Source organism: Coenobita brevimanus, chromosome 51 (assembly GCF_032717465.1).
Source record: "Coenobita brevimanus isolate Jiangsu-jjx chromosome 51, ASM3271746v2, whole genome shotgun sequence".
NCBI classification, from domain to species: Eukaryota; Metazoa; Arthropoda; class Malacostraca; order Decapoda; family Coenobitidae; genus Coenobita; species Coenobita brevimanus.
Genome location: NC_137004.1, coordinates 36,185,939 through 36,330,117, shown reverse-complemented (window position 1 = coordinate 36,330,117; position 144,179 = coordinate 36,185,939). Strand labels below are relative to the sequence as shown.

The window sequence follows — 144,179 nt, the reverse complement described above, 5'->3', positions numbered from 1 at the left end:
GTGCCAACTTGGGTCAAAACTCAAGCGCCAACGTAGGTCCCAGCTCAAGTGCCAACCCATGTCTCAACTCAAGCGTCAACCTTAGTCCCAACTCAAGCACCAGCTTAATCACAACTCACGGGTCAGCATAGGTCCCAACTCAAGTGCCAACGTTAACTCCAACTCAAGTGCCAACGTAAGTGTCAACGAAAGCTCCAACTAGTGCCAACGTAAATGCCAACTCATGAGCTAACTTAAGTGCCAACTAAAGCGCCAACTTATGTTGCAACTCAAGCGCAAACATATCTCCCAACTCAAGTGACAACATAAGTGCCAACTCAAGTGACAACACAAGTGCCAACTCAAGTGACAACATAAGTGCCAACTCAAGTGACAAAATAAGTGCCAGCTCAAACGTCAACTCAGGTCCAAACTCATGTGCCAGCTTGGGTCTTAGCTTAAGTTACAACTCAAGTCCCAACTCAAGCTCCATCATGTTTCATCTCAAGCGGAAACTCAAGTCCCAATTCAAGCACCATCTTTAGTCCCAACGAAAGGGCGAGCTTACGTCCCAACTCAAGCATCAACTGAAGTTCCAATTCAAGCACCAGCTTAAGTCCCAACTCAAGCGCCACTTTAAGTCCAAACTTAACTGCCAACTTAAGTGCCAAATAAAGTGCTATCGTAAATGATAAGTGCAAATGTGAGTGCTAGTTCAAGTGCCAACTTAAGTGCCAACTCAAATGCAAACTTAAGAGAAAACTCAAATGCCAACTTAAGTGCAAACTCACGTGGTGACGTAAGTGCCAATTCAAATGTGAAGCTCCGACCAAAGTGCCAAATTAAGTCCCAAAATAAGTACCAACTTCAATCCTAAGACAAGTGCCAACTTAAGTCCTAAAACAAGTGCCAACTTAAATCCAACACAAGCGCCAATTTAAATCCCAACTCAAGTACCAACTATAGCTCAAACTCAAGTGTCAACTCAAGTCCCAACACAGGTACTACTTGGGCCCAAACACAAGTACCAACTGAAGTCCTAACACAAGTACGAGCTAAAGTCCTAACTCAAGCGCTAACTTAAGTCCCAACTCAAGTGCCAACTAAGATCCCAACTCATGCGTCAACTTGTCCCAATCCAAGCACCAACTTAAGTTCCAACCCAGGCACCAACTGAAGTCCCAACTCAAGCACCAACTGAAGTCCCAACTCAAGTGCCAACGTAAGTCACAACTCAAGTGCCAACGTAAGTTACAACTCAAGCACCAACTTAAGTCCCAGTTCACAAGTCAACTCAAGTCCCAACTAAAGCGCCAACTTACGCTGCATCTCAAGCACCAACATTAATCCCAACTCAATTGAAGCCTTAAGTGCCAACTTAGGTCAAAACTCAAGCGCCAATGTAGATCCCAGCTCAAGCGCGTACTTAAGTTCCAACTCAAGCGCCAACTTATGTCCAACTCAGGCGCCAACCTAAGTCCCAACTCAAGCTCTAAAATACGTCTCAACTCAAGCGCCAACCTAAGTCCCAACTCAAGCTCTAAAATACGTCTCAACTCAAGCGCCAACTTAAGTCCCAACTCAAGCGCCAACTTAAGTCCCAACTCAAGCGCCAACTTAAGTCCCTACTTAAGCGCCAACTTAAGTCCCTACTCAAACGCCAACTTAAGTCCCAACTCAAGCGCCAACCTAAGTCCCAACTCAAGCGCCAACTTAAGTCCCAATTCAAGCATCAGCTTAAGTCCCAACTCAAGCGCCAACTTAAGTCCCAACTCAAGCACCAACTTAAATCCCAACTCAAGCGCCAACTTAAGTCCCAACTCAAGCGCCAACTTAAGTCCCAACCCAAGCGCTAACTAAAGTCCCAAGTCAAGTGCGAACTAGTTCAAACTTGTCCCAATTTAAGTGCCAACTTCAAGTGCCTCAAGTGGCACTCAGATTGCACCTATGTGGAAGTTTTCTACTTAGTGCCACTTAAGTTCAAGTTCCACTTAAGTTCCACTGAAGTTCCACTCAAGTTCTACTCAAGTTCCTCTTAAGTGGTTCTTAAGTGGAACTTAAGTGGCACTTAAGTGGAACTTGAACTTAGTGGAACTTAAGTAGAACTCTTCCGGATAGGTCCCATCTGAGTGCCACTTTAGGCACTTAAGTTGGCACTTAAATTGGGACAAGTTGGAACTAAGTTGGCACTTGAGTTGGGACTTTAGTTGGCGCTTGAGTTGGGACTTAAGTTGGCGCTTGAGTTGGAATTTCAGTTGGCGCTTGAGTTGGAATTTCAGTTGGCGCTTCAGTTGGGACTTAAATTGGCGCTTGAGTTGGGACTTATGTTGGCGCTTGAGTTGGGACTTAAGTTGGTGCTTGAGTTGGGAGCTACTTTGGCACTTGAGTTTGGACTTAGGTTGGCGCTTGAGTTGGGACGTAGGTTGGAGCTTGAGTTGGGACTTAAGTTGGCGCTTGAGTTGGGACTTAGGTTGGTGCTTGTGTTGGGACTTAAGTTGGTGCTTGAGTTGGGACTTAAGTTGGCGCTTGAGTTGGGACTTAAGTTGGCACTTGAATTGGGGCTTGAGTTGGGATCTACTTTGGTGCTTGAGTTGGGACTTAGGTTGTCGCTTGAGTTGGGACTTAAGTTGGTGCTTGAGTTGGGAATTAGTTTGGCGCTTGAGTTAGGACTTAAGTTGGCTCTTGAGTTGGGACTTAAGTTTTCGCTTGAGTTGGGACTTAGGTTGGCCTTGAGTCGTGACTTAAGTTGGCGCTTGATTTGGGACTTAAGTTGGCGCTTGAGTTATGACTCAAAGTTCGCGCTTGAGTTAGGACTTAGGTTGGCGCTTGAGTTTTTACTTAAGTTGGCGCTTGAGTTGGGGCTTAAGTTCGCGCTTGAGTTAGGATTTAAGTTGGTGCTTGAGTTGGGACTTAAGTTGGTGCTTGAGTTGGGACTTAAGTTGGTGCTTCAGTTGGGACTTAAGTTGGTGCTTGAGTTCGGAGCTACTTTGGCACTTGAGTTGAGACTTAGGTTGGCGCTTGAGTTGGGACTTAGGTTGACGCTTGAGTTGGGACCTAAGTTGGCACTTGAGTTGGGACTTAGGTTGGTGCTTGTGTTGGGACTTAAGTTGGCGTTTGAGTTGGGGCTTAAGTTGGTGCTTGAGTTGGGACCTACTTTGGCGCTTGAGTTGGGACTTAGGTTGGCGCTTGAATTGGGACTTAGGTTGGCGCTTGAATTGGGACTTAGGTTGTCGCTTGAGTTGGGACTTAAGTTGGTGCTTGAGTTGGGACTTAAGTTGGCTCTTAAGTTAGGACTTAAGTTGGCGCTTGAATTGGGAATTAAGTTTTCGCTTGAGTTGGGACTTAGGTTAGCGCTCGAGTTCGGACTTAAGTTGGCGCTTAATTTGGGACTTTAGTTGGCGCTTGAGTTAGGCCTCAAAGTTCGCGCTTGAGTTGGGACTTACGTTGGCGCTTGAGTTGGGACTTAAGTTGGCGCTTGAGATGTTTTCTCCAGGTAGTAACCGTAACCCCTTCACTACGAATCATCTTTTTAATCTTATACGTTCTGACTTCTGGTGATTTTATTTTTTAGGTTAGGAGAGACTCTTCGAACTGGATTTATAGACTTCAATAACCCTTCAAGTACGACGTTGCCTTATGAATCTTTTTTTTTTTTTTTTTTACAAGACGGTTTTATTCAGTTAAGGTGAAGCTTTTCGAACTGGAGGGGTTAGGCATAGCTTTCATTAATCCACTGACTATAAGGGATCTCCCCTAAGCTGAGTAAAATCCTTTGGTAGTATCATGAAAAAAAAAAAAAAGTGATCAGGTTCACGGGGTTTATAGTATTATTGACTTATTTTTCACTTCGCTGCATTTTTTTTTTGGGGTGGGGTGGGGGGGGCGAAAAGGAGCTTAGCAAACCCAACAAGCAGATGATGAACTTTGAAACGTTTGACCCCATATTCAAGTAATTTAAAGTAAAACATGTTCTCCATTATGCTTTTAAATTAACTCTCAGGCTTCTGTGGTTCTCGCTTAACTGAACAGCTTCATCTGGCGTTAGCTGGATTAGAAGACTTGAGTTTTCTGGACAACTAGAGGATTATTGGTGCTGGGATTAAGTTAGGCTTCCACGAACCACTCACCTAAATAAAATCTCCTGACTTTAGCCAAAAGAGAATATTAGAGGCCTTTAAAATCCGATAGGTAATACAGTAGTTATAGATTATATGCAGTTTATACATTTTATGGCTTCCGTGAGAAAATCAGTTGTCTTTTGTGAATGATCTGTCAGTTAAATGAGTTGGTTAATGTTGCTTCACTTGACGCCTTCCGTATTCCAAAATTCATTAATCCAGTGGAAAGTAGTTTTTTCTTTTTTTCTAAACTGGAGCCGAGGAAGTGAGGCAGCCAAACGTGTGTGACTGCGCGGGAGTGAAGCAATGGCCGCGAAAGACTTCATTGTTTGCGGGGCACACAATGGCGTCACTTTGTCTTAAAATATTGGTCAGTGCCAGGCCGTTTCTCCCCGTGTGCGTCTGTGATTGTGTGTGTGTGTGTGTGCGTGTCTGTGATTGTGTGTGTGTGCGTGTCTGTGATTGTGTGTGTGTGTGTGTGTGTGTGTGTGTGTGTGTGTGTGTGTGTGTGTGTGTGCGTATCACTAAAACGATGATTCTGTGGCATTTTGGTGTGTGTTGACAGATGGATCAATAATACTAAGTCCATTACACAAGACGTTTTGTAGAAAGTGGAGCAAGATGACAGACACTTCCATAATACTTAAAAATAACAATTGTACTGAGAGGTTATCAAGGTTTGCCCGACGTTGCTGGAGGTTTTGCTTTGGACTAATGGGAAAACTTATTGTAGTTTTGGAAAGTAACAATTATTAATGCAATTTGATTATGGCTCTGAATTTGCGTACTAATGGAGCTTTGTGTGTGTGTGTGTGTGTGTGTGTGTGTGTGTGTGTGTGTGTGTGTGTGTGTTTTAATCTATTATTGAATGCAGTTAGGTGCAACTGTCAACTGCTCACTAGCTGTGACTGTGTGTGGGTTTTTAGCACTGTTCATCCTCCTCCTCCCCCTCATCATCATCATCATCATCAGGTTTGGAGTAGGAGGGGTAGACTGAAAATGGAGTGGATTATTAAGTTGGAAATGTATTGTCTATGGTAGACGCTATGTCTGTGTTGAGAGAGAGAGAGAGAGAGAGAGAGAGAGAGAGAGAGAGAGAGAGAGAGAGAGAGAGAGAGAGAGTGGATTATTAAGTTGGAAATGTATTGTCTATGGTAGACGCTATGTCTGTGTTGAGAGAGAGAGAGAGAGAGAGAGAGAGAGAGAGAGAGAGAGAGAGAGAGAGTTTGGTTTGCCATGAGGCATAACAGAAGAACAATGGAACATGTTATTGAAGCCTTCTTTGCGGTGTAATGCGTTATTGTTCACTGCCTGTTGCAATGCTTATCTCCACAGGCAAAAATCTCGAAGACAAATACTCACACGCACACTCGAATGCAAATACAATCCACACACAGAGGAAGGTATACACACACGTACAATTGCGGACAACATTTCACAATTATGAAACTCTTACGCAATATTTTGAAAGTTTGCTGGGCTCAAAAAATCGTATTGCTGGGTTTCGAAGGTCTTCGTTCAATCTCATTACTGAAATTTGTGTCCTCTGATGTACGTAGTCATCACCATTGTTTTTTTTTTTTTTTTTTTTGACAATACGATCTCATCACATTTCTCTTAATTCCTGGCCATTCTTCTTTCGAGGGTTAGATGAAACTTTTACTGTGGTACGAGATATGCTGAAAACTTTTAATAATAATTTCCAGCTTCCCTTCTTACTGTTTCTATCCCTCTGTCTGTCTTCAGTTCCGATCTGCCTAGTCATTGCAAGGAGGATGGCAGAATGCAGGAGGTCAACTTAGCCTGCAGTCCACCGGGTTCATGTCCAGCTAACCCCAAATTCACAACAGTAACAACGAAGGTGCTGTGACAGACCGTCATACTGTTCTTCAAAAGCCTTCAGCACTGGTGTTTCTCAAGGTTTTCCTTTCACTAACTTACCTGCTGAATTGTAATTACTGAATTATTTGAACACAGTCAGCTTCTCACAACATATCACAATAGTCACTACATCAGTTGTGGGATGAGACAAAGGCACAACTAACTTTTGGTCTGCCTGTTTAACTATTATTTTCTCTTTGACAAGAAACATTGCTTTTCACTACTCAAACTCACAGTTCCTACAAATTCCAATTCGCCCCTATCTTCCAAATGACCATCCTCGCACCCACAAAGGCAAACAGTTCATTCCTGCATCGTCGCTAAATATCCCTGATATCTTCCTCCTTGTTTTCTCTCTTGGATAGATCTCGTTACTTCAGAAATCAGCTTAGAAGCTGGGTGTGATTAACAACTGCCAACTCTATATATGCAACGACGTTGCCCCTGTATGAGGGGCTCTCGTGTGTGTGTGTGTGTGTGTGTGTGTGTGAAGGAAGGGAAGTTAATTACATATAATGTTCTTAACAGTATGAAGTAAATCACTTATCGTCCCATCAACTCCTCTACTCTCACTAGTTCTCGTAATCTCTCTGCTCGCTCGAGTGTTGCATCACTTTCTCTTTGCTATCGATATTACACTGGTCATGTTCTTCCGTAATTTTTTGCCTTCAGGTCCACCCCATTACAGCAGACAAATAACACTCATCAAGCCAAGACAACCCTATATCAGATTTCCTACTTCTTTCTAATATAATATGCATCAGGTAGCCTCAACCCTTCATGTGCAGTGGCAAGCAGAAATATCGATCTATTATTATCTTGCAATTAGGTGGACCGTAACGAAGTGGACAGATATTTATGTATGTAACTGTACTTATTTCAGTCCATCTTTCCTCTTTCATACGACTTTAAGTTATTCAGACGCAGTGTGTCCAGGCATCTCAAAATAATGGTTTGATTTGTTTTTTTACTTGTCCTTCTAACTCTCTCTCTCTCTCTCTCTCTCTCTCTCTCTCTCTCTCTCTCGTCACGTTCAGTATTACGTGTGAGGTTTTGTCACCTTAAAAAAAAAAAATGATTTCGTCACCTGCTAATTAAGACCGCTTTGTGGTCCTGGTTAAGGGAGGAGAGAGAGAGAGAGAGAGAGAGAAATTGTGTATGATGTGTGTGTGTGTGTGTCTGTGTGTGTGTGTGTGTGTGTGTGTGTGTGTGTGTAAGGGTGTGGCTGTGTGTATGTGCGTTACGGAGCAGAACATGAGTGTGGTCAGAGCAACTCTAGAAAGTGGTGTATGTGAACTGAGGTGGTATACACGCACACATACACACTGAAAGGGCTCCACACACACACACCTCTCTCTCTCTCTCTCTGTCTCTCTCTCTCTCTCTCTCTCTCTCTCTCTCAATCACCCTTCTGTCCACCTGAGAAAGCAAGGAAAAATCTAAGAGTGCTGGCAGTATCTAGTCACGCTGAGAGGGCAGTCCAAAGCCTCTGTTCTAGTGTAGGGTGAAAGTGTGGAGAGTAAGCACGCGAGAATGCCATGCTACTCACACTTTTATTACACACACACACACACACACACACACACACAGACACATACGGCTCCGGATCGTGAGTGGACCAAAAATGTAAAATATTCTCTCTCTCTCTCTCTCTCTCTCTCTCTCTCTCTCTCTCTCTCTCTCCTTCTACTTTGAATCCTTTCAGTACGAGGAGTTTTTCCTAAGTTGAATAAAATTAATTGAAGGAAGGAAGAAGAAAATTTAAACCTCGTCAGTTCTCAGAGGAAGTTTTCAGCCTTTTATCTTTTTTCTTTTTACTTCAATTTTTTTCTTTTTTTTGGTCGACTAAAGGAAACCTCATGTAGTATCGTGGTAAATGAAGGCTTTCTTTAACACCTCCAGTTGAAAGTGTCTATACAAGGCTTAAAAAAAAAAAAAAAGAAAAAAAGAAAAGAGGGTGCTAGGGCAAACCATAGCATATAATTATTTGAACAGATCGAAGCTTAGTGTTGCATCAGTCGTAGGCTAGTGTTGGAGAGAGAGAGAGAGAGAGAGAGAGAGAGAGAGAGAGAGAGAGAGAGAGAGAGAGAGAGAGCGGCCCATCCAGTTTTTCCAGAGATGCCAGTGGGTGGAAAGTCTTAGGCGGAACAACATCAGGGGGAATTTATGCTCTCTGACCTCTTTGGGGCCATGAATCGGAGGAGAAAGGCTGCCTCGGGTACTGTCAAGAGCTAACGTTCGCCAAAAATACCGTTGCTGCATTGTGTTCTACTTTCCATATTTATCTTTACACACAGAATTTCAGAGGATGGCCTTTTTTTTCATACTCTCCTGTTATGTGCACTGTATTGCAGTCTGTCTATATTCATCATCCAATCCTCTATTGCTCCTGTCATATTAAAATATTTCATATACCGGTAACTACTCTCACGAAGTAAAGTTTACCGTTTACTTCCCGCCAGCACTGTTCTTTGCCTTCTATATCTGAATGTCAGAGATTGTCCTTCCTACTCATAATTTTGTCGTGCCCGTTATAGGCTAAACTATCACATACATATAATTATACACTATCACGAGGAAAAACTTGCCTACATTATCCTACCAGCATTTTTTTTTTCCCTCCATACCTTTCGTTCCTTCCTCCTCATGGACTTTTGTTGTGGGCTTTATAATACTATCATACCAATATATTTGATGTACTGTCACGCGTATAAGATCGCCGACTATCACCTGAGAGCACTGTGTTTAGTTTTTCATATCTCCCTTAGTGTCGGAGAGTAGGGTATTCCTCCTTTTTATGTTCTTTCTCTTCTTTTTTTTTTTTTTTGTGTGTGTGTGTATCTTTTATATTACTACCACAATTAAGCAGTCCATGTACAATCTTTAGCAAAATTTCGCCGTCAGTCGCCTGCTGGTACTGAATTCTGCCTTCCATATCTCAAATTCCTCCTCTAATGTCAGAGAGCATTCACGTAACACCCTCCAATACCACAGCTGGTCTGGAAGTATGCGGTGAACATTCGGTCGTGCTTGTACATTTGCAGTTGGTAGTTTCTTCATGGTCTCGAAACCGTGTGAAAACATACTAAATCAGGTGAAAAAAAAAAAAAAAAGACATGAAAATAAAGCCTGTCAAGTTCGAGAGGGCCATTAAGGCAGACAATCGATTTTTACGGCCCCTGTCTTCCCCTACGGCACGAAACTCTGACTATACATCCAGGTTCTAGTTTATATTGGTGAGTGAACAGGGCCAAGAGGGAGACAAATTGCACAGTTTGCCTGGCCCTAGAACAAAGTCTGGGTACTTTCACTTGCCAGTTGGATGTGTCACCCAGTGAATATTTACCCATTGATTTAGAAAATTTCGTAACGCATATAGTCATAAACTGTTTATTTGACAGTGAGTCTTACTATCCACTGTAGTGCATTTTTTTCTAACCTAACGAAAATCTGTCACCCCTTGCAGTTCAGATGATGGCCAGATATATTCAGATTGGAGGGTTGATTAAACTAATAACCAAGGAGGCTGATTCCTACCTCAGATGGGCTGCATGTTTAAATCTATCGCAGAGTAGAATGCAAGTCCCTAATTTTTGACGGTCATTTATGGAACGCCTATGGTTATTAAATATGGTTAGGCTGCATCTCACATTACCAAGAGAAGTCAGCAACAACACAGGATGGCCAAACTTGTTCTATCTTTGTCACGTGCTTAAGAAATTATCAATAATTTGGAGGTTTCATTCTGCTTTGCGATGTAAGGCGTAAGTATATTATCCGGAGGCTCATAGTGTTTCATGTAACCACGTCAGATCACTCGTATTGTGAGATGGGCCCAGTTCCTTCAGACGAAAACAAACTGACTATACTGTGTAACGTTAATGATGCACTCTGTATCGATATTAACCCTTTCGGCATTATAATTTATTTTGATTTTTTCCGGGCTACCACCAGACAGTCTGATTCAACACGTCAAAATGAACAGGGTTACTGAAGGCTATATCTAACCCTTCCATTTCAAAGAGCCTCCCATAAGTTGAATAATATCGTCTGAAGGTGATACGATTGAAATATGAGAGACATCCATGTACTGAAGGAAATAATGAAATATAAATATGGTACAAGAGAATACCATGGCTTAACAGGTAAAATAAGTCGCTAAGTAAGAGATGCTGTGAAATCTCCTCTGCCAACGAATAGGGAACGCACTGTGAAAGCTTGGAAACTAAACTTTGGTGAATATACAGCGGTTGTGCTAATACTTAAAAATGATAAGGGAGTGTGAGAAATGTTGTGGGTAATGTGCTGTTGATCTGTGAATTATAGAAATATTTTTATTACCTTGAGTAACATCTTAGAAGACATTGTTTCGGAATGAGTTTTGTATTGTGTTGCAAAAATATCATTAGCGTGAAAGTGGCTAATCGTTTCGTGTATCATCGTTCAGTTTTTCTGTTCTTTAACTGTGTCAGCTGTAATTGAACAGAACCAAAATCAACATCCAATATGTCATAATGCCTGTGGCTGTAATGTCGTCGGCATAGGAGTCTCTCTCTCTCTCTCTCTCTCTCTCTCTCTCTCTCTCTCTCTCTCTCTCTCTCTCAATTTTATCATCAAAATATGAGCTTTCCTTGTAGACGAAATGCAGTCGTCGTCATCAGCATAACAATATTCATCGTAACTTCCCGGAATAATATAACAAGCGTGGGTAGATATAAAGACCCAGAAACAGGACTAGAAAAACACACATGAAAGCACTATATAGTCTGTACCAAACACATGGAATTTATGTTAACTGGGCATACATAACAGTTTAGACCTGACCTGGCCCCTCTCTGGGTATAACTAAAGAGCATCTAAGTTTGGGCAGAATATCTTCACAATTAGGAGCAACAGTGTGGGTATATTTCCTCCATGTGGACACGCCATGGCGCTCTGATATCATGACACGCTGGGAAAGACAATAACTGGAAGAAGTATCAACACAATGGCCTGTCAAATGGACCAGGTACCCATTCAGTCATCATCCATTTACCATTCATTCTCTCAGCATCCATAAATTCACTATTCAAATCCCAGCAATATGATGACGTCTTTTTATTTTTCCTCTCTACAGACAATTTTATTTCAGTGTAAGACAGAATTTTTAGCTGGAAGAGATAAATGCAACTATCACTAATCTCTTACAAAATGGTCCTTCTAAGGTTAAATCCTGTATATCGTCTGGTAAAAGCAAATATGGACCATGAACAGACATCATCGTTGTGAAGGAGTCAACTTTCATCTCTCTCATCTCGACTTCATTTCGGTCCAAGAGGAAAAGGCCAGGAGAAAGTGATGTGTGTGTGTGTGTGTGTGTGTGTGTGTGTGTGTGTGTGTGTGTGTGTGTGTGTGTGTGTGTGTGTCCAGCAGGAAACTTAAGTAGCTAATGGAATTCAGGTCAGTCCATCTGCCGCCTTTACCCAGCCCAGCCACCAGATGTCTCCCCCGCCGCCCTCTAAATGCCGGTTGGTTTATGAATATTGCTCCTTGTAAGCCTATCAGGCTCCTTTGACTCATTCTTAGCTGAATGATATCGTCTGGCGTTAGCTAAAATACAATGTTGGAGTTGGCCCGTCATCAGATGGTTAACACCGATGGCACTAACTCTTTGGCTCCTGTGATTCACTTTCAGCAGAATATCATCTGGCGTAAGCTGAAAAAAAAAAAAAAATACTAGAGTGGTCCGAATCATGAGAGGGTTAATTTTAACAGCATTAACTCTCTGGCTAATATGATTAGCTTTCGGTTGAAAAAAATCGTCTGGTGCCAGTTGGAATAAAATACTAGAATTGTTCCGATCATGAAAGTGCTATCTTCCTGGGAGTGTTCTCCGATACATAAAGCAGTCAGCAGTTAAACAGAATAAATATCAAAGTTTTTGCCAACATAGAGTTGTAGAGATTGCTTTCTTAACTTTGGATGTTCAATATTTTGCCTAACCTGATTAAATATTTACCTAGATTGTACTGTTGCCAAAAAAAAAGGTGTTGGAAGATATTAAAATTTACGGGCTCCAGTTCTGAATTCAGCTGAATAAAATCACCAGACTTGCGGTATGTAGAATACAGTGACAGGATTAAACAGTTACTGGTACAAAAAGAAGACATGCAGCAATGGTTCAAAAATTTTCAGCCTGTGTTCGAGAATGTAAACCATAACAAGGGTAACGAGTTTCCCTCCCCCCCCCCCTTTTTTTTTTTCTTCATCGAATCTACCTGTCAACAGGTTTACCAGAGAAATTTACCTCTAATGATTTCCTTTCCTGGAGTGGCCAGTTGCGTGTTTGCCGGCAATATTCTGTGGGAGATGGTGGTCGGGTGGTTAGAGTCGTCTGTTCGATAGGACCCGAGTTTGATCAAAGGTTTGGCTCAAGTGATGGACTAAAGAGAAAATCGCCGTGCTTAAATATGGTTTGTTTTTGTGGGAAAGACAGAAAGACGGAGGGAGGGATGCAGAAACTTCCCATGGGCCCTGTTCTTTGTGCAAAAACAAATCTTAACGACGAGAAGTACGTAATAATAGCTACGTTTTCTCTCTGCAGGAAGAACAACGAGAAGAGAGAGTAGAAACTTTCCACGCAGCGTCGCTTGTTTTTCTTGCAAATTAAAATGAGAGTTAAGAGAGAGAGGAGTCATCTTAAGTTTATTGGTGCATGCGAATCAGTGTTGGTAAATATTCCACTCTAATGATGTATTTTATGTTTTGTTCTAGTTAACACGAAATTATGTCATTCAGCTTAAGAAGTCTATACAATTTAATTTATGGCAAATTTCTTTCATAATCTTGGTCAAAGTTTGGTGTTCCACTTAGCAGTACAACTGGGGATATGGATGTGAAGTCGGCTGTTGCGTGCCGATTTCAAGAGGAAAACTTAACCTTATGCAAAAACTGATTGTTTGAATAACCCCGCGCGCAGTCGATAGGCATTAATTCAAACCCCCCTTCCCCCCGCTTATTTTTTTGCCATCTACAGTTCGAAGTCCCCCCTAAACTTCATTAAAACGTCTGGTTGTAGTAAGAATAAAACCGGAAATACGTTATTTTAGCCAAGGTTGGTAAAACAGAAACTCCGTCAGTATTCAGCCATCATGATTTGCTATCCCCAGGCACTTCTATACGAGACCTTTTTTTTTTTTTTTTATACCCTGGCTACCTCCAGATACATATATTTTTTTTGGGTTTTTCACTAGGATGACGTGCTTCATATTTTATTCGTCCTTATACCAGAGTTCTATTCAGCTTAGTTTTTTTTTTTTTTTTTTTCGAATTTGAGGTGTCAGATGCAGCCTTCATTAACCCTTTCATTACAATATTTCCTGTGACTTTATCCCGTCAGTCCTATGACGTGTATTCATTCAATTTTTACTGCACAGAAATTATTTTGTTAAAGTCTGAAAAACAATCTGCAGTGACAGGATTTGGCACAGTAGCAGTCAGCCCATTCGAAAAGTGATTTTTCTCCCTCGGCTGAATAAAATCGTCTGAAGATGGCAAGAATGAAATGTAAAATACGTCAGCTAAAAGAAAAGGTTATATAATGGGTTCTGAGAGTGGCAAAAACAATTATAAACATACGAGAGATGCGGGACCATGAGGGCTGTAAACTGGTGGGGTTACTATGGTCTATGCCAGTGAAGCACCTTGACCCGTATTCTTGTCGCGCAAGGAAGTTCCTCAACATCTTTTCCTCGTTGAATTATTTCGCTTATTACACCTTACTGTCTTCTGTGCTACATAAATCCTTCTTATAAGGCCATACTCTTTATGAATTTCGTACAGAAGGATATCAAGCTGGCATATCAAAAATAAATCATTAAGGAGGAGATGCTAGAGAGTTTCCTTAACCGAGAATCCGGGTCCCCGCGTCCTTAAAAAAAAAAAAAAAAAAAAAAGTAGGGTGTGCCTGACTGAATGGGCCGCTACAAAAGGTGCTTCCATAACTAATACAAGAATTTACCGAACTGAAGGGGTTATCTAAAAAAAAAAAAAGGGGGGGGGGAGACCACGCTGAAGGGGTAACTGAAGGATATCTGACCATCCCAGTTCGAAAAGTTTATCCTAAGCTTCAATAAATCGTTTGGTGATAGCAGTTATACAGAAGATGAAATGACGTCCTTGAATGAAGAGGTTAACGACTCTCTCCCTCTCTCTTGCACTGCGGCATGGTGGAGGTGGTTGTCGAGTGGTAGAAAAGTGAGCTGTTGATTGTAGTCTAATATCGTGTGATCGTTCCCGGCTGGAAGGAAGTATTTATAGAATTTGAGTTTCGCTAAAACAGACGTCAGTGCTCTTCCACAATACCCACAGGCACTTAATATCTATCTATCTAGCCTATTAATCTATCCATCAATGTAGCTATCTGTTTGTCTGTCCATATCAACGCCAGTCTTCAAAGATACAGGGCAGTAATTGAACTGGCATTGGACTTTTCGAAACATTTCTTCCATACCACTTTATTATTTTATTCCAGCTAACGACAGACGATTTTATTCAGCTACTCCTCTGAACTGTCTGCTTGCATCCCTCCACCTCTACGACGGGCGCGTTGCACCCGTCTATAAACTCTCATCCCTTTTCTGTCCAACTCTCTAATGCAAGAGTTAACCGTTACTCCCAGTCTTTCATTTATGCAACAGGTCAGCTCTGGAACTGACTGTCTCTGTTTGTATTTCCTACTTCCTATGATCTCCAGTCTTTCAAACGCAGTGTGTCCAGGCATCTCGAATTGAATGGATCTTGAATTTGGCTCTTTGTTTTTTCTTGGAAGGAGCGTTCATGCGGGCCCAGCCTTTGGTTCCTTCTTCCTTGTATTAAAAAAAAAAAACCTAAGGCTGGGTCACAGGAAGCTGGAAGTGTTAAGAACCATTGATGCACGGACGAAAAAAGTGAAATTCCGTCGTCATGTACAGTATGTAATGACTGATTTTAAAAATTTCATCTTAAGCAAAGTCAAAAAAAGAAAAAAGATCCTAAATAGAATAAAGAACAGCACTAAGGATGTGTAAGACCCATTGATTAATAAAGATTAGCAAACAGGCTTCTCCATATAATTTTTCTCTCCACAATGTTGGCGCCACTTACTTCTACCATTACCAGCCGGATTTTATTTAGGTTACGGGGGCCCTCGTAGGGAAAGGGTTAATGGTGATTGTGTTTAGCCTCATTCACAATCCCCTAATCTCTCCTAGGCAGAACAGTATCATATGACGGTAGTATGATGGAAAAGATTTTTGCTGAAAGGGTTAACGATCGGGGGGAAAAATGAATATAATTTTTAACAAAATTAAGAATATAACCTGAAATGCTAACAATACACTCTCAAGGCTTTTTGCCAGCAGCGGCAAATCACATTCAGTTTTCACCATGACAATCTGAATTCCCAAACCCGCGTAAAAAAAAAAAAAGAAAGAAAAAAAAAATGGACACGCCAACAATGCATAATACCAGTGCAAGGAAGACACTCATTCTAAGGCTTGTGTAGCGTAAAGTAAATCGGTCTTTGTTTCATTCCAAAGCCCAGCCAAGTTTCTGTTGAACTTTTTAATTGAAGCTGCTACCTTTTCTTCAGTACCACCAATTTTTAAGAATATTTTAATCATTCACCTGCCAAGCTACGAATATTCTCATCTGCGCAAGGTGTATGAGAGCACTGCCTGCTTGCTTGTTTGCTTTCTTTCTCCTCCAAGAAAACTTTCGTTTAAGTAATCATCATGCACATACCGAACATCCTTCTCCTCCTCCTCCTCCAAGAAAACATTAATTTAAGGCATCATCATGCACATACCGACCATTCTCCTCCTCCTCCTCCTCCTCCTCCTCCTCCAGGAATATTATCAATTAAAGCACCATCGTGCACATACGGGCCAGTTAGCAATTTTTCTTCACAGGGTGCATTACGGTATTACCCAGGTTCACACCTAAACCAACCAAGCTAGTCCTGCACACTCATTTTCAATCACCTTACCCTTTTACTACGCTCGCCCTCCCCACACACACAATGGTCTTTTAAACGAAATCAATGACACATTCTTAATACGAGAGATATACCTTTAAAAAAACGCAAATCACCCACTCTTCAGAGCCCATCCTGGCCATTTCTTTCTCATTCAGTTTTGACTTACACCTTATCAGCCTGCCATTCTCTCATGCAAAAAGGAAGAGCCAAGGACACTGAAAGCCTACAGAGAGAGAGAGAGAGAGAGAGAGAGAGAGCACAATGGTGTTATCTACTGATAGGAATAAAGATATTGGTGCCATAGGGTCACATATAACAGACTTAAGGATTAAGAACACCACCCACATTTCTACACCTCTCCAGCAGATATAAAGCTGAAATAGAAAGACTATGCTTAAGGAAAATGGACAAAACTTTCTCTGAACAATTGAAATAATACCCCTTTAAGACAAGTTGTGACAGTAATAACACTTAGTAAATCTGCTAATTCTCTACCGGTGGCAGTTCATTCTGAGTTAATTTTCTGTGTATATTCTGCCTTAATCACCGAGTTCGTCAAGAGCGCTTCTGCAAAAACTCCATCAACGCATGTTAATATTAGCCTACTCATTTCTGCATCTGTCATGCCACTTCGTCACTCTCATTTACATATATCACCACTTCACCTCTCCACCTCATTCTTCCTCTTCCTCTTATTTTCCGCCCTCATTTTCACTTGTATATATTTTTTTACCTTTCACAATGTACATTCCCTGTGTCCAAACGTCAAAGTTACTTTCTTTTTTCCTGTGTATGAAGCTTATTTGCTGATGGCCGGAATGTTGTGGTTTGATAATGAGAGGAAGTAAATGTGTGGACTGTCTGTTGTATTACTGTATATTGATTGCTTCATTTCCCTGCCTATTTTACTTAGCTTGTACAGAATGATGTTGATGATCGATGTACAGTATTTCTTGTTCTGTTGACCAAGAAAATCATAGCAGCTGTGATTTGCAGTGATGGCGGTGGCAGTGGCGGTGGTGGTGGCTGTGTTGGTGGCAGCGGTGGGACAAGGGGTGGCAGCAGTAGGATCTGGGTCATGCCTCAGTGTGAGTGAAGAGCTGAACCTGCCCTGTGTCTGCACCACCGTCGAGGCCAACATCTCCATCAACTGCGACAATGTTGCCTTCCCAGGGGAATTTCCACTTCTGCCCTTCAAGTAAGAGCCTTTCCATATTACATTTACTTTTTGTTTTTCCGAAGTTGACTATGATTATTCTGAGTTATTTGTCCTTAGTAATTTACTGGTTTTTACAGTATTATATTCTTATAATAACATTTTTTATCATTTGGGCATTGTTTATTTGATGGATTTTTTTCTATCTATCTATCTATCTATTGCCAGACGCCTCAATCCCGTTTGGGGTGGCCACAAACAAATCGCCTCCAAGTCGCCCTGTCCCCCGCCATTTCACTGCCCTGTTCCCAACTCACACCCCCCTCTATCATATACCTCTCCACCCCATCCCTCCATCTCATCCTCGGCCTCCCCCTCCCTCTTCCCCACTCCAACTCACTCACATACACTCTCTTCGTCAGTCTTTCACCCTCCATCCTCTCCACATGGCCAAACCACCTCAGTGTGTTCCTCATAACGCTTCCTATCACATCCACATCCACACCACAATGCTCCTTTATATCCTCATTCGTCAGCCTGTCTCTCCACGTGACTCCACAGGCTCCTCTTGAATAACTCATTTCCACTGCTCTCACTCTTGACTTGTGTCCTTCCAACAATGTCCAAGCTTCACTTCCGTACGTTAGAGTTGGTATCACAATACTGTCATGTAGTAACTTTTTCACTTCCATGCTCACTTCCCTGTTTCTTATCACTGCTTTCAAAGAACCAGCAACCTTTCTTCCCTGCTGTACCCTTTCAAGCACTTCACCCTCCAAATCTCCATCCTTACTCATCACACTACCCAAGTACTTAAACGTACTCACATTTTCCAATTCCTCACCATCCAACCTCGCTGTACATTCACTAACTTCACCTCTCTCAAAGACCATCAGTTTACTCTTCCCTACATTCACCTTTAGGTTCCGTTTCTTACACACTCTCTCAAACTCATCCACCAAGCCTTGCAGCTCCCTTTCGTCTTCACTCAACAATACAGTATCATCTGCAAACAACAGTACAGGGAGTTTCCAAACACTATCCTCTCTCACCAGGGCCACTCCAATATCCACTACCCTACCTTGTACCTCTTTTATTACCCCATCCATGTACAGATTGAACAACCATGGAGACATGACACATCCCTGTTTCAAACCAACTTTCAAAGAGAAAAATTCACTTAGTTCACCATCCACACGCACTGCAGCCTTCGCACCATCGTACATACTCTTCACAGCATTCAACAACTTCCCATCTACTCCATATATTCTTAACACTTTCCACAATCCTTGTCTATCCACCCTGTCATATGCTTTCTCCAAATCCATGAAAGCCGCATACAACTTCTTTCCCTTCTCTAGAAACTTTTCCACTAAAGATCTAAGAATGAATATCTGATCTACACATCCTCTTCCCTTCCTAAAGCCTCCCTGTTCTTCTCCAACTAATTTCTCTGTTCTTTCTCTAACTCTGTCTATAAGTATCCTACCATACACTTTTCCTATTATACTAAGAAGACAAATGCCCCTATGATTACCACACACTTCTTTTTCCTCTTTTCCTTTGTACAAGGGAATAATTATACCTGACTTCCAATTCTCCGGGACTCTACCTTCCTCCCAGGCCAATCTGCACATCTTCCACATCCATTCTACTACTATCTCTCCCCCATGCTTCATCATTTCACCACAAACTCCATCAATTCCTGGGGCTTTCCACGATTAAGAGTAAAGTGATGGTCTTTGAGAGAGGTGAAGTCAGTGAATGTACAGTGAGGTTGGATGGTGAGGAGTTGGAAAATGTGAGTACGTTTAAGTACTTGGGTAGTGTGATGAGTAAGGATGGAGGTTTGGAGGGTGAAGTGCTTGAAAGGGTACAGCAGGGAAGAAAGGTTGCTGGTTCTTTGAAAGCAGTGATAAGAAACAGGGAAGTGAGCATGGAAGTGAAAAAGTTACTACATGACAGTATTGTGATACCAACTCGAACTTACGGAAGTGAAGCTTGGACGTTGTTGGAAGGACACAAGTCAAGAGTGAGAGCCGTGGAAATGAGTTATTTAAGAGGAGCCTGTGGAGTCACATGGAGAGACAGGCTGACGAATGAGGATATAAAGGAGCGTTGTGGTGTTGATGTGGATGTGATAGGAAGCGTTATGAGGAACACACTGAGGTGGTTTGGCCATGTGGAGAGGATGGAGGGTGAAAGACTGACGAAGAGAGTGTATGTGAGTGAGGTGGAGGGGGAGAGAGGGAGGGGGAGGCTGAGGATGAGATGGAGAGATGGGGTGGAGAGGTATATGAGAGAGGGGGGTGTGAGTTGGGAGCAGGGGAGTGAAATGGCGGGGGACAGGGCGACTTGGAGGCGATTTGTTTGTGGCCACCCCAAATGGGATTGAGGCGTCTGGCAATAGATAGATAGATAGATAGAACTTTCTTCATTGCTTCCACAACTTCTATCCTACTGATTTCTTCCTGTCTTCTCACCTCCCTTCTTCTCCCAGCCATTCCCCAGCCACTTATACTCGCATTACTTCCATCCTCTACATTCAACAATTCCTTAAAGTGTTCTCTCCATCTGCTCACTTTTTCTCCCTTCTCCACTAGTAATCTACCATTTTTATCTTTCACTCCCCTGCTAACTTCACTTCCACCCTGTCTTACTCTTTTCACTTCTCTCCAGAACATTTTCTTACAGTCCCTCCACTTTACACTCAAATTCCTTCCAAATTCCTCATCCACTCATCCTTATCAGTTAATTTTCATAAAATATACTCGCACAGACTAGCTTTCTTGATGCATTGCACTTATTCATTAGCTATGCTCTTTGATATTTGTGGTTACTGTTTCTTTTGCTTTCTTAATACCTTATATGGTACATATTGTACAACACTGTCTACAATTTTTATGTAATCTAGGAACTTTGTTTGGTTTTCTATAATTATGGTTATTATTGATTGTGATTTTTGCAAACTTACACACTTATTAGCTGACTGTACCTTTTTCTGTTTTTATAGTTAATTTATTTTGTATAGTTTATTATTTTTGCTCATAATTCATTGCTTTGTGACAGGATGAACATTGTGGAGTTCAGTCAAAGAAATGCCGGGATACAAGCACTTCACGGCCAGCTCTTCACTGCGTCAGATCTACCACTTACCAAGGTCCAGAGAGCTATGTATTGATTTAATGAAGGATTTTATTCAATGCCATAAATGCACTCAACACATATTACATCGAGAACAGTTTTGGGTTGACCCGCACTCTCAAAACCATTGTATCATCATAGATAACATAAGTAAATGTTTAGTGTGGGTGTAATCCTTTATACTCGTTCTTATACCTGTGATCCAGCACCTCAAATTATGATCACATTCTCTCTTTGTCATTTATTATATATGTTTTTTAATTTCTTTTTTTCTTAGAGAAATATCAGTAATGACCTAAGAGCACACACACACACACACACACACACACACACACACACACACACACACACACACACACACACCTCTTGTCTCAATCTATATCACATTTTCAGGTGGACTTCTCCCGTAATAACATCCGACGGCTGAACAAGGATGTGCTGGAAGGCCTGGAGTCTCGTCTGTTGGAATTAAGGCTGGAACACAACTTACTGGGAAACAATTATAACCCAGTCTTTGCATCCAGTGAGATTGCTAAGCTGACAGCCCTCCAGGTGAGAGAGAGAGAGAGAGAGAGAGAGAGAGATGGAAGAAAGGGTGACATGAAGAGGTAATGGAAAATGTCAAAAGAGAGTGAGGAGAAGGAAGAAAGGACAAGAACGGTAAAAGTATGTTAGGAAAAAAGGAAAAATATTATATATTACAGGAAAGATGAGAAGCACCAAAGAGAGAAAATAAAGATGAAGGGATGGGAAGGAATGAAAGCAAGCAAGCAGAGGAAAAGAAAGAGGAGAACAGAGCAGATTTATGGATGCAAGGAAACAGTAATTTAAAAAAGGTAGTAGATGGGAAACTACCACTGCCCTGGAAAGTACTACCATGGTAGTGATGGACTAAAGCCTGATAGCTGACCTTGCAAAACACTCCCAGATGGGGAACTCAACCACATTTACCAAGTACTGTAGTCAAAGTCTGGGCTGAGACTGTAGTTCATTCTTTATCTCCCATACATAGCTCATCATCTTTGGGGCTGTGCCTCTGCCACATTACCTGCACCTTGCCTTGCGGAGAGACTCTGTTTCCAACCCTGACGAGGCATTGCCTGCCACAGGAATGTGGCTGCTTGCTTGTGGTTAGTGAATCTGCTTGGCTAGACAGACTGGGGTAGAGCAACAGCAACATCAACATCAACATGAACAACAACAGTAACAAAAATGACATGAGTTTTCAAGAAATTTGTGCCAGATGAAGTTGGCTCCTTGCTCATGGTCGATAGGTCTGCTCAGATAGGCAGACTAGGGTAGAACAGTAACAACAACAACAACAGCAACAGTAATTACAATAAGTTATTGAGAAGTCTTTTCTGGTTTCTTTTTTCCTTTTCCTGGATCATACCCACACCATGTATAGAGTAAGGATGCCTGATATAATCACAGTAGTTATGCCATAGACAGACAAAGATGGTTTTGTACAGAATAGCTGATAAGATAGACAGAAACAGAATAGTATCATCATCATCATTATCATCATCATCATCATTCAGCTTCTAACATTCACATGGATTGGTGAGATTTATAGCACAGTGCTCTGATCTCACTGTAGTTATGAACGAGATGTTGAATATAGCTCTTTGTTCCTGGTGGGGTTATGAATAAAAAAGAACTAGAGCATAGTGCTTGGATCGTATCATTGGCTGGAGTTACCAAATCTTACGCCAATACAAGCAGGATTCAGACACTCTTCTTTTACCCATTAATCACCTTTTATGACATGCAGCTAATGGAATACATAGGTAATATCAGCCATATGGATGGAAGTAAGATTTTTGGTATGAAACTCAGATCTCTAATGATACAAGGTGAAGTTTATCTCCAAAATTACAAGTAGTTATCATAAGCTGACTTTTTTTTTTTTTTTTTTTTAATTAGATGCTTCATACAGAAATTACTGTAGTCATCAGTGACAAGCAAGAAACTCGGCCACAAGGACACAACATTCAGGCTGAGATTTTCACACTGCTCGAGGTCTTACTACACATCTGAAATGTACTTTCTCAACAGTTTCCAGCAGCTACTGAAAAGTGTTTGGCTGGTTTAGGTAATTGGTTAAATTTACTTTGAGGAACATTAATAATACCTTGGCCAGTCCAATTGTGACAGCTCCAGAGCAGTTACTTCCAACCTTCTCCTATAATTTATATTGCCTCATTTTCCACATATACCCTGACCTGTAACCGCACATGGCCAGTATTCCATAACTGCTGGTCAAGATGCTGAAAGTTGGTGTAACTGGTGCTTGGCTCCAGTATTCCAAAACAGGAATGGCATTGTTGGATTACATACTAGTAAGGAATATATGGTTTGATAGTGTTGTGATTGTAGTTATGATAATATCCCTGGGGCATGGAAGAGGAAATTTGACCATATTGTTTCTGAATATTAAAAAAAAGAAAAAAAAATTAATAAATGAAGTAGTATTCCCACCGTTGTATTGATGGCAGGATGTTATAGCCCCACTACCCAGCACTTGCATTACAAGCAAAGCTATCCCATGCATTCCCTAAATTAGGAAGGGAGCGATGATACATGGAGCTTCCTTAATTTTGAAGTTCAAGTCTCAAGAGGAATGATGGGCTTTTGCTCCAGATTTCCATATCATATTGTGAATATGCAGAAGTAGTGTATGTTACAGCGATGAAGATGATGACAGTTTTCCTCCCCTCAATAACCAATTATCCCAGGTCGCAAACACTACTTTAGAGAAATTATGGTATGATTCATTATTTGAAGCAGAAAGGAGTTAAGATATGTGAGTAGTTTAATGTGCCAACAGACGCTGAACCTTGCATACAACCACATACGGGAGCTGGACACAGGCCTGCTGACCAACCTGAAGGAACTACAGGTGCTTCATTTGGAAGGAAACAGCTTCCCAAGGGTGCCCTCTGCTCCCCTGAAGGGTCTCACTGCTCTCAAAGTCCTCACACTGCAGGAGAATGATATTGGTGTGTATATGAAGAGATAAATAAGTATGATGCATGGTGTTTAACAATTACAATGCACTAGTTAGAGTGATGTCTTTACTTTGCATGCATTGGTTCTAATCTCCTAGGGGTGACTGGGTGTTTTCAGTCACGTATTGCCCTAAAGGGAGTAGGATGGTCATCTGTCTGAAAATGGAGTGGACAGCTGCTAGAATTATGAATTAATGGAAGGATGACCCATTTAACTTTGTACTTTGTTGATAGTTCTTCTAATTAATGCTTTCCTAATCCTGCTTTTGGATGTTAACTATTCCATATGTGAATAAAATGCAAAATTGGAATGATGATGGTATATGAGAGAAGGCAGAGTGTACTGACGGGATGTTTTGATACAGTAGTAAATAGAGATTGGAAGCTTCCATCATTGTAGTGTTACTGTCATCTGCTGAAGTATTATAATGGTTGTTATGGTAACTCTTATAATTTGTGCTGGATTGCTGACTGATCCCACTATTACTGTACCAGATAGCTATGTTCTTTTAATCATCTTAAATGTATATATTAGTTATAAAGATATCCATGTGCTTTAAACCAGCCTCATAGATCACATCCGTTGCTAGGAGATCCAAGGTGCTGGAGATGGATGCCTTTATGTGGTGGCAACAGTATGTATACCAGGGCAGTGGAGCTTCTCTGCAGTTACATAAATGCACCTTAACTTCCTCTCTATCCCCCAAAACAAGGATGATGGACTGCACAAACTTCAGTCTGCAGTCAGCTGGGTTTATGTTCAGCAGCACCTGGGGCCACAGCCGCTAGGACACCCATATGCTTTAAAGTACAAATCATTAATAATAGAGTAATAGGGCATCTGTGTGCTTGAAATCTGCCAGAAAATTTTGTGGATTTACTAGGACATCCCCCACTGGGGAGAGAGGGAAAAGATACTTCCCTAGTATCCCTGCCTGTTATTAGAGGCGACTAAAAGGGGCCTTTTTGTCTCCTATCTTTCTTTCATACTGTCCTCTTCGTCCCTTCTGTCATACCTCTCATCTTGATATTTCCATGTTTCTTTCAGCCTTTGTTTTCCCTCTACTCTGTCAGGTGAGATAATTGGTTTCCTGACATGAATGATTTAAGGACTTCCCATTGACATGACCTTTTCTCCCTTACACCGTTTTCATGCCAAGATCACTTCAGCACCAGCCTTAATGCCATATAGCCATTTTATGGCTTGGTGCTAGTTCTTTATTATTTGTTTGCTAGGACATCCTTATACTTTAAACCGCTCATACAATTCAAAAGAGATGCATGCTTACACTGGTTCAGCATATGACACTTGCTGAAGTTGCCCCATCTCTAAGTACTGCTTGTATCCCTAAGAGGTATGCAGTGTGGTGTTTTGGAGTGAATAAAGAAAAATGCATTGAAGCAGAATGGACAGTGGACAGAATGTGGGAAGACAATATAACAAGAAGGAGCAATTGATATGAATGATGATAAGCTAAGCCTCCACCCTTCTGCAGATGTGCTGAAGACAAGTGCATTCGCTGAGGTTCCAGATCTGGTATTCCTCAACGTCTCACATAACCGGATTATCAACATTGAGGCTTCTGCATTGGTAGAACTCACCAGCCTCATCACCCTTGATCTTTCTTACAACAGGTATAGTATATTGACTTAGCCTCATTATTATGATGGTGCTCTTTATAGGGAGCCAGAACATAATTCTAGCCATAGTAGAGATGTTACCAAGTTCTGTTTTGTCAGTGCCCACTGTCTCATCAGTCTCAAGAATTCTTGGCAGTTGGTTCATGTGTATAGACAAACATCAAGGTGTCAGATATCCACAAAGACACATAAGCACTCTTTTAAACTGTAAATTACTGAAGTCTTAGTGAATGAACATTAAATGGTAACAGGACTGTTCAAAGGTTATTTCCTCAAAATTACACTGCACATTTTGCAAAATTTAGTCAGCACATATGTATTTTAGAATTTTTCAATCATTCTTCTGTACATATGAGTACTGTACATTGTCCGGTGCAGTGGCACAGTGCTGAATCAACAACTGAATTATTTCTTATTTTCTTAGATTACTTTTGACTGTTTTTTGTCTAGATCTCAGATAATCCTCCTGGCTAGCTTACCTGCTGTTTAAATACCCGAACAGCTTTGAGAAAACAATTCTTTGTGGTTCAAGACATTTCTCCACCATGATGTATACAGTAGAATATTGCAATGTTGTCTAAAGTAATCTTGAAACTTCTTGTAAAGGCACATGATTACCAAACAATGTAGTTCATTTCCAGTACATTTCACTACAATAAATCCATTCTAAATCATACAATTTCTAACATAAAAAGCTTTTCATATAAATATATAGTATAATGTACTGTATATAACTCACAAATTTGCCAAAGGAATAAATTATTGCACACAACATAAAAACAATATAATGTCAGTTAACTAAACAGTGCCTAAAACAGTAAAACATCACTGTTTTGGTCCTTGCTTTTATCAGACACCTTAAACTTGCTGAGTTTTCTTTTCATGTAACAGCTGCAGTCCATCATAACTGAAAGAAATTCAAAATACCCTATGCATAATCATATTGCTTTATGTTACTGTATTGCTTTGATATTGGTCAGATTGTCCATAGTAAAGTTATACAGTATTACAAGCCACTGAAGATCATGTGACCATGTTGGTATTGGTCAGGCTGAAGAGTGTGCGAGGTGAAGCATTCACTGGGCTGGAGAACCTTGAGGAACTGGACCTTTCATCCAACTTCCTGACAGAAGTCCCAGCTGATGCCCTGAAGGCCCTGTCCAAGCTGAGTACTCTGGTGCTCCATGATAATCTTATTCAGGTAAGAGTTTCTGCCCTTTTGCAATCATCATCATTAACATAAACCTAACACTGAAGAAATCTTGCCCCAGTATGAGTAGAAAACAGCAGAGGAGAGAAAATAAAGCATCTCTTGCTTCTGGAACGTTGGAAAGCTGTAATTAATTTCGCTAATACTGTACTCGTACTGATCTGTCATGAATGTATAAATCAGTATTTCTTATGTTATCTTGTCTGAGAAGTTAAAAGAAGGGTGGCTTTGATTGCTATAGTAATATTTAAAAAAGAAAAATAGTCCTGAAAGGTATGATAAGGGAAAGAGTGATTACTGATGAGATTCAGTTTGGGTTTATGGCAGGCAAGAGTGCCATTGATGAAATACTGATTGTCCAGCAGCTTAAGGAGAAATGAATTCTATGAGAAGGAAGTGAAAGTAGTAATTTCTTTCTCCTATTTGGAGAAGGCTTTTGACAGACTGCCCAGAGAAGTGGTGAGGTGTGCAGTGAGAAAGCTTGTGATTAGGGAGTGGTTGGTTAGAGTGGTTTTTGTAATGTATGGTTGACACACACCCAGGTGAGAGTGAGTGGAGATGTGAGTAATGAGTATGCTATGAACACTAGTGTGCATCAGGGGTCAGTTTTAAGCTTGAAGGTCTGTTATGATGTGTCTTAAGTGCTGGACTCCCATGGGAGATGTTGCATGCTAATGATTTGGCACTGACTGCTGAAAATGAGAGGGTAGTAAGAGAAAACTTTAGGAAGTTGAGAGATGGAATAGGGTACAAGGATTTAAGAGTTAATATAAATAAAACAAATGTGGTACTGTCAAAGCAGAGGAGGTGTGGCAATTCAGTTTGCCACAAGGGTGAGGGAAATAACTCAATCTTGTGAAGTGTTTGAGATAAGTGACTGCAGAAGAGATGTAGTGGTATTAGATGTAGACTGCAAAATAATGCTGATTATGTATGTATGGTGTGTTGGGGAATGCATGCAAAGGCAGAGAGGTGAGAAATGATTTACCCTGCTAGAGAGTCTCCTTAGTGTGTGGAGGAGTTTTGTTATACAGGGGACATGATATGTGTTGGAGGTAGGGCTTGAGCTATCTTTGTGGCATGCATAGGGAGTGGTAGGAAGAAGTTCAGGGAGCTATTGTCCCTCCTGATATTGAGAATTAAGGCTCTCCCTCTATGGTAAAGGGTCCTTGTATGCACCATGTGTTAGGAGTATAATGCTGTATGGTAATGAGACTTGTACAGTAAAGGAGGAAGATATTTGTAGGCTCAAACATTCAAAGATGATAATGATTAGATGAATTTGTAGCGTGTCTATCAGTGATAGGCCTGGGGGGTTAGGATTGCAACTGAAGAGCTGAGAGGAAGAATGGTACAGTACTTGAGTATTTAGTGTGATGAAAAGGGATAGATTTAGGTGGTTTTGGCATGTGGAGAGGATAGATGATAGCAACTTGGTAAGGATGGTAAGAGATGTGAATGTTGAGGGTAGGATTGCAAGAGGCAGACTGAGAAAGACCTGGGATAAGGCCATACAGTGTGACCTCATGGATAAAGGAGTGAAATTAGAGGCTGCTAGAGACCAAGCAGTATGGAGAGCCACCATTAGGTGACCAGGACCAATGTGTGCAAGCATATTGGAGCCTTTATAATTGAACAAATGAATGAATGAACAAAGACAGATAATTCAGCCACAAGTACACAGAGTCCAAGCTGAGATGCACTCTAATATGAATCTTATTACACATATGAGATTTTACAACATTTGTTGGAAAATGGAGGCTGTTCTCATTGTAAGTTTAGTATGTTCTAAAGTATCATACCTTGTTACATATACTGTGATTGGTACTGTAAACTGGGAGACCTATCAGCTTTATAGGTAAAAGCTGAACCTTACTGTATCGGTCAAATTTTTGTAATTAATTGTGGCCTTATTAAAAAAGAAAATCACATTAAGGACTTACTGTAGCTGGTTTTAACCTTGGTGATACTTCCAGCCCATTGATAATCTCAACTGTATCTTGGCTAACCTTAATATGAGGGTCCTTTAAGTTGAGGCACAGGGATGGCTGCAGAAGCAGGTCCGGGAAATCCATATCCCCCTTTCTCTCTTTTTTTTTGGGGGGTGGGGGGGAAGGGGGCAACTTTTTCCTATAATATGTATGCAGAAATATGGAATGAAAACAGCTGTACATGTTGGAAAATTCCTTTTCATGTGAATTTAACCTGAACATTAGGCATTTGCATAGGCTTATATGATTTTCTTAATACAGTACCACAGTATACATTTTAAAAAGCATTAGGTCATTACAGTGGTGGGATTAAAAAGGAAAAAGTTTTTGACACCCTTTTCGACAAGTGCTGGATTTTCCCTGAATGCACAGCATCATTTTGAGTGATAGATTGACTGAATAATAAATAATACTAATTATGATGATGACTGACAGACACTGGGTGGTGTTGTGGCACTGGGCCCTCTAGTGAGCTTGCAACAGCTGGACCTGACCCGCAACAACATTGGAGAGCTTCCCACTGGCACCTTCAGACAGCTGTCAGGCCTCAGGAGTCTTAAACTGTCTGTCAACTCTATGAGACAGGTAAGTGATCTATCTGTCTATCTCTGAATACACATTAAGTCTTTCAATTAATTCTCTCATTCATCTTTGACCCACTCAGCCAAATAAATCTTTCAGAGTTAGCTGCTTTAGAATACCAGTACTAGTTTTGTCATAACCTTGAAGAGATTAATGGTACTAGTATTAACACTCTCAGGCTTCTGTATTCATGAGCATAGTAAGACCATTTGGCATTAGCTAGAATGTACCATAATGCTAAGAAGATGCAACCATGAGAGGGTCAAGCACTTTTTCCCTTTCATGTCTCTCTGCCTTGAAAATATTATGTTAACAGTCATTTTGAGACACATAAGTATTCTGTTTATCTAGGTATCCGTCTCTTTATTTGTGTCAGTTTTGTTAACCTTTCTTTCTCCATTTCCCTGCTTTTCAACAACATTCAGGCCTTAGAAGACTTAAACTGGGTATCAACTCTTTGAGACTGGTAGCTAAAGAATCTGCCTGTCTAGCTCTCTGTTCATGTGTCTCCTTCCTTTTCTCCTTCAAGAATTCCTCTCTCCTTATTAGTGCTTACATCTTTCAACTATTCACATCTTCTTGTACCAGTAGATCTGTATGTTCATTTTTCTGACTGTCTTTCTGCCTACCTATCTGTCTGTCAGTCATCACTTGCAACTCTTAAGCCTCAGATATTCAAATGGTCATCAACTCTTTACGACAGGTAAGCGATCTGTACATCACGTGCTCTATTTGTCTTTCTATCTGTACATCCATCTTTCTGTTTATCATTCTTTTACCCTGGGCAAGTCTCATCTGTATACTACTTGACTCATCTGTATGCAACAGTATTTGACTGTTTGACTGCTTGATATGTAAGTAATCTGTCCAGTTGTTTATCTATCTTTCTATCTCTTTATCTCTATTATCTATCAGTGCATCTATCTGTCTATCTGTTAGTGTCCTTCTCTCTCCCTTTCTCTCTCTGTTCAACACTCTTCACTTACTGATAGGTAATGGAGATTGTTTCTAATCCTCCTATTGTGGGCAGTTTCCCTTAAATTAAGTACAGTTGTAAGAATACAGATCATGCAAAAGTAGTAATTGTACACTTGGAATTAATGCTTAGGTTCCTAAACTTTCTCTCAGTCAAATAAAAGTAATCTAGCATCAGTTAGGATAAAGTACTAGTGTTGTTCTAACCATTAAGGAGTTAATAGTGACAGTGATAATTTTCTCAGGCTCGTGTGACTCACTCTCAGCTGAATAAAATAATCTGGCATTAGATGCAATGAAATAATAGCAGTGTCCTGCCATGGGGGTATTATTGGGGAAAGTAGTAACACACTCAGGACTCTTGTTACTCTCAGCTGAAGTACAGTACTGGAATTGTCCCATTCATGAGACAGTTAGCAATTGATCTTTACAGGTTGATGAGGACTCCCTGGATGGACTTTCATCACTGGAATCACTGCACTTGGATGATGATAACATTCTGTCCATCCCTTGGACTGCTTTGGCTAAGGTATTGTAGTCCTTATCTGTTACTATCAATTCATTTTAGTTCATTTCAGTGATCTACAGACTTTTTCCTTCAGTGACATCATCATCATCATCATCATCATCATCATCACCCAACCCCTTTTTCCAGCCTAAAGGTGGGGTAAGCTAGTTCTCAGAGAACAAGAAAAAGGCAAAACATGATAGAGGAAGAACCCAGTGAAATGAGCCACACACTCTTTCACTCCTCATTCAAGCCACATGAACCTTGACTCCACCTCACAAACATAACCATCCATTCACATGTGCTTCATATTACCTATCATATAGAGTCAGTTTAATGGTTACCAAGTTAAGAAAAAGGGTTGCCAAACCCCTGCCATGCACTTCTTCTTGCAAAATTCATTCAGTCAGTTTTATTCTTTGTCAGTTCATTCACTTCCTTAACTTCCATACCTTGCTTTCTCACATACTCATTTACCATTTCTGCCCACCTTCCTGTGGCCCCACTGTTTCCTCAATCCATACTTATTTACATGTGTCTTTCTCACCACGCTGTGTGTACCAGTCCCTCCTTGTGATACCATCCAAACACTCTCTCTTTAATGATGTCGTCTACAGATTCTCTCATTTTTCTAATTTTTCAAGAATCACATTTTTTCTTATAATCTAATCTGCACTCCACATTTTAACCCTATCTCCTTACTCTTACTAGTGATTTTTCACTGCAAGGCCAAACCAAAACCTCACAGCTGTATATTAATGCAATGGGGTAATACTCCTTGATGTAGTCCTCTTACAACCATCACCCTCAGGCATCTGTTTCATATTAGTGACTTCATAGCATTGTATGCTTCCACTCTACTTCCAAGGTTCTTTGCAAATTTACATCACTTCCTTACCATTTCACTCAGTTATTTAAACTCCATCACCAGCACTAATCTCTTTCCATTCACCAGCACATTACATTGAGAATCACCCTCCCTCCAAGCATCCATCACTTTATCTTTCTCCAGTTATCTTCAAAGCACTGTTCTCACATTCGTCAATCAAACTCGGTACTAGTCTGCATAACCCTTGTTCACAACAGTATTAGCAAGCTACCCGGTACATTGTATTACATGTATACAACAGGTATAACATACTTTATTTTCACACATGCAGTATTTTAGAAGGTACTTTCATGTCTCATGATATCATCATCATCATCATCATCACCATCATTGTCATCATCATTACCATCATCATCTTCATTGTTTTAAATCATTACATTTATGTTGTGCATTTGTCATCTTTATCATCTGTCATCACAGTTTTCATTAATGTGCTTGTTACCATCATTTGTCAAATGTTGTTTCTATTCTCATCACTTTTGCACTTGTTTTTTTATCATCATCGTCATCATCATCATCATGTTTCACCAACATATTGTATCATCATCATCATCATGTTTCACCAACATACTGTATCATCATCACCATGTTTCACCAACATACTGTATCATCATCCTCATCATGTTTCACCAACATACTTTATCATCAAATCATCATCATCATCATCATCATGTTTAACCACCATACTGTATCATCATCTGGGGTTATGGCTGTCACTACCATCATCTTCATTATCATCTTCTTCAACCTCATCTATACTATTACACTTCATTTAATTGTAAACAACTGATAACTCACCATAAATATTTGGATTGAATAGTCCAGCCCAGTGCATCTGTACTTCTAATGAGTTGATAAAGAAATGGATGGTTGATTGATAGATTATATTATTGCTATACAGTACCTTATGATTATTACATTATTATTATTATTCCTTCATTCTTTCCCCTTCCATCTGCTCTGCATGACTTTACAGTGACTGAATAGTCAAATGGTTTCCTGTAGACCAAGAACCCATTTACAGTGTACTACACAGGGTGGTAACCATGTAACCAAATATGGCACCTGATGATTTAGTGATTAATTAAAGTGCTCCAGTCTGATTGAGCCTGTGCGGGTTTATATCCAAGGGATGGTTGGGGTTTATTGCTCACGTAATGCTGCTCAGGGATGAATGAGGCTGGTCACTCTCATTTTTAATGTCAGGACCAACTTGCCTAGCCCTGGGTTTCTATGTTTCTCATGGGGCAATATAGAATTGGATGGTGGATGGATTATTATTATTATTATTATTATTATTATTATTATTACTATTCCATCCATCCATCCATCACCTAATCCTGTTTTGCTCCATGAGGAACATTAGAGCCCGGGGCTAAGCAAGTTGGTCCTGACATTTAATATGAGAGTGACCAGCCTCACTCATCCATGAGTGGCATTATGTGAACAATAACCCCAACCATCCCTTGGATATAAACCTGCATCGGTTTAATCCAATTGGAGCACTTTAATTACACCCTAAACCACCAGGCACCATAATTTGGTTATATGGTTACCACTCAGCATAGTAAATAGTTTCCTGGTATACAGGAAACCATTTAGTTTGTAGAGTCACCCATGGGCAAAGGAAGAGGAAAGAATGAAGAACAAAAAATACGGAAGAGGAAGGAAGGAAGTAAGGAAAGGGCAGACACCCAAAGCAGCAGTACTACATCGAGTGAGTGGATGGTAAAATTATTATTATTATTATCAGGTGCCAACACTGACCTCATTGAGCCTGGACTACAATCGTGTGGGTGTAATTTCATCTACCAGCCTGCAGACGGTGACAGGACTGCAACACCTCTCCATTGCTCATAACATTATCAGGGAGCTGCCAGCTGGGACGTTCTCTAATTTCACAGTCTTAGAAAGCCTTAATTTGTATGGAAACCAACTTCAGAATCTTATTCCAGAAAGTTTAAATGGTTTGCGTGAAAGTCTGAAGGAGCTGAACCTAGGCCTCAATCGACTGAGTGAACTACCACAGTTTGACTTCCCCAATCTCAACTCATTGGTCCTCTCAAAGAACAATATAACTAGCTTACCCTCGGATGCCTTCGTGCTATTGCCAGAACTGACTATACTGGACTTGAGTGAGAACCATCTCTCACTGCTGCCAGTGACCCTTCTCCACCCTATCAGTAAGCTCTCCACCCTTGACCTCAGCAGGAATCAGATTGCAGAGATCCGACCTGGCCAGTTTAATCAGTCCTTCATTAATGTCATAAATCTGCAGAACAATGAGATAAAGGAGGTTCCCAGTGAGGCTTTCACAGATTTGCTTTTCCTGCATACACTGGATTTGAGTCACAATGCCATCAGAAGTATCAGTGATGCAGCATTCCTCAATATTCCCCTTATTCACTTTTTAAGACTGGATCACAACATGCTGCCATCATTCAAAAAGGAATACTTTAAGATGACTATTCCTGCCCCATCTACAGAGTTGAGGATTTTGGATTTGAGTTACAATGACATTACCTTCCTACAGCCCCTGGCCTTCCAGTTGCATATTAGACTCAACTGGCTAAGTCTAGCACACAACCGACTCTCTTTCTTCCCAGCAGAAATTGTAAGAGACTTGACAGAATTAGAGCACCTTGATGTGCAGAGCAACCAGATCAAAGCTTTAGAGAATAATGATTTTGCCAATGCTCCGCACCTTCGAGAATTGATTTTGAAAAACAACTTAATTGAGTCTGTGGCAGAATCAGCCTTCCAAAACTCAACACAGCTTCAAGATCTTGACTTAAGCAACAACAGAATATCTGATCTTCCTGAAAATGTTTTTCTGGGCATTGCTCGACTTCATTTGGACCTGAGCCACAACAAACTATCATCTCTACCAGAGCAGATATTCCAACGAATCAAAATACAAAAACTTCACTCTGTAAACCTGGCTCACAACATGTTTGACCATTTTCCAGTCAAAACTCTACGGCAGCAATACTTCTTCCTAAGCAGTATCAACATGGCACATAATATGATCACTTCAGTTCCCAGTAATGCAGATATTTTGGTGAACATCAAAACACTGGACTTGTCATATAACCCCCTCACCCCAGAGGCAGTTTATGTACTTCTGAATGAGCCAAAGACATTGCGACACTTGAATCTTGCTGGTACTAATGTTACAGAAGTGCCAGTCATTGAAGCTCGTTTCCTACTCTCTTTGAATTTATCTGACAACAGTATTGTTGAAGTAAAAGAATCTTCATTTGACCTTACTCAGAACTTGCAAAGTCTTGATATATCTCATAATAAAATACCGAATCTCAGTTATGGCCTAGCCATGGCTTGGCCCAAGATTCCTGACCTACGACTGCTGGACATCTCACACAACCCACTTGCATACATTGTGCGTGGAGACTTCAACTATCTGAGTAATCTTGAAGTCCTGCGTGCATCTAACCTTCCACGAGTCAACCGTATTGAACGCTTGGCCCTCAGTCCACTCAGATCCCTTCAACAGCTTCACTTGCATACATTGCCACGAATTGCAGTGCTAGATGTGCGTGGTATACTGGAGGGTCACCCTGGCCTGGAAGTTGTTGACATTGAACTGACAGACAGAGAAGTTCATGACCAACTTCATCCAGCCTTTTACCCTCGTCTTCGTAGCCTGACAGTTCGTGGTCGCTCAGTAGAAGCTCTTTCTGGGGGTGCTTTTGCTGGCATTAACAGTCCTCAACTAACAATTGGTCTTGTTAACACCAATATCAGCAACCTTCTTTCCAACTTCTTCTTTCCAGTACCAATGTCCTCAAAGATTCTCCTTGATATTTCTGATTCCAACATTGCCTCTCTCAGCCCTCAATTTCTGAGCACGTTAGATTCTCGACAGCGCCACCTCTCATTGACAGGGCTGGGCTCCAACCCATTGTTTTGTGACTGTAACATTCGGACTTTGCGACGGTGGTTGGTTGCTCGTGGCTCTAAAGATAGCCTATATAATGTGACCTGCAGTGCCCCGGCCAGTCTCAAAGGCACCATCTTAACATCTTTGAGTGAGACAGAACTAACGTGTGAGGGTCGACCAACCACTACTACCACTGACCCTCCTCTCTTCACCACAACAAAACGGCGTCCCACCACCACTGACAACATTATAACTTATGATGACATGACAAGACAGCCTAGTGATGAGGAGAATGAAATTGATGGATCAAGTTCTCCATCTCGGAGTGCTGGCCTCACCAACATGGATACTGTCATAATTGGGATTGTTGGAGGTGTGGTGGCATTTGTGGCTCTGCTGATCATCATCATCTGTCTCATTCGACTGCGCTCAGACTCTCAATACCGTGGAGGTCCTCTAGCTGGAAACCTGGCCCTGAGGAATCATGGAAACTGTACCTGCTTGAAGCCTCCTCCCCCTCCAGGAAGCTGGGGAGGTTACGCTGGTCCCTACCCTCCTCCACCATCATCGCGAGCTGGGACATTGAAGATGATGCCTCCGCCAGCCACTCCCATTCCTCCAGCCTATGGCACTGTTGGAGCTAATAGTGGCAGGAATTTCTACCCCAATCCTCAGTATTACATGGGATATCCCTCAGAAAGTGAACATGAGTTGCGGTAGAGTCAAGATGATGAATTACTGCCATATATGCTTAAATATTGTGTAAAAATAAGTACAGTATATGTTTTTGATGGGAAATAGTGCAAAGGCAGGTAAGATTGCCACTGGACATTTTAAATTAAGTACCAGAATACAAGAGGTGATACTTTGGTTGGATTTTGAAACGAGACGCCCTTAGAGTGATAAATACCCTTATAAAAAAATTATGAGAGACATTTTTCTAATTACCTGATCTGTCGAGTGATGATTGTTGGAGACTTATTGTTATATAAAAGAGTTTGTGAGCAAGTTTACTAGGTGCTTGGAAGAAGCAATGCAGTATGATATATGTACTGTATCATGTCTTAATTGTAAGTGAGATGTGAAATTTAAAGCCTCTGTATTAATATTAGCTTTGATTAGACACATACAGATACTCCTCATTCAACATTGTTTAGAATCAGAGGCTTTCTTTCATGTCCTTAAAGACATAAAAGAGTTTTGCTTTAAGTCTTTATGTCCCATATGAATGTAGAAACATTAACATTTTTTTTATTGATTATTTTTTGAAGAACAACATGATTTGATACAAGTTTCCTCATTAACTTTCTAAAGGATGAACAGCTATTTTATCTTAAGATTTGATACAAAGTTATATCGTTACACATATTTATTTGTTAATGAATTAATTCAGATTTCCCAGGCTTTACTCTACCTTAAAATATGATGAAGTAATTTAATTATTATTATTTATTTTTTTTAACCCATGACCCATCATCTTATCTATCACTCAAAATTGTTGCTGTCAAGACTAATAATTTGTCTGTGCACACAGCTTCAGTTTAGATGAGGAGTACTTGTATATGTCAAGAATCTTATAATGCTCATATATATATATTAATAGAATTAAGCTCCTCTCTGTGATGTCATTTTATAAACTCTGCTTACTTCCAGATGATTGTATTAAGATCAGGAAGGACTGCCATTAATCGTTTTAGTGTGATAGGCCTTTCTTCTTAAATAAAAACTTTTGGAGTCAGCAAGAATGAACTGAAAAAAAAATGTCATCATATTGAAAGGGTAGGAAAATAATCTGCTTTAGTGTCTTGAGGTTTAGTGATATAAACCTCTAAGACACCAGTTGAGGGGAAGTGTGTGTACCTTGTATGCATCATTGCAAACCCCTAAGAGTCAAGTGAATTTTTTTTTTTTTTCTTTCTTTCTTTAAAGCTATGCAATGCTGCCTGGGATGCAGACAGGTCACCTGTCCTTAAATATTCTGAACTACAGTAGCCAAGCCTATGAACCCTTCATCTCATAGGGAAATTATGGGACAGGATTTTTTTTTTTTTTTTTTTTTTTTTTTTTTTTTTGTCTACTGATCTGGAGATAGTTTTCAAGTGAGCAGCCTATACTTTGTAGAATCCATTGTTAATTGGTTGTACAGAGAGATACAGCAAATAAGTACAACTTTTTCTCCTTTGACACAGTGAATGTTCATGAATTTATTCTCAACTGTCACCACATAAATAATGTTTGAGAGTTTTTTTCTCAGTGTCAGAACTCAGTGTTTGTATGTTAATTCTCAAAGTTTTTATAAAAATAATGTGCAGTACAGTAGTACTCTTAGTGTTCTGACACTGCAAAAGTTTAAGGTTCTTGAGTGCTGTGAAGAATTTTATATTTTATTCTTACTATATCTATATGTTTTACAGCTCAGGAGACTCTTCATACTGTAGTACCAGTACCATAATTAATGGAAACTATTTCAAACTTCTTTACTGCAAAAAGTCCCCTACGAGCTTAATAGAAGTGTCTGTTGACAGGCAGAAATAATATATTTTAGAAAGTTTTTATTGTGGTGATAGGATCAGGACTATTATTTCTCTACATGTCTAGGCTACTGTTTTCTTCAAGTTTCATCTGTCTTCATCTGCAGCCAGATGCCTAATCCCAGAGCTCAACCATGGTGGCCATAGTGCATTAAATTCTTTTTTTACCATTCTTTTTCTTGCATCCCTCCTATCAGCCCAAGCTACTCATTAGCTTTTGTAAAGAAGTATCCTGTGTGTTGAGAGTAAACTACTTTATTTTTTTATGTTAGCCTTGACAAATCCTGTTTCTGAGGTCCACATTCAAGACTGTTGAGATAGTTTTAGTAGGAATGACTTTACAATGCATTGGTTGAACAGCAAGAATGGAATTCACAACCAAGCAATCCCTAACCACTTCTTCTTCCACTTCACCAGGACCTACCCTTCATGGTATGTCAGCATTAGGCTCTTGTTTTATGTATTATACTATGCTTTTTTTAAATGATCATCTTTGCAATGTTGTCAGTCTGCCTGTACTTCAAAGATTTCCTTAACGTCACTTCTTTAGTAAGATGTATATGTATAAACCATGTAAATATTTACAGCTATATATATATATATATATGTATGTACTGTATTAGGAGTTTCTTACATACTGATATTTATATATCAATCTATTACCAGATGCCTTATCCCAGAGTTCATCAAGGAGGCCATGACAAAAATACCTCTAAGGTCCTCTGTCACCATTCATCTCCACTCTTTCCCACCAATGCAAGCCATACACCTCTCATTTTCACATACACTTGAGCAGAGTTCAGTGTCATAACTTGTTAGAATCACAAAATATGAGACAGATGCTGGTAGCAGTCAAAATAGTAGTCAAATTTTTGCCTGTCTGGTTACTGTGTGTGAGAGAGGTGGGGTACTAGAAGGAAAGTTTGAGGAGCTGATGGCTCCTCCTCCTCCTCATCTCGGTCCCACTCCTCTCACGCATATATAGCCAATTGGTGAGTGCTTGATTATTGCGTTGCTTCTACCTGTCTTACATCTAATGGTTCAAGCTGATAGGCAAGCGCACAACCTGGCCCTTTCCTCGAGTGTACTATACCTCTTCCATTTTCCATTTCATTCTTTGTCTTAGCCTCATTCTCTTGGTTCTTATCTGGCAATCACTTAGCAACTGCAGCATCAGAATGTTCTATTATAGAGGTTCCATAATCTATCTATCTATTTATTGCCAGACACCTCAATCCCAGAAGGGGTGGCCACAAACAAATCGCCTCCATGTCGTCCTGTCCCCTGTTGTTCCACTACCCTCCCCCCGGCTCACACCCCCCTCTCTCATAAGCCATACCATATCCTTTGTCCTGTCTTTGATTGTCACCTGTTGGTCAGTCCTAATCAAAGGCTTCTTATTTGTATTTTTATTTAACTGTTTTTGAGGGAGGGACATTAACCCTCCGCCAACCCATTTGTTGACACGTAGGGAACACGTGTTGGTTGGTTATAAGGTTACCACTCAGTGTATTAAATGAATTCATGGTTTACAGGAAATTATTTGGCATGTCACACAATGTAGAATTACACGAAATACAAGCACCACTATACTGAGTGAGTGGATGATGAGCGCCCCGACTGGCCAAAAGTTTCCATAATGCACTTAATAGTGTGCATAGTGTGCATAAGTAGTAGGTCATGTCCAGAAAGTTTGCATGACATAAACAGGTACAATCCAGGCCCTCAAATGACCAAATATGGCATTTTTTGACACTGCATACACCCCTTCTTTCTATAATGTCCATCATGTAACTGTGCAGAGACTTACCGGTATTGTGCACCACCTGCCATCTCCTCCCTTATTCTTTCCTCCTTCATTACACCAAGCCCATTCACCATCACAGTTCTTTTTAAGTTGTTTATAAAGATGTGTATCTTTGTGATATTAGGCTTCATTATGAGTGTTTTGTATGCCTCAGGCCAGTTGGAGGAAGGTTAGGCAGGCATGAGGGAAAACTAGGGGCAACACTGGGGGTGCTGATGGTTGTGACAAATTTCTTCTTTGATATATCTTAGTATTAGCCAAAATGATGTACTGTATTATAGAATGACATTTTGAATCATCATCATTGTCATCATCATCTTCATTATTACCCATTCCTACCAATCAGTAAAGTAGGTAGGATCAATATAAAGGAATTATTAATATAAAAATAAGAAAAATATTAACACAGTACCCAGCAAAAAGAGCTCTGCATCATTCACTCTCTCTGCCTATCAGTCTTTCTATCTATCCATATACAGTACTGCATATACCTTTTTATGTATCTATATGTGTATCTGTCTGTCTGGTCTTGAAAATGAGGATCTCCAGGTGCTTTTGTCCTTACTCAGTACCCCATCTTGCCATGACACACCACCTCCCTATACACAGTAACCTATTTTATTTTTCCATCTTGTAATAGGCCTGCTTCTTTATCTGAGTATCCTTAATAAGTAACAGCTGTGACATGCACACCCTACTGCATCATAGTCTTTCAAATATCTTGTTCTAGGTCTGCATCTCCTTGGAACCAGATTGCTCCCATACAGTCCTTTGGTCTGTCTGCCAATCAGTTTTCATTTAGTACAAGAAAAAAAAAATATCAAAAGATTTTAAATGAAAAAGTTCTAGAATCAGTGTTCAAGGAAAAATGATGAGAGGAAAGCTGGTAATGAGATGTGAAAAGTTAGGAGTGATGTACAATTGGATGCACTACATTATCTCTCTACCCCACCTGTCTACATCCTTGTGTCACATAATCAGTGAACAGCAACTTTACTTTGAGGCAAAATACTGCAATACCAAAAAGTTTCACCTGAGAATGCAATGAGTGAGGAGACAGTGGAGCAAACATAACAGGCATGTGACGTCAATTACTGGAGGAGGAGGGGAGGAGGAAATTATAATTGTTTTTCAGTGTACCTACACTGTCTTAAGTAGATGTATTTCCACATGAGGGAAGGTAGATTGATGAGATGAGATAAAGAGAGTGGTGATGGAGGGACTTGGAGGAATTTCTGGGTTTACTCTAGGATTAGATATTCCATCTTTCAGTTGACAGAGAGATGGTAAAAAGAAAGGAAGAGAGGGAGAGAAGGTGGCAATGCTTAATTATCCTAAAGTAGAAGAGGGTGCTGAAAATGAGAACAAGCAACAAAGTCTTGTACTCCCCAGAGCTGAAGTACCACAAGTGGTTTTGTACGGATAAATGCAGTTGTTGAACAGATTGAACTACATCACCTTCACTAACCCCTTCAGTGTGCTGATGCATTTTTCACTTCATTCTTGATACCAACAAATGGTTTTATTCAATTTAAGAAGGATCTCTCATTGTGAATGGGTTAACCAAGGATATGTTCTACCACTTCATTTTGAAAAGACTTCCAAAACTGCATAAAATAATCTGGGTGTAGCAAGAATAAATCAGTAAAATACATTACCAGATTGAAGGACTTCATACTTTATGAAGTCAGAACTAGTGTCACAGTATCATTGAAGGTGTTTTTATGACATACTGGTGAGTTGTGTGAATGATTAGAGATGAAATTTTAGCAATGTTCAAATTTCAAACTGTTCCCTTCTGTAGGCTGGGAAAGATCTCAAGATTCTATTGTCTGCAGTTTACTATTCTGGTAGATCATGGTCTCCCCACGCAGCAAAAACTCTTTTTCTGAAATGTGGTCCCTTCTGCTCATGCAATACATTAGTTGAAATATCATGAGTGTGAAGAAATTACCCAGTTGTAAGCCTAGGAGGTTGTTGCTGGGTAGATACAAATATGGCTGGAGGTCTTTTAGCAAGACCACCATTCACAATATGTGATGTCAGACAATAGATTGATTGATAAACAATAAATGATTTATGACTTACCAGTTATATATGAGGGCCGAGCTACAGATGTATAGAAGTTCTTTGTGAAGCGTATACAGTCTATAAATAATATGTAAGTGTGTACTGTAGTGTATTTATATCTAAATGTATAAAGCTGTTTTGACTCATAAGCTTCATCCCATGTAAGAATAACTTCCCATTTGTTACTTTTTATAAATAAAATTGTATAGTTATTTTCAGTATATATTTTTTTACACAAAGTGAGCAACCCTTTTTCCATCTTTAATTATTAATCATATGTACAATGAAACACTAATTGCTGATCATTGAAGATACAGTAGCCTATGTATGCCTGAGTGGTTGTATTACACAAATTGTTATTTTCAAATTTGATTTACACACACACTAACACTGAAAGTATCACTAAAATATAATGTCTGGCTATTAGTCAAGGAAGGGTAGGCTTACAAGTGCACTCTGTTTCCTTAATGGTCTCAGAATTCTGTAGATCTATTTTTGCTCTATAAATCATGAGGCACGTGTTTTCAGCTATATTTCCCTCACAGGAAACAAAATAGTTGTTTAAAAGTAAGCTTTTCATAAGGCTTTTGTCATTCTATACCCCCTACCATCAAAACACTGTGAACAGCATCAATGATGCATGAGTAAATATTCCCCTGGACCTCTAGTTGCTTTTCTTCAGTAGTTAACAGCATTAACATTGTAACCTGATTTTGTCAAATATCCTGTCACTTAAATGAATTATAGATTACAAAAAGTACAACCAGGTGTTAGAGGCACTGTCAGTGATGTATAGTCATAAAGCAGATATTCATACGCTGTAACAGATACTGTGGTCAACAAGTTCCTCAGTAGTGTTATATGAGTGAACAATAAGGTGAGAGGAGGCACTGGAAGTGTGTGCAGAAAGTTGTTGCTGTGGTAGATGGTTTTCTATTATGTGTGTGTTGATTGCTCTGCACCATCTACACCAGCACACATCACTAAGCCTTTACACTGCAGTCATGAGCATGCCTGTGTAAACGGATGCAAGCATGCATGTGCACGCACGCACACACGCATGCACGCACACACGCATGCACGCACACACGCATGCATGCACACACACACACACACACACACACACACACACACACACACACACACACACACACACACACACACATTCTTGTGGACTCCACTCACAGAATAAAAGACACAAGGGCAGCATTTAATGTGTGTCACATTTTAAATGCTTTTGGAGATTTCTTAGGAGGAACACACTGAGGTGGTTTGGCCATGTGGAGAGGATGGAGGGTGAGAGACTGATGAGGAGAGTGTATGTGAGTGAGGTGGAGGGGGGGAGAGGGAGGGGGGGAGAGGGAGGGGGAGGCCAAGGATGAGATGGAGGCATGGAGTGGAGAGTTATATGAGAGAGGGGGGTGTGAGTTGGGAGCAGGGCAGTGTAATGGCGGGGGACAGGGCGACGTGGAGGCGACTTGTTTGTGGCCACCCCGTACGGGAGTGAGGCGTCTGGCAATAGATAGTTAGATGGATAGAGATTTCTTAACACTTTTTCTATAGCAGCTTATTCTGCACATTATACCCTAATATCATCTTGTATATTAACAATGCATACCATGTTAGAGTTAAATTGATTTAAATAATATGCAACTGAATGATAAGGTGAAAATTTGCAAAAAAAAATAATTAAATAAGGAAAGGTACAGTACCATAATAAGATGCTCTTAAGCTATTTGAAAATACAGTTCAAAGATTGATGTCATTTCTTGCACCCTTAATACATATCTGTCTATCTACAGCCAGATTCCTTAATGCCATAAGGGGTGGCCACAAACAAATCACCTCCATGTCCCTCTGTCCCCTGTCATTTCACTGCCCTCCTCCAAATTTACACTCACCTCTCTCATATACTGTACCTCTCTACTCCATCCCTCCATCTCATCTTCCATGCATATGTACAGGATTAAAAAAAAAAAAACAATTATTTACCAGTGAATGCTGATTGTGAAATGCTATACTTGGTAGTTGTATGAGTGAAGGCAAACAATACAAGCAGTTTTATACAACATGAGTTAGGTTGGACAGCTGACAAATACAACTTCGGGAGATTTTCTTGCACCTTTTCTTTAGCCTATTGCAGCCAAGGGCAAAAAATAAAAAGACTATTAAAATTCTGATTGTGAATTGGAAGATATTCTCCAAATTTTGATGATAATTAGTAAAACACATGATAAGACACATCTGACCTTTCTGTATCATTGCTGACAATAGTCTACAGTGTGAGACCAGCCTGATCACATCTAAAATAACTGGCGTTCAATTACAGTTAGATATTGAGGGCTTCTTGACCTCCTTGCTTACTCTGTTTTGTTAATACAGTTGACAGATTACTAAAGATGAAAAAATGCATTATTACAAACTGACGTTCTCTATAATTGATCCACTTTAATTATGGTATGGGTACTAAAATTTCTTTCTTGCTGTCACACACTTGGTGGATGGTGGATATATACACTGCAATGGTAATGGTACAGTGTGATGATGCAACAGTGTGATTGTGGCAGTTGTGTTGTGGTACAGTGTGGAAGGGACAATGTGGTAATGGTGGTAATGTTAGTATAGTGTGTTGGCACTGTGTTGTTCTACAATTTGGCAGTGGTGATGGTGATACAGCATGGTACTGATAGAGTGTAGTGGTGGCACAGTGTAATGGGCAGACTGTGTGATGGTAATGACCGAAATGTGTGATGGTAATGACCGAAATGTAATAGTGCTACAATGTGGTAGTACTGTACAGTGTTGTGGTACACTGTGGTGGTGGTACACTACAATGGCAATGTGATGGGGCAATGTTATGCTGGTACAGTGTGATGATACAGTGTAGTGGCAGTGTACTGTCTGATGATAGTGTTATGGTGGTACAGTGTGGTGGTGGAAAAGCATGGTGATACAGTAATGGTGCAATGTGATGGTTGTTCATTGTGGTGGTGTTGGTATAGTCTGGTGGTGATACAGTGTAGTGGTGGTACACTACGGTAGAAGTACAGTGTGGTGATACAGGATGGCAGTGGTATGGTACAGTGTGATGGTTGTACATTATGATGATGGTAGTGTGGCTGTGGAAAGTGTGGATACAGTGTGGTAATACAGTGTAATGGTGGTAAAGTGTGGTGGTGGTGGTAGTGTGGTGGTGGTGGTAGTGTGATGGTACAATGTTGTAGTGACAGTGTGGTGGTGGTAAAATGTGATGGTGATACATGATACTGTGTGATGGTGATATTGTGTGATGGTGGTACAGTCTGGTGGTACAGTGGGGTGGTACAGTGAGGTGGTGATATGGTGTGGTGGTGATATGGTGTGGTGGTGACAATACAGAGGCGGTAAAGTGAGACGGTGCAGTGTGGTGGTGCTAGCCCCCAGTTAGGTAATGGTACAGTATGATTGTACAGTGTTATGATACATTGTAGCTGTGGTCTAGTGTAGTAAATTCAGTGTGATGATACAGTGTAGTGGTGGTCTCGTGTAATATTTCAGTGTGATAGTATAGTGGTACTGTGTGATGGCAGTACTGTGTGGGTGTGACGCAGCGTGGTGGTGGTGGTAATGCATGGTGATGGTACAGTGTGATGGCAGTACAGCTCTCTGTTGGGCATAGTGTGATACTGATACAGTGCGGTGCTGGTACAGTGTGTTTGGTGGTGCAATGCTGGGGGGTTTGACCCCCTCAGATACAATGAAGGCACATGGAACCAAACTATGTATGCAGAACCCACCGTGGTTCATTATAAAAAAATCAAATAAGATGTGTTCTTTATCATTAAATGTTATTCATATATGATAATTCTGAAAGTAAATAAATGAGTAATCTGTATTTTTTTTTTATTCCGGAGGTTAGAAGACAGCAGTTCATTTCCAGCCTTTTAATGATATTCATCAATTTGTGGAGAAAACTCGAGTTGCTCGTAGTATTATACCAAAACCTTTCACATGGTGATTTTTAGCCAATGTAGTTTCACTCTGTGGTGTGTGTTAATGTCATGGAGACACCTGAAATGCCGACTTTACGAATGTTATTTCTTTCTTTCCCAGATGCATGAAAATTCAGAAGTATACTTTCTTAGAGCCTGCAGTTCAGGGGGGACTCTGAAGATGACACATATCACAGATATTTAAGTTTAAAAAAAATGTCTATGATGCTGGGAATAATGCATCCTGAACCTGTGAATATTGATCTTGTATCCATTACCAACTGCATATGGCCCTATCTTGGCCTGATCTCAAGAACATTTACCGAAGGGGAACTGCAGCACCTAGCTGTGTAAGACTAAAACTCCATTCGCCTCCCCCTTCCCTACCCTTCTGCTTGAAAGGGCGCCAATATCGAAGGTCTCTCGCCCCTCAAATACACTGACCTATTTCGAACGCTGGTAGTACTACAGTGTGAAGGTAGAGGGCGAGGCCACTACAGTGTAGTGTTACAGAGAGATTACAGTACATTAAAGGCAGGCAGAAAAACAGAATGAGAGCAGGAGGGGAGGGAACATCATAGATCGAGGTCAGCCCAGAAGGGAGGTGGTCAGTCGAGGGCAGACGGGTAGGGATGCTATCAAGATGGAGATCTATTGGTTTTCCCTAAGGTGACCAAGTAAGTGACATTACTAATTTTGGTGATGTTATAAAATGAAAAATATGTCACCGGACTGAAGATTTTAACTGCATACTTCCTTGCCCTGTACATGCCCAATTATACAAACGTCTCTCAGTTCCCTCTTTATCCCAAAAAGGAGGATGGTGGGCTGCAGAAGGGGAACTTCAGTCTGCAGTTCACTGGGTTTACACGTCAAATGAACCTGGAACTACAACTACAACAACAATAACAACAACAACTACTTCTACTACTAATACTAAAACCACCTCTGCATGTGGTGTCGATCGTGATGGTTCGACTGTTACTGTAACCAGATAACCCTCTCCCTGCTTTTGGTGCACTTTGGTATCAACATTTAGGCTAGCATCAGACGTTTAACATTTCCGTTGTTAAGGATTATTTTCGATATAATATTTATTCTAACACCGGCCTGATTGTTCATATGAGAATTCCAAACTGTAAAAAAAAGAAAAAAAAAGAAAAAAACTATTTTATCCCACTTCTGATGGAGGGGCCTGAGGATGAGCTACTCTAGTGCAGTACGTTCAAGGGTAGACGACCAGCTAACCTCCCTTAAGGCATTACATAATGGAAGAACCTCTAGCCACGTTTTGTGGACTCAATCTGTGTAAAAACCTCAGTCCGTCTGGGCGTTCTAACATCTAGACCATCCACAGGAAAAAAAAGTTATATACAATTCTCAGCATCTGTAATCATCAGAGTTTCAGTACAACTGCATCCATCCTGATCAGTCTGCGGTTTTTGGTAATTCTTAGTAACTCGCTCCAATATGTGAACCTACGATTACCAGCATCATCACATAGTCCAGATATTAAAGCCGTGACCAGCCGTTCTTCCCTGAGTGCTGTTATGCGAACAATAAATCCAAGTCGTCCCTCACATACAAACTCTTTAAGCAGCATCCGATCGGAGCGCCATAACACACAGGACCAGTGGCTCTCAAACCATGGGTTGCGACCAAAATGTTGGTCGCGAGAAGACTCTGGAAGGGTCATGGTATTTTGTTTACTTCGCTGAAGCTATAGTTATCATTATTACGGTTACCATTTTCATATTACGATAGGTTGGATACTGGTTACACGCGCGCGCGCGTGTGCTTGTGTGTTTGTGTGTGTGTGTGTGTGTGTGTGTAATAAACCGGATCGGTCAGGATCACTTGATGGTCGTGATCGTCAGCTTTCACCCTCCCGGAAGGGAGTGAGAGCTCATTTAGTCCGATCTAAGGGCAAGGCTGTGACCTTCACACATGCACACACCCGTGCCCTTGCTCAAGGGGGACAGTAACCACCCACTTCATCAGTGAAACTTTTCGCGACCTGAGGGAGGCGCGAACTCCCGTCTACCAGATGGCAAGCTAGAACTCTACCACTAAGCCAGCGAGCGGTGTGTGTGTGTGTGTATGTGTGTGTGTGTGTGTGTGTGTGTGTGTGTGAATACGATTCAGGGAAGGTAGTGGTCGAGAGCCTTTACCAACACTATTTCGTGGGTCGTGGGCCAGAAAGTCTGAGAACCACTTATCTATACCAGCAGGCGTCAAGTCTGAGCAGTCAGCTAAAAAAGAAAACAAAAAAGTATTTCCCAAAGGGACTTTTATTAATCTCTGACCAATTTGTTTACCGTTTCATTCTCCTGATTCTGGGCCATATTCTAAGTGGCACGTGACCTTCGTAGCACCAATTATTTAGCGATTTAGATTGCATATTACACCAAAACATCTTCTTGTATAATTTGTGTATTGTTTTAATACTACTTTGCATTAGTAACGTTCAAGACAATTACTGAGATGTAATGTGAAGAATCAATCGCTGAGGAAGAGGCATTGTGTAATCCCCAGTTACATAATTATACGATGCCATACTTTTTTCTTGATCTTTTGGCCGTAACTTTCCATAACTAGTGATGCAGAGGGGCGCCTTCACGTGGTGGCACCGATATAACTGGACGGTGACACTGGTATAACTGGTTGTACAAACGTTCATCATCTCTTCCTATCCCTTGAAAGAAGGGTGGACTGCAGGAGGATGACGACTTTAGACTGCAGTTCACTGGGTTCACGTTCGGATGACCCTGGTGTAACAAGTACTACGGTACTATACTAGGCTACTAACTATAATACTTCATGTATTACCTCCCGTCACCATAAGCCATATATACTCCAGTTACATCATTCATATTTTCTTTTTGCTACCAGACTATTAATTTAACACAGCTATAGTGGAACGCTCAAGATAGTGAAGGGTAAAAAAAAAAAATGGCCATTCCACTTAGAAAAATCTCTCCTGAGCTGAGCCGGATCGTATGGCTATAGCAATAAATATATATATATATATATATATATATATACATTATCGGAGTGAACTGATAACTTGCTTTTATCAAGTCTCAATCTTTTGGTAACAGGCACTCAGCGTATCAACATAAAACGATTATTTTATGTTGGTCTCTTGATGTTGGTTATCTTATAATAAACCACCCAGAAACTTAGGTTATGAAGACGTTAGCAGGCACTGATATGAAAGAGGGGCGTATGCCTCCCATTTGTGACTGATGAACCTATAATAAATGAACAATCCTAAATACCAAAATATATTCAATAGATATTTCACTGCACTTGCATTGGTCTATATCATTGTACTCCTGTGATTAAAACATGTAAAACAGAAGTGCACTTTATATGCTTATTTAAATGCAGGAATAACGTCCCCCCCATTTTTTTTTTTTCCACAGTTTTAGATAAGCAGTTATCTAAGATGTGCATATTAGCTGAACAATGAACAAAATGCAGTATCAAGACTCATGGATAATGCACATACAAAAGACTGTTACGGTATTAATTTATTTACTTACCAAATATTCAATGTGCAAAAAGGGTAAGGTAATGAAGTTACAAAAAATTACAGTAAATCAAAGTGTTGGACAGTTTCGCAAAACAGTCAACTCTCAAACTTCCGACACTGAAATTATAATCCATGAGAACTGCATAACCAAGTGGGAAGTGATGAGTTTGATGCAAGACGATGACTTCCCTCACCACCGTCAGACACTTCATCACAACCACAAACTAAACACATAATCACAGCCAAGAGTCATTAAAGTTACGTGAAGGATGTGTCAAGTGACTTCCTGCGGGGTCTTCAGCTGCGGTTCTGGCGTCCACGGGAGTGTGTGTGTGTGTGTGACTGTGGTGTAGAGGCTTGGTGGTGCATGCTGGCGTAGGTACGGCAGGGGTAGCCAACACACACGGTGGAAGGCCGCCTCTCGCAATGACATCTCCCCACATACAACGTCCAACGCCTCTTCCCACCTCACTGTGTTCACTCGTGTAAAATGCCTTAGGAACTGGTTGACCGTGGCTTGGTCTCTGCCTCTCAGTAGCGGCCTCACGCCCACCAGGAACTCCCTGGCTTCCCTCTCCTCCCGTGCCACTTCCAGCACCGGCAGGGCCAGGCTGCAGCGCCCGGCGGCCCTGTGCTTGCGGGTCTCAACGTCAAAGCCTGCCAGCAGGCACCACCCGCTGTCGGGGTCACTGTGGGCCAGGTAGTAGTGGACGTGGGACTCGACGATGCGCCAGGCCTCCTCGCTATCCACCATCATCATGTACGCCACCTGCTGCGCCTGCTTCACCCGGTACATGTACCACCGGAAGCTGAAGGGGCGCGTCACACCAGGGTGATTTCTCTGCGATGCTCTCGCTCGCGGCACCAGCTGGTCCTGCCGCTCAGCACATGTCTCGTCACACGCGTCCTGCCCAGTCAAGTGTTCAGCGCTCATGTGATGGTTCCTGAGTACGTGCACCAGTGTGTGGTAGTCTGCTGTCAGCACACACCAACCTTCACGACCCACGTTTAGTATGGCGTACACGTGCAGCGGCCTCCCACTCCCGCCCGCCGCCCGCTGCACCGCCACCACCGCCCACACTTTCTCCTCACTCAGAAACACTCGCCCCACCGGGGGCTCCGCCGCTTTGTGGACCGCCACCCCACCGTCCTTGAGGGTGAGCTGGCCGCTGGTGAGCAGTGTGACACTCATGTGAGTCTCTAGTGCCGCACCGTTCCATGACGTAAGCCGACTCACCAGCTCCTCCACCTCTGGCTCCCCCACTTCGCACGCCACCACCGCCAGTACCACGTTATTAGTCACCTGGCTGAAGAATTGGTGGTCGAACAGACGACTCAGTCGACACCGCCCCTCCATAGTGACGGTGCGCTACTGCCGCCCATGGGCCCCCTCCCTCACCCCACCCCGTCACCCCTCTCTCATCCCTTCCCCTCTCTTCCCCGCCCGCCCCACACCTGCGCGCGCACCACTCCCTCTCTTCCTCCTTAGCCACACACACACACACACACACACACAGATTAGTTCTGCCCACATAACACACAGAACAAAGTACAGCAGCATATACTTTCATGCACATGAAAAGTGACTGTGTGTACGGTACCTAATCCTGTTACCACTCATCTGATCTCACTGACCTTATATACAGCATCACCAGCCTGAATCCAGAGAAACTCTTGAATATTCCGGTGAGAGATCTCCCCTTAGCTAATCTTTATAGGCTGTACTCATGTGGTTATAATGGGAACTCTGTATTGCCTAAGAAGACGTCATGGTGCTAAAGGCGTTATGAAGCTTGTTTCTAACCCTTTCACTACGAAAGGTGTTCCCAAAGGTGAACAAAGTGGGTTGGTATTAGAAGAAATTCATTCATCATTCATTCATCATCCAATCCTACATTGCCCCTTGAGGAGCATAGGAGCCCGGGGCTAGGCAGGTTGGTCCTGACATTTAAGATGAGAGTGACCAGCCTCACTTATCCCTGAGTGGCATTAAGTGAGCAATAAACCCCATCCACCCCTTGGATATAAACCTTCACCGGCTCAATCCGACTGGAGCGCCGTAATTACTCACTAAAGCACCAGGCGCCAAAATCTGGTTATATGGTTACCATCCAGCGTAGTAAATGGTTTTCTGGTGTACAGAAAACCATTTGGCTTGTCACTCAGTGTTGGGTCACCCACAGACAGAAGGAAGAGGAAAGAATGAAGGAAAGACAGTAGAGGGAGTGTTAAGTCACTCGTAGGCAGAAGGACGAGAAAGAATGAAGGAAAGAAAGATAGAAGAGGATGGAAGGAAAGAAGGATAGAGGAGAGGAAAAAGCAGACACACGAGAGCAGCGCTACATCGAGTGAGTGGATCGTGAGCGCCCCCACCTATTAGAAGAAATGAAATATATAATTAATGGCGTCATCGCACTGAAGACGTTAAGTGTGAATACTGTTCCTATGGTATTGCATGTGACGAAAAGTATGGACTATATGGACCATAGGAGGTGATACCAGTTAGAGCTAAGGGGAGTAATGCTGACACAATTCCCCCACTCATCTCCCTTTAATGACCCTTTCAGAAAAAGGCCACCACCACCCTCACCATCACCGTTATCCTACTGTAAGTATCATTACCAGCACCATCATCATATCATTATCACTGTAATATAATCATCATCATTTGATGCCCAATACTGCAGATGTGGTGGGCAAGATCCATGAACAGGAAATGACCACAAAAACAGAAGAAACTATGATCACAATGACTATTAAAAAAAAAAAAAAACTAACATTACAGTACTAAGTGAAACGTGGGAGAAATTATCATCAGGTCAAACGAAATATATCAACTAGGACTGAGAAAGAGAAAAATAGAGGAAAATACTTGTTCACCCCCGCCTCCCCCCCCCCCTCTCTCTCTCTCTCTCTCTCTCTCTCCACACCGTCTGACCCGTTCCGTGTTTTAGGTGGTGTCGCTTTAATACACCTCAAGCCTCTGTTCTCTCTCTCTCTCTCTCTCTCTCTCTCTCTCTCTCTCTCTCTCACACACACACACACACACACACATCCGCATGTTTTACTCTACATAAACAGTAATATATAAATACATGGGTATTTTAATGTGTTTCTTCTGGTATCTAGGCACTGATTAATTGCGTGTCAGGGACAAGTCAATATTATCATTAGAAAAAAAATCTACAGATATTAAGAGAAAAAGCATTGTTGTCATCTTAACCACTTCCGATATCGTGCGTCTGCCAGCGTCCACTCAATCCAACTTATCGTACCGCAATACTCCGGCCTTTTGTAAAGTTAAAGTATATAGCACCCCGTATACATTTTAGGTTCAACCCTTCCTTGAAAAATAGCAAAAATATGCACAATTAAAAGTAGCGTGGGTGTGTCATGGTTAATCCTGAAATGATAAAACAATAAATAACGGCGTTAGCGTGGTTGTGTAGTTAGCAACAACTATCACAGGCATTGATTAGTTCACCGTATCACCCCTCCTCCTCCTCCTCCTCCTCACACACACACACACACACACACACATGCCAAGATCGGGTAGCCTACCATTATTACCAACAACAGCTACAACCACCAACATCTACTACCACTTACCAAGCTTACTTACAACTATCTACATCTAATTATATCACTGTTGCCAACATCCACCACAATTACCATCATCAAATACCACTATTACTAACAACCACTACTACAAACGTCGCATATCTCCGTTATCACCAACAACGAACATCGGGTACTACTGTTGACACTATCACAATTATCGCCAAAATTCAGATACCAAGTACAGTAGGCTACCATTATTATTATTATTATTATTATTATTATTATTATTAAAACCAATCACAACCACAGCTACCAGCATCACGTACCAACATTAACTACAACAATCACAACTACCAACGCCGACTACCTCTACCACCAACAACCACAACTACCAACATCGGCCATTGCTATTTACATCTACCGCATCTACCTCAATATTCGTACCTATCAGGGACAACATCCTGCTATCTGTAGATATAATTTGTGGAGCAGCGATTCACCTACATTAAGATAAACTGATAGGAGAGATATGGGATACCATTTAGATTAGACAAGGAAATGTATTTAGATTAGATATCGAGCACAAATTTATAAATAAAATTAAGATCAATACCTCGTACAAATTAATAATTATTACCTCTGCCAGCGAAGTTGTTCACACGATATCTAAAAGGGTTTTAAATGAATTTCAATGAAATTTTGTGGAAGGGTGAGCCGTGGGCTAAGAAAGAATTGGTTAAATTTTGGGGCTGATCCAGATCTGGATCCTATTTAAAGTATCTGCAAAAGTTCTCAATGAATTTCAATAAAATTTTTTGGAGAAGTGTGCCATGGGTCAAGGAACAATTGATTTAATTTGGGGGCGGATCCGGATCCTATGTACCCCACACAATATCTCAACGGATCCGGATCGGGAACCTTTTTAATGACAATGGCATTGGCGGAGGTAAGCGCTCTCTTGAGTGCTTTCTAGTTACAGGAGTGTATTCAAGGTGTCATAGGAGGCTTCTTAGCACTATAATTCTTTCATAGGGATTTATTTTGCATATTAAAACTTAGCATTCTCTTTTGCTGTTTATATCGCTTTTAATATCGACTTGCGTCAGTAGGCTATCATGTCAGGGGATGAGTGTATTGCCCAGAACACATATCTACGGAAGAGGTTTTTGAAATTCTCCAATACCACTTAAAATTCGACCCTTAGCCTGAAGGAAAAGAGGCACAGGAAAATTCTACACTCCTTGTTCCATTATCATTCCTAAGCTTCATCCTGACGTTTTTTTTTTTTTCTTCTCACCACCTTTCTCATGTCACTTATATCCACACGTTATGAAGGGTTCACAGAAAGGTGACAACGATATTTTTCCTCAAGTTACTGTGTTACCTCAGATTATTGGAGGTTTGCAGAGAGTTGACAGCTATATTCTTCTTTAAGTTACTCTATTTCTTCTGGTGATAGAAGGTTTGCAGAAAGGTGACAATGACATTCTTCCTTAAGTTGGTGTATTTGCTTATGGTATGGGAGATCAGAAAGGTGTGAACGATATTCTTCCGTAAATTACCTTACGATATGGTAGGTTCGCGGAGATGGCGGCGATATTCTTCCTTAAGTTCTCGTAATCCCGCACGATATGGAGAGTTTGCGGAGGGATGGCAGCGAAAGGGTTCCATATGTTACTGTATTTCCGCACGATATGGAGTCTGTGGAGAGATGGCAGCGGTGGTGTTCCATATAGTACTGTATCTGCACATGATAAGGAAAGCTTGTGGAGAGAGCGATATTGTTCCATGGGGTATAGGGATGGACGGTTGACGGGAAGGAGGGGGATGGGAGGGAATAAGTAGAAAGGAAGAACGGAAAGCATTAAACAGGAAGGAGGGCAGGATATATTAAACCCTTCAGCAAAATGACATCTTGTTAAATATATTCTTGCCGTCGTCAGCAGGTTCTTTGTGAAAACAGCCCCTCAGGTGATTAGTTGTGAGGTAGGAGAGATGAGTGTGTTGGTGGAGATACGGGAAGTGAGGGGAGGAGAGAAGAGGGAGGGAAGGGGAAGGGAGAGGTGGGGAGGGAAGAGGCAAAGAGAGGAGGGGATGTGAAAGGAGGGGAGGGGAGGGAGTGATGAGGGGAGGCTCTGGGGCACAATAAGGAAAGTCTGACATTTGTGTTCGTAATATCTAAAGTGGGACAGGTGAAGAAGTGTGTGAGGAGGGGGGTGGGGAGGAGAGGTATGGGGAAGAGGGAGGAGGGAAAGGAGGAGGCAAAGAGATAGGTGGGGCTGGAACGAACGAGGGGAGAAAGGAGAGGACGAAGATAGGAAGTAAGGTAGGAAAGAGGGGAGGTGAGGGAAGATGATGGGCAGGAGAGAAGGCGTGTAGAAAGAGAGGACGGCAGGAAAAAGTGTAGACAGGAGAAAAGGAGGAACCGCGAATGTGATGGGGAGGTTTGGGGAAGGAGGCGAAGTCGGGCAAGAAGGGAAGTAGTAAAGTAGAGGACAGAAAGGAGGGAAGGTGATGGGGCGATTATGGGGAGGAATAAAGGACGGTAAGAAACAAGGAAAGAGAGTGGGTTGGTAGGAAAGAGGGTGAGAAGGTAGAAAAGAGGGCAGGCAGGTAGGGAAGAGAGTAGGTAGGTAAGAAAGAGGGTACGGTGGATGGGAGTAGGGAGGTGAGAGGAGTTTCTCAGGGACAACAAAGGTAGTGTGACACCTGTGATGGTAATACCTGAGATGCGACAGGTGAGGGGGATGTGTGGAGAGGAAGAATGGAAGAGGGAAGGCGAAACGGAAAGGGAGAAGGAAGGAAGAAAAGGAAGGAGGGATGGAGAGAAGGAAAGGGAGAAGGAGGGAAAAGAAAGGAGGGAAGGAGTAAAAGGTCAAGGGAAAATGAGGGAGAGAGAATGAAGGCGAGAAGGAGAGAGGGGAGATAAGGAAAGAAAGGAGGGAAGAAAAAAAGAGAATGACGGTAGGAAGGAGGGGAGGGAGGATAGACGTAGGGATGATGAGAGAGAAATGAAGGCGAAGGGGAAAGAGTTATGGGTAAGAGGACAGGGAGGAGGGGAGAAGGGGTGGGAAGGGGGATGGGGGAAGAAGGGAAGGAAATGGGGTGGAGGGAGGACGGGGAGGAGGGAGGACCTGGAGGAAAGTGGGAGGAAGAAAGAGGGAAGAAGGGAAGAAAACGAGGAGAAAGGAAGGATTAAAGGGAAGGGGATAAGGGAAGGAGAGGGAAAGAGTGCTAAAAAAGAGAGGAAAGAGGATATATGAATGTTAAATAAGAATGAAAAGGCGGATGAAAGAGGTTGAGGAAAAAAGGAAAGTAGGACAAGTGTGAATGGCAGGACATGTGTGGGCAGCAGAGTAGGTGTGGGCTGCAGGACAGGTATGGATGGCAGGAAAGGTGTATGGACAGCTGTGGGTGGCAGGCAGGTGTGCTGACAGGACAGGTGTGGGCGACAGGACAGGCGTGGGTGGCAGGACAGGTGTGGGTGGAAGGATAAGTGTAGATGGGAGGACAGGTGTGGGTGGAAGGATAAGTGTGGATGGCAGGACAGGTGAGGGTCGGTAGGACAGGTGTGGGTTAGACACGAGAAGTGTGGGTTAGGCAGGGCAGGTGTGGATAGGCAGGAAAGGTGTGGATAGGCAAGAAAGGTGTGGATGGTAAGAAATTTGTGGATAGTAGGCCAGATGTGGATAGGCAAGATGGGTGTTGGTGGCAGGAGAGGTGTCGGTGGCGGTACAGGTGTAGACGAAAGAGCAAGTGTGCAGGTCATACAGGGGAGGGCTTTCGTTTCACGCAATCGTCTGTCAGAAGTGTTAATTAGTTTAGTTCACACAACCAGCAACAGTTATTTATATATAAGAAAAAATGAGAGAGAGAGAGAGAGAGAGAGAGAGAGAGAGAGAGAGAGAGAGAGAGAGAGAGAGAGAGAGAGAGAGAGAGAGAGAGAGAGAGAGAGAGAGAGAGAGAGAGAGAGAGAGAGAGAGAGAGAATGTATTATGTGGTAATTATTTCTTTTTTTTTCTCTCTCGTAACGAAATTAATTATTTTAACGAAGAACAGGAGAAATGAGACCGCACAACATTGTCATTTCCTTGCCCTTTCCACATATCCAAATCATGGTTATAACAGAAAATCAGTCACAGCTTTGTTCGAGAAAACTATCCCAAAACTCGATCTAATCACGTTAGAAGCTCACAGGGGAGGAAAGATAATGAGATCATATTAAACAGCGGATTGAAAATGAGCATTTTCAACCTGTCCTCTAAACAATTTGAACAAATAATTTCACTCTTCGACCTATTCATTTAGGACTGTATTAATATATCACTGCAGACTTCAACTTGTGAAAATAGTACTGAAAGCCACTCATAAATTAATACAAACTACTCATAAGGGTGAGGCTGCAAACGTTGGAATGCATATGATTAGTGGTACAAAAGTGAAAACTGACATACAGTACAATAAAAATACTTTAGCGAGTCCTTTAAATATTTTCTCTATGATTTGGCTCGGAAGAGAAGCTATATTTGAAGGGTGTTTATGATACAACACAACAAGGAGTAAGACAGGTCATACATAGTTCCCTGCATTCAACATCCGGTCAATAGCCAATTATTACAACCATGTGTTGTTTCGTTCAAGTGTCATGCAAAGGCAAGGTAAATCGATACCCTACCCAGGATATTTCATCCCTCCGGTTCACTCATCTACTTTACCGCATACCCCCGGTGGGGGGCTCGCCACCCTTGCTGGCGGCGAAATAAACCTCCAGAATCAACCCCAAAAAAGAAAAAAAAAAATAATGCTGGAACACAAGTAACACAACATCCATCTCCACCGCCACAAAAGAAGAAACAAACAAACAAACAAACAAACGATGACAAAAAAGCCAGTGAAACTAACGGTGGCATCTTATAGCAAAGAAATCCACTCCTGCCAGCGTTATGTTGCTATGCATATTTTTAATGATAATATTAAGCTCCCCTTCCCCCCCCCTTTTTTTTTTTTTTTCATATTCAACACAATCCTTAATGCAGGTACAGTACTATAAAGTTACTAAAGTTTCAACCATCTGAAATATTTTAAGACTAGATGAGCTTCGCTTGGTTAAAAATTCAAAGCGACCTATTCATGAATCTTGGTAGAAAGGAGATCTTTCTGACATTTTTGTTTTATTCTTGCTGCCTCTTGACGCCAATATTCAAGATGATAAGCTACCTCTAGTGTTGGAGTTAATGAAGACGAAATCTAACGCTTTCAGTTTACTAATTCTAAGTCAAGCAAAATCGTCTGGAGATAGCATGAACAAGATAATGGCATAGCTAAACTAGTGACTACACAAACATTGTAGGTTACTATCATAATGCATGAGATGCTACTTATTTCGGAAAATTTACTGTACGGTATTTCAAAATGAATTATAACCACTGACCGTTAAAATATGATTTACTTATTATGTAATATAGTTATAAATAATGCAACATAACCTAAAAAGGGCCTAAGGGAGGAAGAAATTCAGTGCTTCTTACGTCTAACAATGCACAAGTACAGCGTGTACCAATCCTGTATTTAAATGCCTATAAAGTACGAAGAAGTCTAATACGAACAATAGGAAATCAAGCTAATCTATATATTTGTTAGCTAATTTTATGACATCCAAATGGCCGAGCTGTGCAATGAAAAACGAGAAATATTCATATTTTAAAATTCTCTCTGTGCTAACCATGAAGGCTGTTAAACAAATATCTAAATTTTATCGGTGTGGCTATTAATACAATTGCTATGCATTGCAGTGCTCATAGTATCATTCGCTTGATCCCTTCAGTCCATAAAGATCAGACGACTTAAACTTGTGAGGAATCTAACAGTAAACTGATATCCATGAAATGTTTATACAAGCTAAATAAAAATAAATTGTTAGGTGGTGGCAATAGAAAAAAAAAAGAAAAAAGGATAAGTATGTCGTCAGACTGAATAAGTTAAATGTCCACAACACTAACCTCACAGTGGCAGATGGCTTTGTTCTTTAATCTCCAGCTCAGGATAAGTCTCAGTGTTCATATTTCGCGTTCAGTCATCGTGTACCTCCTTTCCCACACCTATATATCCCGCGGTCACCACAAGCCAATTACATCTTTGTGAGTTTAACTGGGTGGAGTTCAGGGAGAAATAAGAGTATGCCTCCTCACATCACTGAATGACGATGCTAAACTGACACAGTCCTTTGACCTGTCAGATTCAGAGTTTTCGAGGCAGGAGAGTGAACTTGGTATTGGAGGGTCTAAACATCTGGTACTGACACCCTCACTGCTATTATTTCTTTCTGTGTTATGTTCTTCCTATCTCCAGTTTGGTATTTTGAACTTCATGGGTTAGATAAAGCATTCACCAAACCCTAAAAAATGAGAAGGTTTGCCTAAAATTAATAAAAGCGTTTGGATGGTGAACTTGGCAATGGAGGGTTTAAACAGCCGATATTTATCCATTCGCAGAGAGAACTTTTCCTATACTTTATTCTCACTCCATATCATTTTATACTGATCAGAAGAGAAACTCTGAACTGCAGGGGTCTGATATTATAGCATTCATTAACCCCTCCAATGCGGGAGGTCTTTCTTAGGCAGAATTCAAACGTCTAGATATCGAGTGGATAGAGAAGTCTGTACCTCGAAAGATGCTTGGCGAATTCTATAATATGACCAGCCTCACCGATCATTGGGTAAGGTAATATGACTAGTGACTGGGTTTCTTGGTGAAGTGGCTGGATGACTAGTGTTTGGTGACTTGACTGGTGACTGTGACAGTATGAGGTGACTGGTTAACATCGAGCTGACGGAGGCCAGGTGAGGTGAATGGATGACAAGGTGAGTTCCAGGTGACTGGGTAACTGGATGAGGTAACTGAAAGACTGAGTGAGGTGCTTTAGTGGCTGGTTGATAGGATGACTGGTTGAGACAGGTTAGTGTGCGACTGTGAGGTGACTTGGGATGATACTGATAGGTGGTTGGGAGGCTCTGGGGTGACTGCGGTAAGCGGGTGACCGGATGACTGTGAAATTACTATAAAAATAGGTGGATGCGATGCAAGTTTGAGGTGACTGAGTGACCGTGAAGTGACTGGGTGGCTGTGTGGTGGCTGGGTGACGGCATGATTATTATTATTATTATTATTATTATTGGTCCAGACGATTTCATTCAGCTTGGGGGAGAATCGTTTTTACTGGAAGGGTTCGATGCATTTTCATTACTTCTTTCACTGCTAAAAGTTTTTCCTAGGTTGGGTAAAAATAGTCTGGTGGAAGCAAGAGTAAAATCTATATGCTGTTCTCGAGATAAGGAGTTGTAATAGTTGTAGCCCTAGGTTCATCTAGAACGTTAACTCTGTGGACTGCAAACTGAAACTGCCCTTCACTACCAGTTCAGTCTCCATCTTTCGGGAAATTGAGAAGTTCAGGGAAATTTGTTTAACTGGATAACGGAGCTACCCGGGTATGTGAGTGCCAGCATATGAAGGTGTCTCTGGAGTACCTCGAAATGTACGGATTCTAATTAATGCCCGCCACTACCTTAAAGTACATCGCTCGCGTTGCCCACCCCTGCAGTAAAAAAAAAAAATACAGTATGTTTGAGTTAAGCTAAATTAGAAATGCGTTCTTTAAGTCAGTTCATGGTAGGTTAGGTCCGATTCGTTTAGTTAAGTTACGTTAAGTTGGGTTGAGTGTGGATGGGTTGGGATGGGTTGGATTCATTCGGGTTTAGCCTAGTTAATTTAGGCTGGGATAAGATACATTCGAATTAATATGATTTCGTTAGATTATTGGGTTCATGAGAACATTCAGAGGTACAGGTGGTGCCGCGTGACCGAGGAACTGTGCCACAGCGAAGTGTGAGAAAGGCGGTGGGTTAGGTTCCGCTAGGCCGTGTTGGCAGTGGAGTGGAGAGATGATTGTGTGTGTGTGTGTGTGTGTGTGTGTGTGTGTGTGTGTGTGTGTGTGTGTGTTGAGGGGTAGTGGGTTAGGTTATGCTTGAGTGTGTTAGTAATAAAGAGGGAAGGAGGCGCTCGAGTGTGTATGCGTGTCAGTGGAGGAGAGGTGGTTCTCTTCATTCTCGTACGGTCTATGGCCACGTTCTCTCCCTCTTCAGTGTCGTTATAGAGAGATAGGGACTGTCTTGGTTGTGTGATGGTGGTACGGAAGTAGAGGGGAGACGGCGGTGTTCTCTTGTGTCTGTGTTTTAGTGTTTTGTGTGGGCAAGTGCTGTCAGGCTGAAAGGTCAATTTGAGTAATAACCAAAGTTTCATTCCTACCTCATAACCAAGATATATCGAGAATCATGCAACTACGAATTGGTATTTAAGTTGTGGGAGTGGCTCAGTTCCTTCTAGTGAAAGCAAATTGACTATACTATGAGAGAGTAAATAGTTACCGTGGTGGTAGTGTGGTGTTCTGTGTGGTGGTGTGGCAAAGAAAGTGATTTGTGTGGTGGAAGTGTGGTGTTTTTATATTTATGTATGTGTTAGTGATTCTTGTAGCGATAGTAGTATAATAAAAGCGTGGTAATTTTATTATGGTAGTGTGGTAGAGAATATAGCTTTTGTGACGAAGGTGGCGTTTTAGCTGAGTGGTGGTTTGTGAGCAGTAGTGTGTCCAAGAGATGATGATGATGCCTCCAAGCAGAGCATCCAGCCTCCTTCTAGTGCTGGTTATCACTCTAACAATTCACATAGACGGCCTTTTTGCTCAGCACTCCACTTCGGAATTAGCCAGGTAAGAGACTCTAATGTGAAGGGACATCAATGAAAGGTGTTGGAAAAAAAAAAAGTTACCTAAAAAGTGTCTGCGAAATGACATGGGGGGATAGATGGGTATATGAAAGAATTCGTCAACAATGTGCCGTAGAATTTGGCGTGGGAAAAATAAAAAAGAACACCTCTGAGATAGTCAAGCAAAATGGAGTAAATATAGAATGGGAAACTGAGAGAGATATTGTTGGAAGGAGAAAAAGACGAAACCGAGAAGGAGGTGGAGATGGAATTCGAGAGTGTGTACGGTAGGGAGGTGCGTCATGGGAAGTGAGGACAGATACTGTATAGGGATACATAGAAAGACAGAAATAACATCGGAGTGGGGGGTGGATGTAGGTGAAACTGCAAACTGCAACTTGGAACGTGTTTAACATTGTACATGGGGGATGAATCTAGCAATGTTTTGGTGATGAATCAAGAAATGCCCTTAGGAATGTATTTAGTAATGCAGTAAGGAATGTATTTAGAAATGATGATCCAATAAAGACTGCATAATGGATGGAAAGATTTGGGAATGTATCAATGAATGCATCACGGAGGTACTCAGGAATGCATTTTAGGAATGCATTAAGGAATATTCAAAGCAACGTATTTAAGAGTAATATTCAAAATGGCTAGAGAGGCTGTATGTAATTTCACTTTTTTTGTTTTGAAGCCCCCCTCAACTCCCTCCCGTATCATTTCCCTTTAGCATGGAACCCGATAGGTGTAAAGGGATTATTGCTCGCAAGTATACATCTGAGCTACAACATACCTCTAGCCTACTCACCTTTGCCTTTGTCTCTCCCCAACAGTAGCATCCTGGGTCAGATCCATAACCACCTCCAACAAGCCTCCGCCTCCACACACAGGTAAATACACGCAGCTACCTGTACACGAGATGACGACACATGACGACGACGGCGCGGTGATGATGATGTTGATGATGGAAAAGGGTTGTTATGATGATGCTGACGACATAAATTAGGATAATGATGATGATGATGATGATGATGGTGGTGGTGGCGATTGATATTACTGTATTTTTTCGTTTATCATTATTTTATTATTCATTTACTTTTATATATTATTATTTTTAGGGTTGAAGGCCGGATGTACGGTTATGGAGGATGTACAGACTCCTTCAGCATATTCGGTTTTCTGGCGTTCCTGTTAGCACTCCTGGACCTTATACTGGAGCTGCAGGCCATGGACGCAGGAGACGGTGGAGATGGAGGAGGAGGCGGTGGGAGACGTAGGAGGGATGCTGCCTACTCTGCTATTGATCTGCAATGTCAGGTGAGGCGCGAGGAGTAGCCTACACACTCACTCCTTATTATATGCTAGGGAGATGAAAATGCTTAGAGTTGTGCCTGTCAACTGCACGAAGGTCATTATTGCAGTGTCAGGCTTGGGGCTTGCGGTGATGTAATAGGGAGCTCACTCGGGTCTCAACCAAGAAAGACCAGAGTTCGTTTCCAGGGTCGGGTATGGGATCTTTGGACAGGTCTTCTTTACCTTAGCGTGCTCGTACCTGGAACCAATGACCTGGACTAAAAATTCGACGGTTGCAAGTGGTAGCATGGGGAAACACTGGTACCTTGAAAAAATTATTGTATGCCTTACTGGTCCCCATGCATTTCCTAGACATTAATCCCAACCATTTTGTTTTGAACCCCGGGTCGTACAAATTGTATACTTTCGCATAATTTTCTACCTGTAACACCTCTAACACAGGTCTAACACAAATCTGCTGCCACTGCTACCTCTTCCACCCTTTCTTTTCACCCCTTACAGAGTCTATAACACCTCTAACACAAATCTAACAGATATTATTCGTACGGTATAACCTTCTCTCTATAGCACTCTTAACAGTTCCAACACTGCTTCCATTCCTTTTCTCTAGTGCTAAGGGGACCTATAGCATCTCTAACGCAAAGCTAACACAAGTCTGACACGTTACTCGATCCATAGCTTAAGGCCCTCATAACACCTGTAACACATATTTAATACCTCGTGCGCTAAACGTTAAGGGGATCAAAGCACCTCTAACGCAAATCTAACACCCCTTTCACTTTTCTCTCCACCACACAGGAGGACCTAGAAATGCAAGAGGCGGCAGGTGCAAGTTACAGTCTCCTGCGTGGCTTCCTCAACGCCCTTGCCACGGAGGACACGAATTGCGCCCTGAGGTTCCTGTGTGAGGCGGCGGAGGAGGCCAGGGATATGGGGCCGCTGGGGGCTGTGGTGGCGAGGGTGGCGAGGTGAGGTAGTGATGCTAACGATGATGATAAGTACAGCAAAAGCAATATTGATGGTACTGTTAATAAGTAAGATAAAATGAATGACGGTAGTGATAATGAAGGGGAGGATATGAAAATGTTAAAGGCTGTCGTGGTGTGGGTGCCAAAGATAAATGATGATAATGATGGTGCTGATGCTAACAAGAACAATAAATATAATGATGATGATGGTGATGGATGTAGGGCCGCTGGGCGCTGTGGTGGCCTTGGTGGCGAGATAAGACAATAATGATGAGGGCAGTCATGATGACTCTGAGGGTGGAGGTAAGAGTATTTATTATGGTGACTATCATGGTGGTAATGAATGTGGTGGTGATGGTGATGAAAATAATGATGATAGCGGTGAGGGTGATGCTGGTGCTACAAATGATAATGATCGTTCTTCTTTTGATGTAATTGTTGTTGTTATGATCTCTCTCTCTCTCTCTTTCTGATGGCGGTGAGCGAGGCCTCAACTTTGCACACACACACACACACACACACACACACTTGACCGCTTGACCCACCATATAATGTAACGCCTGCTCTCCCGCTCCGCTACCGTCGCGTTCCCTGCCCCATTCACCCTCTTTACGTTCCACCACCTTTGTTACGCCTGCATGGCCCCGTCTTCGTAATAATAGTGCCTTAGATTACGGCTTAAGCAGGTACCGTTCTTTTCGCTTTATCGTGGCAGAAGCTCTTGGTTTAAACTAAGGCATGTAGGTGCTGGAAAGGGGTGCCTTCATGTGGTGGCACTGATGTAACCAGTTGGATGCTCTGCTTGGTTATACATACATCCCTCAGCTGTTTCCCTATCCCCCCAAAAGAACGATGGTGGACTGCAGAAGGGCAACTCTCTCTCTCACTCTCTCTCTCTCTCTCTCTCTCTCTCAGCATCCCTCACCCTAACCCTCTCCCTCTCTCTTCAGTCAAAATGCAGGTACCTGGCTACAGAGGGTCAACTCAACACGGTACGACGGTGCACTGGAGGCGGGGGGTGTGGGTGCGAGGGAGGGGGGTTGTGCGTTACGGTACTCCCAATGCTTCGCCCTGCCACCCTCGTACCGTTATCCTGGGGTGTACCGTGGACCACAGTACCCCCCTCACCTGTACCAACCTGTCATGGATGAGGTGATGGATGTGGTGAGGGAAGTTTTATTATAGACATAAAGAAAAAAAAAACAGTGAAAGGAATAAAGACAGACGAAAGTGCTTGTCATAATGAAAGGAGCAGGAAGAAAGAGAGGAAGGAAGAAAAAAGGTCAGAGAAGAAGAGGATAGAGATGGAAAATGAGAGAGAGAGAGAGAGAGAGAGAGAGAGAGAGAGAGCATAATAGTTTTCTTGATTGATCTTAATAACTCTGGTTTTTCAATATTAATTATCTTACTGATGAACTGGCCAGTGTAGAGTCCAAGGCCCGTATTCTTGTCGGCTGAGGAAGCTCCCTGACACTTTTTCCTACGCGACTTATTTTATTATAACTTACTGTCCTCTTCTGTGTTACATAAATCCTACAAAGGTCGCCATACTTCGCATAAATAACGTACAAAAGGATACTAACCAGCCATAGTTAAAAATAAATCGCTAAAGAGGAGGTGTCAGGAAGCTTACCTACCCAACGAGAAGACAGGCCTTAGTGTCGTATTCTTGTGAACCTGGCCGACTCCACAGTACCTCTTCCTTTCTAGCGTGTTTCTGTATGTGACACGCTAATATTTTCTTGTATATTATTCACTAAAACTATATCCAAAGTACAGTTGTGGAAATTAACATACCAGATAGAGCTAAGGCGTAATATGTAAGAATACCGCCCTTGATATTAGTTCTGTTAATGTGATAGGAACAGTCCACACTCATTTTTTCTGTTTTATAAGAAGTTACATAAACATCTCCACTGTCTATCTGTACATGCTAGTAATGTAATGATGTTGAATAATAAATACGACTATTATGTGTTGTTTTTCGCATTATTCACTTCCAAAGTTTGACTGGGGACGAGAGTCTCTGAGTGGCCTAACTAAGATTACGATTTTTTTTTTCATACTTTTGTGTTGTTCTATTAACACACACACACACACACACACACACACACACACACACACACACACACACACACACACACACACACACACACACACACACACACACACACACACACACACACACACACACACACACTCACACACACACACACACACACACACACACACACACACACACACACACACACACACACACACACACACACACACACACACACACACACACACACACACACACACACACACACACACACACACACACACACACACACACACACACACACACACACACACACACACACACACACACACACACACACACACACACACACACACACACACACACACACACACACACACACACACACACACACACACACACACACACACACACACACACACACACACACACACACACACACACACACACACACACACACACACACACACACACACACACACACACACACACACACACACACACACACACACACACACACACACACACACACACACACACACACACACACACACACACACACACACACACACACACACACACACACACACACACACACACACACACACACACACACACACACACACACACACACACACACACACACACACACACACACACACACACACACACACACACACACACACACACACACACACACACACACACACACACACACACACACACACACACACACACACACACACACACACACACACACACACACACACACACACACACACACACACACACACACACACACACACACACACACACACACACACACACACACACACACACACACACACACACACACACACACACACACACACACACACACACACACACACACACACACACACACACACACACACACACACACACACACACACACACACACACACACACACACACACACACACACACACACACACACACACACACACACACACACACACACACACACACACACACACACACACACACACACACACACACACACACACACACACACACACACACACACACACACACACACACACACACACACACACACACACACACACACACACACACACACACACACACACACACACACACACACACACACACACACACACACACACACACACACACACACACACACACACACACACACACACACACACACACACACACACACACACACACACACACACACACACACACACACACACACACACACACACACACACACACACACACACACACACACACACACACACACACACACACACACACACACACACACACACACACACACACACACACACACACACACACACACACACACACACACACACACACACACACACACACACACACACACACACACACACACACACACACACACACACACACACACACACACACACACACACACACACACACACACACACACACACACACACACACACACACACACACACACACAATTTCCTGGTGAGCACACAGCACAATGTTCTGTCTTCCATATTCCTCATTCCTCCTCGAACGCCAGAGAGTATCCTTCCTTCTTATACTCCTTTGCTGTGTGCTTCATAATACTGTCACATACAAATACTTCACACAACGTTTTCCATTGACACAGCTGACAGGGAAGTGTCTGCTGACTTCTGATAGTGTAGTACGCAACGAAGCAACTCTAAAGCAGTCTTTCAGTCTGCATTTTCCTAATTCTATTACTTCCATTTTTTTTTTTTCAAGCGCAGTGTGCTTATGTGTCTAGATATATATTGATACTAACTGTGGATTTCTCTTGTTACTTCTCTTTGAGAGTGAATACTTTTGCACATTCCAGTCTTCGGTTCCTTCCATCTGTGAGAAAGAAAACACTGGAGAGGGGGTGCATTAAGGGGCTGACGGGTTAGACTAGTAATTTAATGTAAGTGGGCGGCCGGTGAAGAGTAATCGATGGGTCATGGTGGGCGGTGGGCAAGATGGGCGACCCGACACCCGGGGACGGAGAACCTGGCACAGTTTCTTGTTCGAAGCCCTACGTTCCTGGCAGTGACCAGTGCTCGAATCCCAGCCCCGGACACCACGGCGGGGAACCTGCTTGCCACACCACTGCAAATGATGATGCCGCTGAATGTTACGATTTCTCACATTTTTTCGTCTCCTGACACAGATGAGGTGAAACGATTTTATTTAGCTAACTACACATGACCTGGGGCAGAAGGAGCTTACACAGTATGTCCACTTTGATCGCTTGTAATGCTGAATATATTACACAAGCTTAAACAAGCATAAATTTACTTTGCTCCACACAACATCAACTAAGAAAAAACTACTTATTCCTGGTCAGTACAGAGCCAGGTAAGGCATCATATCAGCGAGGTAAGAAAGTAAACTACCTGTAATTCTCACCTGGCCAAAGTAGCTGCCATGGCCCCTACAGCGCCTTCTTCAGCGGCACTAGCAGCCGCCTTACACACAATCCATAGAACGCAGGCTACACGAGTCTCCGCCAGGGCCAGCATGTAGCCTCGCAGCACCCGGACCGTAGCCCGCACCGCCGCTTCGTGACATTCATCGCCTTCATTGCACCACAAACCAAGGTTTACCTGAGTTTGGACAGGCTAGTTACATTAGGTTAGGACTGGGTTGGGTTGGATTGTGTTGGCTTTGGGAAGTTTGTGTCAAGTTTGGTTGAGTTAGGCCTGTTTAGGTTAGGTTAGGTTAGCATAGATTTGGTTTGGTTAAGTTGAGTAGTGTATAACAGAGTAAGCTTGGTTTGCTTTGGTCAGGTTAGATTAGGTTATGTTAGGTTTGAATAAGTTTTATTAAGTTAGCTAAGAGGTTTGGAGCAGCATTCTCCTGGGGTTTGAAGGATTTAGGACCACTTCCTTAGGATGTATATATTAACGACTGTCATGGGTACTATAATCTTTTGTTACTGACACCTATTGCCTAAATACTACACAAGATAACATTAAAGTGCCACATATAAAAGTAAAGAGGTGAGGAAGAAGTGTTGGAAAAACTTTTAAGTACATGAGAGTAGGACTCTTAAGCTTTGCCCTGTAATTTCCCATCCACCCAATTTGACAGGATGTGTTTATAATTAGAGGACCTGTTACCAGCAACCCTACCTTGTTGCCGGGTAGCATGAAGGACTGGTAGTGCTCTGTGGGGACATCCTCCGTTCTGGTGTTCACCCCTCGTCTAGCCCGGTTCAGTCTTCTGCGTCTCTCTGAAGGACTTTCATCTGGCCTATCATCTGAGCCGTGTCTTTCATTTTCTTGTTTTACCTCTCCTTGTTCATAGTCTTGTTCTTCTTCCTGTTCATTTTCTTCGTCCTCTTGTTCTTGTTCTTGTTCTTGATCTTCTGAACTGGGACCGTCTTCTGTTTCCTTCTTGACCGGTCTGATATTGACTTCTGATTCTTCTTCGAAACTGAGGTTGCCTTCTCCTTCCTCTTCCTCTGATAAGGGACTGTCTTTGATTTCTTCCTCCTCTACTACAAACCAGTCTTCTAGTCCCTCCTCTTTTGGTAATGAACTTTCTATTAATTCTTTCTCTTCTGAACTGAGACTCTTTTCTTTTTCCTTCTCTGACGTTGGTCTTTCTTCCAGCTCCCCTTCCTTCTGCAGCCTGTGTTCTGCCTTGTTATCCAATAAAAATATGTCTTCTAATTTCTCTTGTTCTGGGATAAGCCTGTCCTCTTGGGATTCTGTGTTACTATGTTCATCTTCTATCTTGCCTGACTTAATTTTTGAATTGCTCGGAATCATAATTGTACTGTGTAATTTTCTCATGCCTTCCTCCTCCAGATCTAGAGAATCAACTGACAAAAATTTATTTCCATTTTGATACTTCGTTTCTTCATCCATCCACCCATGAATCGTTGAAGAGATCATTGCAGCGGTCGGGGAGGAGAAGAGGGACAACTTATGTCCGTAGTCTGGAACAAAGTAGAGATACGATACGTTAAGGGAGTCAGTGATGTTGGTGTCGTCGAAGTGGACAATGTGGTTGAGTGTCCCTTCCAGCTCCGGATAAACACTGTCCTTGTAAATATCCAGTCGGTCCCTGTACACTTCCTCCATGCCTCTTTCGGAAGGAATGTAGGGTGAGGTTGGACCATCGAACGATTCACTGTCATTAAACTTTTTGCCAGTACCATTCCTCTTTTCAGGTAGAGGCCTGGGTTTGAAGGTAGGGTAGGACCTTGGGAATCCACTTGTTTTCTTTCCTAAAGCTGCCTTAATGAAATCTTCCTTGAAATTTGGTAATGTAAACATGGAGCCATGGGGAAGCCATTCTTTCCACATGTCGAATACCGTTCTTGGTCGCTTTAGGTCATCGTCAGGGGTCATAGTAAGGTGGAAAGGGGGATAGCTTCGTCCTGTGTCCCTTGGTTCTCTTTCTTCAGTCTTCACAACCTGATCTATGAGGTCTAGATTTGACACAACATCCCAGTCTATGTCCAGCTCCCCCAAATCATTAAACAACATGCCAAATGCTCGGCCATTGTTGTTGTTGTTGTTATTATTATTATTATTGTTATTGTTGTTATTGTTATTATTATTATTGTTGTTATTATTATTGTTATTGATCACCGTCCCTCCGCCTACCCCAACGCCAAGGCCAGTGGTGTTAATGTTGATCATGACGGATAGAGTAAAGTCAATCATAAGGGTGAGGGTGAGGGTGATAAAGGCGAAGAAGGCGAACACTCCCCCATGCCCCGACGGACAGACTTCAATAACCGGAGGCGGAGGAGGGAAAAACGTAGGTCCCTTTACCGGTGGCAGCTTCACGTACTTCGGAGGTTTTTCATAGATGAACACATCGTCGTAAGTGACTGACTCTTGTGGAGGACTATACGAAGGAGGGGAACTATAACTCGAGGCCTCGGCACTGAAGTCACGGTTTAGCGCCTGAAAAATACCCATCATATCCGATAAAGGCAAGACTGCGAAAGGTGCTGAAGTATCGCTGTTGGCAAAAGTATACCTCCCTGATGATGAATCCCCCTCCTTTTTAACACCAAATTCCTTCACGCTATCTGTGACATCGTATATACTGTTTGGGCGGTCTCGACGAGAACGAGATGCTCCCTCTTGTAGGTGCTGACGAAAGACGCTTAATTTCTCCTGCCGAAGTCCACGAGATTCTGCTTCGTCCATCATGCCCTCCACGACCTTACTCATGTCCCCTCCTGCCTTTTCCTCGAGATTCTTGGCGGCAATGAAGGAGGTATCAATAACGTCGTCATAATTTGTGTTGAATTTTGCGCCACCAAATCCCCATGCCTCTCCCGTCATCTCCCTCTTCAACAGTTCGCGGAAGGTCGGATCCCTCACCACCACCCGCCAGTCTCCGCCCTCCTGCAGTAGCGTGACCATCTTCCGCTGCGTCTCCGTCAGGGTGTTTTGAAAGACTGAGGGTCCTTTCTGGAGATAACAAGATAGTGTGGAGATTAAGAGGCTGTCAAGGATGAATGGGATTTTTTCTTTTTATGACGAATGGAAAACCTGAGAAGTAGGGGGCTCAGAAAGACGAATAGAGAATTATACTTAACGACTGTTGAGCTGGGGGGAATTATTAATAAGCTGTATTTGAAGATTTGGAGTAATCAGAAAGCGATTAGTGCTATGTTAGTTTATTGTAAAAGTCTTTTGAAAATGCTGCGTATCATTCCTCTGGCAACAGGTCATTCGCTAAATGATTGTACTCCTGCTAATGTCGGACGATTCTACTCATGGGACACTCCTCCTTCCACCAGGCACTTTAAGGGTTACCCAGTTTATCAAACTGAAACCAAAGTAAAATTTGAGGATCAGGCTTGCATACAGTGCACACAAGTATGTATACACACACACACACACACACACACACACACACACACACACACACACACACACACACACACACACACACACACACACACACACACACACATACACACACACCTCCGATTTAAGATCTTTGCCAGCTGTAGTGTGGATGTTAGTAGTTCTCTTGTTCTCGCTGGCCAGTACACTACACCTCACACCTCTCGTCCCCGCCCACACGCCCACACACACCCACGTCGCCACCCACATCCTTGCCCTGAAAAACGAGATAGATGGAACGGCGTCCAGAATTTAACCGATGACCTATACCCCCAAATGTTTATCCCTGTTGTGCAGTGGCGTCGTTCCTATGTGAATCTTACTACCACAAGACGGCATTAAATTGTCAAAGGAGACGTCTCGTGGCGATATGGGTTGGCAGATGAAATGGCTTTAAAAACATAGCAGATATAATGGTGTTCATTTTTTTTTTTTTGTGCCATCTCGTCCGGTAGGTTGTTCCAAAGCTGAAAAGTCATCTGGCAGTAGCAAGGATAAAATCAGTTCCAAAAACAAAGTGTTGAAAAGTTATTCTCACATTAAAAAGGTCACAAAACCTTGCCTTGTAACGCTTGAATACGTAGGAGTAAACATAACCTTTCAACACAAAAATAATATGACATCAGAGAGTGAGGATGAATAATTTTGCTGTTACGCGGATCATCAATACCCAGAACTGCAAAGCATACGCAACAAGAAACGTAAATGAATTATTAAATGAATTCATCAATATACAGTACATATAATAAGGCAATATGATTCCGGTCTGGCTGCCTGCCTAAGCAATAATCATAATTCCAGTGTTCTGTGAAGATTATAACAGAGGACACATAATGAGACTATCGCATGTCTCACGTAGTTCGAGGTTTTCATGATGTGCTCACCAAACTCTCAAGAGAGATTTAGTTTTAGGGTTTTGTCTATCACTTACCTGCTCAATTTCATGCTGAGTGATGAAGGACTTTAATTCATTAGGATCTGAAAGCTGGTCTGCCTTTTTAACAGTCTCCTCCTCTACGGGAACTTGACACCCTTGCGGTCTTTCCCTCCCTTTATTTTCCTTGTCGCTACAGCACGAATCTCTTCCTTTTCTCCTCTTCTTCACCAGCAAGAACAACTCCTTCCCTCTCCGTCCTTCATTTTGCTACTCTTTTTCTTGTCACCCCTTCCTCTTGAACAATGATTTCCCTCTCTCGTTCCTCTCTTCCCCTGCCGTCTCTATAAGCTCGACAGCCTTCTCCTACCACGACAGGACCAGCACTAAACACCAGAATGTGAGACAGGCAGCTAGTCACACTCCAGTGGCTTCAGAATCACCCCACCTTAGTCCCTTAAGTGCCTTTGAAAACGTAAGATATTCACATGTTCGTAGGAATATCGCCGCTACACGTCCGTGATCGGGTCACATCTCCATTCACTCATAATCAAACCCTTCAGAAACTACGCATCAGTTTGAAACCTAGTAATAAGAACGCAGCTCGTTAGTTGGACTTCCTAGAAAAAATCTTCAAAATGATTCTGTTGAGATATTCCATATGCCTGCAGCATCATACAAGCCTTATTATTATCATTATTCAAAAGCAAATTGCTCTTGTAAAACTTCTTTCTCACTAACCAGCATTTTACAGTTTTTCTACATTTACATGTGTGTGTGTATGTATGTGTGTGTGTGTGTGTGTGTGTGTGTGTGTGTGTGTGTGTGTGTGTGTGTGTGTGTGTGTGTGTGAGAGAGAGAGAGAGAGAGAGTACGCCGAATAATAAGGCTGAAGTACCGTTGGTGTTTACGTACGGTACGCTGAACAGGGTGAGAGGTAGCTCGTCTCTCATTCTCTCTCCCTCTCACTCTCTCATCAGACATCACTGAAGGTAGGGGGAAATGTTGGCTGATTCTCTCTCTCTCTCTCTCTCTCTCTCTCTCTCTCTCTCTCTCTCATTCTCAATATTGTGTTCCTTTTTTCCCTCCCAGTGTTTGTTCTTCTTCCCTTCCTTCTTTTAAATTTCATCCTCTTTTCTGCCTTGTTTTTCCTCTCTTTCTTGTCTCCTGACGTTATCCCTCTAATTCTCCCTCCTTCATTCCTTCCCTACCTTATGTTCCTTCCTCACCTAATTTCTTCTTGTTCTCTGCTCCCTCCGTTACTATCTCTCCCTCCGTCCTCTCCTTCTTTCATTCATTCTCTCTTTTCCTTCCATCCATTCTCTCTTTTCCTTCCATCCATTCCTCCATCTCGGTTTTTTCTCCTATCCCTCCTCTCTGTCATATCCCTCTTTCCTTCTCTGATTTCCTGTCTTTCATAACTACCTTTCTTTTGTTCAATCGTCTGCTACTTCTCTTTTCTATTTTGTTTCCATTCCACGCATTCCATAATTCTCTCCCTCTTTCCTTGTATTCTTCTCTTCTTGTCTTTGCTTTTTTTTTTTTTCATCATCTCTTCCTTTCCACCAACTCCCTCCCTCCTTTTTCATTCCCTCCACCTCATTCAGTCTCTTCCCCCAGCTTCCTTCTTTCCTTCCTTCCTTCCTTCCCTCCCACACTCTCTCCTGACTTTCTTCAACCTCACTCTCCTTCCTTCTGGCCTTCTTCCTTCTTTCTTCATTTTTTTACCGTTTCATTCATCAGTTTTCTTCCTTCTGTCCATCCTGCCTAACTCCTTTCCCCCATCTTTCTTTTTTCTTTCCTTACCACCTTTTTTTTTTTTTTTTTAACCTACATATCATATTCTTTTACATCCTTCTAGGTGTCCAATCCGGTGACTCGTGTAGCGTCGCAGTAAGCATATAATAAATGAAATGAAAAAAAAAAAAAAAACAGTGAAAAATGAAAAAGAGAACCACCGACAAACTGAATAAGTGTTGAATTATAACCCATTACCCCTTCTGCCCGAGGACGTATTTTGCATTTCATTCTCGCTACCGTCAGACGAATTTAGACGGTATAGGAAACTTAGTGAATCGCCTATCATTAGCCTCCATTAACCTCTTCACTATGTGGGAAAGGAACTGGTGGCGCATTGGTTTACACATCCAGCTCGCGACAAGTAGAACTTAAGGTCGATTTTTGTGCTGGCTAGACTCTTGGGCCGGTGCTCGTATATTCATTGCTTAAGGAGGCCCCCGAACACCTCATCCTTAGCGATTTATTTTAGGATATGCCAGGTTAATATCCTTTTGTACGTGATATACCGGTATGCAGAATATGGCGATATTAGAATGATTTTATATAACACGGTGGAAGAGAGTAAGGTGTAAAAAGCAAAACAAAACACTTAGGAAATGATGTTTGGGAGCTTCCTTACCCGAGAAAAATATGTGCCTTGGAAAAAACTTCTTTTCCCTTTTGTCCCTGATCATCCAGCAGTGCAACTATTTCGCGTCGCATTGTAAAGGTTGGTTGGGATTTGGAAAAATATAATTCCTGTCTAAATTACTTCCGTGCAGCCAATAGATATTGATCTAACCTTTTTTCTACCCTTCAGTACTATATGTCACTTTGAAGTTTATTTAAATCGTGTGGTGGGACCAAGAATGGAATAAAAGACGTCATTGCACTGAATGGGTTAAATGCATGAACTACTCTCAGCCTCACAAACTCGTCCAGTGTCAGAAGGAATAAAAATTACCGAAGTGCGTCAACAACCTCCAAGGGGATTATCTGCATTGCCTTTATCCTGTAACTCCTGGGTGTTCTGTTGACTGAATAAAATAAGCAACAATTCAATATTAGCCTCAACAAATTACTCAAGTGCAGCCAGAGAAGCAAAAAGGTTCGATGATTTGATCTTTAACCCTCTGGTAGGTGGGATCACTCTCAACTGAAGAAAATCCTTTGTTGCTTGTCTGAATAAAGAAAAATGCACCAATAGCAACGAAAAGTTTGTTTTCGTATATATTACTAACGGAGCAGTAGATCTCAAAAGCATTTGTGAAACGATTCTGTAAATGTCGAATTCCTCCTGGGTGCTGAGAAAAGCATATAAAATTAAAGGGAACCATATTATTTTTGTTGTACAGAAATATATGATAACGCCCATATATTCATGTAATGATATACTCGTATACACACACTCTTAGATATAAAAACACAAGCATGTTTTCAAGCCATTGAACATCAGTATATACTCGTACAGATAAGACTATAATGTGTCTACTTATAATTGCTTTTTATGACAGTCATCCAAGACAGTATTTATGTGGCACTGTGGTGTATCTTACTGGAAACTTTCATTTTCAGGAGTGAGACGGGATGAACTGGATTGTCATGCTGCCTCGACTGCCCTGCCTGTTTTTGCCAGTCCTACTTAACATTGTCTCAGCCCTCTTGTCGACTCACAGACATTCTCCAAACGTCCATGTGTCAACTATTTTGGATCAGAGGTCAACTACAGTTACACCTCAGCCTCTCTATACACCTCCCTACACATTGCCACGATCTAGAAAGTCGTGGGCGTCAAAACCGTCGAAGAAACAGTCAACCAAGATTGAAAACCAAACATCCCATACCTTCAAACACCATTCTAGGGTTCCAGACACAAGTGATAACTGGAAAATGGGTGAAACTGGAAGCAGGGAGGCTGCAAGACCCATGGATCTCTGTCCTTCCCAGCAGAAAACTCTGGAACACTTCGAACTCAAGTCCAGACGGCTCCTGGACCTGGCCCTGTCGTTATATTCTGGAAGTGAGAGTGAGGAGAGGCTGAAGACTGATATATTACCAAGGAAGCGAAGAGGATTGGAAGTCGCTGTCTGGAATGGTTGGGGATTGAAGCAAAGACAACGACAATCTTCAAGCGGACATCTGGATATCACTTCGAAAGATTGGAATCAGAAAGAAGACAACAGTGGCGGGAAGCAAGATTATTTACAAGATTCAGTGGATAATCTGGACATCAGGAGGAGTGACGGGGAAGAGGAGCCGGGACATCCTCAAGGGTTATACCAAAACTACTACACAAAACCCTTACTACAGAAACCTTTAGCAGATGCACATCCTCAGTTTCGACGCATGCGCAGAGGGGGTTGTGGTGGGTCGTTCATAGCTTTCCCCTTCCTAGTGTTCCTCATAGGCACCTTCTCCTCCTCCATCAACATCATCAACAACATCAATAACAACAATAATAATAATAACAACAACAACAATAACAATAATAACAATAATGATAACAATAATGGAAGGAGTCTGAAGGAATTTTTTACGACTCTTGAACCTCCTGTGATTCAAGACAAAGATGAAAACAGCAGCAACAGTGACAGTATAAACAGTGATAACACAGATGGGAGGAGTCTGAAGCAATTTTTGACTACGTTTCAACCATACATGACTAAGAAAAATATCGGTAGTCAAAATGCTCCGCACCCCTTTCCTGACCCTAATCAAAGGTATCCTCGCTCTACACCTCAACCTGGATACAATAAACAGCCAGATCACGACAGTAATCTGGTGCTCGACAATACTCATGATTTTGTACGATCTTCATCTAAGTACGAAAATATTCAGCCACTAGAGTTCGATAATATTCAAAGCCTAGCACAATCTCCACACGACTACAAGAAAATTCAGCCTCAGGATCACGGAAAAATTAAGGAACCTATACGATTTCCACCTTCGTTCGGTGAAATTAAGGTTTTCGACACTATGGACGACCTTACACGAATTCCACCAGGCTACCGTAATAATCAGCCTCAACCCCAGGACTTCGATAATATTCACAAACTTTTACAATTTTCACCAAACTACGATGACATTTATCCCCTGGTGTTCGATAATATTCACGACCTCGTACGATCCACCGCCAGTCTCATCTTGGACGCTGTGTCTGGAACCATGGACAACAATATGAAGAGTTATTTAAGTGTTCTTTTGGGTAGGCACAGAACGGCAGCTGTCTGAGGATGATAAAGACAGTTCCAGTTTGCTTATTACAACATTGATCCTTTCACTGCCTTATATTTTATTCCAAACCGAGAAAATCATCTAATGGTAGGAGAAATGAAGATGCCAGTCACACTGACGATGTTAACGGAGAATTCTTCAAACCCCATCATTTATTTATTTATGTTCACCGATCTACTTAATATCGTCCTTCACTACTAACGTGTGAACAACTCACGAAATTACCTAGAGTATTTAAACTTTGTACCACGTTGCTTTGCGTGAAATGAATTTGTCCCAACACTTTTTTTTTTTTTTTTTTACCCCACAACCTCACAAAAATACTCTACCATGAGGGGAGAATACCAGGGCTAGGCTACTCTGTCCGGACATTTTAAGGCGAAAGGGACCGGCTGCTCGTCCCCCAGCAGCATCGCGTAAGAACTAAGCACCGTCCATCCTTTAGGGGAGAATGCATTTATGATTTTTTCCCTTTGAACATTCTGGAGGGCGTAAAACGCATGCTAGCACTTCTTCGTTACCAGTTTACTTCTGCACTTGGAACGTTAATATTCTACCTGCGTGGTCTGTATGCACAGTGTGTCGATATGGTGCTGGAGAGGGGCGCCTTCGTGTGGTGGCACTGATTTAACCGAACGGCTCCCCTATCTGGTTATATGAACGTCTCCCAGTTACTTATCTATCCCCCGAAAGGAGGATGGTGGACTGCAGACGGACAACTTAAACTTGCATTTCCCTGGGTTCACGTCGAGATGAGCCTGGGGATGCAACAACAACAGCAACAACTACCGCCACCACCACCACCACTACCACTACTACTACTACTGTTACTACCACCCTTACTACTACTACTACTACTACTACTACTCTGCTCGATAATAAAAAAATAAATAAATAAAATCTAGAAAAAACCGTCCCCCTAATATCAGATTGTCTTATGTTATTCTTCCCATTCCCAGATTATTTTACTTAGTCTTCACGAGCCCCTTCATTACGATGCTGTCCTTTAAATTGCATTCTTTCCAGTACCAGACGACTCTCTCTCTCTCTCTCTCTCTATCTATCTATCTCTCTGGGACAGTCCGATTCCGATCTGTTCAGGCAACTCCTACCCCCCATGAAGAGTTACAAGAAACCCCATTAATATAGAGTGAGAGAAATTAGAGGGAAGGAAATAACACACACACGCACACACACATTCACGCACGCAATCTCAATCAAAATTCCCGTATTACTTACTGAATAGTACATGACTGGGATGCCGGCAGTTTGATTCTCTCTCTCTCTCTCTCTCTCTCTCTCTCTCTCTTAGTGCTGAATTCTTAACACCTGTGGGGACGAATACCCATTTCTCTCTCTCTCTCTCTCTCTCTCAAGGAAAACTTTTTGCCTATATCAATCAGCCAATTTCTTCATGTTTACCTGTCTACCAGTCTAACTGTGCAGATAGACAAATAGACAGACAGTTAAGAATACAGTCAGATGTATAGATAGATAAAAAGATACATAGGCAGTCATACGTGTAGATAGAAAGACACATAGACAGACAGATGGATAGATACATTGAGTGGAGGACAACAATCAAAGAACACACACACACACACACACACACACACACACACACACACACACACACACACACACACACACACACACACACAAAGAGAGAGAGAGAGAGAGAGAGAGAGAGAGAGAGAGAGAGAGAGAGAGAGAGAGAGAGAGAGAGAGAGAGAGAACCGTAGCATGATCACGTGAATTATAGAAGCCGTCGTGCCTGACCACAATACCAGCGATTATATATGTGGTACTGCCATCATGAAGAAATCTCTCTCTCTCTCTCTCTCTCTCTCTCTCTCTCTCTCTCTCTCATGATTATCTGTCATAGTTTTAAATATTTGTACTGGGAAGCTCTTTTTCCATCAATATTCGAACCCCCATCAGAAAGGCAGCAAAGTCTGAATGGTCTGTGTAACTATGTAACTATCTCTAAATCATAAGTTTCTACATTTCCTTTCACTTTCCATTGTTTTAGTCTCTCTCTCTCTCTCTCTCTCTCTCCACCTATGGACACCGCAAGTAGCAATTGCAAGAAAAGTGCAGGAATATATTTTTCCGAATAAAGTTGTGATTTCTGTATAGTGAAAGTAATATGGTCAGACCCTTACTTTACATAATTACAATGAGTGCACATGTGAAAGCTTACATACGTGTACAAACACGGACGCACACATACACATATACACATGCCTACATTCTATATCCACACAAACATTTACACATTAACCTTCAATTTAAGTACACACACACACACACACACACACACACACACACACACACACACACACACACACACACACACACACTTGTTTGAGTATACAAAGCGTTTCAAAATAGCTTCATAGTAGCAAAGAATAAAAATAGCGTGGCAGGTGTAAATGCTTAATATGAAACATGAATGAGATTAAATGAAAATAAACGTCATTCATTGTAAAATTAAGCAGAAAACCAATGAAGTTAATGAGACGATGTACATACTTGTATGCATACACACAAACGTACATACAGAAAGAAATACATAACGTAAGACCGTTCTACATACTCACGTACATACACACACAGAAATACACGTGTGTATTTCTGTGTGTGTATGTACGTGAGTATGTAGAACGGTCTTACATTATGTATTTCTTTCTGTATGTACGTTTGTGTGTATGCATACAAGTATATACAGAGTACCTGCTTTGTGCCGAAGTAGCCATAAGTATGACAGATGAGCACGGCAGAATGCTGATCACGTAAAGTACATACCTCTACTAGGACGGCCTGTGAGGCTAAAGGGTACCACTTGAAATTCTTGACCAGTGACAATTATTATTTTCCTCCTAGAGTACCGGAAGGGTGGATGTGGCTATCAAGCTTCTCTTTAGTTTTGTTCAACTTGTTATTATAGTCCCAAACTCATATGAACTTGAAACCGGTGGACTGCAGGCTGGTGCATCATGCTTTCAGGAAATACGGAGGAATATGAGGATTGCTTGTATATTAAGGCAGTAGAACCACATATTGTAGTTACATGAGTGCCAACACTTGCAGAGGGAACGAACTCCCTAACACCTCTCCCTCTTACTCTCGCGATACAAAAAAATCAGTTTCCCTGTCTCCGTTTGTCTGTCTGTCTATCTGTCTGTCTGTCCGTCTGTCAATATACAGCACTTCTACGTGACTGGTATCACATGTTAGTATTACTCTACTGTATTGCTACAGTTCACTAAACCAAATCGAGAGATGGCCTGATGCTATACTACCGTAGTCCAAGATATTTCGGGGTAGATGACCAGCCTCTTTCTCTTGGTGGTGGTACATTATAGGAAGCCTCCGATCAGTTCTGAGGGCTCGAACCTATGCTCAGTACAGGGCAGTCACTCCGGCTGGGGTAATGTAGTCACTATAGTCAGTTTCTTTTCATCTGACAAATATCCGTACCCTTTTAAGCTCCGCCTGATAGCCAAGGGTATGTCGGATCGGAAGGTGGTTCTGACCAGTAATCAAGGAGACTCATTCTTTCCTCATAACTAAGATTCATCGAATTTCACTCCCTCACATGTTACTACTGAGGTTGTAAAAGTAACCCAAGTCCGTGAAATGAAAATAGACCGACTAGAGAATATCAGGACAGAGAATAACCGTAAATTATTTATGATATTTTATTTACGACAATACAGCATCTCTATCTGCAGTCAAAATCACTGCATATTTTTTTTTTACTCTTATCTAACCATGAAAACCTACTACTCCGTGTCTAAATATGCCATCGAGTGTGTTGTAATAATTGTGCGCAAGAATTTATTTATACATTTATTTACTTATATTTAGTGTGCCTTCGCGTTTCTGACCTGTGTGTAATTTTCATAACGCCAGCTCCATGCCTTTTTTTGTGCCAGCGGTGCATATGCCATGCCATTTGTTGCCGTTTTTTTGCTATAAACATTATCTTATCATCTGTTATCAGTAAGAATGAGACAGAACAAACGACGGGGTACCGAAAGGGTTAATATGCCACCTAGTCTACTGTCCCTGTTCGTTGTATCATTACAGTGATACAGTCTTCATCCATTTTTTCAAGACGATGATTTTTAATTTCTGTTTTGTACTATTTATTTATTTACTTTTGCTGACGAGGGTTTAAGTAGATCCCTCGCCATGAAGGTGCTAAGGGAGATCTCTGGTGAAGAGTGGATTTGTCCCATTACTACGAGAACGTCTTATTTTTCAGTTCTTGTTATTTGCAGATATTCAGTTGGAGAGAGACCCCTAATACAAGGAATTATGATTAGTATCTAATAACTCCTTCACTATCAAATGCATCTCCTAAAATAAATAGAATCGCCTGGAAGCGGCAAGAACGAATTGCAGAGAAAAAGATGTCAGCGTAGTGAAGGGGAGAAGAGAGAGCTTTTGTAATGAAGCACCTATATGGGACAGCACACATCTCCCCCTCTCATGCACAAAGCTGAATAAAATCGTCTCCAATCAGCCAGAATGACGGACGATTTATAAGAGAATTATGGTAGTGCATGACGTCAATGAAGCAGCACACATTCCAATCCCTCTTCTCCACCTTGAATAAAATCATCTCCAGTTAGCCAAAATGAAGGATGATTTAAGAGAACTTTGGTACCGAAGGTTCTAAATGACGTAGTATATATCTATAAGGTGAATAATCCCAGCTCCAGTTAGCTAGAACGAACGGTGATTTAAGACAGCTCTGGTGGTGAAGGGTACTGAATCGTGCAACAGACGTCTCCCTCGCTTGTGCAATACGTTGAATAAAACGTGTCCACTTTGCCAAAATGAAGGGCGATTTCGAAAGGGTCCTCTCGAAGTGAAAAGGCTAAATATGTGCATAACTCTAAATCATTTCACTACGAAACATATCCACTAAAGAATTATATAAAAAATAATTAATTCTATAAAGTCGTCCTAGGTAAACAAAAGGAAAACATAGACGTCAGTGCAATGGAGGGGTTAAGGGAAGTTAAATCTTAAAGCTTAATAGACACTCCTTGTAATGCAGAGATCAAATGACGCAACTTCACCCCCCACCCCTGCACCATCTTGCATTCAGGATAAAATCTGCTCTAGTTTCAACCGAATCGAAGGAGGAATTAATTATAGGAGTTTAATTGCAGTAAAGGACACCAAATGGCGCAACACACATCTCTAAAGTGAATAAAGTTGTTCCTCGTTGGTCAGAATGGAAGGTGATGTGAAGGAATGCGATGGTAGTGACTTACTCATTAACGTGAAGTATCTTTAACTCCTTCAATCCGATGACGTATATTGTACTTCATTCTTTTTACCTTCACACGGCATAGTTGAATTTCTGGGAGTGGTTGATATATGGCCTTCATTAACATTTGTGAACAGCGGCCTGTCTTAAGTTGAATAAAATCATTTGGTGGTAGCAAGGAAAAAAAATGGTATGAGACTGAAGAGACTAACACTAGGCGCATTTCGGGATCTGCAGAATCTACCTTGCTGATTTAAGAAAAGGAGATGAAAAAATGCAACAAACATAACACCTCCTTTTGTCGTATATGAAATTAGCCAAAAAATCAGTTGACAAGGATGCAGCACACTTCCCCCTCCCCATTGCACTCGCCCATCTCGTCCACGTGCGCGCGGCCACACATCTCCACCGTCAGGCACTCGCCGCCTCGATCACGGCATTGCTTGATGTTGGTGGGAACTAGAAGGGGGAGAGACGTGTGGCTGGGGTCAGTGAAAGACGGAGAGGACGCGGAGAGGGAGGGAGTTGGAGACATGGAGGAACAGAATGTTATGTGGTTTGAGAGATTACATGAGAAAGAACTTCAGTGTGCAATGTGAAGTATATACATACATACATATACATTCACACACCGAGCACACACACACACACACACACACACACACACACACACACACATATATACAAAGAGAGAGAGAGAGAGAGAGAGAGAGAGAATATTAATGTAATATAAGAATAAAGAAAAATTAATGGTACAAGAAACTGAGAGAAAATACCTCGCCGAAGTCCGTCCGGGAGAGATAATTAAAGAGAATGTCAGCAAAATAAAGCACACCACTCACTTATACTACAGCACTCCACATCCAGACTCTGCTGTACCGGACACAAGCCACCCTCCTTAAGGTCGCGGGCAGGACAGTACTTCACCAGGGCACAGATCCCCCCGGCACTTGAGCAGGGTTCCTCGGGGGTGATCTGTAATCGCAGTGGGGCAGGTGTTATAGTTGGTTTGTTTCATCTGACGGAACTAGGTCACTCCTGCAGCTAAAAGACTGATATCGTGAAATTTGATGAGCTTCATTTATGAGCTAGTACTGAGTCTCCTTGGTGGGTATTCAAAACGATCATTGACTATAATTGGCTACCTACCGAGAGTAAAAGGGTTTGGGATCATTGTCAGGTTAGAGAAAACGCTGTACAGTAGAAATATTAGTAGCAATGTTTGTTATGATTATTGGTATTGGTATTTGTGCTACTCATCTTCCTTAATATTATTATTATCATCATCATCATTATTATTATTATTATTATTATTATTATTATTATTATTATTATATTATAATTATTATTATTATTATTATTATTATTATTATTATTACTATTATTATTATTATTATTATTATTATTATTATTATTATTATTTATTGATAGTTAATGATACTGTGACCCATTTAAATGGACATAATTTTTTGTTTAGTGTCTTCCTTTATCAGGTTACTGGTAATTAAAAATGAGAGAGAGAGAGAGAGAGAGAGAGAGAGAGAGAGAGAATCTGCCTCACCTTCATGCCCTTGTCAACAATACTGTTAGACTCCTCCGCTGTGGATGAAGGGAAAAATTATGAGTACTGATTATATGTAAATATTAAGTAGATGAGAAATACTGTATATGAATCAGTAAAAAATATTGGTGTGGTATTAAAGTGCTGAAGTAACATAAAAATAACAATATATTGCAGTGAGATGTAGTAGTAGTGCAGTACTACAGTAGTAGTAGTAGTAACTCCAGGCTCATCTAAACGCTAACCCTGTAGACTGGAGGCCGAGGCTGACCTCCACCAGTCCACCATCCTCCTTTTGGGGAACAGGGAGGACATTGAGGGGCCTTTGTATAATCAGACAGCTCCACCATTTAGTCATATCTGTGCCACCATTTGAAGGCGTCCGTCTCCAATACCAGATTGGATACTACAGCAAAATATAGAGTACAGAGGAGCAATCTATACTCTCTTCCTCACAACTTGGCCATTTTTTTCGTCCTTCTGCAACTCTTTTCACGTAGCACAATGGCATGAGCTGGACAACCCTGTATTAAATATTTCAAAGCTCTTCATCCTTTGTATTCAGAATGTCAAGCACAACGAGAGTAACTTTTTTTTTTTTTTAACAGTTCCTAAGTTAATATTAAGGAACTGATTAATTAAACTGCCATAATTTTCAGTCACCGTCATCTCACAAATAAATTCTAAGGTTGTTTTGGACTCACCCGGGAATGCCGCTGCCATCACCATCACCATCAGCATCACCATCACCTTCATCATCATCATTTACCTGTCGAGCATTTTTGGTGACAATTAATTTAAATACTTCTGATAGACAGATACTGTAGGGAAGCAGATAGACAGATAGATAGATAGGTAAATAATAGATAGATAGTAGATACATAGATAGAGAGATGGACAGATAGGCAGATAGTAACACAGGAATAAACAATAGAAAGAGGGCATAAAAATATGGTGTCAAAGCAGCTAATTGTGCACACACACACGCACACACTAACAACCAGGCTCCCCTGACTTCAGATTTACCCCAGTCTCATCATTTATTGCCTCTTATTGATAATATACAGCAAGTAATTCTCCCACATAACACTTAATTCCAAACTGGTGCTCGAGCTTTCTGAGTTTGTGGTACGAATGTCGAATAATATTTTGTTTGGTGGGCGGGGGTTATATAAGCGTCTGTATAGCTTCGAATGTCTCTAGAAATAACAGAGAATTAGATTTTTTCCTCTCGTAGCAGAATAACAGGTTTTCTGCTTTCGAGTCGTGTGTCCAGCCCTTCAATCGGTTGACGCATTATACATTTTTGCCATTTCAAGACGATTTTATTTAGCTTAGGAGAGACTCTTTCACCGCTAAAAATCCTTTCTTAAGTTGCATAAATAGGTCTAGAGAGAAAAACAAAAAGCATGGATGAGCCAACTACGAGTAATAACATCACTGGAATCGAGGAATTATATTTCTCTCCCTACACCTTTGGTACCTACCTTATATTTCATCAGGTGGCCCAACAAAAGGGTAGTGATAACCCATAACAGGATATCAACAGCCTATCTATATTCTACGTGGTGGGGTGCGGTAACAAACGGTGTACATTTATCACGGCACATACACCTGTCCATTAATTACCTTTTGCCTTGTCCCTACCTTCTTGCCCATCATTCTGTGTCTCTCCTCAGCTAGATTGATAGCTAGATAAATATATAAATAGGTAAACAGCGGGACAGATACATAGCTCGATAGATAGACAGAAAGACAGATAGATATAGTTGGACAGATAGATAAATAGATAGATATGCAGAGACAGATAGATAAACAGATATGCAGGGCCATAGACATACATAGACAGACAAAAAGGCAGACACAAATAGACGGGTGGATGGAATATACATACATGCATATAATATAAATAAATAAATAAAAAAAATCTATCTATCTATCTATCTATCTATTTATATATTATATATATCGTATAATCACAATAAAATGATTTATCCTAACGAATGCTATTGGAAGGCGTATATGGAAGCTGCAGTGATTGCATCGAGACAAACATAACGGCAACGTTGACCTTTACTTAAGAGTTTAGCATAACTAGAGTACCGACATTTCTTCGATAATTGTACAGCGTGGAATGATGATGAGGTTGATGACGAATGGATGTTAGTGTGTGGACTGAAAGTAAGGTTCACTATTGTGAGCAACATGGAGAGAGAGAGAGAGAGAGAGAGAGAGAGAGAGTACAGTGTTGGTATGGAGTCATGTAAATTGCAATACTAGTGTCTCATAAAAAAATAATGACTTTCACGAAACTCTCTCCCCATTACCTTGGTCTTGTCACCCAGATGTATATAACGCCCGAAGTAATTGTAATGACTACGAGAGCGCAACCACTTCATATTTATATAAGGTAGGCTACCCCCCCTTTTCCCCACCCCTTTCCCTCTCTTTCCCCTATCTCCTCCCCATCTCTCTCCGTTCCCTTCCTTTCCACTCTCTCACACCCCCTCCCCTGTCTCTCCTTCTCCTACCCTCCCCCTTTTTCTCACCATTCCTTCTCTTATACTATCCTTCTCTACACACCTTCCCTTCTCACCCTCCCCTTCTCATTTCTCATCCTCCCCCCATGTCTTCCTCCTTCACCTGCATGCTCGTTATCATTTTTTAAAAAGTTTTGTGTTGCTATCCTTTTCTTGCATCCACTTTCTCTTCACCTTTTTCCCGTTTTCATATAGCTCCCCCTTTCCTCCTTTACAATCCCCAATCGCCCTCCCCTTCCCTTCCCATCCCTCTCTCTCCCTTCCTCCCTCTCCCTTTCCTCCCCCAACTTCATACCCGCATCCCAACGCTAAATGATTGGCGTTATCCCACATCCCCCCATGATGGTCGCTTTGCTGGTGTTATTTATTCAAAGGTTATATAAGAGGCAATATTTCGGTTATCAACTTTGTTATGATTCGGTCGAAAAGAAATGAGTTGGTTACTACACTCTGTTTTTTCTGACTTGTCCATTGGTTGCCTTCTCTATATTATGAATGCTAACTGCAGCAACAGAATATCATTACGATATGGTGCTAGTCACGAAGAAGTGGTACGGACAGGAGATAGAGCCTTAGCATTATATTTTTCTCAGGCTAAGCTACGTAAAAAAATCTATCAAAGGGAATGCACTGTCAAATTCTAAATGATATAGTTTTTAAAATCATATAAAAATTGTAGAACATCCAGTGAATAACACACGCAGTTACTTATGGTGGATTCAGTTTTCCAAGTGTTGTTATTACCGTAGTTGTTGTTGTGTTGTTTTTATCATCATCGTCATTATTATTATTACTATTATTATTATTATCATTATCATCATCTGTTACTCGTACCTGTGGCAGACTCAGGTCCACCCCTGCATGGCAGCCGTATGATTGGTGTCGGCAGAGTCGCAAGATGAAACTTTTATATCAGCGTTAAGTCGAGGCGTCCACCATCCAGTCGCTCGATATACTGCAGTGTTACCTGCATGTTGCCTTGACGAGCCAAATAACGTCACCAAACCATTTACCACGCCGAGGGGCAATTCTACTTTCTCTTGGAAGGGAGAAATTTCGTAGAACCTGGCCTTTGGTTTCTTACTTGGATAAAAAAATAAATTTTTTTCATTCATTCATTGCCAGACGCCATGTATCCCAAACGGGGTGGAAAAGGGCTTAGAGTTAATTGTTTTCCAGGGAGGGGCAATAATCCTCCACCAACCCCACTTGACACGTAGGGATGCCAACAGCATCTGGTGTTCCCAGGAGGTCACCCATGCAAGTACTAACCAGACTCAACGTTGCTTAACTTCGCTGATCCCACGGGAAGCGGTGTACTTAACGTGGTATGGCCGTTGGCTAACAAATGAATGATTGGTGGTTTCAAGCGTTGCGTCCCTCAAACTTGATGAGTCCCCTGGGTATTCGAATCCAAGGGTTGGTTTCACATTATGCTACCCAGAAGCACGAGACTAAACAACTTTGCATGAAATGTGAAGACTAAATAGCCTGGCCTTGGACCCCAACGCTCCTGAAGAGGTAGTGGTAAACTGCAACAACAATGGCAACACAACAAAAATGCAACAAATATCATAATAGACAGTTAGTTAAAATAGATATATGATTATCGAGTGCACAAAGGTTATTTAGACGGATAATTACTGTAGGTTCAGCACTAAGGGAAAGATGGATCTGCAATCTATACCTCCCTTGCAACAGTAATAGCTTTTATTGCTGTTGTGAGCCCAGGATCATCTGACCATAAAACCAGTGAGACTGCAAGCCGACGTTGTCTCTCTTTTAGTCAATTATCCTCCTTTCGGGGAAAAAGGAGGGAACTGAGGGACGTTTGCATGTATCGGTCCCACGACGCGGACCTGTCTTTCTCAAGCACCAACAGTAATACTGATAATAATAGTAATGATGATGGTAGCAATGATTCCGGTAATATACAAAATAACGCATCACAATACGGCATACAGACGCATAAAAAAAACAACAGAGATGGTGGTGCTGGTGTGTTTGTACAAAACAATGCATCACAATACCATATACAGACACGCATAAAGAACCAGCAGAGATGGTGATGGTGGTGGAGGTGGTGTGTTATGCAGGTGAGACACGTGTAGGTCAATACTCTTGTCGGGGTTATAACCTCACACTTGCATTTCGCAAAATTTATCAGGACTTTTGCTATTATTCACACTTTTCTTAGTCTTTTATGTTTAGAAGGAGATGGCAGATGGAGGACTTTACCTCCTCAATTTTAAGCTCACAGTAGTTCTGGGGTTCAGTGGGATGGCCCAAGAGGGAGAGAGAGAGAGAGAGAGAGAGAGAGAGAGAGAGTCCTTTTTTTTGTTCACCATTTCTTCCAAACACTTTTTACACTTTCTCAACCACATCTGGATTTATGACTCTCACTTCTATCTCACACCTTCACTTTTACCCATTATATCTTCTCCACGCCAGAATTCATTTATGTTTTTTGTCTGTGCACTGTTTTCTATATCCTGCACATGCGTTTATGATTCTTTTCCGTGTATCATAAGTTTCTACAGAAAACAAATTTTTTTCTTACATTCAGTTACAAGTATCTTTTTTTTTTTTTTTTTTTTTTTTTTATGCATTCTTCACATTATCCATTTTTTACAGCCTCCGTTTCTTTTTCCAGTTTTCTACACTTTTCTCTACCATAACTGATTTATAGTTGTGCCTCACACTTACATTAACACAAAAATCCCGATATTTTTTTTCTATTTACTCTCTCATATATATATATATATATATATATATATATATATATATATATATATATATATATATATATATATATATATATATATATATATAGAGAGAGAGAGAGAGAGAGAGAGAGAGAGAGAGAGAGAGAGAGAGATAGTGTATATAGATAGACAGATAGATAGATTGATAGATAGATATGCAAACTAACCACATGGGGAAATGAAAGGAGCGACAGTGAGTACTTTCGTATATTACATCTTCAGACAGAGTGAGACAGAAACGTAAAGGATAGAGGTCTTTTATGCACACCCGCAGCAGGTAGTGGCACACAGAACAATGGATGACCTGAGTTTTTACCTGCGGCTTAACTTATGGTCACCTGCAGCAGGGAGTGAAACACAACAAAGGATGACCTGAATCTAAAAATGCACGTGACAAAGGAGGAGGGAGTAGGAGGGGAGGAAAGGGGAGTGAGAGCGAGGGGGAAGGGGGAGGGGAGGAGGGGAAGGGGGAAGGGGAGAGGGGGGGAGTAAGGAGGGGATAAATACTGCTGCTTAACTTAAGACTTAGAGGATTAATGCTTGGTGTGTCCCACACAGGTGTGACTACACCACCAGGACGTGACAGGGAACAGTCACTTGTTAGTCTGGGGGATACTGCTTTAAAATTAATTCAGTTAACAATTTATCACACTTAAAATGACTCTTGTACATTATTCTACATTTTTCACCACCAAACGATGAATAACACATAAAAATCTTCTAATCAGACAGCACGCAAACGCACACTAAATAACATCACATCCACCCTTCCTCAATAATCCTCACTCCAGTATGCAGTCTTAATGTCTTTTATTGGCATATAAAATCAGAGAGAAATTCCTGTTAGTCTCTTCAATTCGATTACTATATTTCATTCCTTCTGTCACTGGACTTTCAGCCTATTCGTTTAGGGAAGATCTCCACCGTCTGTAACCCCCTCAGTTCGAAACCTCTGTCTTAAACTTAACAAAACTGTTCGATATCAGCAAAAGCAAAGTGAAAAAATACGTCATCGGAGTGAAGTACTTTGCCCTTTCTGCCCAAGGATGCATTTTTAGTGAATTCTTGCTGTACCCAGAGTTTTTTGCTAATTTTATGGGAGAAGTCGTGAAGGGATTAAATGCAAAATCAACTCGCCCTTTTTGCTGGGAGAAGTGTCACATAAACTGAACGAAATCATCCACATGTAGCCAAAATAAATAAACTAAAAATGACCACCAGACTAAAGGGGTTACATGTCTCTGAGTCCGGAAAACTCTAGTACAGGCTATTAAATTTGGACAACCGTCACTGAGTTTTATTTAGCTGTGATTGAGAAACCTGAGAGTGTTAATAGTAGTATCATAAACCCATTAAAGATCAGAACACCTTTATTACTCAGTGTCACCTAACGTCAGACGATTTCCTTACTCAGCTAAGGGATGGAAACAGAAACATGAGAGAGCCAGTATTGTGCCATTAATTCTGTCGAGGTTAGGGCAAAATTGATATTCTTTTTTAGCTGACGCCAAACGATTTTTCAAATAAGTCACAGAAGGCTGAGTGTGGATGTATTGGTACCAAATGCTCTCTAAAGGTCGGGACAGCTCTAGTATCACATTTCACCTCGCACGAGACAATTTTATTCATCTGAGTGTAAGTGTTAGGTGCTTGAGAAATAGAGAGAGAGAGAGAGAGAGAGAGAGACCTTTTCATACGTACGCAAATTTCACCTATAGCACAACAATGAAAACTTTGCTTCCAGAATTGCTATCAGCTGAACATTAAGTCTTGGGTTATTCCTGGTAAAACGCAGTTTATTCTGATGGAATAGTGAAAACGCAATCTTCCTTTTTTCAGTCTTTATCTGTCTGTCTGTTTATGTCATTCTTCCTGTTTTTCTCCTTCTTTTTCGTTCTTCCTGTCTCCCCCCCCCTCTCTCTCTCTCTTTCTCTCTCTCTCTCTCTCTCTCTCCACATAACCTACATATTTTTTCCCTATAGCTCTTTATAAAAACAACTCGCCGCATTAATAGCACAATCGCATTTCGAGAACAAGGTCACAGTGTGGAGTAAATGTGGGAGTGGTACTTAGAATGGTGAGGGAGTGGTGATAGAGAACTTGGAGTGGTGGAAGAGAGTGGTGACAGAGAACATGGAGTGCTGGGAGTGGTGGCAGAGAACTTGAAGCGGTGAAAGGGTGTGGTGATAAAGAACTTGGAGTGGTGGAAGAGAGTGGTGACAGAAAGCTTGGAGTGGTGAAAGGGAGTGGTGATAAAGGGAATTGGATAAGTTTCTATTCCTTATTATCTTATTGCTTCTATTTTTTTATTACTTTACTTTTCAGGCCATCTTGCATAAACTCAGGATTCGTGTGGCCATTTTATCAGTCTTTAATGCTAACTTAGGAGAAGCAAAGGAGATGATAATTATGCTCAACACAAGTGTATCGAGAAAAGACATACATAACCTAAGCAGTGTGTGTGTGTGTGTGTGTGTGTGTGTGTGTGTGTGTGTGTGTGTGTGTGTGTGTGTGTGTGTGTGTGTGTGTGTGTGTGTGTGTGTGCTCGCGACAGACAGACAGGCAGAAAGAGCTTTAGTGGGCAGCAAGGAACATTTAAATAATTTCCCAGTAGCTTCCCCCCCCCCTCTCTCTCTCTCTCTCTCTCTCTCTCTATCCTCTGCGTGACTAAATTTCTTGCACGACTTATGAATCTAGTTTTTGCTGAGTTTCTTGCAGAAGTCGGGAGCCTTCATTGTCATGCATACGTATGGTACTCCAAACGAATGACTAGAGAGAGAGAGAGAGAGAGAGAGAGAGAAGACAGGTGTTGGCAGTCTAATTACAAGGCAGGTATATCGACCAGAGATGGATTTACCTGCATGATATCCAAACCACCACCGTCATTACTACCAGCACTACCACCATAGTTACCAACATTACCAGTATCACCACAAGCATCAGTACCACGACAAATATTACCACTATCACCACAATCATTACTATCACCATGGCCGTTGCTACCTACCACCACAACCAGAAATATCACCACTACTGCCACTGTCTTCGCAACTCCTCCAACCAATACAATTATGAACACAGTCAGCTACAGTTACTCCTACCCTCATCACTACTACCACATTTCTCACCTACCCACACCACAACTTCCACAAATAACACCACAACCATCACTGTCATCATAACTATCACACCCACCATCATCACCCCCACTGCTATCATCATCACTTCTCCAGTCACCGTCACCCTCACCACCACTGCGACCACTACCATCTTTTCTACCACCACTACCTTCACTATGTACCCTACTAACACCACGATTTACTTCATAATTGATCAGAGGACGCGTTTTTGTTTTTCTACAGATATTTCGCCATTTTTACACTTCTTGGGAGTTGCGTTCTGGTGTGTACCATTTTTTCCCTCAATGCTTCACCTCGATCTTGGTATTCATATAAGATCATAACCCCTTCAGCCCAAGGACGTTTTATCTCATTCAAACTATTCCCAGACGAGTTTACTTTGTGTATGATAAACTTTTTGCAATGGAGGGATTAGATGTAGCTTTCACTAACCCATTCACTACTCGGGGAACATCCAATCGTCTGGTAAGAGCAAGAATTATACTAAGTTCATATGACGTCGTCGGGTTCAAAATGTTATGCAGCCCATACAATATTAATAAATCTCCACTGGATTAAAAAATTTTCGCTGGACGATTTTGTTTGATTATATTTATCATTTCGATGTTCACTCTAGTGTGGTTGCAAAGTGCTTACTAGCCATGTAACTTAGGGTCATATTATAATTGGCATACAAAGCTTTGTAGGTCCTCTCCTGAAACGATTTATTTTTTCATGTTGTATCGCAGTATCCTCTTGTATGCGATTTATATCTTTCTTAATATCCACAAAGTTGTCATCAGTAACATACAAGCGGATACAGAAGCATAATATGTGGAATACGAAATTGCCAAACCTCAAGAACGTATGAATACAGTCCACACATGGAAAATACTGAAGAAGCATTAATGTAACAATAGAAATAGGAGAATATTGAAGGTCCTGATGATGAGTCACAAAACATATTAACGTAACAATTTAGATTAGCAAAGTTTGAAGGTGTGAATGATGACAGTTCGAGATTAACAGAATATCAAGGTATTTGTATATAAGCACATAAAAATCAACAATAAAATTGTTTACAAAAAAACAACAGAATATAAAACAAACAACAAATATTATAACTTAAAAAAGTGTAATTAAAACCAACATTATAACAACATGGTAACCGATACTATGAAACCCAGTAATATGTATATATACTGAACCAACAATACATATAGAAACAGTATAAGAGAATAATACAAAACAAAAGTAGGAATTCAGACCAAGAAGAACAATAAATGAAGGCTGTAGTATGTAAATTAGGGTAATACCACAATTTTCCACTCCTTTCCCGTGACACTCTGAAGGCTGAAGAAAACATGGATAAGAAAGTATTAAAGCTCTTCGTTATCTTGCTTCCCTGACGACTCTAACGAGGCACACACTCTTAAACTGGCAGTCGGGAAATTGTGATTAAGTTTGCTGTCAGGTAGTTTTAGTTAGTTTTGCATTTAGGCAGCTTTGCTTAATTTGACCATGAAGCATTGAATATAAATTTTGGAAATCATGTGCTTTTGAAAAAATTTGCAGTTAGGTGCTCTCGATCTATTTTGCAATCAAGTACTTCAGTTTAATATGGTAAGTGTGCACTGTAATTTAGTTGCCTGGTACTTTCTTTCTTTTTCTTTGTTTTTCTTTGTAAGAGTGTGAAACCCTTACCAATTGTTTGAAAATGTGGAACGTGTTCGAGCCAGCTTGAATGCTAATGCTGTTAGCTTTCCAACCATATGTGTACTTCTGTTGCTGATTTAATGATTTCCAAAGATAGCCTGGTTTTGGTGCTAAAGTTAGTTCTTTTAGCTTTTCAACAATACGGAGGCGAATTCTGAGGGAAACCGCTTAAGTAACATCTATTAAATTTCCATTAATTATCCAGCAATGTGCGGAGGTCCCCTATAGCTTTAATATATAAATGATTTCCCAGGTAACCCAGATTAGGGAGTAAATTTGTTTTTGTTTTGTTTTTTTACCTTTTTTCCAATATGGTGGCGACTTCTGAGAAACGCCACTTACGCAACACCCGTTATTTTTCCATAAGCTTTTCAGTAAAGTGCATCGGTCAGCTATGTTTATTAATTTTCAAGACAATCCAGTTTATGTGTTCAGTTCGATGCCTTTTAATTTTTTTCAGCAATACGATGGCGCAAAATAAGAAAAGCAACGTAAGATATATCAATTACTCTCCCACAAGCTTTTCAGTGATGTATTTCGTCCGGCGTAGAATTAACAGATTTCTAGATAATACAGATATGGGTCTCAATTTGGTGCATTTATTTTCAGCAATTTAGTGGCCAATTCTGAGAAAAGCCCTTCAAGTAACGCTGTTTACTTTTTCACACGTTCTTCAGTGATGTACGTGGATCCGCTGTAGCATTAATAGTCTTCAAAATTACAAACTGTTCTCTTTGTGCATCTACACCTACTACGTGTTTAACAATGTTTTGACTGGCTACGTTTGTTGGAAAAATAAAACTGCAGTAAAAAGCTGGGGGAGAGAGAGAGAGAGAGAGAGAGAGAGAGAGAGAGAGAGAGAGAGCTTTGTCTGACAGACAGATATTGAGAGAAGCATGCCAGACATATTAAATATTAAGATAAGCGACAAACAGACAAGCAGAAAGACTAATAGATAACAAGTGCGGAGAATGCACTGTTGTTTATGTGTGTGCTACAGGTTGCAAAAAGATGGCCATAAAATGGAGAAATTACGACACTGAGAGAGAGAGAGAGAGAGAGAGAGAGAGAGAGAGAGAGAGAGAGAATACAGACGGGTACGATAGAAACAATGAATACCTACTCGTAGATGAGATCAATATATACACGGACAGATTAATATGATAAAGGTATCGATAGATACACAGATAAGCGTGGTCTATTTTCGCCGAGCACTGTGATGGTAGTTCTTTACATCTGTTTACTTTTTATCTTGCTTACAAATATACCCATCGACCATTTGTGTGATGATGATGATGGTGCTCTACTACTACTACTACTAATAATAATACTACTGCTACTACTACTACTACTGCTGCTGCTACTACACTTTCTACTACTACTACTACTACCACTACTACATCTAGTATGATTCTTATCTAGCTGATTAAACGTAGGTGTGGTTGGATTTTTTTCGGATTAATTTAGGTAGTCAGGTTGTCAGATCGTACTGTTATGTTCTGTCATTCTTGTTATCATGAGATTCTATTCTCGAGCTTTGGAGAGCGGCTTAGGAGTGAAGGTTTAGTGATACCTATGTTAAACCATTCTAATTTGAAAAGTTTCCTCCTGAGCTGAAAAAATAAATATCTTGCAATCTGGCTGAAACACGCTAAGTTAGGTTAAGTAGGCAAAGGTTAATTCGTATCAAGTCAAGCCAGGTTGAGCTCAGTCTGGTTGTCAGTTTAAGCAAGTCAGTTTCATCCAAGTTAGACTATATCAGGTTAAATGAAGGTAAGCTAATTTGTGTTACGCTTCGTTGAAATAATTTTGTACTCTGTAATTATCATGCCACATCCCTTGACAATCATTTTTCCTAGTCCGCCTGTCGGAAGCATTCGTCAGATAAAATAAAGATCATTTACTCTTCATTTATCAACGGTTAATGACCGCATGAAGGCAATTAACAAAGTGGCAGGTATGGCAATCTGTTCAGAATAATGACACTTCGAAGATGACGGTAACACACATAAATGCTCACAAACTATCCACTCTCCAGTTTTACTTGGCCTAAGAGTTTCATGTTTCCGTCTTGAATGTTGAAATGTAACAAGAGATGAACACAGCAGTACGATATTAGTCATGAAAAAGTGTAATGGAAAAAATGTTAAAATGTAGTATTGTTTATTCTGCCACTGACGTACGGGAAATAAACTAAAAAAAAAAAAAAAGAAAGTTAAGATGAACTGACTGCAGACACAGTTATAAGTCATTGCAATCCATTTATCACCAGCTGATGAACTCAGAATGAAATAAACTTGGTAGCAGGTGCGATACTCTCTTTTCAAGATAGGCATTACAGAGAATGAGAAGTGAAGTATACAAACGGTCAAATCTAGATGCAGATATGAATAATTTGCAATCCATTTATCACAGTCATTGACCCAAGAGGAAAAGTGATTATCAGAGGATGCGACTGACTGTTCTGAAGAATGATAATACGAAGAAGCAGATAATTAGGTACGTAAAAGCTTACCAACTAGACGGAATGAACCCCTTCAGCGATATGACTTATTTTTTTTACATTTTATTCAAACTCCAAACACTGTAATTAAACTTTGGGACGGAATTTAGAACTGGATATGTTAGACACAGCTTTCATTAAGCCCGTCAGTACGAGAGACCTTTCTTAAGATGAGTAAAACCATCTGGAGATAGGAAAAACGAACTGAAAAAACAGTAATCTGAGACAAGGTGGTGTGAGTCATTTACAATCAACATTTTTGGCTCGGGAAGGACAATTTACTATGCACCAAGTGCGGTAATTTATTCCGAAATACAGCATGGGGAAGAAAATGTCGAGTACTACAAGCAAAGCATAGTTTGAAACCATGTAGTCCAACCGTTTCATCTCCACTTTATGAATCCAAAATGAAATGAACTCTGTCCCAGGTGTATTATTCTGTCAGCAAGAAGGATAGTAAGGAGAAGGAGATGCGAAGTATAGAGGCGATGAAAACTGGGAGCAGCCATGAATCATTTGCAGTCTATTCATCACCATCTAATGACGCAATAGGTACCGTCAATTAGGCCTTAGGTGCAGTACTCTGTTTTGAAGAAGGACAGTACGGGGAAGGGGATGTTAAGTATTAATACTATTGACTGTTACTACCCCACTCTTGACGTCTTGAGACCTCAGTGCTCACAGAACCGCTGGGGAAGAAACACGTGTTGAGCTTGATCCTGACCCATTCTTAGATCTTCAGGTACTAGTCTAGGATTTTCTCGGAATATTCTAGGCATTACAAAAATTTTAGTGAATACTCCACACTCCATTCTCACTCCCTGTGTGGTATTCAAAGCATTTCATTGTCATTAAGCATTGTTCCACCATTATAATTATTTCATTTGAATTTTGCAATGAACATATGATTTTCTTATCTAAATATAGGCCCTTCACAGTAGAGGGAGTAATGGATTTTCTTAACCTCTAGCAAAGTGTGTTCTCCCTATGACCCTCTTCACCGAGCAGTACACTTGGGGACCTGGATAAAAATCTGGTTGTTGCGTGTCGTGTTTCAGGGGAAGATTGGGATTTAGTACAAAACGACCTTCCACCTTGTTCTGCTCCACTTTGTCAAACATTATCGTTCTGGGTCTTTCTGTCATCACTCTGTAATGACCCTTATGTCTTCCAATGTACATTTCTATTTAATTCTCGGTCATCCTCTCCTCCTTCTGTCAAATATGGTAACCTTTTAAGTAAGTCTCCTTCCCAGATACACAGTCGGGGACAAAATTTTGCCCAATATTTCACGACTTCTGTTTTTCACTCTCCTCTAAAGGCTAATATTCCTAAAGTGGAAGAGATTTTGTATGTTTATGCAGTGTAATCATAGGCAAACTTTTGTCTATGGATGTACTCTTCCACTTCTTCAGTCTCATTCCCAGTCTTCTTCTCCCCCTCCCCCCTCCTTTTTTACAAGCCATCTTCCTTCTCCCCTGCACTCTTCCACGTTATCTTTTCATATTGTCCTTGGTCTACCTCCCCTTCTCCCTAATTTAGGTTTTTCACTGCAACTTACAAGCTTTCTATTTTACTCTGTCAATCCCCAGACTATTTATTTGGCTAAGGAGAACCGGCATCAACAGCGTTATAGACTCTTGCTTAACTTCAAAGCTCCTATTTACATGCCACAAGTTATTTTACCTCGCTACAGAGCATTTGATTCACTCGCTGCAGAAAAGGCGTTAAAAGCGACTTCACTCATGTTCATTTAATTAAAAAAAACATTTCTCGCCTGGCAATACACAGTTCCACAATGAGTGTTGTTGCTGTTTCCGTATATTCGGAAGACAAATATTTATTAATAGATATTTTATAGCGTATATGATGAATAAAAAATTTTCATGAGGCTCCATTGATAAAAATAGCAGACATACATATACATGAAAAGTTACTGGAGAATATCTTTTACCGTTTTGTTTGCCGTTTCAAAATGTTATCATGGACAGTGTATATACAGTATTTTCTTTTGACTATAGGCTTTTACGCTATCATTTCAAAATGCTCTTGGTTCCCTTGTAAGTCATTAAGTATCTTGAATAAAGGAGTTAGTGAAAGCACATTGATCGATGAGTGTAGCTACCTCTTTACAATTAGAGAGTTTTATAATTTTCTCATATAAAAGTTACGTTGTGTGTGTGTGTGTGTGTGTGTGTGTGTGTGTGTGTGTGTGTGTGTGTGTGTGTGTGTGAGGTTCCTGCGCACGTAAACACAATTACTATATACGAGCACGTAAGTTATACACCAGCATTCCTAGTCTAATGTCATTCTCGCTCCACACACACACACACACACACACACACACACACACACACACACACACACACACACACACACACACACACACACACATTCACACCACCAACACACACACGTACCCAAAGAAGTAAAGCACATCAGAATTTTCGTATCGCAAAGTTACCACTCAGTGTACCCAGTTGCACACCTCTTACAGTACAAACCCCTGTAGCCTGATGCAGCCAGGCGACGTATGGTGGTGGTGCGAGGGAGAAAAGAGGTGGTGCGAGAGGGTAGTGGTGCGAGGCTGGGATGATGATGGTTGTCGGAGTCTTACAGTGGTGAAAAGACTGGGGTGGTACAGTATCTGATGGTGCAAGAAGATGGCTAAGTAGTGGTGGAAAGTGAGTGCCAGGAATAGAACTAAGAGTGGTGGGAGATTTTTGGTACTACAAGACTGAAAGGAGAGTTTATTCTTGATACAGAATTCCTGGTGGTGCAAGACTTCAGGGGCTACAAGTCTGGAGAGAGAGAAGGCAGAGAGGGAGTTGAAGTAAAGCCAGTGGACGTGAAGAGGACTGGTGTGTGGTCTGAGGCATTAGTGGTGTCAACATAAGGATGGAGGGGTGGATCTGGTTCCTGTTATGCATACCCCTATACACTACCTCGGCACAGCAAGGTTGGTATAAAGTCCTCAGTTCTTCAGTAAGACAGGAGGGATTTAACAGGGATGTCTTCTTGTTTAGTTTATTCGTATTATGTCTAGAGGATTTTATTCATCTTAGAAAAACATTTCCGAACTGTAGGGGTTAGGTATAGGTGTGTAGCCCTTAGAAGGACTGCTGGGTCACAGGGAACGAACTATACTCGTAAAGTCTATATTTAGGTTCGGACACAGAATAATGTAAAGAAAAATTATCACCTTGAACCATGACCGTCCTAAAGGGTTAGGTAGGACACAGCAACAGCAAAATAGAAGGTACGGAAATGAAAGAATTATTAGGTGCAATTAACTAAATAAGAGAGAACAGTATTTCCACTTAAGCGATTTATGCGTCATTAAGGACACTTACAGCATTTGTAATGCACAATTGCCTAGGTAGTGGAAGGAAATAACGCATAAACTATTGTTATGTTTATGGTGGTGTGTCAAACAGCATATGCTGGAGGGAATTTCTGTTATTATCAAATGCCATGGACACAAATCGTCCCCACCATCATCACTACCTCCACTACCACCACCACCACCACCATCATCATCATCATAAGTCTCTCCCTTTGAATGGAGTCAAATCGTAGGCAGCCAGGGGTCACACCGGACGAACACCTGTTGCCTAATGTTAAGGTGCGTAAGTAAAACCCTTCTTAGACCCCACCAGGAACGATTCACGATGACACTATTACTATTGCAGTCTGGGAAATATTGGTATCATTTGTGGTCTAGTGGTAGTAATAAAACTTTGGAGAGTTTACAATGATACTAGTGCTGTCTAAGAAAGCTTCATACCACTTGTTGTCCAGTACGAAAGTGTATGATAGGCTTTATTAGATCACACGAGGAACATTTCGCGATGACAGTTACTCCTGCAGTCTAGGAATGCTTTGAACCACACACTACCTTCGTTCGGTTTGAATCATTGACCACGGCTCCTTTTCAGCCACGGAGAAGGCAGAGCGTGATCAGAAACCGTAGCTTACGAGTGCACTGTCATCAGCAGAAATTCACATTGAGGATATGATATAAGCCGGCGATCTTATAACACTATGGTGATGAGCTGACTGCCTTAGATGACAGGTATTTCATCCCTTGAACGCTACGGCGTGTTTACCTCAGCCAGAGAACTTGGAGGAGGCGATGTATGCATCCGTGTCTGTCTGTTTATGTACAAGATACCTCAAAAAGCTTTTATCGGGTTTCAGTAAAGTTTGGTGGATAGGTGGGCAGTGGGTCAAGGGAGAGTTGAATAGATTTTAAGGTGGAACCTGCCCTGGATGCAGAAAAATCATTAATTTTATTAGCGTTGTCTAAGGTATGCGCTCATGGAGATTGTGTAACAGGGCAGACAAAGCCCGTAGAATTAAATGAATATTTGACAGTAAAAGTATTTGTCTACTACAGAAGCAAATCATGAAATTTATTTGCGTTGACGGTGGTATACTCCGTCTGACTGCTTTCTATATAATTTACTTGTTTATTCTTGCTTTTACATACAATGTTACCAGATTACCGATTTGTATTATACATATGCTTGAAGTGAACTTCTGCTATTGGCTGTACGTTCTTATCCGAGAAAGTGGTGACTCTTCAATTCAAGAGTGTATTTTCTTTTTCATTCTTGTTATGTCAAGGTAATTTATTAAGTTTGGGGGACATTTGCTGAACTGGAGATGTTAGATAGAACCTTCAATTGCCTCATTACCATACAATCGTCTGGAGTTAGCAAGCATAGACGAATAAAACACGTCACTGGATTGAAAAGGTTAAGTCCTTTAATATGATGGGGTTCTCTTTGCTGAATAAAATCGTCTAGTATGGATATTAATACGGGTGAGAAATAGATAAGAATATTAATACCTATGAGCTTAATGGCAGGTAAGAATATCAATATAGGTTACATTAATTGTACAGTATATTAAAATATTCTTACAGTTACGATAGATGACACGTAAGTTAATGAAAGAAAAGCATTTGGAAGCCGAATGCTAATCGCCCGCCAGAATATGCTGTTGGCCAAGTCCAAGATTTAGGTCATATCTTGATACCCTGAAGGTTTCATGTTGATAGATCAAGCCGTTCAAGAGATGCAATGGTGCTAAAGGCGGGCGATAAAAACTATAGTAGCCGCAGCGAGAAATGAACGCTGTGGTGGGGCAGGCGGGATGACCGGGGATTCCCCCACTGTAGCCATATCCACATGTCACTGACCATCGGCCACCGCTGCAGCCCCGCTCCATGATCCTTACCCTGTGTCTCTGGCTTTCTCTTTCTCTCTCGGTTTCTATATAAACTGGTGTATTTCCGAAACTAATTATGAAATTATTATGACTTTTGTTCCACACCACCACTGAGGTAAAAATCAAGGAGAGTTTTCTGTATAAAGGTTTCCCCCCCCTCCTAAATGTGGCATATGAGCGGGGGAGTGCGGCCTTGCCGATACCTCCGCCTGACCTTTTTTTTTTTTTTTTTTTTTTTTTTTTTTTACGTGTCCGACTCTGGGCAAAGGCTCAGGGCCTATTTCTTGGGGGCAGTGGCCTATCCCAAGGCCCAGTAGTCCTCCTACACCTCCACATGTCACCACTTCGGCGCTAACACCCACCGCCCATATTGAATACATGCTAGGGCTGTCTCATACAGGACTGGTGTATTGGTATTAGCGGGGGTATTTTTACGACATGTCGGCGGGTCATCTGGTAGATCAGGAAAGTCTGCTTTTTAGGAAATTCAAATCCTTAAACTGTTCCCTGCCCCAGCCGGGATTCGATCCTGGGTCCATTAGGACTGCAAGCCGCCTCTCTACCGATTCAGCTACCGCCTCCCCCTATAATTATACACTCGCCAGAACTGACCTGCCCTCAGACAAGGGGGGGGAAACCTTTATACAGAAAACTCTCTTTGATTTTTACCTCAGTGGTGGTGTGGAACAAAAGTCATAATAATTTCATAATTAGTTTCGGAAATACACCAGTTTATATAGAAACCGAGAGAGAAAGAGAAAGCCAGAGACACAGGGTAAGGATCATGGAGCGGGGCTGCAGCGGTGGCCGATGGTCGGTGACATCCTACCTCTATGGTCGGTGACATGTGGATATGGCTACAGTGGGGGAATCCCCGGTCATCCCGGCCGCCCCACCACAGCGTTCATTTCTCGCTGCGGCTACTATAGTTGACTTTTGGCAGACATTTTGGTGACCTTGATCCTGAGTGCCCATTTTCGATCTCGCCCAAAATTTTGCCCATATCTTGATACCCTGAAGGTTTCATGTTGATAGTTCAAGCCGTTTTCATGAGATATAATGGGAAGAGGTACACACACACACACACACACACACACACACACACACACACACACACACACACACACACACACACACACACACACACACACACACACACACACACACACACACACACACACACACACACACACACACACACACACACACCTTGAGCAATGGGACGGGTGTGTGTGTGAAGGTCACAGCCTTGCCCTTAGATCGGACTATATGAGCTCTAAGCTCCCTTCCAGGAGGGTAAAAAGCTGACGATCACGACCATCAAGTGATACTGACCGACCCGGTGAATTAATTACACACACACACAGAACCAGGCAAAATCATTACTGCTCCGCCTCATAAAGGCGGGCGATCATAATGCATATGTGATGGAGGGCAGGTCAGAATATCAATAAGGGAATGATGAATAGGAGGGAGAAATGATGTATGTAGATGATATGGAGGCCAGATAATAATACCATACAGAGGTGAGATTATTAGGTATGGACATCAGAGGAAAGGAAAGTCAGTAGGCTAGACTATTAGATATATGTAAGACCAATAGGTAAGAATATCAAAGAGGAGATCAGTGAGTAAGAATAGATCCTTAGGTAAGACTATCAGACAAAGGTAAGATCCGCAGGTGAGAATATCAGGCACAGGTAAGATCCGCAGGTAAGAATATCAGTTACATGTAAAATCAGCAGGTAAGAACACCAGGCACACGCAAGATAGATAGGTAAGAATATCTGCAACAGGTAAGGTCCTCAGGTATTAATATAAGCTACAATTAAGATCTGCAGGTAAGAATATTAGGCACAGGTAAGATGGAGAGCTAAGAATATCAGGCACAAGTAGAAGGAATAGGTAAGAATATTAGGCGCAGGTAAGATGGAGGGGTAAGAATATCAGGTACAGGTTAAAGGAATGGGTAAGAATATCAGATACAGGTAAAAGGAATAGGTATGAATATCAGGCACAGGTAAAAGGAATAGGTAAGGATATCAGACCCTGACAAGATGGTAAGATATGAATATCAGGCACAAGTAAGATGGTAAGGTAATAACATCAGGTACAGGTGATATGAGGAGGTAAGAATATCAGGCACAGATAAAAGGATAAATAAGATAAGCGGGCACAGGTAAGATGGATAGGTAAGAATGTGAAGTACAGGTAAGAGGGAAGGGTAAGAATATTCACAGGTAAGAACGATAGGTAAGAATATCAGGCAAAGGTATAAGATGGACATTTAGAATACTTGGCACGTGAGATCCGCAGGAAAGAATATTAGGTCCACCTGAGATAGACAAGTAAGAACACCATGCACAGGTATGATTCGCAGAGATGAATGCTAGATTTTTTTTTTTCTTAAAATGACTGTTCAGATAATTACGGTAGATGGAACACTTAAGAAGGCATAAGCTAAACAGAAATAAGTAACATTTGGAATAGGAGGATACTTGTAGTTCTATACCCATTGCTACATTAAACCAGCTACAAACTTTTTTTTTTTTTGTACAAACGACCGCTTATATCATCACAAAAGTCTGGAATGACACAGCTCGAGCATAAAATACTAGTGTGGTGTCCGGTATCGACAGCGGTACTAGTGGCCAAGTGATGACATATGAAGGCATTTGGCACCACTTGCTGCTTGTAGGAGGTTGCTCGATCTCAGGGGCTGTCTAGTCCATATTCAAAGTAAGTAACAAAAAAAAAAAAAGTCCAATTACCTTGTAGGGATTCAGATTGATGCCAATAGCGCCAGGTTATCGAAAAGAACAATGATGCAGGACACATTTAAAGTCAGCATATTGGCTACCATTACTAGTACCGAGTGCGGGAAAGTGTAAGTTAGCCTCTCATCTATGACGATTAAATATAAAACATGTGTGATGCTACGAAATAGTTCGACTGCATTCCACGTTGCATAATGCACTAGTAACACGGTGGGTCAAAACTGAAAATTTTCACTGTTTCAATAACAAACTTGCAATCCAGGCTTCAATGATGAGTCTCTCTCTCTCTCTCTCTCTGTTTGTGTGTGTTTGTGTGTGTGTGTGTGTGTGTGTGTGTGTATATATATATATATATATATATATATATATATATATATATATATATATATATATATATATATATCTATCTATCTATCTATATATATATATAGATATATATATATAAATATATATAGATATATATAGACATATATATGTATATATATATAAATATATATATATATAGATAGATAGATAGATAGATAGATAGATAGATAGATAGATGGATAGATAGATAGATAAATATATATATATATATATATTTACTTATTCATTTATTTATTTATTTACATGTATAACGTCATTGTCTTCTACCTGCCAGTGCCCAGCGTGACCCTCCAGGCAGACGGGATACCCACCAATGCCTCTTATCTCTACTGGATCGGGAGTGAGATACCGGAGATGACAGAATTCTCAGTGTGCTTCTACTTGCGTTTACTGAGGGCCCGGGACAACTTCGACTCTATCTTGAGTTATGGAGTGGCCAACAGCTTTAACGAAATTCTCATTGGTAAATATTATGATGGAACTTACTGATGATAATGATGGCGAGAGACATACATAACTGCGATAGTAGGTAACGACAGAGACAAAATAATGACGATGATGATGATGATAATGACGGTGATGATGATGATGGTGAGAGGCATATGTATAATTCCAATAATGGGTAACAACAGAGACGACAGTGATGCTGATGGTGATGATGATGATGGTGGTGGTGGTGGTGAGAAGCATTATTGCGATTATGGGTAATGACAGAAACAAATAGTGATGATGACTGATGATGACTGATGGTGACTGATGATAATTGATGGTGATGACTGATGGTGTTGGTGATGATGATTGGTGATCATCATCATTGTTATAACAGTCAAAATCATAAAATAATAAAACTAATAATTCAAACAGCAAAACTAATAACACTAATAATGATTCCAGGCATAGGGTTTCCCGAACAAGAAGTACACGTGGCGGTCAGAGAGCCAATCATCTCTAAAACCATGGTCCCTATTGAAATCCTTCGCTGGTTGAGGATATGCCTCGTAGTCAACTTCAAGACGACATCCAGCCACGTCTACTTCAACGACGACGTGTTCTCTGAGACGGTGGAAGGCTATGAGAAGATACGGGGAGGCGGAGAATTGTATTTAGGGCAGGACCAAGACGAACTGGGAGGAGGGTTTAGCTTCCAACAGAGTTTGAACGCCATAATAGCTGATTTCCGTCTCTACAACCGCGCCTTGACTGAGGAGGAGGCCAAGGATTTCGTCAATTGTACACCGATTAGTGCAGGTTCCTAGATTGTAAACTTTAACATAAATTGTGCATAAGATAGGTTGCTGTTACAGTTACTCTAATCGCCAGTAACACCAAGCACTTCACGACCAATGTGAAGTGAATATTTCGGTGAACATACACAAACCAGAATGCGTAATGAAATGGAAGAATTCAGTCAAGCAAAGTGATCGTAAAAAATTATAATAATAATAATAATAATAATGACAATATACATCCTTCATTCTTTCCTCTTCCTTCTGCCTACGGGTGACTTTACACTCCCCCGTCTTTCTTTCTCTCCTTCATTCTTTCCTCTTGTTTCCCTATGGATTGCTTTACACCCTAATGGTTTAGTGGGCAATTAAGGGGCTCCAGTCGGATTGAGCCTGTGTGGGTTTCTATGCAAGGAATGGTTGGGGTTTATTGCTTACATAATTCCACTCAGGGATGAGTGAGGCTGGCCATTCTCACCTTAAATGTCAGGACCAACTTACATAGCCCCAGGTTCCTACGCTCCTCATGGGGCAACACAGGTTTGGATGATGATGATGATGATAGTTTCAATAATAATAACAATAAAAATCATCATCATCATCATCATCATCATCATAGTAATAATAATAATAATAATAATAATAAAGTCCTTTTAAAATACATCCCCAGAACTCAAACCATTGCTGGACTTCTCAGACCTGGCCTCAAAATGGATGCTGGAGGGTTCTATGGAAGTCCGTCAGCTGTCCCTCGCAGACATATGCAAGCCGGAACAGAATTTGCTGATCATGTTCCCGGAGATGAGGTTCTTTCGCCAATCAATCGCCTTGTGCGACAACCTTGGTGGGCTGATGATTACTCCTGCATCAGTGGAGGAGAATCAGCAGGTCTGGTCACTCGTCACACGGTACATCACTCAGTGTCGTAACCCCAGTAGCCTTGTGGTCCATCTGGGTGTTATTTCTGATAGCGACAATCAGTCCTTTGTCCACTACAGGACAGGGGATGCACTGCCTTATAATAACTCGGCGATCCCTTCTGTGATGCCTGGACTACCTTGTACCGCTCTCGACGTGACTCCCGGGTGGGAAGGGAGCTGGAGCTCACAGAAATGCAACGGCGAGCTTTGTACTGTCTGTAACTTCACCAGCATCACAAAAGTAAAGGTATAGGTTTGATAAGTTTTAATATTTTAGGTACAAAGAAGGCTATAGCATGTTTTCAGGTTAACTTAGGTCAGGTCATCCAACTAGCATGTTCATCTCCTAGATTTCTTTTTTTCGTTCTGGCTAACTCTCGTCAGTTTGATTCAGGCTCTGAGAGACCTCTCGGCCTGGGTCATACCTTGATTAATATTTCAGTCTGGAGATGTGTTTTTTATTCTTTCTGGCTCATCTTCTGAGAGGTCGCATTGGCTAAAGTTGTTAAGTTGAGGTCATTTCTATTACGTTAGGTTTGGTTTCAAACTTCTTCATAATAACAGCTTACGTAAATTTGAATGATTGATACGTAAATATTCACATTGCGTATTACAAAAGACGGCAGGCTTTGGAATAAATCCCTTTATGTACTGGTCCCGAAAGAAAAGTGCCTAGAAGCTAGTTTTGTAATCCAAACTGAGCATTGGATTGCTTCTTATACAACAATCCTCTCTATTTAAGAAAAAAAAAAAAACACTGAAGAGACTATTTGGTTCGGGTCCGAAATAGGATGAATCGTCCCTGCATAAGACCGGCAAAAATACCCATCACCATTGCTTGTGCAGATCATGATTATCTTTTCCTTAACTCACCATCAGATATACCCACCTACAGAGTGGAGAAGAAAGTGTGAAGGCTGGAAGGGGAAGACCACAGCACGACAAGACGGGCAGTAAAATCGCACTATAGTACCAGTAAAGAGAGGATTTTATTCTAAAGTCCCACAGTTCATTAAGTGCATTCGAGTAGAGCTCCCAGAAGCTATAAAATATGCCAGTGAAGTGCACAAGGGTAAATCACAACTTCGAGAAGATGGAGAGTCCAAAACAAAGATGGCTACCATTACTGGTCGCTCACTTAATATGACAAAAACAAATCAAGGCCACGCTCTGCGCAGGCATACAGAGTGGGCTTCAGTTACCGTCCTTATGCAGGGGAGGTTCTACTTGCTGGCCGAAGATTATTATTTTTTTTTTTCTCAGTCGAGCAAATTATTATGGGACCTGCAAAATAAATAAATAAATATATATATATATATATATATATATATATATATATATATATATATATATATATACCCCCGTGTATACCAAGGTTCGAGGTCTCTTATATATATATATATATATATATATATATATATATATATATATATATATATATATATATATATATATATATATATATGTACCCCCGTGCATACCAAGGTTCGAGGTCTCTGCCAGAACTCTCTCTTCGACACCAGCTTCCTCCTGCTCGACTCTCCCGGTGGCGGCAAACCAATCTTCAGGGGATACTTTTACTCTCAAGTGCAGTTGGCTGGGGAGAAATGGACTCTTACCTACCTACCTGACTCCACCACTAACGCCATCATGCATGCTGACAGTGAAGGTATACTCCTGGGGTGAAACTGTAAAGATATTTATAGTCAACACCCTCCCCAAACTTGGATTTAAATTTACAAAGTGGGAGGGGGGAATGTGACGCTGGACGCTTGTAAAATCTTCATTCATCCAATATATATATATATATATATATATATATATATATATATATATATATATATATATATATATATATATATATATATATATATATATATATATATATATAATTTTCCTCCAGGAACTAAGATTTATTATACTGTATTATAGATTGAACATGGGACACAGGAAGCTTCTATTCTCTTGTTCTTCTCGTAAATATAGATCTGAGTAACGAGAGGGAATAGATCGTAAATATGCTTGAGAATCCATCGTAACGTAACCTAACTACAGTATAGTCGCGGCACCAATACACCAGTCCTGTATAAGACAGCCCTAGCATGTATTCAATATGGATGGTGGGTGTTAGCGCCGAAGTGGTGACATGTAGAGGTGTATGGCATGTAGGAGGACTGCTGGGCCTTGATAGCAGGCTGTGAAGCCTATGCCCAGAGTCGGACACATAAAAAAAAAAAAAAAAAAAAAAAAAAAAAATAGTCGCGGCATGCGACTCTGAGGTTATTATCGTGCCCCGACAACCTACCATTCAAAAGTGCGTCTGATTTCGTGTATGAGTCGCATGTGATTCGTGTATAATATATTCGTGTATAAAAATATTCGTGTGTAATATATTCGTGCATAATAATATTATTCGTGTATAATATGATACGAAATCGGACGCACTTTTAAATGGTACGTTGCCAGAGTACGATAATGACAACCTGAGAGTCGTGCGCCGCGACTATAATTGCTACCGTTCAAGCGGTGGATCTATGACAGCCTAACCTAATCTAACCAAACCTACCTAAACGCTTCCAAGCAAGCGGTTGTTGCACGACACTCTGATTTAACCGAACTTACACTAATGCTATCACTCGAGAGTTTCTGTGACAACCTAACTTAACCTATTCCAGGCTAACCAAACGTAACTTAACCAAACGCTACCATGCAAGCGATGGTTCTGTGACATCTGAGCCTTACCAAAACTTCTGCCGATTTTCTGAAGTTGTGTCTTAATTTTTCGGCGCAATGAAATACAGGGTGGTTTATATTTAAAACTCCTCTTCCACTCCCCTGGGCAATTTTCTCTTGTGTTGTGAGGACAGGTTAGTCAGGGTTATTAATGTCTACTCTACAATATTAATTCATTCCCTTCTCCCACTGCCATACCTACACCTACGCTAGCAGAGTGAACAGTTTCCGCGGCACACAGGATATGGTCGCATGAGTTTTTGATGGGGAGATATTTACGGATTATCCTGCATTTAAGCATTATACCCACGTCCTGAAATTAGGGAAGATGCAACAGTCTCGGTCCTACTTGAACCCTCTTTAGGTATATCCCCTGCTAAAAAGACACGGTTTCGGCATGTGACTAAAATTGTTCGATATGTAGGCAATAATTTTGTAATGCGTGTAGTTTCCAGTTTATTCTGTTTTTCTAATTTATTCTTACTTTTTGCTGACAGGAATATAAGGGACAATACTAATAGGTGTACCTGTCTCCGTACTTCCACCAGTTTTTGTGACAAGATCTTGAACTTGTTAAAATTCAGCTTGTCTTAAGGGCTTTCATGTTGTCGATAAGCATAGTTCCCTCTCTCTCTCTCTCTCTCTCTCTCTCTCAGAGCAGTACCCGATGGGCTTCAGGGAATGGATCGTGGAGGGGGACAAGTGCTCGGTCCACCAAGCCACCAAGGTCAACCTCGTCTTCACAGCATGTCAGGTGAGGAAGGTCTTATGACTCAAGTCCATATTTTAGGAAGCATAGGAGGTTTCGTGGCATCTCATCCTTAGCGATATATTTTGAACATCACAGCTCGATTGTCTCTTGTATGTATGTTATTAATGCAGTTTATGTCGACATTAAAACAACGCAAATGGTGTACGAGTGAATTTTAATGTGTAATACTGCATGCTAAAAAAAAAAAAAAAAAAAAAAAAGCCAAGGAAGAGATGCTACTAGGCCTTCTGTTGTGACGTTCATGCTTATTTAATCTCCCGACGATTTATTTTGCCCAGGAAGAACCTATAGTACTGAACGGATCAGTGAAGGTTATATTTAGCCCTAGCAGTTTGGAAAATAAATCTTAAGCAGAATAATATCTTTTTATGGTAGAAAATGTAACACGAAAACTACGTCGTCCGGGTATAGGGGTTAACTTTTCTAGAGATTATCTCACTCACACAAACACTTCTCTAATTCATCTCTTCAGCATTTCATTCCTGTACAGTATATCTGTAGCGTCTGGGTTCTATGCTCTTGGAAATGTTAGAAAATGAGAACCTCAGCATCGTCGATTGTCATCCCTCCCAACACCCATTCTAATCTGAAGTTCGTTCACATCACGTGGAGGAAATATTCTTCCCGTTGCAGGTTATTTTCCATAGCTTACTGGTAGAATAAAACAACGTTACGGCACTCACTAAGCCATTTTCATAGTAGTTCGGCGTACCTAACGTCACATTCTAGCATTAAACTCTTGTCAGAGCTCAGCATTTAAGACAGGGAGTTGGCAAGCTTAGGATAAGTAAAAATGGACTGAGTACAAAGAACGCATTAATTGATGACTAGCACCATATTCCAGTGGTAATTCTAGAGTTCATCCCTTATTACAGCTTCACATTCACAATGAAGAGATGACAATTTTAGACCAAGTTAGAGTGAACAGAGTATAGTAAGGTGTATTTACCCACAGGAGGACGAGTACACGTGTAATGACGGATCGTGTGTGCACATTGACAAGCGTTGTAACCTCCTTGCTGACTGTTCTGACCTCAGCGACGAGCTCAACTGCACCACCACCAAGGTCAGAACACGGCTGGATCGGATCGGGTCAAGGTTAGGTAACACTGAAGTCAGGTTACACCAGTATTATGCAACATGAGGTCAAATCACGGAAAACTTAGTTCACGTCGAGGTTGGATCATGTTATGGTTGGATCTTGTAAGGTCAGGTCATATCGAAGTTAGGTCATATTTAGGTTCGGTAACATTAAAATCTGGTTATATGAAAGTCAAGTAATATCAGGAATAGATCAAGTATTTTTTTTTTTTTTTTAGAAGGAAGGTGGGTGAAAGAAGACGGGAGAGAGGAAGATAAAAGTGACAATATAGGAAGGAAGGGGAAGTAGATAGATTGGATCAGCCCAGATGGTCCTGGAGGTAGTAAATGCTGGATTAAGGTGAAGTAGACTAAGGTATAAAGTTAGGGACTTAGGTCAGGTTAGGGTATGTTAGGTCAGTTTGGAGAAAAATACGGTAATTAATTCATCCATTTTGGTTTAGAACAGGTCATATCAGGTAAGCAGAAATTGGTTGAGATATCTATGGATAGGTTAGATCAGTTCAGGGACAGATCATGTTAGCCTAGGCAAAGGAGTAGGTCAAGGAGTTGCCAACTAAGGTCAGGTCCCGGTGAAGTCAGTTAAGTTCAGGTCAGGAATAATTAGGTCAATGTGACGCCATCTAAAGTCAAGTCAGGCACAGACAGGTCGAAGTGGTTAATCTAGCTATGTCAGGCAAAATTAAAGTGAATCAACTATGGTCGGGTCAGACATAGTTAGGTCAAAGTGAAGTCAGCTAATTGGTATTATTAGATCAGATTATTCAGATTAGATCACGTGAGGTGAATAAAGAGCGATTAATTCCCTGTCGTAATTAAGGTTTGTTCTTGCAGTAAAGTCAGGTCATGAACAGTACAAATTATTCCTGGTTTCCTGTTCCTCCCACAAAATCAATAGTTAATTAAAGAGGAATCGTCGTTCTTTTTCATTAATTCAGTCCTGGTCGACTAGCAGCAGAGTACAAAGACAATAAGTGAACGACCAAACTTACTGTAGGAAGATACTGATGGACAATACAAAGACAACATTACATTTTTCTTGAGTTGACTTCACTTCCTCAAAGCCTGCAGTATCAGGCAACAAGAAAACAGGTAGATAGTAAATTGATGCAAAAAGGCACACAAAACCCTCCCTCCCTCCCTGTATAACTACTTGCTCTTATTTAACTGCCCGCTGTAATTTCCCCCCATCCCTCATCTTCCTTCCCTGCCCCTCTTCTGTTCATATCCCTCTTCCACACTTCGTCCGCGCGCGAGAGAGATGTTCCTATTATAATCTTTTCAGAATTATAGAAAGATCATTTTCAAGGGGGGTAGGACGGTAGATTAACAGAGCATACCCTTGTCAAACTTTGGACCCGATGTACAGTAGTTATCTGCCTAAACTAACCTTGTGCAGCTGATACATGTGATTCCAATTTAACAAACTATCTAAAAATTTCCAGATCCCTCAAACATACATAGGTGAACTTCCGCCCCACTTTGCCGATGGGTTCCCCGTGCCCGTCACCGTCCTCGTCAACATCACCTCCGTCAGAGAGTTCTCCCTCCTCGATCTCAGAATATCCTTCGACATGATTCTGGTCTTCACTTGGCGCGACTGGAGGCTTACATTTGCACATCTTAAGGTGGGTGTTTGTCAATTTCTTCTTATTCTTCCTTTGTGCGTAATGCCTTTTTTCATTAGCTTCGTCTTTGTCTACGCCTCCCTCAGCATCATCTTTTTCGTTTTTGTTTTCATCTTACATCTTCATTTTTAAGTTTGGTATCGTCAGTTTAGCAAGACTGCTACTGAATCAGCATCCTGTTTGCTAAAATGCTGTGTGCTACAGAAAGACCTTGCCAAAAATCAAATTATTATAGCCGTGTATAGGATGATTTTTCCATCATCATGGAGCCTTAACCGTACCGTGTTGAAGTATGACTTATGCACGGTGTATAAAGGAGACACATTCGTACGGGAAGACCATATCAAATCACATCACTGGACTAATTGCCATGAACTTAGTTACTAAACTGACAAGAACCGGATTAAAGAACCAAAAGGAATCATACTATAAGTTGGTCTATCTTTCAGCTGCGTTACATACACTGACAAAAACAGCATTACAAAACGAAAAGCCTGGTATTAACTACTTCATATCCAGGACGACTTCTCAGTCACTCGCATCGTGAAACTCACGGTCGAGAAATCCGAACATGACGGTGGAATGCTTATAGCATTCAGCTGGTAACTGATAAACAAGCTGAAATATAACTGGGATTACATTAGTGCTATACAGATATATAGTATTAGCAATATTCCACAGGCCCACCCATATACCATTAAAACCCTCTTGTTCTCCTTATACATATAAGAAATACGGTGGGCAAGCAGTACACAGGTTAGTATTATTAGGATTGTGATGTGGGGTCCATTAACGATATATATATATATATATATATATATATATATATATATATATATATATATATATATATATATATATATATATATATATATATACACTCTCTCTCTCTCTCTCTCTCTCTCTCCATATATATATATATATATATATATGAACCACTTTTCGTGACGAGTTTGCATTAACTCCAATCGTTTTTCAGGACGACTTGGACATGAACCGTGTAAGGGATGACGCTCGAGTGTGGAAGCCCGAGGTGTTCCTGGAGGACGGGTCTGGCAGCCGTGTGGATGTGGAGGTGCGAGGTGGACAGACATCAGTTCAACGAGCAGCTCCGCCTATACCTGATGATATTGCTAGGCTTAAGGAAGGTAGGTGATGGCGAGGTAAGTTAAGGTTGAGGTCGATAGCTTAGGAAGGTAGGAAGGTCTGTGCTGGAAGGTAGGAAGGTAGGGAGGGAGAGAAAGAGAGGGACTGATGGGCATGTAAGTTTACATGCATTCAAACAATCTCTCCAGTCTCTCTAACTAGTATTTCAAGGAGAGAGAACGCAATGAGAGGAATAGTGTACGTACCCTGATCATGTATTCTGCATATCAGTTCGGTTTCACATTCCCCTCTCCCAATGTCTCCAGGCTCTGTTTTCTCCTCATCTCTACCCCAAACTTCCCCTCATCTCCAAAGTTTCCGCTGATCTCCTCTATTTTAACTTCTTCTTCAGTTCCTTCTACTCTACAGTCTCTCCTCTTTCTTGTAGCATATTCAGTCTCTCAATTTTCACATAATTACTCTCCTAAAGCTCCTCCAGCCTCTCATTTTCCTCTAAGGTCGTCTCCCAGCTTCCTCTAATCTCAATTTTTCTCTTAACCCTTTTGTTATTATTCCTAATTTTCTTCACTCCCTTTTATTCTTCAGTCTCTCCTTTCTCCCGTAGCATGTCCAGTCTCCCAGTTTCACATAATTTCATTTCTACAGTTCCTCCAGTCTCTCCAAACAGTTTCTATTCTAAAGCTCCTCCAGTACATCTAAATAATTCCCCCTCTAAAGCTCCTTCTGTATCTCCAAATAATTTTTCTAAAGCTCCTCTAGTATCTACATATAATTTCTTTTTTAAAGTTCCTCCAGTCTCTCCAAATAATTTCTCTTAAGCTCTTCCAGTCTCTAACATTTCATATACGAATAATTTCTCCTGTAAAACTCATCCAGTCTCTCAAAATAATTTCTCCTCTAAAACTCCTTCAGTCTCATCACAGATAATTTCTCAATCTTCCAGACGAACTCTTCAAGGGCAGCGAGAACGACCTGCAAGAAATACGTACCCTGACGGTCAAATCGGCATGTCAGTTCGACCTGGCCATGTACCCCTTCGACGTGCAAGCGTGCCAGGTGCTCATACGGTCGACCCTCGCTGCACGGAGCATCGCACTGCAGAGCCAGGGCGTGAATTTCTTGGTGGGTAGTGCAATTGACGGCTTTCGAGTTTTAAATTGCAAAGAAGTTGAAAATATCGACTTTGATAGTTTTCGTAGTATCAGAGACGTAAAAAGGAAAATTTTAAGCAACTTCTCAAACACAGGTAATAAGTGGGCCGATTTCAGTGTTGCATTTCCTTATTTACTGTTAAATCAAAAGGTAACATTGTTCGGCAAATACTTGATATCACGTCAAAGTTATTTTCACATGGTATTTCTCTATTTTATACGCGATTTATGGTAATACTACGAAAACGTCGGTGTCAATATTGTGAACTTCCTTGTAGTAACAAATTCACTCGTGATTTATAAAGGTCTATCAATAAGACGATGCTACAGTATATCAAAATCCCTCTCCTACTGAAGGCGGGAAGGGAGGGAGGGAGAGAACTCAGACCCCTCCCTCCTCAACTACCCATAGCGGTTATCTGTCTCAATTACCCCTGTGTTGTCGATTAGCATTTTATCACCTTAAAAAATACAGAAAACATAATGACGTGATATCCAAGCCACGAAGCATGCAACCCTAAGAGATACTGAACTTAAGATTTATACCCCTCTTTTTACCCTAGGGAGGACGTCGGTTGCTGGAGTATTACGTTCATGAGGTGAGAACGGAAGGGGGTGAACGTGAGGGCCGCACGCATATCACCATTTTCCTCACGTTCTACAACCTCTATAAGTACTACATCTGCGGAACGTTAGTACTCATGTTTTGAAGTATGTAGGTAAGGTCTTTTGTCTTTACGTTCTTCAGTAATTACATTCACTAGAAATTATGCCTTTTTAGTACTTGTGTTCTTTAGTGCTTACGTTCTTTAATCATTACGTTTTGCGGCGCTTATTATTTTTTTTTTCAATATTTACGTTCCTTGTCAACTAAATTCCTCGGTAAATACATTCTTCATTCATTAAGTTCCCCAGTGTTTACTTTTCGTATTACCTACGTTCCTCGGTACTTATGTTCTTCAGAATTTACGTTCTTTATCACTTTCCTCGGTCCTTGTGTTCTTCATTACTGACGTTCTTCAATATTTTCGTCTTTTTTTTTGTCATTCCTGTTACTTAATCATGGCTTACTACGTTCTTTGGAATTTACTTTTTATTTCGTACATTGGTGAAGGCGTTCTTCAAAATTTGCATTGTTATATATTTCGTTCTTCGGTGCCTACGTTCTCCAGTAATTACGTTCTTAATCCACTGAATCCAGGCACGTGTTTTAGTGTATATTCTTGCTGCTTCCAGACGATTTTACTTAGCTTGGGACAGGCATCTTGTGTTGAAGGGCTTGGTGAATGATTTATCTAACCCCTCCAGTTTAAAATGGATCTCCCAAGCTGAGTAAAATCGTCCGGTGGTAGCAAAAATAATAGAAAAAATATATACGTCACAGGATTGAATGGGTTAAGTACATATGTTCTTTATTACGAGTGCGTTCTTTGGTACTAGGTTCTTAGATATTTATGTACATAGGGTCTTATTAATTAAGAAGACTTTTTTTTTTTTTTTTTTTTGAGAGAGAGAGAGAGAGAGAGAGAGAGAGAGAGAGAGAGAGAGAGAGAGAGAGAGGGAGGGAGGGAGAGAGGGAGAGGGAAAGGGAGAGAGAGAGATGGTGTTAGTGTTTGTACCTGAAGACCTACTATTTAAAAAAAAAAAAAAACATTTAATGAGTGAAAGTAGCCAGGTAAGCAGACACACAGGTGAAAGTGATCCATTGCAGGTACGTCCCAACCACCTTGCTGGTCACCATCACCTACTTCACCTTCTACTTCAACCTGGAGGACTTCACCAACCGCATCATGGTCTCTCTCACCGCCCTCATGGTCATGGCAGCTCTCTTTCTCCAGACCAACCAGGCCATTCCGAGGACCGCATATCTCAAGGTTGAGTGTGTGTGCGTGTGTGTGTGTGTGTGTGTGTGTGTGTGTGTGTGTGTGTGTGTGTGTGAGAGAGAGAGAGAGAGAGAGAGAGAGAGAGAGAGAGAGAAGCTTGGGAGGGATGAAGGGCCGCATGGTAGAAAAAGATGAAAGGAAATTGGGAGGTATATGTGGGAGGGTGGTTTGGCATGGGGTGATCTACTGCAGTAAGGGAAAAAATATAGAAGGATAGGGTAAGGGAGCAGCCTCTATATGGGGGGCGACTTGGGAGGGGATGAACACTGCCTAAGAGAGAACAAAGAGGCAGAAGGATAAGCTGTGAGCAGATGTACATGTGGGAATGTAACTTGGAATGGGATGATGGATTTAAGTGTGAGAGAAAGGTGGAGGGATAAAGTGATGGAATGTATTTTAGAGGGTTACATGGCATGGGATGAATTAGCGTGGAAGGGAGAGATGGAAGGAAGATATGAGGAGGTAAATGTGGAAGGGTGGCTTGGGATTGATGAACGATTACAGTAAGAATGTGGTCGAAGGATGATATGAATGAGCATTTTATATCCTAGTGGGAGGCTTATGATGGAATGAAGAACTATTATATATGAAGAGGACGGAATGACGAAGGACGGACCGATGAACAGAGAACAGACACAGGCAGATAAAATGATATGATTAAGATGCTTATAGATACCATTGCTTACCTAACCATCACTGTCTTCTTGATGTGTGTATCTTAGGTTTTAATAAGATTTCTAGCACCTCTTGTTTGACAGTATATTTAGCATATGAAACTTCAACATTTAATTATATGTTACTTAGATCATTTTAATGTGGTCATAGTTTGCATCAATAACATACAAAACTACATTGTGGTGTAATGTGCAGGATAAATCGATAAGTAAAAAATGTTATGAAATCTCCAAACTCACTAAAGATTATGGTCCTAAAACAGAACCAGCACTAATTCACATTAATTTCCTCACCAGTTGGTCGACATCTGGTTCGTGTTCTGCATCGTCACGAACTTCACCATAGTCCTGCTCTTAGTGATCATCGACTGGCTCAGGGAAAACCGCCACAGGGAAAAAGAAAACCATCTGAACATGAAAAAGGTTGCTCCAGTCAAAATGATGCCGTTTCCTAACGTCAAAAACGACGCATTCTTAGAGAAGAAAGAGCCCATCCTTAGTTTTTACTTTAGACTCAATACTTGGTGTAGGATCTTGTTTCCTGTTGGATTCATCTGTTTCGTGCTCAGCTATCTAGTCTACACGCTGACCAACAGGAAGGCCTGATTGCTCATACCTAGGGGACGAAAGGCGATAAAAATAGTGTACACTGTACAGCGAAATTTGGTAGCCGGTATGTTTAGGTTTTATTTTACTTTGCCGAGATGCGACTAATGAAGAAAGTCTGATTAGCTATCCTAAATATAAAGGAATACGGCAGTTTATCTTCTTGCTTTAACATTTTAATGGGAACCGATACCGTTAATACAGAGATCCATGAAAGAATGCTAATTTATACACCTTTAAGTAAAAAAAACACGTCATCCGACTGGAGAAGAGACTGTGATTAGACAGTATGTTGGTATTATAAAGAATTGTTATACTTAGGGTGATGGCTCTGTACGTGAGGTAGAAATAAAGGTAGGTGTGGCAGGCAAAAAATAAGACAGCTGGGTGTGTTCAGTGCATGTTAAAAAAAAAGGGGGGGGAGGTAAAAAGGATGAAGAAACCCAAGAAAATTAATTAAGAAAGACAGAAGAATAAATTGAGTACTTTTGGATGTGCACCTGAAAAAGGTTGTAACTCGATTTTAATTCCTTAATTTCTATGAAGTATTTTTTCACTCGGTTTGTCAGTCTGCCTGTCTGTCTGTCTGTTAACAACTTTACGCGAAAACTACTGACGTAATTTTGACTAAAATTACAGGAATGATGGGCTATGGCCTCCTGATCACCTGATTAAATTTAAAATTAAGGCTATAGGCCCAAAAAATGTAAGAAAAAAAAATCGTTTTCTCGCCATAACTCATTTCAGATTCGTCATACCGACATGTAACCAAAACTTGAAAGGGCATCTTTCAAATCTGCATCATATAACATGCCTCATTACATCAGGGGGGTCACCCCCAGTTAGCGGAAGGGGGGTCAACGTCACGTGGGTTAGGCCTAAAATTCCAAATTACATAACAGTCAGTTTTCACCCGATTTACTCCAGATTTGATATGTGACATCTTTGACTAGATATCCTGTTGTGTTTCTACTCCAGCACTAATATGACTGCCGGGGACGGGTTTGCGTGCCTTGTCGCCGCTTCTTGTTTATTTCGTTCTTGCTGTCTTCATACATTTTAGTTCAGCTTAGGAAAGATCTCTTGTTTTAAAAGGTTAATAAATGCCATATCTACTTCATCAGATTATAAAATTCTCATGTAGCTTTATAAAATCGTTTAAAGAGAAAAAGAATTAAAAAAAAAAAGAATATGGGTCTCACTTTGAAAAGGTTAATTTGGCAGGTGTCAGAACCATCTCTACCTCGCAGGTGTTTGGAAAGCGTTTTAAACAAATGAAGAGGAATGTTGGTTTCTGAGGTGGAGCAGATGATTTCGAAAACTTCAAACATGAACGAGAATGTACTGCATACTTCATCACCCTGGACACTACTGGACACGATACTGTACTCTGTTACTTCCCTCTTCCCAACAGCGGAAAATAGGGTACTGCTACTGCTACTGCTGCTGCTGATGATGATGATTTTTTGGTGATATTTATTTAGCAGCTGTTAATGACCCCTCGCTTTAATCCCCCAATCCCTCCCTTCAACCCTTTCCCTATCCTTTTCTCTTACCTTCCCACACCTGCCTTCCTCACTCTTTCTCTTCCACCCTGCCCCCCCCCCTTCCGTTTTTTCCTCCTATCCCCTGCTATCGCCTCCCTCTTTTCTCTGTTCCCACATCGCTGCCATTCTCTCTCTCTCTCTCTCTCTCTCTCTCTCTCTCTCCTTCGTTATAATATACTTGACTTGATCTCTCTCCCTTGTTTCTTGTATTGATGGTGTTACAGTTACTAATAAAGAAAATATTGTTATCTCTGGAACAGAATTACTTTATTGTTGACACAGTTCCTCCAAGTTGATGTTGATTGGAAGGTATATAAAAAGCAAAAGAAAATAATGACGACACTTGTAATATGACATCAATAAAGGCATGACAAGTTATCTTTACCCAGAATTTTACTATTGACAAATGATATTTAGACATATATCACTGACAAGTAATTTTAATCGTATACTTGCCTCCATCCTTCTCTCTCTCTCTCTCTCTCTCTCTCTCTCTCTCAGTTCTATTGTAAAAGGTCCTATCCTATATTTTTCGTACGGTCAAATGATAAAAACTCGTGAGTTTTTCTTTCTTTCGAAGTTTTGATTTTCGAGCAAACATCATTCCATAACCTCGTTTTGCTTTCTTTATCTTCCTCTTTACTTCTCTATATAAAATCGAGTACCAGTTATGTTCCGGTAATTGTTCCTCTCCACATTTTCCTTTCCATATATTTTATATATGGCGTACCAAATATTTTAATATGATTTTTTAACCATCTCGGCTCTGAAATTTTCGTTCTAAACGCTTTTGAAAGGATATATCTATCTTGGTCTTTATGAGTTATTTTGACTAACTCGTCATAACTATCTTAGTGACCGAAGTCTACTTGGTACCATACCTGAATATAATCCCCGTGACCTGAAGTACATCCCCACGTATGTCCTGTCTTTCACCCTTAACATGAACTTCCCCAGTGACCTCAGAGACCTAGCTCACATTCCCATCCATTTCCTGTCCATCTCTCACGACATGAGCTTCCCCAGGGATCTCGTTGTCCTTAAAATAATCAGCCTGCCCATGAAATATGGTTCTGAAATAAGCTCAGTCCCCTGGACGAAAATAATTACGAGTCGATCGGCTTTCAATGGAACGGTCATTCCACCTAAATCTGAACTTATTTTCACCGCGATAACTTTTTTCCTAGTCCTCAGCCAACTTCTACATCAATGATGACGTTTTCTCTCTTAGATATAACCAAATCGACAGGCCTGTTTCATTATCTCAGGTGGGTTTCCTGACATACTGACAGGAAATATTGTGCAGTACTTCTAGAAATTTCGTTGACCCTGCATCCCCTGTGTGATTCTGCCACTTTACGATATTCACCGCGCTGGGCTGGTCTGCTTTCTTAATCTCCTCCGAGAATTATTTGCTATCTTCTCTGCTTAATTTTAAAGGTCTTTATAAGGCTCCCAGGACTAATTTCGTCTTGTTATTACTAATTTCAACCGAATCACTCTCAGTGCTTGTATTGACCTTAATATTTGTTTTTTGAATCAATTTAATTAGTTTCACGTAAATAACAAGTTAGCACACATTACTTCCTAAACAGTTATTTTTATGAGAAATATCATACCTTGAATCTTATATTCCGCCAAAAATTCGCGAATCTTTGTATTCATCTGCGTTCCACTAATAAGAGGACCACATTATATTTTCTCCGTATTGATTATATCCTTTTTCATCTATATACTTTGCAACGTAAACTCCTACTGTTGGTATAAAAAACTTGGTAGCTATTAATGTACTAGCACTCAAGTCATTACGTTGGGAAATATATACTTCCTTCGTTATTCTTGATTGTTGCCGGGAAACTATTTGCTCTACCAGTAAAACAATTTTCTATGGTATTACTTATCGCTCTTCCATCATCACCTGTTTGTATTTAAGGTGCTTGTGTGATATATCTACACTAATGGTTATATTTTTTCTTATTACTGCATTTAGTGCTAAATAACCCTATAAGCACAGTGGGCAAATGCCAAAGGGCCCCAATGGTTAGCTCCCCCCCCTCCTCAAGGTTTACTGTTGTGTAATCAAAATTAATATAACTTATCACTCACCTTTTTGCTCACCAAAGGATGGACTGAAGTAGGGCTGAGAACCACCAAGAGCATGAACAGTGAAATGGGTCAGATATTCGTTCACGCACCATTCAAGCCCTTAAGCTCCTGGCTCTACTTCAAAGTCGTAGCCATCAGCGCATTGAAAAAAAAAAAAAAAAAAAATCTTTATAGGTGCGCTTAACATTAGCCTGCCTCACTGACGAAGTCAATCCGTCGACAAGGCCTGTGAAGTTGAATAAGATGCCAAACTCTCATGTGTCCCTCCGCGCATGATTCATTCAGCCAACCTTTTCTCCATTCAGTTCCCTAGACTTGTCAGCATCTCTCTCTCTCTCTCTCTCTCTCTCTCTCTCTCTCTTTAACACATTTACCATATTGCTGATTGCTGCAGCAATAACTACAGTGGTATAGACAACAACAGTAACGACGATGGTGATGACTAATATACCCGGCATGCAATGGGGGACACAACACAGGCGGCTGACTCATCCACCGCCGGACCACAACCACTCACACCACAACCACAACAACTACAACAACCAAAACAATCAATCAGTGAAGACTATCATGCTGTCCCAATTTCAATAAAGGGTAAAGGGTACCGGAAAACATTACGCTGGAAGTATAAATACTTGAGATACCTTGACTGACATGAAGAAGCTGCGGAATAGTGAATGATGAAAAATGAAATTGATGAATGAGCGATGACAAACTGATGAATGAGCAACGACAAAACGGAAAAGCAAGGCATACAATTACCCTCATCGTTGTACTGTCATGAACAGGACGAGAAATTGACCCAGAATCACGCAGTACAATGTCAAGGCAGAAGAAACGTGGCACATTATTACCCTCATCCTCTCATCGCTTGTATTGTCATGAACAAGATGAGAGAGCAATGACTCAGAGCTAAGAGGTAACCGTGATTAGTGTGAATTAGTGTTACACAATGGACACTACCTCAAAATGTTATGGATCAGACCCGACTGAGGACGCTGAGAGAAGTGAACGAAGGATATGAATGGTACACGCCTGCTTCCGCCCCCGTACTTTTCCTGAGGGAGAAACGGAAGGTTGGAAGTCAGTCAGAGAGGGTGAGCGTCTAAGAGGGCTTGGGGAGAACTTGTGGCAGCAGAGGCCCACCTGAGCACCCTACCACGACGATGGGACGAAAGATATTCTGGTACTCTACGGTAACAGTGACTAAACTTCTTTGTTAGAGAATACAGAAGGAAAGTGGAACTAAGAGAGTGAAGAGAGGAAAGTTGAAAAGTGAAATATACTGAGAAAATACCGGAAATATACTGTAGAGCCGTGGAAGGGTATAACAGGACTGGCCAAATAACGAGTATAGTAGTAAGTCAATTTGTTTCACTCAGTGACAGAGTAAAGTGTAAAAGTATTTTGAGGGCGATGTGTGTTTAATAAGATATAAAGCTAGTGCAGATAGCTGTGTTGGGGTGTATCCCTCGTAATTTGGAGTGGTGAGATAGTTACTGGTATACTGGATAAAGTAGTGTTATTTCTGTAATGTTATTATGATGTGGTGATATTATAACGAAGTGACACTTTGATAAAGTGATGCTATCACGAAATGATGTTATACTGATATGGTGTTATAAAAGAGTGATGTTCAAAGTGTTATTCAAATGTTATTATATTTGTCGAACTTTTGGCAGTCGAGAAGTAATAGTTTAATGTGGTTAAGAGTTATACTGAAATGGCGACTAAAGATTAAAATTTGTGTAAGTTGAGATTACTGTGGAAAGGAGTTATAGTCTGGCTCCGTGTATGACACTTATGATAAGTTGCTTGTTTTATGAATTTTAGTTATAGAGCCGAATACTATTGTAAGGTAGTATGATTTAACACTTTTAACTTGGAGTAAGATCATACAGCAGTCACGGGACTTTGAGTTTGCCGAGTTGGATAACGAGCTTGTTGCTTTTGACTTAGTGTATAAGTTGTACATAGTTTCTAGCAGATAGTAGAATAAACGGGAAAACGAAGAGACAGTTTTGAGTAACCCTGGAATCCCTACCTCTTATAACTGAGTAGTGAATCGTACCTACGTAGCGCCGGTCTTAAATGGACTTGTGAATATTAATGTGTTGTTATGTCTGACTCCCTGCTTGCACTTGTCCAGCGCTACCTATACTCTCTGCAGAGAAGAAAAAATTAAAGTGAAAGTCAAGAGGGAGCACGACAATATCCTTCCTCCATCTTGACCTACGTGTGCCTCCCATCTTCTAACTCACAAACATACAGGACACTCTTTCCACCACCCTATTTATTCTTCCCATATGGTCATATCATCTCAGCTTTCCTATCGGCAAATTTGCTGACTCGACATCTTTCACGAATCACACAAGTGGCTAATAATTGCGAGATATGAAAAGAGAGGGATAGGAGTGGGTATATCTTATTCATACAGCGTTTTCCTACTTTATTGGAGCTTTGATATTTACCGACATTAAAAATACATATGCCCCTAAAACCTTTGTTGTCAGGGGGCCCCAAAGCAGTTTAATTTGGCACTGGCTGCACGGTTCGTCATATCAATGAAAACCTGATGTTAAAGATCCTGAGTGGATTTGCCAAACCTTATTTACGTCGAACACTTAATTCCGAAAAAAAAGAAAAGAAAAATGCTAACCGTGCTAAAGTAGAACCTCCCCCCTCCCCCGCCTCCTTATAATCTGCCAAGGAATCGAGCTCCGGGCCTCTTGCTGCTGAGGCGATCTCAATGAACTTGCTAGGTTTCCGAAGCTGAATGAAATGGATGACCTTAGCAGCAGCCTCCCGACATCATACTAGGCATACACGGAAGCCTACCTGAGGGGAGTAAAAACCTGAGGAGGTTTCGCATTCCCTTCCCCCCTTCCCCCCAACTCTACATCTGACAGCGAGCATGCTGGTGATTTTTTTTTTTTCGGGGGGGGGGGGTACTCATACATCTATTAGGGACGGGCCGCTACGGCTATGGCCTTTCGAATTAGATCATTTGGAGATGGCAGTAATAAAGCATGTTACAGACTTGAAGGGGTCAATGCTTTTGCGGTTATCTACCTTAATGACCCATGTGCTGTAGGTAAGGAATCTAAATTCTGCAGGCTATAAATAACAGGATGTTAAATGATAGTACACGAAAAATATAAATTTGTAGTGGCCTGAGCTTGACACTCTGCAGGGAGTTGACTCAGCAGTCAGACTGCTGAGCACCGAGGCGAGGAGACGACCGTCGGAGGGACGAGTCACGAGTGGACACTGTAGACTGCGGACGCTGTCTGGTGAGGACTGAGGTTAAGGCCTTGGTTAGGAATGACCACCATTATTATCATTATGAAGTGATGGATTACGTCTTTGCTGTATCATAGTTGCATTGCTTAGCGCCAGTGTTGTGTTTGTAGGTTATTTGCGATGCAGGGGTCAATATTGAGCAAATGGCAACATAACACTGACGCCGAATGGCGTAGGGCTCGGAGTGTAAACAAACAAGACCCCCTACAAGATGTCTCCACATACAGTAGCAGTTGAAGATTACCATTCAGAAAATCATATTCGCTTTGAAAGTGTGGTAATCAAAACGTGATGTAGTAATCATGTGTTTGGGTGCGTGCTCCACATTTTCTTAATTGTAACAACCGGTAGCCATGTTATGGTATATGGGTTCTAGCAAACCTACAAATCTCCCAGCCCAGTGTGTGTTAGTAGAAGTGAGTAGGACCACATAGCTAATCGTTTTGGATTTATATGTAATATATTGCCAGTGTTTGCGTGGAAACTTAGTGGTAGTTCCCTTACGGTCGGTAACTAGCTATAGCCTGCATGACGTGTTTAGGGTGTGACCGTATAGTTTCAGTCAGTTCAGGAGTTGCTTTGACTTAAAGGTCAGAAGTCAGTGCACATTTTGGTCTTAACCTGGCCTTTGTTAGACAGAACGCTATAAACTTTGGTGAAGATGAAGTTTATGTTTCCCCTTTTTTTTCCATTTTGTATAATATCACTATTTTACAGTTGTGACTGTTTTGCATTTATAAGAAACTGGTTTTGTAATAGTCCAGTATCATTGAGTATTTTATAGTTGTGAAAGTTTTTTTTTTTTTTTTTTTTCATATGAAAGCTTTAATGCTCTTATTTTACCACTACTTCCACACTATTTTCATATTAGCCCTTTCATGCATGGACTCCAATCGAGCCATTAAATACCATCCTATACAACGTACCATGATGCACATCGTGTCAAACACATGAGGACACAAGTTTCCTGCCGACGTGTGTCATATTTTGGTATTTTATTTTACCCGATTTGTGTCATGGTGCACTTTATAGGTTGTTAAACAATCTAACGACTCAAACCACCTGCGCCTGAGAAGGTTAGGCTAGTCACGTGAATGTAACTTATGGTATCATTACACATTTGTAAACAAAAGACCAGCATTGCACCAGATATTTTCATTTAGTTTCTTCCAGTCTCAAACTTATGAATGTTTCAGACAAGAACCATTTGGAAAACCTGCCTAATCCAGCAATGGGATTTTTTTTTTTTTTTTTCCTTTGTTGCACCCATGTTTTTAACTTTTACTGTTTTTTAGTAATCCTTGAGGAGGCACGACCATATTAGTTTGTAGTTTTATGTTTTTCCATGCCTTACCTCTTCATGGCATTCTTTAAGTACGGTACTGGTATTTTCTGAGTGTATTTTAAAGTAACAACTTTTTGCTTTAAAAGTGATAAAAAACGTGTAAAAAAGCGATGTTTACAGATGGACACGATATTGTGGTGCCCAAAGACAGATGGACACTATCTTTGAATATGGTACCACTTTTGAATGTTATTACCCTTATTAGTGCCTGTTTATCCAAACCTAAATTTTTTTGTAACAACTAACCTTTTATATGCTAACCTAACCAGATATACCCGTACTCTAACCTAACCTAACCAGTCCCATATGTAATCATACTTGTTTATTTGATGAATCTTCTTCATACTTGAATTTGCACTTCTGTACACCTTTACAAAGTCACTGAATCAGTTCAGTGGTAGGTTAAAAGTTTTATTAATTTTTAAGAGGTGGTCCTGTGTCTCCTTAAGGATTACCTGGTACCTTGTTTTTAATTTACCATTTTTTAATGTATTGGATCAGTTTTGTTGCAGATGACTCCTACCCCTACAGGGGTATGAAGTGTGATTCAGATTGAAATAAACAAACCCGATCAAATTAAATCTCCTGAATTTAGATGTGGAATAAATTCAGTTCAATTGAAATATTTTAAAAGCCTACCCAGATCAAACCTATCCTGCTCTAACTAACCTGTCTTAACCAAACTAAACCTAACCTTATCCTAACTGGGGGGGGGGCTTCACCCCCCATTGTCATTAACCAACCCAAACCTAACTACGGTAGACCCTAGTTATCTGCGAGGGTTAGGTTCCAGAGACCCCCACGGAAGGCAAATTCCACGTATGCTCATCATCACAAAATGGCATATCATTTTCACATAAGCTAAGCACATCCCTGAAAAAATAAGAACTTACTGTAAAATATGGTGAATACATATTAACACTCACCAAAAGACTCTGTGTTCTCTTCGTAACCTTTGTACAATGATGACGATTGCTGTATGGATGATGATGATTGCTGTATGATGACGACGATGATTGTAGTGCAGTTTCTACAGTGCCAGTGGGGTGAAGCGACGAGATGTGTGGCAGCACTGTAGGTAAACTGAGTCTAGTCTGACCCTTCTGACCGGATGCCAGATAACATCTTATGCTCTCTTTGGCTTAGAAGGATTGCATTTATCTTTTACTTGTTTTTTGGGAGCCATTTTTCACTTACACAATGAAATACAGTAGACTTGTAAACACGAGAAGGGTGACGACAACGTAAGTAACGAACTGATTGGTGTTTACAATAAGACTGGTGGAGTGGCGGGAATGCCCATGGGTGCGTGCATGCTAACTATAACTACAAAAGAAGTGCGAGTTGTGTTCCATTTTCAAATTAAGGTACAGTGCATAGTACAGTATTAAAATAAGTTTGATCTGCGGAAACTTAAATCCGCGGATGCAAATTCCGCAGATAAGAAGGGTCTGCTGTACCTTGAAAGCCTCTCTATCTGTCCATTTACTGTATAGCCAGATGCCAAAATCCCCTGAGAGGTGGCCTTTTGACTTTGAGTTAGCTAGTTGTTTAATGTGGAGGGACACAAACCCATCGCCAACTCACTTGTTGACACATAAGGAACATATAAGAGTTGGTTGTAAGTGGTTTCCTGGCACACAGTAACTATGCTGTTAGGCTTTTCAGTCAGTGTAATGTAAAGGCATGTGAAAAGGAAAGAGGAGAAATAAAAAGTGACAGGAAAGTTGGGAGAAATATGAAGATAGGAGGGTGGACACAGGACAAGAATGATAAAAGTGAAGGAAGAAGTAGGCAGCACTACACCAAGTGAGTGGAATGCTGCCTACGTCTTCCTTCACTTTTATCATCAAACATTGAAAACCTTGGCACCGCCGGGAATGGGAGGTGTCACAGGGTAAAGGTAGTATGTCACAGTTGGTAGCTATAGGCCTACATATAATTTGTACATATTACAGCAGTACACATTATTTGTATCTTTTCAGGCACCAAGAGCTAGTATCCAGACTTCCTTCTGCCAGATACAAGATTAAAGCACAACTTGCAGCAATAGTTCGCTGTTGGGAAACTCCATGGAGTACGGTTATACATCTTTTAAATCCAAAATCAAAACCATACCACAGGTAGACCACTATGCTCTTCATTCATGTTTGTCTTAGGTATTATTTATGTATTATTTCTTTTATGCAGTACAGGTAATATAATGCAGACCACTTGATAATATAGTTTATGATTCAGAGATTCTGTAATTAACTTCAAATTTTTATTCTTTGAAACTGTTGGCTGGTATTATGAAATTCATATTCTGGCCAAAGCTAGACAGCTTTGTTTTGCTCTAGGAAACCTCCCATAAACCAGAGGTTAAAAACATAGCGGTATGTTGTTTGTAAAGTAATTTTACAGCATCGGAGATAATTTTTTATACACCATTCAGCAGTCCTCATCTGTCTACTTTCCTTCATTCTTTCCTCGTCCTTCTGCCTACAGGTGACTTTACACTCCATCTTCCATCTTTCCATCCTTCATTCTTTCCTCTTCCTTCTACCTGTAGGTGACTCTACACTGGGTGACAAGCCAAATTGTTTCCTGTACACCAGGAAACCATTTACTACGCTGGGTGGCAACCATATAACCAAATTTTTGCGCCTGGTGGTTTAGTGGGTAATTATTGCGCTCCAATCAGATTCAGCTGGTGAAGGTTTATATCCAAGGAGTGGTTGGGGTTTATTGCTCACGTTATGCCACTCATGGATGAGTGAGGCCAGTCACTCTCATCTTAAATGTCAGGACCAACTGCCTAGCCCTGGGCTCCTACACTCCTCATGGGGCAACATAGGATTGGATGATGGATGGATAAGTGTTAAACTTCAGGGGATAATTTGTGTATTTTACTTGTCACTAGATAATTTTACTTACCCAAGGAATTCTTCCAAGGTCTGAGGTTTAGCTAATAAAAATTATCAACTTACATTCATCGGATGTATGTAAATTTACCTTAAAATAGTCATCATCCTGACCTCTTTTCTTATGTATGGATGAAGTAAAGTATGGTCCCGAGAGCAAGGGGAAAAAAAAAAAAAAAAAAAGAATTGATGTTTCACAGTAAATGGGTCAAAATCTCATTCATTTATCATTCAAACCCTGCGGAATCCTGACTCTGCCCCACCAGCATAAACATCCATCCACCTCACATATCCTATCAGCTTGAGTTAAAGGGCAAATGCATGATTGCCATATTATCTGAGAATGAAAAAAGAAAAAAAAAAATGTGATTTATGATTAATAGCTGCTGTTATTTGCAATACCGGCATTTAAATTTATACCTACTGTGGAATCTCATAAATTGCAGCTTTCTGAGACTGAGCACACACAGCGAGTTGAGAATTCTGCAAGTTAGAAATAACTAATCATATGGGGAAAATTACTAACGGTTCTGTCATCTCGGAAAAGTTGCCCCCCATACCCCCAAATCTACATCAAACTGGTCACCATTGAACACTAACAACCTGGAAAAGAAATTAGTAAAGCATATTTATCTATCTATCTATCTATTGCCAGATGCCATAATCCCGTAAGGGGTGGCCATTTGACTTTGAGTTATTTGTTTTATGGGAAGGGGCACTAACTCTCCACCAACCCACTTGTTGACACGTAGGGAGCACGTATGGTTTGTTTTTTTTTTTTTTTTTTTTTTTTATGTGACCGACTCTGGGCATAGGCTTCACAGCCTGCTTTCAAGGCCCAGTAGTCCTCCTACGTACCGCACACCTCTACATGTCACCACTTCGGCGCTAACACCCACCATCCATACTGAATACATGCTAGGGCTGTCTCATACAGGACTGGTGTATTGGTATTAGCGGGGGTATTTTTACGACATGTCGGCGGGCCTTCTGGTAGATCAGTAAAGTCTGATTTTTCTGAAATTCAAATCCTTAAACTGTTCCCTGCCTCAGCGGGATTTGAACCCGGGTCCGTCAGGACTGCAGGCCAACTCTCTACCGATTGAGGTTACCACCCAGCGTTGTAAATGGTTTCTTGGCTTACAGGAAACCATTTGGTTTGTCACTCAATGTAAAGCCACCTGCAAAGGAAAGAAAAGCAATAAGAAGTGACAGAAAAGATGGGATGAATTGGAAGAGAGGAGGGAAGGCACAGAAAAAGAATGATAAAGGCTAAGGAAGTAGTAGGCAGCACTACATCAAGTGAGTGGATGATGGTTGCCACCACCTACCATGAACCATATTTAGTGGGAATGAATAATATTGTAAGATTCTTTGCTGACTCTGACTGATGACAGTGCTTGAATGGACACAGAAGGGGGGAGAGGTTCTGAGGCTTGAGGTGGACTTCAGCCTCTCAGCATGAGGCGAGTGTGCTGTTGCCTCCTTGTGGCTTCCTCCTCATCAGCCTCCTTAAGGTATCCTTCAGAGTCCAATGTGGAGACGATGGAAGCAGTGTTGTCGCTGTCAGCTGCCTCTGTGTTGTCGTAAGAGTCGTTGATTTGTAGATAAAGAATTTCCAATGAAATTAATTCTTTACCAAATGGGCATAGCCTTTCCATATTTTCTGTTGAAATGAGTTTTTCAAAGGTTACTTGTTCTCATTCCCGGATTACCATAGCTACTGGGCATTTCTATAAACTTATGTTATACCGGTATGCCTCTGAAAGCTATAATTGAGGATTCAGAATGCGTGATACACTGATGTGTCCAATTCGAGCGGTGGTTGATAAATAATGCGGCCAGTTGGAGACATCGTTGGTAAACACTGCCGCAGGTGACCTGCCTGCTTCTTTAAATTCTCCCAAATAGGTATCTTTTGTATTTTTCCACTCAGTTCTTGCAGTCAGAGTTCATCAGTTAACAGTCTTTGTTGCATCGTTTCGTTTCGTTTCGTTTTTAAAGGCTCCAACATGCTTGCATGTGTCGGCCTTGGTCACCTAATGGCGGCTCTCCATGCTGCACGATCCATTGCAGCCTCCCTGTTCAGTCCCTTAACCCTAAGGTCACACTTAATGACCTCGTCCCATGTCTTTCTCGGTCTACCCCTCATAACCCCACCCCCAATATTAACACTTCTCACCTTCCTCACCCAACTATCATCCCCCATCCTCTCCACATGTCCAAACCACCTCAATCTACCTCTCCTCATCACAACACCAATACACTCCAGTCCCATCCTACCTCTCAACTCTTCCATTGTAAACCCAGCCCCTCCAGGCCTTGGACGCAGGGACGCACTGCACATCCACCTAATCATTGTCATTTCTGTACGTCTGAGCCGGCGAATGTCTTCCTCCTTCACTGCCCAGGTCTCACTGCCATACAGCATTACACTCCTAACACACGCTGCATACAAAGACCCCTTAGCACGTAGGGAGAGCCCCCTCAATGTCAGGAGAGGCAAGAGCTCCCTGAACTTCTTCCAACCACTTCTCACCCTAGCCACAGAGCTAGCTCCAGCCCCACCTCCAGCACACAACATGTCTCCTAAATAACAAAACTCTTCCACACACTCAAGAGATTCACCAGCAAGTTCAATTCTTTCACGTCTGACGATCTCCACCTGCTCACCCCGGCATGCCGTACACATAAAATCAGCATTATCTCGCAGTCTACATCTGATACCACTACATCTCTTATGCACCCATTTATCACACACACCGCACAAGATGGAATTACTTCCCACGCCCTTGTGGCAAACTGCACATGGCCACTCTCCCTCGTCTTTGACAGTACCGCCACCAACCCTAGATATCATCACTTTTGTTTTATCTGCATTTACCATTAAACCCTTTTGCCCCATACCATCTCTCCACTTCCTAAACCTTTCCTCCGCCTCCCTTTCATTCTCTGCAATCAACACCAAATCATCAGCATACAACAACTCCCACGGGAGTCCGTTTCTAAAGTCACGTGAAAGGGCTTCAAGTACCATGATAAACAACATGGGACTCAAGACTGACCCCTGATGCACACCAACATTCACGGAAAACTCATCACTCAAATCTCCATTCACTCTCACCTGGGTGTGAGCACCCACATACATGGCCATAACCACCCTAAACAGCCACTCCTCCAAGCCAAGCTTTCTCATTGCCCACTTCACCACCTCTCTAGGGACTCTGTCAAAGGCCTTTTCCAAATCAACAAAAACAAAATAAAGATCCCTTCTCCTACCAATATATTTTTCCTGAAGCTGTCGAACAATGAATATGGCATCAGTGGTCCCCCTACCTGGCATAAACCCAAACTGCATCTCATCAATATTCACTCTTTCTCTAATCATACCTTCTAAAACTCTCTCCATTACCTTCATTATCTGATCTAAAAGCTTTATACCTCTATAATTCCCTCTTTCCAGGGCATCACCCTTCCCTTTATACACATTTACAATTACACTCTTCAGCCAATCATCTGGGACAACACACTCATAAATAATCCTATTTATCAGGTCAGTGACTAAACTCACCCCTATATCGCCTGAGGCCTTCAACATTTCGGCAGTCAACCCAGACACACCTGCTGCCTTCCCCACCCTCATCCTGCCTATTGCCTCACTCACAGTAGCAGTATCAATCAAAGGCCAAGGGCCAGACACTGGATCTGCTGGCTCCAAACCTTCCCTGTCCCAGTCAAACTCCTCATTCAACAACCGGTTACGAGTATAATGCTCTCTCCATGCATCTTTAATATCCTCACTGTTCACCACTACCCTTCCTTCATCATTCTTCACACACTGCTCACCTATGATATCCCGATTATCCCTTTTCACCTGACCTGCCACCCTAAATATATTTTTCCTTTCCCCATGATTTAGGTTATCAAGTAATTGTCTCTGTGACTCAGACTTTGCCCTGTATACCTCTCTCCTAGCCCTACGCTTGGCAGCCAAATATTCCTCTTTGCTACCACCCTTCTTCCATTCCCGGAAAAGCCTTCTTTTCTCCTTAATTGCAGCTTCTACACCCTCATCCCACCACCAAGTTACTTTATGTCTTGGTGGTCCTCTTGTCCAGCCGCATGTTACATCAGTAACTCTCAAGAAATTGTTCTTGAGGGCTCTGTACTGTTCATTAACGCCTCTGTCTACAGCTCCCTGTTCAGCCACCACTCTCCTCAACTCGCTATAGAAGGCATCCCTTACTACTTGGTTTTTCAGCTTCCATATTTTCCTCCTAGGTACATAAGTCCTCTTTTTCATCATTTGTTCTTTAAGCACCATATCACAAATCAATAGTTTGTGCTGCTGCACACACTCCTCACTTCCTATAACTTTAACATCCCTCACTAACCTCCTATCGGCCCTCCTAACCAGAAAATAATCTATCTGACTGCTATTTCCCCCAGACTCATACGTAATTAACCTACTGTCTCTTTTCCTAAAATATGTGTTGCACACAATCATGTCCGTTGCCTCCCCAAACTCGAGTATCCTTTCCCCTTCTGCATTCCTTAGACCATATGCACATCCCCCATGCACTCCTTCATAACCTTGGGCTGCTTCACCTACATGACCATTTAAGTCCCCTCCCAAAATCACTATCTCATCATCCCGCATACCACCCACTACACGTATTAAATCATCCCAAAATCTATCTTTCTCTGATTCATCCAATCCTGCCTGTGGAGCATATGCCGATATAATCACAGCTATCTTTCTTCCCAACAGAATTTTCACAACCAATATCCTATCGCTTACTCTCAAAACATTCATAACATATTCCACCCATTTCTCCACAACCATCACACCAACACCTCCATATCCGTCTGTCCTCCCCTGCCAAAACAACTTATAGCAACGGTCCTTCCCAACAATCTTTCTGGCTGATCCACCCCTGTACCGGACTTCCTGCAAACACGCCACGTCCACCCACCTCCTACTGAATGCCTCAACGACTTCCCCTGCTCTTCCCCTCAAACTTCCCACATTCCATGAACCCACCCTCATCCCCATGGGTGATTTACTGTCCTCAGGCTTGCTTTGAAACCTTTTTTGTTTTGTCATCTTCAGTATTAATAAATGGGGACAGACACAGCACTGGTCCCACTCACCGCACAATCCCAGGTCCAGGCAGTGGATCTGGGACCCCTAGCCCACCAGCTTACCAGTGGCTGTGGTAGTGGCCTCGGGGCACCCTGCCAGGACAGCTGCAGGGACATCCTCCAAGCGCGTCTTGGCACTGCAACTATCCCGCCATTATACACCCACTGATAGGGCAGCCTCCTGGGACGCTACTCCCAGGTTCGGGCCCCTCTCCATTGGGCGGAAGCGGCAGCCTGGGAACCGCAATGCCCTGTACCCTCTAGCACAGGCCCGAGCCCCACCTCGCCCTGGACCCATGATCTATGCCGGCGGAACCCCCGCCACGCCTTCCCCCAGAAGTCCGCCACTAGGTAGCGGGGGCAAAGTTTTCTGGCCGCATGCCCTTGCTGGCACCAACCCCTGTAACGTAGTGGGATACGTTGTGTGAAATGTAAAGTGCATGTGGTGTAGTGCATAGATAGTTAGAGGAAATGTTTGGGAGAGTATGCTGGTCTGCTCTCCATGTTACTGTCACACTGAAAAGGTCAGCAAAGGGGGATGGTTAGATAGCTAGTGAAACAGGAGCTCCAGCTCTCCCTATCACCAGCATTCCCATTCCCCTCGGGAGTACTACCCTGTTCGGCCCGTGCTACGGCCTCCTCCTGACAGGCACAGAGAGTCCACCTACAGGATATGTACCAGAATTACTTCACTTGAGAATGTGAGTTTTTTATCCTGTAGGTGGACTCTCTGTGCCTGTTTGGCAAAGAATTACCTCGTTGAACCCGTAATGGTGGTCAACTTTGGCTTTCCTGTCACTTTGTCAATCCTGCTTATTATATCTAACTTGTGGGTTTAAGTTAATGTTGGCTTCTACTCCTTCCCCTTCCTTGAAGAAGTGGCAGACTTAGGAAGGTTATGATCGGCCATGGTAACACTGGACCGGTTGAGGAAGCACGGTGAAAGAAAAAAACAAAACTTCTCACCACACTGGAACCACACACAACTCAGAGGAGACGATGCACTGAGCCAGGCGCTTGGCATGGGAGGGAAGTGCTGTGATTAGCTTATATTAGCATTATGCCTGAATATGCTTGGTTTATTACAGTAATTGCCATGCGTGACTACAGTTGGTTTATGCCCGTCTAGACGTGCGAGCTTGAGGTAATGGTGGTGTTTATTACACGTGGCATCGGAAAAGCATCATTTTTTAGTCTGCATTCGTAAATTTCCTGTAATTTCCACACGTTACTAATATTGCAGACTGTTGCATGATGTTGCTGCGTATTATGAATCTGCTACATAGGATCGCACAGTCTAGGAGATTCCGCTGTATTACCTTGCATTAATTTATCAAGTTGCAGTGTACACATGTAGGGTTGTATGATAGGTTTCTAAATGTTTTACAGTTTTCTCTCTTATTTTTGTATGAATAATCCTCAGTATAGGTGAGGGATGTGTTCAAAATTAGCTCTCACAACTTTTTCCCAGCAAGTTTACCAGGTGCTGTAAATTCGTGGAAATTGGTAAATCAACTTTACCAGTATCTTTGGAACTTATATGAACTCTTTTGCAGTGTACTCTGGTCTTATTTGGCGAAAGCAAATTTGAGGTATGGCAGCATGAATTAATGACTTAATATATTTTTTTGTACTTTTTCCTTGGGCAGTAAAGGAAGAGGTTATTCATAGGCTCAGATGTACAGAAATGAGAACGATCAGATGGATGTGTAATATGTCCTTGAATGATGGGCATGGGGGATTAAGACTGCAAATAAGTTGAGAGGGAAAATGGTACTTGAATGCATTAGCGATGTTATGAGGAGCAGATTGCGACGATTTAGGCATATGGAGAGGCTGGAGGACGGCAACTGGGTGCAGAGGGTTAGGCATGAACCCAGATGGTAGAGATGCAAGAGGCAGATAAAAAAAGAATTGGGACGAGGTCATGCAATGTGACCTCAGAGATAAGGGACTGAATAGAAAGCCTGCTAGAGATTGAGCAGTATGAAGAATGACCATAAAGTAACCAAAGTCAATGCATGCAAGCAGGTTGAAGCCTTGATAAATGAATGTGTGAATAAAAATTTTATGTTTTTTTAAACCAGAGCCAGTTATTCATTGTTTCTTGCTGTCATGGTGTAGACCAGCATTCCTTAAAGCTGCTTGTCTGCATACGGTGCAAGGGAATCCTAAATAACTGTATTGGGTTGAGACTCTGGGACAGGTGTCCAAACACTTAAGGTTAGGGGACTGGCATATGTCAGATAATAGTACTGTACAGGACAGAAAAATTCTCCAGTCATTGTTTGTAGTGTTGAACCCACGTTTAAATCCGTTCTGTCATATCATTGTGATAGATTATGGAATTTTAGCTCTGTCCATTATTTGAAGAGTTTATTTTCTTACACTGGTACTGATATTTTGAGACTATAATGTCAACCACATCAATACTGGAATGATTGGTTAATTGTGCCAGTCTGGTGACAGCTTGTTCCATTTTATTGCTGCTGCTTGCTGATTATTTTATTCAGCTTAGGAAGACCTTTCGTGTTTTCAAGGGAGTTACCTCTGTCGTGCACTACAAAGTGATTCGTAAATATCCCTCGAAGATGCATATTAATGTGAATTATCATGAAAACTACCATTAAATTGGCATATGGGCATGGTTTGAGTCACAAAAATTACCTCATTCCCTTCCAGAATGTGTTGCTTAAGGTTAGCCACTGGATTTTTGGCTCCACACCACTCCCATGGCAGTACTGTACTCCAGGGAATGGTGATAGCCCTCTACCTTTCATGTACAGTAGGACTATCATACTAAAGTAGTTACTGACTGTTGTTTCTCTCCTCATTAACCAAAGAGTCTCTTGAGATGAATAAGATGATTTAGTATCAGCCAAAGTAAGATTTTTTTGTCCTAGGCTCATTTGAACATACACTTGGTGAGAAGTCTAAGGTTTCCATCTCCTGCAGTCTTCCATTCTCTTGCTGGGGAGTAGGGAGGGAACTGAAAGGCATTTTTAGAACTGGGGAAAAGGGAGGAAATTGAAGGCATTTTTACAACCAGGTTCAGTAGTGGGAGCACATACTCTGTTGGCATTACTTGATGGCAGCATCAGCCAGAATAGAATATGAAATGATACAAAAAATGTAATTGTGTCAAAGTTGTTTTACTGTGACAGGTGGTAACTGTATTGGAGAACTGTCTTGATAATTAAAACCCTAATATCCCCTGATTATTAGGAAACTGTTTCATGATAATTATAATCCCAGTATCCCTGATACGTGATCTGTTCTAAATTTTAATTAATATAATGTTGAAATGGATGATAGACGTGATCACCTCTTAGTCATTGTGCTGCAGGTATTCATATACAAAGTATTTTGTAAACATCAGAATGTGAGGTAGCTACTGCTTGTAGTATGTACATAGTAGCTATTATAGTAAGAGAGAGTGAATGCAGAATTTTGGAGGAATTTGAGTGTAAAGTGGAGGAAATGTAAGAAAATATTCTGGAAGGAGGTAAAGAGATTCAAACAGGGTGGTAAAGAAGCTAGTAAGGGAGTGAAAGATAAAAATGGTAGATTGATAGTGGAGAGGGGAGAAAAAGTGAGCAGATGGAAAGAACACATTAAGGCATTGATAAACAGAGAGAATGAAAGTAATGCGAGTATAAGTGGTTGGGGAATGGCCGGGAAAAAGAGGGAGGTGAGAAGGGAGGAAGAAGTGAGTAGGATGGAAGTAGTGGAAGCAATGAAGAAAGTCAAAATGGGGAATGCCCCAGGAATTGATAGAATGTGTAGTGAAATGCTAAAGCATAGGGGAGAGATAGTAGTAGAATGGATATGGAAGATGTGCAGGTTGACCTGGGAGGAAGGTAGAGTCCTGGAGGATTGGAAGTCAGGTATAATTATTGTACAAAGGAAAAGGGGAAAGAGAAGTGTGCGTAATCATAGGGGCATTTGTCCTCTTAGTGTAATAGTAAATGTACATGGTAGGATACTTACTGACAGAGTTAGGGAAATAACAGAGGAATTAGTTGAAGAACAGGGAGGTTTTAGTTGTATAGATCAGATAATCATCCTAAGGTCGTTCATGGAAAAATTTATAGAGAAGGGATAGAAGTTGTATGAAGGCTTCATGGATTTGTAGAATGCATATAACAGAATGGATAGACAAGGAATGTGGGTAATATTAAGAATATATGGAGTAAATGAGAAATTGTTGAATGCCGTGAAGAGTATGTATGAGGGTGCTAAGGCTGCAGTGTAGGTGAAGAGTATCGAGTGAAATTTCTGTCTGAATATTAAATTGAAACGGAAGTTTCATGTCTCCATGATTATTCAATCTGTATATGGATGGGGTTATAAGAGTGATACAAGGTAGGACAGTGGATGTTGGAGCAGCCCGAATGAGAGGGCAGCATTTGGAAACTTCCTGTAATGTTGTTTGCAGATGATACAGTACTGTAAAGTGAACACGAAGGGGAACTACAGTGCTTGATGAATAAGTTTGGGAGAGTGTGTAGGAAATGGAATCTAAAGGTGAATGTAGGGAAGAGTAAAGTTATGGTCTTCAAGAGAAGTGAAGTCACTGAATGTACAGTGAGGTTGGAGGATGAGGAAATGGAAAATATGAGTGCATTCAAGTACTTGGGTAGTGTGATGAGCAAGGATGGAAGTTTGGAGGATGAACTGCTTAAAAAGATACAACAAGGAAGAAAAGTTGCTAGTTCTTTGAAAGCAGTGATAAGTAAGAAGGAAGTGAGAATGGAAGTAAAAAAGTTTTGCTGTAATACCAACTCTAATGTTTGTAAATGAAGCTTGGACCTTGTGGGAAGGACACAAGTCAGGGTTTGGGGCAGCAGAAATGAGGTATTTGAGAGGAGCATGTGGCATTACATGGAGAGAGAGACTGACGAATGAGCAAGTGAAGGAGCGTTGTGGTGTTGATGTGGATGTGACAGAAAACATTGGGAGAAATACATTGTGGTGGTTTGGCCATGTGGAGAGGACGGAGAGTGAGAGACTAATGAGGAGAGTTTATATGAGCGAGGTGGAGGGGGGGGAGAGGAAGGTGGAGGCTGAGGTGCAGGGATGGTGTGGAGAGGTATATGAAAGAGGGGTGTGTGATCTGGAAGGAGGGCAATGAAATGGTAGGGGACAGGGGGACGTGGAGGCGATTTGTTTGTGGCCACCCTTTATGTGATTAAGGCGTCTGACAGTAAGACATAGGTAGATCGGTATTTTAGACAAGACTTTTATTTCAGGTTGTGATTTGAGAGGGCTAGCCCACAAGAAGATAATTGAACACGTAACCTAAGACAGCATGGAGCACAAGATTACTTCACAAGGTCACCACAAATCCCTGTTACTGCCAGCCAGCGAGGACACTTCAGGGGATGAGGATGACACCCGCCTTGTCATTGATGAGGAGGACCCTAAGTATGGTTGTATGGAGGACCTACCACATCTGACACTTCCTTCTGGTCACTCCAACCCTTTATTGTCATGTGGCCCACCCTTGGATTTAGACAAGACCCAACAGCCACAGATCAAGACTGAAGTGTGTTGGAATCCTGTTTCAGAGGAAGAGAGTTGCTTAATCGAAGATGAGCCATTGATCGAAGAGGAGCCATTGATTGAAAAGGAGGAAAATGTCTTCACTGCACCTGAACCTGTTCCAGATCCAGTCGAAAAAGACGGAAATGTTTCCAGTGAGGGGAACGATGAGCCGTCCCAGACCTCCTTTACTTGCCCTTCGTGTCCCAAAAAGTTCATTCGTAAGGTGAATTTAGTTGCACACATGCGAGCTCACAAATCAGGGTTGAAATACAACTGTGAACAGTGTGGTGAATCGTTTGACAAGAAAAGACTGTACAGCTTTCATGTGTACTGCCATAATAACCAGACTTATGAGTGTTTTGAATGTGGCAGAAAGTTTATGTGTAAGAGAAACCTTTTGCAGCATCAGCGGTATCATGAAAAGTTGAGTTCACAGACAGACATGGATGAGATAAACCCCACAAAAATTGATATCGCTAGCTTCCCTACCTCATCAGGATATTGGTCTCTGAAATGCAAAAAATGTGGTAAAGTATCCAGTAATCAGCATGAATATGATAAGCACCTCAACATGCAATGTGAATATATGACTGGGCTTGATTCAGGTGTTGATGCCAAGTTCTCATGTAAGGATGAACTGGAATTTCATTTGGCAACACTCAGGAAAGAAAGCCAAATAAAAACTGATCAGTGTGGGAAAGCAACAAGCAGTTTGCAAAATACTGAAAACAGTTTATCTCGAAGTAGTAAGACAGTGTTTTGTGAAATATGTGATGATACTTTCTGTACAGTAGAGCAGCTTAAAACCCACATGTTTCTCCATGATATACCAAAATATTCTTGTCCCACATGTAAAAAGGCTTGTAGATCAAAAAAGGCCCTTGCAGTTCACATGCTATGTCATACCTCAACTCAGGATCAGCAGTTATGTAAGATAGAAAAGGCTGACCCTGCAAGTGATGAGCTTTGTAAGACAGAAAAGATTGATGCTGGGGGTGCTGAGCCAAACAGCCAAAAGGAAAATGATAAAAAGTCTGAGCAACCTCAGCGAATAAAGAAAATTAACAATGTATTTGTGTGCCATAAGTGTGGGGAAGATTACAAAAGCAAGGAAACACTTATGGAACATATTGCTCTTCACTTACAGTGCAGGAAGTGTAAGAAGATATTTAATAACCAAAGAGCACTGGATCTTCATTTGTTATTCCTTGGTGACAAGAAGTTAATGTCGTGTTGCATTTGTGGAAATCTCCTTCACGGTAAAAAGGAACTGGAGCGCCACTTGTCAGATCATGTGACTGCAGAATACAAGTCTAATAAGAACTCATCAGAGTGGGAAGAGAAGACAAAAAAAATCCAAAACATTATTGTTGGTCTGAGGGAAGACAGTGAGGTTTTTCCAGTAAAGGAGGCAAAAGTAAAGATTAACAAGGTGACACCTGCTGGCAAGAATGCTGTGCGATGTGCAGAATGCAGAAAAATTGTCCGCCTACGCCACAGCTTGGAGGATCATATACCGCCCAGTACAGATAAGGCAGAACCTGATGAGGAATTTGTGTATATATCCAGGCTTGGAAATCATAACAGGAAGAGAAACATGACAGATTCATACTGTAACTGTAGCAACAGTGCTGAGAGTATACTAGTCACAGCTACGGAAACTCTCCAGAGAAGCAAGATTCTTGGAAAACATAGAACATTAGACATTTGTAAGCAAGAGTCTGTATTCAGGAAAGCAAAACATAGCCATTCTGCTATAGACAAATGTTATTCAGTGTCACAGGGTGCCGGTAGGCCTGAGCTTCGTGTTGTTGACCTGAAGTCCTTGACACAGCGCAAGCGGAAGCGTGACGGTAAGGAATACTCCAGTACATTTGAATCTGATGTTATGATAAAAATTGGCCGTGAGGTGGGACCAGATTCCTTTAAGTCAAGAATAGATGTGTTGCCAAATGTGAAACAGACTGGACCATACACCAAGCAGCTACTGGACCAGACCACCATCAAGAAAGAGGTTATACCACCATCAGAAGTTATTATAAAGGAGGAATGGGATATAGATCTTTGTGCCTCCTAAGTTTACAGTTCTAAATATTTTATCAAAAGCTGTTCCAAAAATATTTTTTTTTAAATTATTCCAGATGGAAATGCTGGCTATTGCATACACAAAGCATAGCCTAGCTATATCTTTTAGATTATGCCATATATATTTATGATGAATATGATTATAAATTTGTGCACAGTTTGTGTTATGTTGGGTACAATTGAAATTTGTATTTTATATATATATATACAGTATATTTGTGTATGACAGTGAACATTTTATGTGTATATTGATAATTATTCTCTTGTTTTAACCTTCAGAATGATTACTGTATACTGTACTGTATGTATGAAATTAGCTTTGCGGAAACACTGGTACAGTAACAGTACTGTACAGTACTTTGATAAAGTTTAAATTCCTTTATTATCCTACAGTGTATATATCTCTGCTAGATAATTGATGCATCAACCTGTAATAAAGAATATGCTCTTTGAATATCAAGTGAATATCAGTCAGACCTTTTAAGCAGTACCATAGGCAAATAGAACTGCAGGTGTCATGGACTATGGATGCAAATGTGATGTATATCGAGCAAAGTGTAATTCTACTTAGCGTACTCATAATTTTGATTTGAGACGTTTGCCCGTGTGGTCCAAGACACCTCGTGAAGTAAAAGTACCGACATTTATTAATCCCTTCTGTACACTGTTTTTAATATGTATCTGTTCAGTTTGAGAGGCTCATAGGATATAAATACGGTAGTTAGAAACAGTCTCCAGAGACCCTACTGTTAAATTTATTTTATTTTGGCTGCCACCATATGAATTTATTTGGCTTAGGTAGGATACCCTGAAGTAAAGAGGTAAAGAAAACATATTGTATAGTCCCAACTTTCAAATCCAAAATACTTGATTCCAAAGGGTTTTCAGACAATGGAATATTTGGGAAAGTTGAAAACTTGAATAAGAGAAAATCAAGTATTAACAGTCTAGAGTACTGTGAACATAGAATACGGTACAGTGCAATGAAATACAGTACCTTGTAATAGTCATTTATCATCTCCTCCTATACATGTTTGCAAAGAAATTTGTCTTTTAATATACACTGTATGAGGACATATCACTACTCCCTGTATCATAAAAAATACTTTGGATGTCGGGTGTTCAGATTTGGAGGTTTGCGCTGTACTTTGGATGTCGGGTGTTCAG

General features: G+C 41.3%; 5 protein-coding genes and 1 non-coding gene across 6 annotated transcripts; 4 read left to right on the top strand and 2 right to left on the bottom strand.

Moving 5' to 3' along the window:
• The first annotated feature begins 16,973 nt into the window (after positions 1-16,973).
• LOC145400109 (uncharacterized) lies at positions 16,974-35,703 on the top strand. The gene is made up of 9 exons (XM_080272619.1): positions 16,974-17,173; positions 20,201-20,291; positions 20,669-20,827; positions 23,106-23,277; positions 24,783-24,921; positions 25,978-26,128; positions 28,564-28,713; positions 30,119-30,214; positions 32,836-35,703. Exons 1-9 carry the CDS (start codon positions 16,974-16,976, stop codon positions 35,701-35,703), a joined length of 4,026 nt encoding a protein of 1,341 aa, XP_080128745.1.
• Positions 35,704-61,115: 25,412 nt separating this feature from the next.
• On the top strand, positions 61,116-64,691 carry LOC145400213 (uncharacterized). The gene is made up of 5 exons (XM_080272728.1): positions 61,116-61,225; positions 62,058-62,114; positions 62,343-62,541; positions 63,337-63,506; positions 64,457-64,691. Exons 1-5 carry the CDS (start codon positions 61,116-61,118, stop codon positions 64,689-64,691), a joined length of 771 nt encoding a protein of 256 aa, XP_080128854.1.
• A 2,856-nt stretch (positions 64,692-67,547) lies between these two features.
• LOC145400212 (uncharacterized) lies at positions 67,548-71,681 on the bottom strand. Its single transcript, XM_080272726.1, has 5 exons — positions 71,550-71,681; positions 68,966-71,030; positions 68,724-68,824; positions 67,999-68,195; positions 67,548-67,698 (listed from the first exon to the last, which is right to left on the bottom strand). Exons 1-5 carry the CDS (start codon positions 71,679-71,681, stop codon positions 67,548-67,550), a joined length of 2,646 nt encoding a protein of 881 aa, XP_080128852.1.
• A 16,291-nt stretch (positions 71,682-87,972) lies between these two features.
• Positions 87,973-88,091, bottom strand: LOC145400319 (5S ribosomal RNA). Its single transcript, XR_013897426.1, has one exon. It is a non-coding gene; the product is annotated as a 5S ribosomal RNA (ribosomal RNA).
• Positions 88,092-110,776: 22,685 nt separating this feature from the next.
• Positions 110,777-119,031, top strand: LOC145400211 (glycine receptor subunit alpha-2-like). The gene is made up of 8 exons (XM_080272725.1): positions 110,777-110,863; positions 111,837-111,947; positions 113,428-113,610; positions 114,590-114,758; positions 115,661-115,839; positions 116,432-116,559; positions 117,580-117,742; positions 118,723-119,031. Exons 1-8 carry the CDS (start codon positions 110,777-110,779, stop codon positions 119,029-119,031), a joined length of 1,329 nt encoding a protein of 442 aa, XP_080128851.1.
• Positions 119,032-125,949: 6,918 nt separating this feature from the next.
• On the top strand, positions 125,950-143,439 carry LOC145400262 (uncharacterized). The gene is made up of 3 exons (XM_080272791.1): positions 125,950-125,977; positions 129,318-129,455; positions 140,633-143,439. Exon 3 carries the CDS (start codon positions 140,692-140,694, stop codon positions 143,002-143,004), a length of 2,313 nt encoding a protein of 770 aa, XP_080128917.1. The 5' UTR covers positions 125,950-125,977; positions 129,318-129,455; positions 140,633-140,691; the 3' UTR covers positions 143,005-143,439.
• The last annotated feature ends 740 nt before the right edge of the window (positions 143,440-144,179 follow it).

What these genes read in the sequence shown, in the direction of transcription:
- LOC145400109 (XM_080272619.1), top strand. Translation starts at nt 16,974, where the DNA reads ATGGCGGTGGCAGTGGCGGTGGTGGTGGCTGTGTTGGTGGCAGCGGTG. An exon ending in TTTCCACTTCTGCCCTTCAA is followed by an intron (nt 17,174 to 20,200) that starts GTAAGAGCCTTT and finishes GCTTTGTGACAG; the next exon opens with GATGAACATTGTGGAGTTCA. An exon ending in CTTGGACTGCTTTGGCTAAG is followed by an intron (nt 30,215 to 32,835) that starts GTATTGTAGTCC and finishes TATTATTATCAG; the next exon opens with GTGCCAACACTGACCTCATT.
- LOC145400213 (XM_080272728.1), top strand. Translation starts at nt 61,116, where the DNA reads ATGATGATGCCTCCAAGCAGAGCATCCAGCCTCCTTCTAGTGCTGGTT. An exon ending in GCCTCCGCCTCCACACACAG is followed by an intron (nt 62,115 to 62,342) that starts GTAAATACACGC and finishes TATTATTTTTAG; the next exon opens with GGTTGAAGGCCGGATGTACG. An exon ending in GTGGTGGCGAGGGTGGCGAG is followed by an intron (nt 63,507 to 64,456) that starts GTGAGGTAGTGA and finishes CTCTCTCTTCAG; the next exon opens with TCAAAATGCAGGTACCTGGC.
- LOC145400212 (XM_080272726.1), bottom strand. Translation starts at nt 71,681, where the DNA reads ATGTGGGTGGCGACGTGGGTGTGTGTGGGCGTGTGGGCGGGGACGAGA. An exon ending in GCAAAGATCTTAAATCGGAG is followed by an intron (nt 71,031 to 71,549) that starts GTGTGTGTGTAT and finishes TGTTATCTCCAG; the next exon opens with AAAGGACCCTCAGTCTTTCA. An exon ending in GGAAACAGAAGACGGTCCCA is followed by an intron (nt 68,825 to 68,965) that starts GTTCAGAAGATC and finishes AAAGTCCTTCAG; the next exon opens with AGAGACGCAGAAGACTGAAC.
- LOC145400211 (XM_080272725.1), top strand. Translation starts at nt 110,777, where the DNA reads ATGGGCTTCAGGGAATGGATCGTGGAGGGGGACAAGTGCTCGGTCCAC. An exon ending in AAGTACTACATCTGCGGAAC is followed by an intron (nt 116,560 to 117,579) that starts GTTAGTACTCAT and finishes GATCCATTGCAG; the next exon opens with GTACGTCCCAACCACCTTGC. An exon ending in CGAGGACCGCATATCTCAAG is followed by an intron (nt 117,743 to 118,722) that starts GTTGAGTGTGTG and finishes TTTCCTCACCAG; the next exon opens with TTGGTCGACATCTGGTTCGT.
- LOC145400262 (XM_080272791.1), top strand. Translation starts at nt 140,692, where the DNA reads ATGGAGCACAAGATTACTTCACAAGGTCACCACAAATCCCTGTTACTG.